At 44.1% G+C, this 144179-nt stretch overlaps 2 protein-coding genes across 6 annotated transcripts in view; both read left to right on the forward strand.

Moving 5' to 3' along the window:
• Positions 1-12799: 12799 nt before the first annotated feature.
• On the forward strand, positions 12800-73869 carry CCDC180 (coiled-coil domain containing 180). Its single transcript, XM_047098990.1, has 37 exons — positions 12800-12868; positions 14125-14315; positions 16976-17064; positions 18080-18183; positions 19267-19395; positions 19493-19603; positions 19727-19822; positions 22413-22576; positions 23919-24038; positions 28035-28114; positions 30618-30706; positions 32281-32403; positions 33548-33721; positions 34569-34684; positions 36104-36230; positions 37513-37552; positions 37680-38170; positions 39447-39676; positions 43217-43392; positions 44774-44954; positions 45888-46034; positions 46686-46830; positions 47246-47362; positions 50913-51011; positions 53031-53150; positions 54757-54929; positions 55099-55154; positions 55273-55351; positions 56958-57032; positions 62754-62820; positions 63592-63733; positions 66676-66836; positions 67374-67511; positions 68320-68431; positions 71567-71672; positions 72448-72583; positions 73738-73869. The coding sequence occupies exons 1-37, from the start codon at positions 12800-12802 to the stop codon at positions 73867-73869; spliced, it is 4905 nt and encodes a 1634-aa protein (XP_046954946.1).
• Positions 73870-88824: 14955 nt separating this feature from the next.
• The window catches only part of TDRD7 (tudor domain containing 7), a 77249-nt gene continuing 21894 nt past the window's right edge, over positions 88825-144179 (forward strand). For 3 of the 5 annotated variants that reach the window (XM_047066532.1, XM_047066548.1, XM_047066556.1), the window contains exons 1-9: positions 88825-88936; positions 104994-105206; positions 108213-108354; positions 109320-109533; positions 120464-120537; positions 123018-123235; positions 135391-135977; positions 139454-139640; positions 143955-144066. In XM_047066532.1, coding sequence (XP_046922488.1) covers positions 105000-105206; positions 108213-108354; positions 109320-109533; positions 120464-120537; positions 123018-123235; positions 135391-135977; positions 139454-139640; positions 143955-144066 — 1741 coding nt within the window. In that variant the 5' untranslated portion in view covers positions 88825-88936; positions 104994-104999. Of the gene's footprint in view, positions 88937-91954; positions 92026-104993; positions 105215-108212; positions 108355-109319; positions 109534-120463; positions 120538-123017; positions 123236-135390; positions 135978-139453; positions 139641-143954; positions 144067-144179 lie in introns of those variants that run through there. The other 2 variants (XM_047066541.1, XM_047066563.1) reach the window with 2 other exon arrangements.

Here is a 144179-nt window from a genome sequence, read left to right on the forward strand (position 1 = left end):
GGGGTGGGTTAGACCACCTAGGGAGGCTCAGACTCCAGGCTGGGAGGCCTGGACATTTCTCTGTGTGCAGAGGGCCCAGTCCTCACCCTGAGTCTTCATACCCTCGTGTAAGGTCTCTGATGGTTCAGGGCTTGTACAAAGTGACCAAAGTCATGCAGCTTGTGCAAGTGCCAGGAGGACATACCAACAGGGTAAGGGAAGTCCCCCATCCACCTCATGAGTCCCAGAGCCATTGAAGTTCAGTAATCACATTAAGCATCTACTGTAAACCTAGTCCTATTGCTAGACGTGTCTGCCAGACTCATCTCTTTTAATTTAACCTTTGAGACTAGACTTTGTCACTCTGCTTTCAGAAACTGAGAAAACTGTGACTGGCGTGTCGGGATCCCCACATGACCACTTCCAGCTGTGTAACACCAGCTAAACTCCTTTGCCTTTCTGTGCTGCTTTTTCCTTATGAATAAAAAGGGCAATACCTGGGCACCTGGGTGGGTCAGTTGGTTGTGCGTCCAACCTGAGCGTCGGCTCAGGTTATGGTCCCAGGGTCGTGGGATGGAGCCCTGCATCAGACTCTGCACTGAGCATGGAGCCTGCTTGGGATTCTCTCTCCCTCTCCCTTTGCCCCTCTCCCCTGCTCTCTCTCTCTCTCTCAAAAAACAAAAAAACAAAAAAACAAAACAAAAAACAATACCTGCAACACCCAAAATTATTTTGAGGATAAAATGAGTTAATACATGCAAACACTCCTAAGTTAGTGCCTGATACATCCTAAACTGAATAAATATCAGTTATTGTCATTTTCATTGTTTCACTTCGTGGTGATGTGATTAATGTCTGTTCACCTCACTATGCTCTCAGCTGCATGAAGAAAGGAGCCTGTGATGGTCTCCCCTGAGGTAGTTGCCTTGCAAATTAGTGCTGATTTTCCCCAGGATCTACACTCATCGGCCCTATTTGCTTCTAGACCTACTAGTAGACTTGGCCTCAGAAGGCATCTTGGCTAGCAAGGGAGAGTGTGGGGATTGTCCCGTGGCCACATATATGGACCCTACGCCTGGAAAGTCAGAAGTCATCCATGACCCATCAGGTCCCCACCAGGGAGGAGTGGCCACAATGTACCTGACAGGCTGGGGCCTCTAGGGAATGTATGTCTTTAAAAGAATTGTATAAAGAGGTACAGGAACGCTGGAAATCCTACTTTATAGGTAGCATAAATGTTGATGGAATGAGGCCCAGCTGTAGCCTTGAAAGGTGCCTCACAAATCTTGCCCCTGGACACGAAGCAAGCAGGAAGAGTGTGGAGGTCACGGACAAGGATCCCAGGAGGATTCTCATGTAGGTAAAGAGGAAACACGGAGCCCCTAGAGGGAGACGGAGGATAGAAAGTCCTGGGACCTCATCCACTGGCAAATTCTCTTTCTCTGGTCTTGTCCTTTCCACACACGTTTGATTTCTTTACATTATTCCTCTACATAGTACTGATGTACTAATTCCAGAGACGGAACTAGAAAACGACAGTTCCTAACGTGTGGCCAAAAGAAACGTCAACAGGAAAAGCAGAGAATGTTTCCTCTTCCTTCAAAGCTGTAGGAAGGCAGCCACTGTCCTGGGGCAGAAAGGGGCCTGGTAAGTGTTATTTCTAGACCCCCAGCTTCCGTGGTTGTTGCTGATGCCTATGGAGGTACCTTCAACCGCTGGACTCCCAAGAGTTCTGAGGGGCTGTCCCTGCTCCTGGCCCAGGTTAGGGATACTGAAATGACATGTCCTCTGCAGAAGTGGGATTTGGGGCCTCCTTCAGTAGTGAGGGAAGGGGCCTGGCCCATCTCCCTTCTCCTGCATACAATAAGCTGGTGACCCTGCAGGATTTCTTAGTTCATGGAGGAATGTGAAAGTCAGTATCTCATTTATATTAGCATGGGAAGTGAAAGACCCAAACCTTAATTCTCAGGCTGTAAAAAAAAAAGAGGATTTTAAGATAATATTCAAATCCAGCATTTACTATTTGCTACAAATAGATACACCCCTCCATAACAGGGAAATAGGCCTTGGGGAAGAACAAAGAGGGAGATGAAGCAGGGTCACCTCCTCTTATTCTGGTCCTCCGGGGAGCCCCAGAAAGGGCTCACAATGTTCTGCACCTCAGATGGGATAGCTGACCTAATGCACTCCGAGGGTCCCAGGTGTTGAGGAAGAGGTCTCACTTGAGCTGGCCTCTGGGGTGTGATCTGCTGCTGGTACTGGGCTCTGTTGGGGGCTTGGTGGCTGACTGGAAGAGAGGGACGTCCCCCATGGTCATGGCCCACCCTCCCCACCCTGCCCTTACTGCACTGTGCTCTGGGCACTGCGCTAAATGCTTAGTCAACAGTACCCTATTTGTCCCTGCCACGCGAGTGATCAATCAGCATCACCCATCTCACAGATGAGGAAACTAAGTCTCGGAAACCTAAGGTGAATTGTCCCAGGCACAGGGCTGGCCAATAGTGGAGCTGGAATTTCACTCCCCAAGACCATGCTTAGTCTGAAGTTTGACCTTAAGCCCCCAGGGTTCAGCTACTGCCAAGCCTGGGTGCTCACTCATCCTTGAGCTTATTGATGACCAGTTCTTTTTGGCCTTGAATTTTCTGCTGGCCAAATAGGACAGGAGCTCCCCCAGCAGGACAAGTTGTAGCTACAGGACAGGCCACGGTCAGATGTCCCTTCCAGTGCCCACCCGGCAGGTGTAGTCCAGGCGCCCCATTAGTCCCCAGGCAACAGGGCCTGTGGTCAGCAAGGGAGTCATGGCCAAAGGCTCTCTGGAGCCAGCCACAAGAGAGAGACCAGGGAGAGTCTGTACCTGCTCTTGCTCACTCCTGCCTGGTCTCACCTCAAACTGCCCCTCAGGCTCAAGGCTGTAATGATTTGCAGCCACAGGGAGCAGCTGCATTACTTTGCATTCCTGGGGCCAGAGGGAAGGACAGATGCAGACAGGGCCAGGGTAGAGCGGTGCTTCCTGGACAATGTGTGGTCGAGGAGAGAGGCAGGAGGCTGGTTCCCTGGTCTTTGTACACAGGGAAACCCTCCAATTCCATCCAGGTCCTATCTATTCTCTGAGATGGGCATAAGTAGCCCCTCCTCACAAAGTTGGACTTACCCTACCCACCAATTTGATGGGTCTCCCACTGGTCTGTTATCAAACTCTCCCTCCTGAGGGGGGAGGAGCTCTGATGCCCCTCCCTCCCCCCTTCCCACAGCTGCTCACCTCATTGTTTTTATGGAAGTTGATCAGATTCCTCTGAGAGGCAGACAGCCAGGAGCCATCAGAAGAGCCCTCAATGGGATGACCACTGGGCGTTGTATGGAAACCAATTTGACAATAAATTTAATTTAAATTTAATTTAAAAAATAAACAAAATAATAAATAATAAAGACAAATAAAAATAAATAAAAATAAATAATAAATAAAATAAATATAAATATAAATTAAAAAATAAATTTAATTTTAAAAAGGGGGACCCTCAAGTCCACAACTAGCCTCCCTTCCCCGCCCCATCTCACGCTGCACTACCGCCGAGGTCCTCCAGAGGGCAGGGCATGCACAGAAAACAGGCGTGGGACCTAGGCCAGGCTCTGGGCCGGGAGAACGAGGGGGGGGGGGCGAGAGAGCTGAAGCTCAGGGACCCTCTAGCCCAACCCACTCTGACGACAGACAGGGAGACTAAGGCCTCAGGCAGGAAGTGACTTGGAGGAACCCTACATCTATCTCCCTCCCCTCTGTGGGCACCTCCTGAAGGAGAGGTCCTACTCCCACGAAACCTCCCGCAGCTTTGCAGTGGGGAAGCTCTGCTGCTCCCCCAGCCTGGGTGACCGGGACAGGCAACTTCCTCGGCCTGGTCATCCCTAAGAGGAGCAGGATGCTCCAGTGCCAGAGAGGTTTGCCAGGTGCTGTGACCTCTGGACTCAGCAGGGGGCTCTCTCCTCCTAACACCCACCCACGCCCCATCCCCACCCGTATCCTGGCCTCCTGGCCGTGCTGCCCCGCCCCGGGGTTCTCTCACCTCCAGATAATCCTGCATTGCAGTGTCCAGCATCCCCAGGTCAGCGAGAAACGTGCCAAGGAAGGGGAACACACCCTGTGCCATCAGGGTGGGAGTGGGGATGAGCACTGGCTCTCAGGGTCCCCTGGAACCCAACTCTGAAAACTCCTCACCTTCAAGCTTCCACCCCAGGGTTCCTCAGTTCTCCTCTCCCCGCCCTCCAAGAACACCAGACTCCTACTAATCACCTCTCAGGACCTGCTTTTCGCAATCACAGGGTGTGTGGTCCTGGGTCCTGGTCACTTCTAATGGGGGATTTTTGGCACTGACCACAGAAGGCAAAGCTGGAGGGGGAAGGCCCCTCCTCTGGGTGTGGAGAGCTCTGTTTGGGAGGGAAGAGCCCCCTCTCCTCTGACCTTAGAGCCCCTTCTCCACAGGCATACTTGCCTTCTGCTGCTGTCTCTTCTTGACTCTCTGGGGGATCATCTCCAGGGTGGCAAACTTGGAGATGCCTCCTGCCAGGGTCAAGGACAAGGTCAGTGAGGCCATTGTCTCCTCACCCCATTTCTTCCAAGATCCCCTAACCTCACACCCTGGACAACTGACCTAAGTCAGTGGCTACCAGTGCTACTCTGTCCTCTAGTGTGTTCTGATTCTAGAACAATCCTAGCTCCAGTACTCGCCCGATACGTGGCCTTGGGCCTGTGGCCTGGCCTCCCTGAGTCTGTTTCCTCATCTGAAGAATGCGAGAACTCCACCTACCTCACAGGGTCTCCAGAGGACTCAATATCATGTTACTATCATCATTATTATTCTCCTCTCACACCTCCAACACATTCCTTTCCTCCCTTCAACCTTATCACCACCCTGTGAGGCCTGCACCACGGGATCATCACCCTCCATTTTCCAGATGAGGAGACAGAGGCCCGAAGAGGGGCAGTGATTTTCTCAGAGGTCTACAGAGAGGCAGCTCCCATTTCCAGCCAGAGGTCCTGCCCTAGAGCTGCCTTTACCCCAACCCAGCCCCACCGCTGACCATGTCCTGTCCTCTGGGCTCTCAATGTGTGTCCAGGCCCCCAGCCCAGCCAAGCCATGGATGAAGAGGGATAGGGGTCTTGGGGACTTGGCTGAGTAGCCCCTGCCTGCTCCAGCCCACTGGAGTCTCTACCACCCAGGCTGGGCCCAAGGCCAGGCCAAAGGCTTCACCTCCCCAAGGTACCCCTCAGGACATTCCTCTCCACAGCAGTGTTCTTCATCCACTCAGAAGGGGACTGCTGAGGTGCCATCTCTTACTGACAAAGTAGAGAGCAATCGGGGCACGGGGTGGTAGCACCTTGTTTCCTCTTTTTGAAGCTTCTGACTTCCATTCAGGAAGGATCCTCTAAGAATCCATTGGTTCCCCCAAACTCTTATAAGGTATCTGGGACATATGTCATGGCCAACTAGACACCCAGATGAGTCTCCTGACTGTGACTGATTAGCACTGATGCTTGAGGGGCAAAGTAGGAAGTCACAGAAGGCACACATATCTGTCCCTGGCCCAGCCGTTTGCACCTAAGGCTAGGCATCTATTTGTCCACCTGGCCCATGGGATTCCCCTGCAGCACCCACCCTGGTGCAGGCAGGGTGCCCTCCTCTTGGAGATGGAGTGAGTACTGGAGGAGCAGCAGGGCCCTGGCTTCCTGAGGACAGGCTGGGCTTATTTAGGGAAGAAGGAAACCCCCACTGATCCCCAACAGCCTGGAGGAAGCCAAGTGCCAGCAGGATGGACCCCATGGAAGCCAGACACCTGCTAATTCTGCCAGCTCAGCACCCCCTCGTGGAACAGCCCAGCTGCCACCACTGTATCCTATGACCAGGGCCGTCTGCCCTGCAAAGTGTTCCTCACCTGCTCATGGACCAAACAGATCCTTCTTTCTGTTAATGTAAACAAGACTGGAATTTTTCAAAGATTTTAAGTGAGAAATAAAACCACACGCTGTCCGGTAGCCCTCCCCCCACTCACCCCTTCCTTCTTTCCAGACTTCCAGCCTCCACTCTACCTTGATAAGTAGCCTCCCTGCTCAATGAGTTGTCTTGCTACAAAGTTTTTGAAATTTTCAGGAGCTCTTCCTGAGGGGAGGAGAAGGAAAAGAAGGAAGGAAAATTTGAGGGATTGATGGGAAGGGTGTGAGCATAAATACTTTTTATTTGAGAACCCAGAAAATCAAAACTGTCTGCATAAGCATTTCCACTGGGCTCCTCTGAGCTCAAAGGGCTCCATGGGCCTGGGGAGGGGAGCCTTCATGGTGGTCACCTGGGGTCTCCATTCTCAGTTCTTCTAAGCAGCATTATTTTGACCAGTTTGGGTTCCAACTGGACATACAATTTGTTGCTACAAAGTAAGCACTCAAAAATCTCCAATTTGGCTCAACCCAATCTCTGACATTGAAGAGACCCAAAGCAGAACTGGTGGCCTAAGTTTCTAGGGAGGCTTAGAGGCCCCACCCCCAGCTCAATCCCTGTCCCTGAGGTTTGCTGCCTCCCAAAAGGTCCCAGCTGAAAGAGGGGGCAATCCCAGTCCTCTGGGAGATTCCTCTCACCCACCCTGCTCCTATGGAGAGAAGACTACCCACCTGGAAACTTCTCCCCACGTCTTCTTCAGCGGGCAAATGGCATACAGTGAGCAGAAGCTCTTGGGGCGCCTGGGTGGCGCAGTCGGTTAAGCGTCCGACTTCAGCCAGGTCACGATCTCGCGGTCCGTGAGTTCGAGCCCCGCGTCGGGTTCTGGGCTGATGGCTCAGAGCCTGGAGCCTGTTTCCGATTCTGTGTCTCCCTCTCTCTCTGCCCCTCCCCCGTTCATCCTCTGTCTCTCTCTGTCCCAAAAATAAATAAATGTTAAAAAAAAAAAAAAAAAAAAGAAGCTCCTGAGGATCTGGCATTCCCGCCTCCCTGCACACCATGCTCACTGGACCCACGGCTCTGCTCAGGTGAGTTCTTTGTACACCTGCCTGCCACCTCTGAGCACCCGGAGTCCTCTGGAGCCCTGTGGGTGCTCCCAGTACAGTCAGGTCGGTCCACAGGGTGTTGGACCTGGTGGGCCTGAAGAGCCTAGAGAGGCAAGAATTCCTTTTCTATTTTTTCCCCTTCAGCTTTAGAATGTATTTGTCAACTTTTTCACAATTTTGTCACAGTATGACTGAGCCTGAGCTCATTTTCATATAGTGAAGGCTATTTATGTTTCTTTTTCTATAAACTGTGGCTTCATGTCTTTTGCCACATTTTCCACTCTGTGTCTGTTATTTCTCTTATCAATTTCTAGGAACTCTTTAGGTATTAGGGATGTGAGCCCCTTTGTAATACGAATTGCAGATAGTTATTCTCAGTTTATCATTTCTCTCTTCTTTTGTTAGGATTTTTTTTTTTTTGATTGGTTTGGTGGTGTTTTTTGCCTGGTGTGTTTGTTTGCTTGTTTTACTATGTATTGTTAAGATGTCGCTACTCCCCAAACTGATCTATAGATTCATACAATCACAATAAAGTATGTCAGCAGATATCTGGTGGACATTAACTACATGATTTCAAAATTTCCATAGAAATAAAAGTGGCCAAGAATAGTCAAGACAATCGTAAAGAAGAACAAACTTGGAGGGCTTACGCTACCAGATGGTAAGCCTTAGGATAAAGCAACAGTAATCAGGGCAGTGAGCTATAATAGTGCGAGGACAGACAGAAGGAGCAATAGACAGAGTCCAACTGAGACCCATACATATGAACACTTTGTATATAACAAAAGAGGCACGCAGAACAATGGGCGGAAGATAGTCTTCTCAGTAAATGGCCCAGGGTCACTGGTTACCCATATGGGAACACAATGAATCTTGATTCTTACCTTCCATCATAAACAAAATCAATTCCAGGTGGGTTTTAAATCTAAATGTGTAAGTTTATTTTTTTTTTAATTTAAATGTTTTATTTATTTTTGAGAGAGAGAGCGCAAGTGGGGGAGAGGCAGGGAGTGAGGGTGACACAGAATCCAAAACAGGCTCCAGGCTCTGAGCTGTCAGCAGAGAGCCAGATGTGGGGCCCGAACTCATGAACCACAAGATCATGACCTGAGCCAAAGTCTGACGCTTAACTGACTGAGCCAACCAGGCACCGCTAAATGTGTAAGTTTAAAACAGCAACATTTGTAGTAGATAATATAGGGGAATATTTTCATGACCTTGGGGCAAGCACAGGTTTCTTAGGACATAAATTACACTAAGTATAAAGGCAAAAATTAATAAATTGGACCTTATTAATATTAAGAACTTCTCTTTGTCAAAAGAGAGTAAGAAGGCAAGAACAGAATGGGAATAAACACTTGTCATATGTTTATCTGGAAAAAAGCATCAGATAAGATATGTAACTAACTCACATCAATTAATAAGAGAGACAATCCACAGAAAAAACAAATGGGCAAAAGATTTGACCAGATATTTCACAGAAAGATAACCGAATGGCCAAAAAGTATATAAAAGATTACACAACCTCATTACTCATCAGGAAAATGCAAATTAAAACCACAATGAAACACCACTACACATACACCAAAATGGCTACAATAAAAAATGTTAACAATGCCAATGTTTTCTTTAATGTGTATTTATTTCTGAGGGTGGGGGGGATGGGTAGAGAGAGAGGGAGACGCAGAATCTGAAGCAGGCTCCAGGCTCCGAGCTGTCAGCACAGAGCCCCATGTGGGGCTCAAACCCACAAACCATGAGAACATGACCTGAGCTGAAGTCGGACGCTTGACTGACTGAGCCCCCCAGGTAGGCTAACAACGCCAAATGTTGATGAGGACGTGAACAACTGGAACTCTCATACGTTGCCATGGTATAAACGCATACAACCACTTTCAAAAACTCTTTTGTAGTATCTGCTAAAGATGGACTTACACAAGGACGCCTGGGTGGCTCAGTTGGTTAAGTGCCTGCCTTCGGCTCAGGTCATGATCTCACAGTTCGTGGGCTCAAGCCCTGCATTGGGCTCTGTGCTGCATTGGGCTCTGCATTGGGCTGGTGCAGAATCTGCTTGGGATTCTCACTGTCTCGTCTCTCTCTGCCTCTCCCCCACTTGTGCTTTCTCTCTCTTTCTCTCTCAAAATAAATAAACTTAATAAAAAAAGACGGACTTATGCATACTCTGTATGACCCTAAATTTCCACTCTTAGGTAAATACCCAGTAGAAATGCCTGCATATGTTCACTATACAAAAGAATGGTCAGAGCAGCATTATTTGGTAATTTTCTAACTGGAAACAACCCAAATGTGAATCTATAATAGAAAGGATAAATAAAATGGGGCATTTTAAAATAATGGGATGGTATACAGAGATCAAAATGAACTCACAGCCACATTAAAAAATGTTTGGAACTTCACAAACATAATGAAAGAAGTCTGACATAAAGGAGTATATTCTGTATGATTCCATTTAGATAAAGTTCAAAAACAAGCAAAACGAATTCAAAGTTAAAATATGTGTTATCCTTGGGGAAAAGAGGGCAGTGACTTGGGGTGAGTACATGAGGGAGGCTCCTGGAGAGTTGGTAATGTTCTATTTCTTGGGGGTACTGGTTACCAAGTGTGTTCCCTTTGGGTAATTTATTAAGCTGTATACACTTATGATTTCCATACTCTTCAGTATGTATGCTATGCTTCAACACACAGATCCAATCAGTTTGATCCAGAATTTTTTTCCCATTTGGTAGCAAGGCCAGATGGCATAGTGTTTGGTTCAAGATTTTGGAATTACATGAACTCGATTCATATCCTGGATCTAACCCCTTCCTATCTTGGAGATCTTGGCCAAGTTACTAACTCTGAGCTTCAGTTCCTTCATGTGGAAAATAGGCTTATTATGCTACCCTGAGCATAGTTATGAGGGGATTAAATCCTCTCAATAAATATTAGCTCTTGTCGGTCCTTACTGGTCTCCGTTCTATGGACTGTGGAGAAGATAGACAGTGACCAGTGGAAGAGGAAGGAAGAGGATGAGACTCTAGTCAAGAGACATTTTCTAGATGAAGACTGAGGGGGAAGATATGATGGTGAGGTGCAGAAAAAGAGTCTAAAGGCTTGGCTCCACTAAGAACTCCACTAAAGACCATTCCCTGTCTCTCACCTCCAGCCCACCTCTAACGTGAGAGGGACTAACCAGATGATCTCTAGCTGGTTATCACATTGCAGAGTTGGGAGGGCAATGCAAATGCCATCCAAAAGCCAAACACAAATTCCCATGTTTGATCCAAATTCAAACACAAAGGCCCAGACTCAGGAGCTAAGGGAGGCAAATTCTCAGTGTTAAGACCATGGGTTATTTTTATGTTCTCCATGGATTTTTTTTTCCTACTTTATACAATAAGTGTGTTGCTTACTCAGAACAAAACATGACACATGATATATCCATACCTACATATTTGTATCCAAATATCTAGAAAAAAAAGAACCCCTGATTATAGATGTGCTAGACACTAGAACCCAGAAAACATCTGGATGGGGAAAGCACTGTTTCTGGTGTATAAGGTTCAAGCCAGCATAGCATAAACAGTGGTATGAATGACTGCAAATAATTCCTGCACATTTTTTTTTTTTACCCCTTCCCTTGGTTACCTACACTTTCTCTTTTTCCAGTTAAAATTAGTCCAATCTTTTTTACAATATTTCACTTTGGTAATAAAATCCATGACCAAAGAAGGGGAATAAAAGTGTTCTCTATTCACTGTTAATTAACTTCTGAAGCTAGTCTGGATGGAATGATCACTTGTTCTAGGAAGTTGTCATAGGGAGCATTTACTAGCAATTGGAACAGAGATCCCTGTCGAGGAGAGGGATTTTTCTGGGGGAGTTGAGTACCTCACAAAACATAGGAAACCCTCAAGCCAGGTTCACTGTCAACCACAAGTATTTTCAGGTCTGGCCACATAGGACTATGGCTGGGTGTGTGGGAAAGAGACAAACTCTAGGAGTGTCAGATGAGGACATTCTAGGTATTCATGCGTTTACCCAGGGAGCATTCATTGTGTCTGAATCATGTGCAAGACACTGTGCTAAGAGCAACTGCCGCTAAGTCAAAATTAATAAGGCGTACCTGCCCTTCAGGAAACGCCTACTCTAGAGGTCCTGAACTCCTGTATTTGACTGCAGTCAACATCCAGAGAGAGGAGAGGTTATAGGGGCTGAGGCAAATGAGTGGTTGGGATAATTGTTACTGATAGTGGAAGGCTGGCTGGGTCCGGGATTGCGGAAAGAGAAGGATCCCAGCAGAAGAGCAGGATGAGGAAGGGCAGGGGGCAGGGGCATATGCAGGAGGAGTGGAGAGTTTGCTAAAGCAGGGAGAGTCAGGGTGGGAACCAGATTGGGGAGGGGGGGCGGGCTCTGTGGTCATCTAAGACTGAGTTGGATTTTGCAGGGGCTGCAGAGTTGATGAGGGACTTTTGAGCAGGAGAGAGGGTAGGTCAGAGCCATATTTTAGCAGGGTTATGTGGCAGTGGTGGGAGGATGAATGGAACTCAAGAGTCCTAGAAATTAGTCTTTTCATTGTAATGCCATACAAGCCTGATGCCTGAATTCTGAGCCCTTCAATCTCGTAATCTGAGAAAGAGCTGGCCTTATTTAGAGAGGCTTTCTGCATTTTACAGCCAAGCACTGTGCTGCTTGCCAGCAGAGGTTGGTTTTAATCAAGTAAAGAAGACAGGGTGGATTTTCTTGACTGCCGTGGCTCGGAGTTACATCTCAGGTCTCCTACAGTTTTCAGAACATTCAGTGTACTGCTCTGGACGCTCCTGACAGCGCCGGGGCGCCCCCTTGCTGTGAGGAGAAACGGGCTTGGAGGGAATACTTCCTAACAGTTTCCCCACTCCCGGTGGGGCGCTCCGGCGGCTGCGGACCATCAACCCCTCCCTCCACGGAAAGGAAGTGAGGGCGGGGCCAGCGGGGCTCCCGCCCCTCTGCGTTGCCTTGGAGACCGAGTGCGTCCAGCTGCAGTTGAGGCTGGACTGGCCCTGGCTAGTGGTGCCTTCTGCAGGTGGGGCGCCAGCCCCGGGCGCACGGCCTCCCTCCATTGGCCGGGTTTAGAGGGGATGGCCGGGGACTGCACCGCGCTCCTCGGTAGGCTGGCGGGCTGGTGGCGTGAGAGGAGCCTGCTGGGTCTTCTCAGCATACAATAGGTGCCTAATTAGCACAGCCAGAGTCGGGCTGCTCCTTCCCTTCACTTCCGCCTCTCTTTGTCCACTTTTGGCGGGGAGTGGGGGAAGGAGGGAGTCAGGGATCCTTCAACTTTGTTCAGCTCCAGTTTGGAGGGTCAAGGCCAGGTTGAAATCCAAGATGACACCTTGAACACTTTTCCCAGGAGAGCTTGGGAGAGTGAAGCACAAAACAATAACGATTTATTATTCTGCCCCACCAAAGTCCTCTGGATTTGCACACTGCGTGGCTGGAAGAGCCAGCCTTCTCCGGGAGTTCGGTTCTTGCCGGAGGTTTGTCTCCTTTTTGCTTCTTTGCCACTCCTTACTTTTTGCTTAAAATGAAACCCCTGAGGCTTGAGGGAGGGGGGCGGGGCTTGCTTTTTCTTAGAGCAGTGGGGTGGGTCCTACCCAGCCTGGTTGCCTGCGGGAGGGGGTGGGGCCCGCGGGGGCGTGGGGGGAGCGCAGGTCCTAGGCGGAGGACTTGTCCTGGAGGTTGGGGCTTCGGTTTCCAAACCTCAGACATGATTCTCGGACAATGAATTCCTAATAGGGGCGCCCCGTTCAGCCAGCGGCCAAGATGTCCTCAGTGGGGAAGGTGACCCAGGTTCCCAGCGGGAAGGTCTACCAGCAGATCTTCGAGGCTGAGGTAGGTGTGTCCCTTGTGTCCCTCTGTGCCCTCTTCCCTCTGCACCCCAAACCTCCCTCCCTCTGAAGGCTTCTTTGTCCGGGAACCCAATGAAATAAGGGCTTTGAAATTGTTTTGATTTAAAAAATAATTCTTATTGGTTCTTAAAGTGTAGGAATACAATATTAGAATGTCTATTCTTGAAAATTAAAAAATGTACATTAAAGTTTTAGTTAAGTTAAAAGTTAAATTATTCAGAAATCGCCAAAATTAAAGGTGTCTTGGGACCTTTTCCTATGCACCAAAGCGTTTCTAATTTTTCTTTTTAAAACCTGGGTCTGATTCTATAACAGTGTTTTGAAACCTGCTTCTTCCCTGTTAACGGTATTGCACAGACCTTTTGCATGTCAAGGGGCATTAATGCAACTTCAAGATGTTTAGAGGCTGCCCAGTTGTTAATCCAGGACTTCCCATAGTGTATTAAAGTAACACTCTCTTGACAGCCAAATAGGTTGCTGGAATTGCCTTGCCTATAAAAAACTTGTCTATAAAAAACTGCACAGACAAGAACAGTATCTTAAATACACAAACTCAAACCTTCCCTTTGACGTTCTGTACTGCTTATTTAAAAGGAATTTTCATTCCTACTTTGAGCCCTAAATAACGCTCTATGTAGGAGGCTTGGAAATTATAAAAGTATAAGGAGGCCAAAGAAACAAATTACTCACATGATCCTGCTGCCTGGAGGCAGCACACCATTCTTCACATTTGGCACACTTTCTCCTGGTCATTTTTCTATGAGTTTAAAATTTTGAGATCATACTGTATAGTTTGGGTTATAATTTTTTTAAGTTGCGCTTTTAATTAATATGTTTTATGGTATATCATATCATAAACATTTCCCTATGTCATAAATAGTCCTTTGTAAGTCTCACTCTTAATAAATGCCTAGCATTACACTGGAGGGACATAAGAAGTTTACTCGACCAGTCAGTCCCCTGCTATTGGACAGCCCCATTTTTCTAATTCCTTGTGATTATAAAAGATGCTGGGATAAGCATCTTGGTCCTCACTAAATTTCTTAAGAGATACCCTTCTAGATACCTGAATGTCTTCTGGGGGGTACTTGCATGGAATGTACCCTAGGGTTGAAGGCCTCCCTGTAAAGTGCCTTCCTGCTGGCAAGTTCAAACGTGTCCTTCTAAGACTGCAGAGTGAGCCCTGGGTGCTGAGGAGTCTGTAGTCCCGACCCCCCACCGGATCTTTTGTGCATTCAGGTGCAGCTGGTCCGCTCTCTGGCAGCCACCAGGAAGCGCACTGTGGAGAGTTCCATGACCCCAAAGAATGGCAGGAAGCCCTTGATGAAGAAGATGGATATTCCTGAAGGGGAGATGATGTGTCCTCGGCAGCGGAAGTGGGCGCACAGCCTACCCAATGACTGGGTCACGGAAAATCCTGTTCTCTACAGGTGGGTCCTGTGGTCCACACTGTACCTCCCCACCCGGGGGGGGGGGGGTGTGCCAGAGTCTTCAGAAACTCAGAAAGCCCTCACACAAGATGAATGCCATTTAGGAATGAAGTCCCAGTATCTCCTCTGAGAGACAGAGGTAATAGCACCTACTTTGCTCCACTGTTTGCTTCTCCCTCTCTTCCTCTTCCTCCCCTCTCAGTAATTATTGATTGAGTGCCTAGGACCAGGTACTGGGTCTGGGGATCCCACTCTCCTGGAACTTGAGGCCTCGATAATAAATAAATAGGCAAGTCCCCCTAAAGGTGGGAAGGCTCTGACCCAGAGGACAGTGGTAGCACAGGGGTCAGGAAAGCCCCTGAGGAGGGGCCTCAGCGGAGACCAGAGGATGAGGGAATAGATGCATGGGGCAAGGCGTGGAGGCGGGGAGGGTTTGGTCTGCTCTGGAAGGTGAAGAAGTTAGTGGGCCTGGGGGGAGGGGCAGTAGATGAGGCTGGGATAGGCTTGCAGACCACAGTCGGGATTTTGGACTACTGAAGTGAGCAGCTGATTTGCCTTTTTAAGGCCTTTTGGCTGTTGTGTGCAGAATGTAGGGAGTGGCAAGAAGAGGCCGGGAGGCCAGGGGTTCCCTCTAAGCCTGGTGGGGCTACAAGAGGGAGAGTAGGATATTTCCGGTGTATTTTAGAGGCAGAACCCCTCAGACTAGGTGGTGGATTGGAGGGAGGAGAGGGCTCCCAAGAGCCCGAGGTCTGTAGCACGAGTGCTTGGGTGGACAGAGCAGGCGCCATTCCCTGAGATGGGTGCATATGGTCTAGGAGCAGGGAGATCAGGAGTGAAATTTGAGAATCCTGAGTATGCCATTTCAACTCCCTGAGCTCAGACTCCTCAAGCAGGGAGAAAGGAAAGAAAAGGAAAAGGAGGGCAATATCTTCCTCACCGGGGAGCTTGGGGCGCCTGGAGCTGATCTTCCCTTTGCTCTTCAAGCTCTGAGCAAGCCGCAGTCCCCTCTGGGACTCGGAAGGGGAAGTCGGTCTCTCTCTACCTGCCTTTGTTTTCTCTTTTACCTGCTTTGGGGCAGAGATGACCTGACCTTTGACTCTTCCCAGAGAAATCTCCCCTGAGGCTTCTGACCCTCAGCACCCTTAACTACCTACAGATGGGCAAACCCACTGGCCACCAAGCCCAGACTGGAGGTCGGTGTTCTCTAGCCCATGTGCCTGATGCCCAGTGTGGGGATTGAAGCACAGACGTCTGGGGCCTGTTGATGCTGCCCCTGGCTGTGACTTTGGCTCCTACAAGGGTTTAAGTCCCCTCTCAGCTGATTTGCGAGTTATCTTTCGCTCCTAAGGGTCCCCCCTTCCCCAGAGTTTAGCCTAAGGTCACCCATTATCCCAATAACCAGATATAGCATCCATCAGGAGCTCTTAGCATCCACAGGACAGCGTTTTAGGAAAGGCACTTTCCATAGAGGGTGCTGGCATTGTGCTGTGCTGGCTTCCCGGGACAAAGTCAGCTCTGCCCTGGACGTAGATCTAGACGACAACTTCCTGTGGCCTGTGACAGGGAGAAAGATGTGTTTGTAACCTGCCAGGCTCTGCCACCCTCAAAATGACTGGGGTCACTAACTCAGCATTGGCGTCTCTCTGAAGTCCCTTGTTCCCTTCTTGAAAGTTCAGCCAGCCAAAGCCAGTGAACCTGTGTGTTCATTCACCCAGGGCAGGGCCTCCGGGTGAGCAGAAGAGGAGCCCAAGGTAGGGATAGATCAGCACTAGTGTAGACCCAAGTCCTCGGGTCAAGTGCCTGAGGAGCCAGAGCCATTAGCTCGGTAGTCAGAGCACCCAGGTTCCCAAAGAGCCACCTTAGTCCATGGGCACCTGATTGACAAGACTGAAAGACCCACCTCTGGAGGGTCAGTCTAGGCCCTGCAGTCTTCCTTGCTGGTAGGTGTGCAGTGAGGATTGGATGAGAAATGACTAGAAAGCGCTGCACATGTGGAGGCCTGGAGGAATGGCAGGTGTCATTGAGACCTGTTGCATTTCTGTGGTGCTTGTCCTATGGACAGTGCGTTCAGAGATTTTTATTCCAAAGCTAAGGTCATTCTCACTCACCCTGGTCCTCCCTGCTGAGGTAGCTTGTTCTGGGGTCTCAGCTTTCTCCTCCCACACCTAAACCCCAAGGACCATGGACCATGGCATGACACACGTGGGTCAGGGAGTCTCAGCTCTGCTTTGTATAATCACTTCTCTAAGCGCCCTCCCCTCATCCCTGTCAAGGGGGTTATTGTGACTGCCTCATAGGATGATGAGTTGCTGAAGGAGCAAATCCTGAATACTCAGCACTGGCCTGGCTTTCCCAGGCTGATCATGCCCTACTGTTCTCAGTTTCCCCATGTGGAAATGGCTCTTGCCTACTACCCACGCTTGGTTTGCAGCCAGAACAGAAGCAGACCCTGATTTCTTGTCTAGGGACCATGGTGCCTACTGGCAGCAGATACCCAGGCAGCGTCTGTTGGGAGTCTGGCATAGCCTCGGGGCTCTCTGGAATGGGGTGGGCCTTATCACCAATATGTGAGGTCTCTCTGAAGACTCCCTTCTGTCCCAGAGCTGCCCTGGGGTAGGGGAGGGGGCTGGGAGTTATTGTTTCCTCTACTTGTGCCTCAGGGAAAAGGAAATAATCAAGAAGAAAAAAGCTGAAGAAAGTGAGAGCATCATTGAAGCCAGAGAGGTCCGGGGCCTCATGGACACCATAGGTGAGTCTCTGTTCAGCTGTGAGGGCAGGGCTGGCTTTCTCCCCTTGGCTCCTCCCTTGAGCTTGCTCCTCTGGACCTTCTCCTCAGTGCAGAGAGCTGGGGAGGGAGCAGGGGGCTCTGCGCAGTCAGAATTTACCAATGAAAGTCAGTTGGTAAAGGATATTCCTTGCTTTATTGCAATTTCACAAGAACATTTCAATCTGCATTGTCTTCCTTCATACTATAGAGGAAGGTTCTTTTCCTTTACGATTAAAAAAAAAAAATGATACATACTCACCGTAAGTAATCTCTGCACCCAACATGGGGTTTGAACTTACAACCCTGAGATTGGGAGTCACATGTGCTATCTACCACTGAGCCAGTCAGGCTCACTGTGGAAAACCAAAGGAAGGGGATAAACAGAAAGGAAAAACTCTCCCTTCGTGATAGCACTGCTTCTCTTCCCAAGAATGTTCCCCACCATGAAATCACATGGTGTCCAGATTCAGGGGACCGCAGAGCACAGGACGGGAATGCAGACTCTAGAGCAGATGGCTCATGTCCAAACCTCTGCTCAGCCACGGCTGTGTTTGTTCTTTAACCCCCATGCCTGAGTGTCCTCACTTGTAAAATGGGGCTGAAAAAATAGAACCTGCCTCTTGGCCTCTTCAGGAGTGGTAATTGAGTTAGAACGATGCCTGGTGCATAATAAGTGCTATATAAGTATTGGTTATTCTTATTTGTATATGTATTTGCTTCTATTAACTTTAAAAAAAACATAAATGGTCCCATTCTGTACCTACCATTTGGAAACTTTTTCTGGCATTTAACTGTGTATGTGAGACTTCATTCCTTATAGCACTTACAGATCACCTTTGTTTTTTCTCTTTTTCCTTAAGCCTCTGACACTGTGGCCTGGTTTGGGGGTCCATCTCCTGAACCAAGGCACTTTCTGCCTTGCTGCCTTTTCCTGGGAGCCCTCCCCTTGCTTTGGAGCTCTGAGGGCAGCCTCCTCACCTCTGTTGTTCTCCCCCAGTTCCAGAGAGGATCAGCACAACCACCCTGGACAGAGACTCCAAGAGGCAGGGCTACGAGAGTGCTCTGGGGAGTTTTAAGGAGGAGATTGCTCAGATTGGGATGGTAAGACTCCTCCCTCTCTCCCCTTCTGTTCTGGAGCCATTCTCAAGGCAGGCTTGTCACTGCACCCACCCTCCCTTCCCGCCCAGCTCAGAGGCCCTGAGTGGCTCACCAGTGGTGTGGATGAAATCAGAGTAGCCAGCTTGAGTGGCTCATGATGAGTGCTCGTTATGAGCACAGCTTTCTAAGTCGGGTACCACTGTTTCTCCCACTTTACAGTTTAGGCTCACAAAGTCTTGCCTGATTTGGCACATAAGGGGCCAGCTGGGAACTGGACTCCAGGGCTGATGCCAAAGCCCAGCCCATGATCTCCCTACGCAGTCCTACTAATGAGGGCCCAAAGGGCCTGGCCCTCTGGCTTCCCACCCCTCATGCTATCTGGCCTTTTGGTACCACCTTCACTTGGCTCTCTGTTCCTCTCCAGAGACATTCCATCTCTAACCACCCTGGTCCCCAGAATATTCCCTAAATGAGGCCCTTCTTTGCCCTTCTTCTCTGAGCCCTGGACTGCACTCACCACTCTCTCCCATGTCTTCTCTGACTTCTGTCATTCCCTTGGATTCATGCAGCTGGCTCTGTACCCAAAGCACCAAGAAGCTCCCCCAGCCAGTCGTTGCTTTACTCATCTGTCCCAACTGTATATGAGCCCTACTTTTGTCCATGACTCTGTGGCTTTGGTCATACAACATAACTGAGCCTCAGTTTCCTTATCTGAAGTAAACTTGGAATCCTTTCACTGGCCACTTCTTTAATGGATGTTTGTTGAGCCCCAACCATGGGCCACGCCTGATGTCAGTAACTACTTCACAGGCTGTGGTGAGGACCAAGTGAGTCTGAGGACAAGGGCTTAGCCTAGAGCAGAGTGTCCAGCACATGGCACATGCCCAGATAAATGGTGCCTGCCCTTGTGCTCTGGCTGTGAATAGTAAATCCTAGCTCCTTAGGTCTAGGTAATGATTATTAGTTTTGAGGCAGGACCACAGCTAGCACTTTCCCACCACAGGGCAAAGAATTGGGGGAAGGGACGGGCTCCCCCTGCCCTGGTGGTGTTGAGACCACAGGCATTGCCCTACTGGCCTGTTGTAGGAAATGGAACCTCTCATCTTAGAGCCAGGAGCACTTCTTTTAAAAAAGCTGGCGGCGTCTGATGAGGAAATCGACCAACTCTTCAAAAAGGTGGAAAGCGACATCAACCTCGAAGACTACACCATCGAAGTAGGGCTTCCCTGTGGCTGGGCTTGCCCCACCGGGGTCCCACTCCTTCCCTCCCTGCCATCTGTCCTCCCAGCCTGACCCCAGTTTCTTGGTATAGACCCTGATGGAGCTGTGGGATCAGGTGGCTGAGAAGTTCCAGTTCCAGAAGCAGGGGATTAAGGAGCTGGATGAGACACTGACCTCTACCGAGTTCTCTCGGGCAGATAAAGTGAGTTGGCCTGCGAATGGGCTCTTGGTGATTTTCACCTGTGGGGTTTGTGAGGCATCGTCTCTTTGCTTGCAGGTCTCCAGGAAAAGAAAGTCATTAACAATGACACCTTGTTGTTTCTAGCTCAGAAGCGTGTTGAAGAAATATGTGGAAATCATAGAGAAAACATCCTATCTCATGCAGCCTGACGTGTACACGCTGATAAATAAGGAAGCCATGGTGAGTGGTTTTCATGTGCAGGGGATCAGCCCACAGAAGGGACGGGACCTGAGGATGCCCCAGAACCTGGTGTCTCAGGACCGATGGGCTTCTCATGTGTCACATTTCCAACTAACTCGGGTTAGTCGCTTGGGTCCAGAACCAGAGTTTTTGTTAAGTATTTTCAGTAGAAGTCTTTCTTTTTTTAAAATTTTTTTTTTTCAACGTTTATTTATTTTGGGGACAGAGAGAGACAGAGCATGAACGGGGGAGGGGCAGAGAGAGAGGGAGACACAGAATGGGAAACAGGCTCCAGGCTCCGAGCCATCAGCCCAGAGCCCGACGCGGGGCTCGAACTCCCGGACCGCGAGATCGTGACCTGGCTGAAGTCGGACGCTTAGCCGACTGCGCCACCCAGGCGCCCCTCAGTAGAAGTCTTTCTAAAGTGCGTGTCCTACATCCCTCCTGTCTTAATCCCGATTACCTAACACAGCAGCACTGGTTTCATCACTGACGGTTTTACGAGCACCTACTGGGCCGTGTCTCAGCCACCATGTGCAATGCAATAGGTGCTGGATGGTGGAGCTGTCCTGGTCTCAGAGTGGTTTGTGCCCTCACAGGTGACCCCAGCCTGCTCCGTTTGTTTTCCTAGTGGTGCTTGTCTGCCTTCTTGTTGGCCATCAGTGTCTAGTGCCGAACCAGGCCTGTCTCCGGTCTCTGTCCCCACTGCTTCCCTGTCCACACCCCACCCTCGCCCAGCTGCTTTCTTTGGGTGTAGAAAACAAGAAATTCAAGGTTGCTCATAATATTTCCAAAGTCAGAGTTAAGCCCGACTCCTCTGCCATGTGAAAAGACACTATGTACGGATGTTTGTGTGTGTATGTATTTTCTTCAAATGTAATTAACATGCAGTGTTATATTAGTTTCAGGTGCACAGTACAGCGATTCAACAATTCTGTGCATTACTCGGTGCTCATCATGACAAGTGTACCCTTAATCCCTTTCACCTGTTTCACCCATCCCCCCACCCCCCCCCTCCCCTCTGGCAACCATCAGTTGTCTGCAGTTAAGAGTCTGGTTTTTTGTTTGTCTCTTTTTTTTCTTTGTTTGTCTCTTAAATTCAACAAATGAGTGAAATCATACGATACTTGTCTTTCTTTGTCTGACTTATTTCACTTCGCATTATACCCTCTAGGCCCATCCATGTTGTTGCTTCCTTTGGCTACTCAGAAGCACATTTTGCTTGCATGGGCTTCTAGGGCCTGTGCAGAAAGCCGGGCTTGCGGAGGCCTCCCGGCAGTACACGGGGTGAAAGGAACCCAGCACTCAGAATCACAGATGGGCTCCTGTTCGGTCCACATCTTGGAGTCCTGGATGAAGCACAGACAGGGAGTGAGCACAGACCTCCCTCTCCACTGCCCAGACACACAAGCTCCCAAACTAACTCCGCTCCTGCACTTGGAACTCCCTGCCCATAAAACAGGGGTAACGATACTTAAACCAGTACCTGTTGGGGGGAGGGGGTGACAAAAGAGGTCTCAGCAGTAGCCACTGTCATTTGAAAGAAACAAGAGTTCCTAACTTTTATCCATTTGATCCCTTAGGTGGGGTCAGAGCAGTATCCCGGGGATGTTTCAATGTCTGGCGTCCATATGCTTATTTTACTCATTACAACAACAGGCACTTGCTACTTACTCTATGTGCATTTATCTCATTTAATTTCGCAGAATCCCTGTGCTGCCAGTAGCATTATCTTCGCCTTATGGCTGAAGAATTGGAGGTTTAGGAAATACCTGCCAGTCCCCCTCTCCCCCCACCACCAGCTAGGAAGTAGAGCCAGCAATAAACCTCAGGTTCCAGTGAAAATTGTTACTGGAATGTCTACCCGCTGAGCTTGGCAGGTTCCCACCCTTGCTCCAGGGCGGTGCCCCGAGAGCTTTGGGGAATTCTGAAGACATTTGGCTGTTCTACTCCCTGGGGGCATGGGAGAGACTGCTCTCATTGAGGGGGGCAGGCTACTAAAAGCAGAATAGTACCACACCATGAAGAATTGTCCCCACTGCCATGCCAAGGATGCCCGGTGAGGATCACTGGGAGGACTGCAGAAGAATGTTCTAGCCCTGGTCTCATTTGGTAATTGGGTCTTCGTTCTCATCACAACCATAGGTGACTGACTGGTCCCTGATGGCAGGAGCACTCTGCTTTTGGAACAAATTCATTTAAAGAAAAGGAAAGAAAACAGCTAAACACTAAGAACCCACTGGAGTACGTATCTCCAGTGAGCTAAAATCAGCTTCTTTAACAATCTGATATGGTCTTGGGGCTGGGTTGAAGGCACATGCTTAAGTCAAGGTTCATAGGTGAGTCTTCAGGAAAGACCCCTGTCACAGTCCACGACTGTTCAGCCCCAGGCAACTTCCGTGAGTGCCCAGTGACCCCTCGGTGCCCCTCAGATGCTGCCACTGCCCTACTCAGCCCCGCTGGGCCCCAGGCCCTCTGCCGGCACCTCACCTGGCCCCTCTGCAGCCTCCCCCTGTCCGTCTCCAACTGAGCCTTGTTCTGACCTTGGAGAGCCCCCACCTCATGTAGAGCCTGCCCACCTGTACCACAGGTCATAAACCAGGCCCTCCTGGGCAACCGGAGGGCCATCGCCCAGCTGTTTGTCAACCTGATGGAGGCCACGCTGCAGCAGGAGCTCGAGGGCCATCGTCGCTGGCAGGGCCTGGTGGACACCTGGAAGGTTCTCAAGAAGCAGGCCCTGGTGCAGAGTTTCAGGTCCGTGTCTGCCCACGCATCCCACAGCCTCCCCCCAGCCCACCTGGAAGGCCGGCCCAGCAAGCCCGTGGTCCTCACCCTCCTTTCTGTCCTCGCTCCAAAACGCTCCCGTTCTTCTGGGGGTAAAAATATGTGCTCTTTTCTTTTTTAAAAGTTAAAGTAGATAAAGTATAAAAAAGAAATTAAAAATCATTACTAATTTCTCGCCACAGTGAGAAGCACAGCTGATATTTTGGTGTATTTCTTCCCAGGCTTCGTTAGACCCATACTGTATATGTCACTTTCTGTCTTATTTTCTTCATAAATGTTATCGCATAAGCATTTTCTGAATTATCACAGTACAAATTGTTTGAAAACGCCCGTCTGATTATCTGCCCAATTTCCATTCGACTGTTACTCAGAACCCTGTGTTACTGGGCCAAGACGAATGGCGGTCCCTCAGGCTTTGGTCCCCATGGGACCAGGGGTGAAGAGAGGGCTCATCTCCCTGCTTCCTCTGCCAGGTGGCACTTCTGTTAATACCGACACAAGGATCCTGCAGCTTTTGGCCAACAAACAAGGCTTTCTTTTGCTTGTCACGTCAAGACGTTTGAGGATGCCAAAGAATGTCTGTCTGTCTGTCTGTGCTGTGGGTCTGGGGATGGGAGGCCATCTGTACACCTGGATTTCCAGATGGAGAACACCAGAGTCTGACACCCTGGGTGAAAGAAAAGTGTACTGAGACCTGGCTCCACCTGTACTTTCCCTGTGACCTTGATCAAGCACTTGAACATTTCGGAGCCTTTCTCTCCTTATGCAGACGGGCATGATGATGCGCCAGTGATAGGGTTTCAGTGATGATCAGCAAGGTGCTCTATGGAAAGTGACTGGTCTGGGTCTGGGCCTGGAAGTTGTTACAAATATCAGTAATCATCCACAGTGATGGCAGGAGCTGGCATTTAATGGGCAGTTCCCGTGAGTCAGGCATGGTGCTAGGGGCTTTGCTGACTGGGTCCTACTGTGGAAGGTATTCTCATTAGCTCCGTTACAGAAGAGGAAACAGATTCAGAGGAAGGGACTGACTTGCCCAAGGTCACAGAGCTGGCTGGCCACAGTCGGGACCCACACCCGGATCTGTGCCCAGTGGTCCCATGCTCTTAACTCCAGAGTCTCGCTGGTGGCCCCCTGGCTCTTCGATCCCCCCTCTCATCATTGCCCCAGAGGCCTACAATGGGGAGGGAGGGGCTGAAGTGGTGTAAGGGTGCTTAGATTGTGAATGTTCTTACCATGGGCCTCATCCCCTCTTTCCCACCCCCCCACCCTGCTCCTCCTCTCCATGGTGCCAACGTGTCTGGACACCCAGTGAGTTCATGGCCAGTGAGAGGATCCGGGCTCCTCCAGATGTGAAGAAGGAGATAGAGAGCATGCTGAAGAACCAGAAAGCCCTGCAGCAAAAGCGGCTGGAGCATCTCTGCACCATCTGGTACAATGAGAGGGGTCCCCGGGGAGGGGTGCCTTTGGGGGTCCATGGGGGAGGCAGTCACAGTTCTCAGCCTTGACCCTTCTCTTGGGGCATCCTCCAGGCCCAGCCATCTCCTTGTTCTCTGGTCCTGCGCTGGCTGGCTGGGCCTTTGTTCTGGGGCATTCCAGCCCCAGTGGTGACAAAGAACATGACACATTTGCTGGGGAAAGAAGTTTAGTGTGACTGTGCCAAGAAACATGGAAGGAAGCAATGGCAAAGGGGGTGGGGTGTTAGCGGGGGAGGAGGGGCCAGGTTAAGGGGTTGGATTTTTTTCTAAGATCTGGTGGGAGCAGAGTGTCTCCAACAGCCCTGTGGTTTCGGGGGTGAGTTGGAGGGTCTGAGGCTGAAACCTGGAGGTCAGTGAGGGGGCTGTTGCCATCAGATAGGGAACCTGTTAGAGGCTGTGGATGTGTAGAGGCTCACTCAGTTCTGATCCTTAATAAGCTGTTTGGTGAGGGGCACAGTGAATGTTCTAGACCTTGGAAGCCCACTATGTGGGGGTCCTATAGCATCCACCCTCAGTAAAGGGATGGAGCATGTGTGGTTCTGCAAGTGGAGACACTTCACATGCTGGGAAATGCTCCTCCTTTTCCTGTGAAACTTGGGCCCTCCTACCCCTAGCCCTGGTAACCCTGGGTTACCCTCTTGTCTCCCCACCACAGAACCTAAGTTCTCCTAAGTATCAGTGACAATTAGAACCTCACACAGTCTCCTCCAGGGCAGACACATTTTCGTGCAGGTGTAAAATTAACAACGTGAATAAAAATCTCAACATAAAGTAAATCGCTTTTCTTGTTTCCTGTAACTCTGTATTAATTTAAATTTTTTTAAGTTTATTTGTTTATTAGAAAGAGAGAGACAGAGAGGATGAGCAGGGGAGGGGCAGAGGGAGAGAGAAAGAATCCCAAGCAGGCTCAGCACCATCATTGCAAAGACCGATGCAGGGCTCGAACTCACAAACCATGAGATCATGACCTGAGCCTAAACCGAGTCGGACGCTTAACCTACTGAGCCACCAGGTGCCCCACTCTATATTTATTTCTGACTCTGAGTCCCTGAACTGGGCAAAACTCAGTTTTTCTTGGGGTCCTGTCCATGGAGGGGAACTGCGAAACCCCGTCCAATGCAGGCCTGGTGATAGAGTCTGTTCCTCTATATTTGATCCACCCACATGCCTGAGGGCAACTGCTGCCCTTTCCAGACAGCTGGATGCGAGAATCTTGAGGAGGCTACCCTGAGCCCGAATGTCCTCATGCCCAGGCAGTGTTTCCCTCCGGGGATCTGGGTCTTGGCAGCTGCCCCCACAGTCTTCCACCAGGAAGCAGGACCCAGGCTGCCACTGCCAGGCACCTGCCACCCTCTCTGTCCACCCCTGCCTCCAGCCCCCTTCTGTTGGGTGAGGAGAGAACCCTGGTCTTCGGCTCTCAGCTGCCAGCGCATCTCCCCCTGCAGGGCTCTCGGCCCACTCCAGCTCAGGCTTCCATCATCAATGCTCTAGGCTCTCCCCAGAACTTAGTCTTTGAGAACAAAGTCCAGAAAGATTTCTAGGCTGCTGTCTTTTCTGCACCACCATATCTCTGACAGACTGTGAACATGGCGCTGGCTGGCTACCTGCCTGAATGGAAGGGAGAGACAGGGCCAAAGACACAGAGAAAAATGTATTCCCTGGTGCTTCTGGACACCACTGGGAAACACTATAAAATGGCAGCGTCTGCAGGCAGAGCATGGAGCTGGTGTGTGACTCAATCTGACCTGAGGAAGTTGGAGGCTACTCTATGAAATCAGAGGCAAGGGTGTGCAGATACGCGACCCAGCAGCTCCTTCACAGGGAGTATAGAAAGGGGTGAAGACACAATTTGTGTCTGGAGGTGTATACTACAAACACAGGCTGGAACGTACAACTTAAAGTTGCAAAGCCTTGATCATAGAATTCCAGCGAGTGTCTAGAGCGAAGGTTTGGGTTTGTGGTTTGTTTGCGCGAGGAGGTCTTGATAACACCCACAAAGCACGCTGTGTAGATACCCACCTATGCCTTCCTGACCTGTCAAGCAGCCAGGGAGACTTCTAATCCAACCCAGGGAACTGCCTCATATGGGATTCCATACCCCATCCTGACCCATAGCTCCAGGCCTTACTTCTGAAACCCCAGGGCCCCAGACCTTGTAGGAATCCTTGCTTCTCTGCTCATGCACGGAACCTCTGCAGGCTTGTGGGCAGTGGTGGCTCAGGGCTGGGCAGTCTTGATAAGATTCCCAGGGCCCCTGTGAGAGAGTTTTCCAAAGTCCTGGGAGAATTCCCGTTGATAACTTCGATGCATTCCCATTAACTAAACACCAGACTTTTTCAGAATACACCAGTTTTTCTACCATTGTCCTTTTTCTATTCCAGAACCCAACCCAGCATATAATACTGCATTTAGTATAATGTTTAGCTTTGAGACGATGCCGTGCACACTCTTGTAGCTATCTTTTGCTCTTTACTGTCCCACCATGAATAAGTAGGGTGCCTAAGACCATCCTGGGTTACATGTCTTGTGCTAGTATAATCATTAGTAGAATCCCTCTCCATTGTCAAAAATGTCCTGGTTTGGCAATAAATTATATAGTCCTCCTAGCCATGCGCATCTTTCCACACCGTTAAACACCACCCAAAATTTAGTGGCTTAAAACAACCACAATTTCTTCTTTCTCGCTATTCTGCGGGCTGTTTCCCACAAGGCGTTCCCTCTGGTCTGCGTTAGCTTGGCTGGGCCTGGATGGTCTAGAGTGGCCTCACTCCTGTATCTGGAGCCTAGGCTGGGGCAGCTGAGGTTCTTTCCACTTGCTCTCTCAGTCTCCAGGAGGCTAATCCCAGCTGGGAGGCCTGGTGGTGGTGGCAGAGTCTGCCGGTAACAGGAGAGGGCAAGGCAAATACCCAAGCCTTTCCAACTCTGCCTCCACTTGTTTGCTAATGTCTCATTGGCCAAAGCAAATCACGGGGCCAAGCCCAGCCCCAGGGGTGGAGAAATAGACCGATGGGAGGAGCTAATGATATTGTCCATCTTTCAATCTGCCACACTATTTTTTTTTTCTTTGAGAGAGCGAAGGCAAGCAAGCCAGAGGGGAGGGGCAGACAGGGGGTTTTGGGGGGTAGGGCAGAGAGGAAGAGAGAGAGAATCTCAAACAGGCTCTGCACCATCAGTGCAAAGCCCCAGTGCAGGGCTAGATCTCACCCTTCCTGAGATCATGACCTGAGCAGAAATCAAGAGTTGGAAGCTTAACTGAGTGAGCCTCCCAGGTGCCCCTACCACAGTACTTTTTAAAATATATTTATTTATTTTGTGGAGAGCACAAGTGGGGGAGGCGCAGAGAGAGGGGGACAGAGGATCCCAAGGAGCCTCTGCTCTGGCTGACAGGTTGACAGCACAGAGCCTGATGTGGGGCTCAGACTCATAAACCCTGAGATCATGACCTGAGCTGAAGTTGGCCACTCAAGTGACTGAGCCACCCAGGAGCCCCCCTGCAACACTATTTTTAATGACTTCAGAAGAGAATTCACTGTACTTTACTTAGATCCCTGTTGTTGGATATGAAATTTATTTATGATTTTTTTGAGTGCTTATAAACAGTACTGTTAAGCAACTCTCTTAATGCATAAACTTTGTATGCTTTTCATATCGTTATCTTGGATTCTATTCCTAGACGTAGACTTCCTTTCTTTGTCAAGTGATGTGAATTGTTTGGTTTTTTTCCCATTAGGAAAATTCAATTTGATTTTCTAAATAACAGACTTGTTGATATTAAAAAAGACCTTTTATGAGTGATATTTTTTGGCATCAGGAATCCCCAGCACATCATTTGTTTCTTCAGTATTTATATAGATACTACTCTGGGGCTACATTCCTTGAAGATGCTACCAATTCTGGTAAGTGAACATTTTACCCAAGCATGGCTTACTTGTCATATCTTCCTTCCCCAGTGACCTTCTGCCCCCCAATTACAGCAAAGCTCAGCTGACTGAATGGCATTCTTCTCTCAACTCCCTAAATAAGCACCTCGGTGAGTGAGGTTTGTGGGATTCCACTCGGGTCTCTTCAGAACTCTGTTCGAGTAGTAGCCAATCATTTCTGTGAGAGTCTATCATGAATTCAGGGGTGAGGGCAAGTCCCCCTGGAGGAAGGAGGGAATGTAGATGGAAGAGTGAATTTGTGGGAGTTCATGTAGGATCTCTGAAACCTTGCCTGGTGGAGCCCTCTTCCTCCCTCCCACAGCTTCCTGGTCACTGCCCAGCTGGCAGCCACACCAGCCACACACTCTGACCCCTGAACCTTGACCCCAGCAAGGAGTCAGAGCAATGGCTCCAATGACCTCCTGTGAGGACAGCTTGGGGGTCAGATCCTAAGCATGTGAGATGCCAAACATGTGTTCTTGCAGTCAGAGAGATGTGGGTTTTACCCCCAGCTCTGTGTTGTCCCAGCTCTGTGACCCTGGGGGAGTCATGGTGTCTCTTGGCTTTAAACTGCTCCTGTATAACATAGGGATCTCAAGAGGAATAATCAAGGTACCTACCTTGTGGAGTTGCTATGAGAATTACAGCCTGCAGTCCAGTTGTAGTCCAATGCCTGGCTTACATGGAGAGTGTTCAATAATAAATGGTAATATTTAAAAATGCTCTATATCAAAGGCCCTCAAACTCCTACCCATGGGTCCCTGCTTGTCTGCAAATAAGTTTCACTGGAGCACAGCTGATCTCCTTTGCTTATATATTGTGTCTGGCCACTTCTGCTCTACAATAGCAGAAACAAGTAGTTGCAACACAAACGTTATGGCTGGCAAAGCCGGCAATATCTACTATCTAGCTCTTTATAGAAAAAGTTTGTCAAGCCTTGCTTTAGAAGATATATGATATTTCCATCTCCTTTGGGGCTGACAGCAACTGGTAAGGTCAGTGGTATCATTGTCCCCCTGTGATAGAGAAGGACTCAGAGAGGTGAAGTATCCCGCCCACAGTCACACAGCTGATGAAGTGTCACACCTGCACTTGACCTGGGTACTTTGGTTAATAGTACCCACCATTGCTCCCAGGGCTCTCAGGTTTAGAATTGCAAAGGTAGGGGCACCTGGGTGGCTCAGTCGGTTGAGCGTCTGACTTCGGCTCAGGTCACGATCTCACAGTCTGTGGGTTTGAGCCCCACGTCAGGCTCTGTGCTGACAGCTCAGAGCCTGGAGCCTGCTTTGGATTCTGCATCTCCCTTTCTCTCTGCCCCTCCCCTGCTCATGCTCTGTCTCTCTCTGTCTCAAAAATAAAAACATTAAACAAAAAAAAGAATTGCAAAGATATACTTACAATGCTAGATGATAGCAATGGCTGCCATTTATCAGGCACCTCCTACGGATGGACATGGTGCTGGGCCCTGGTAACCAACAGGGTGGATCACCCCTTGGGTGTTTCCAGCCCAGAGCAGAAGTCAGACCACGCAGGCTGTTACAGCAGAGCAGACAGGTGACCAGCGTATTTCTGGGGTCACAGCTTGGTTAAGGGTCATATAAGATCTTGCCAAGGAAGTGATCATCCGGTCAAGAACTGCAAGGCAAGTTAGAGTCAGCCAAGCCCAGGGCTGGGGAGAGCTTTCCAGGAAGGAAGAATAGCACACATGAGGAGGCTCAGGGGCAAGACAGAGCTGGGGCTTTGGGGGAAAGGAGAACATGGCAGGTGAGGCGGGAACATGCCAAGGGGCCAGACTGTGCTGGCACGTGACCTTGTGGGGGAGGCTGGGCTGCGTCCTGAGGGAGTGGGAACCCAGGGCAGAGTTCTGAGCTGGAGACGTTGAGGTCAGAGCGGGAAGAGGTCAGCACGGTACAGGAGTGTGGAAGAACAGATCAGGGTGAGGATGTGCCGGCCTAGGAAGCTGCCCTGGGGATGGAGGAACCAGCTTCAGAGCCTCTCCTCACAGTTCCACCGCATGTCTGCCCTCCCTGGGGTCCTAAATCTACCCCCAGCTTCCCTCCGCCCCGTCCTCTTCCTCAGCCCTTGTCAAAGACCAACCACCGCAGCATCTTTGTGCTGTCTTTCAGTTTCTAGAACTGCCAGCAACGTTAAACATCAGCTGCTTATCTTCGATACCAAGAGTTGTGCTGAGTTGATTGTAAAGTGGGAAGCAGTAGAAGCGTAGGAGAGAAAATCAATCAGTCAGCATCTGAGTGTTCTGCTAGTCCGTTCACTTAAGGAATTAACCACAGACACGATCTGTAAACTCTGATTAGTTTGCACCCTTGTTTTATGATTTGGTACAGCCATCTGAAAAGGGTTTTATTAGCCTTGAAACGGAGTCAAGAATGAGGGTTAGAATGGATTCAGAACAGATAAAGACAACTCATTTGAGGTCCTTATCTTGGGCTGTCTGGGACTTGGTAAGGAAGGAGATTCCAGCCTCTGGGCCAATGATCTCACCTCAGTTATCTTCCCTAAAGGGAGACACTGCCTTGCTTGCAAAGGGGAAACTCTAATCTCCCCTCTTCCTTCTGGAAGAGCAGCTGACATGTTTTGTTTCTGCCCATGGAGATGCCTACCACATGGGCTGCGTGATGCAGATCCGCCTGCAGTACGAGAAGACCTGGCAGGAGTGCCTGGCCCGCGTGCAGGAGTGCAAGGTGGGTGCCCTTCCTGGCCCGCCCCTGCCCCTCTCCAGCCTGGATCCCCTGCTTTTCCTCCTCGTGTGCCCCAGGCCCTCAATGGCCTCTGGGCATCCCCCTGCCCGGACTCCCCACCCCCAGTTATTCCCACCCATCGCTCAAGGTATAGCCCGGCATGACCTCCTGCAGGAAGACTTCCCTGACCCCACGGATGAAGTTGTACACTCTCTGATCATGTCAGACTTCAACCTTGACCATCTGTACCACTTACAGCACTTGACATTATTTATTCAGTGGAGGTCGTATGGGGGGGAGGTTATTTCCAGGGCTTCACTTTTTATAAGTAGCGCCACCACTGCTGTCACACCCAGCCCTTTGGTCCACCCCGCCTGCCTCTGTTACCAAGTGAGACGGTGAGTTCACTCACAAACTGCTTCGATTACAATGCCTGGTTTTCTGGGGTGCAGGGAGATGTTTTGTCGATATGCCCTCTCCCTGCATCCTGGCTCCAACAAGTTCCTGCTACTTCACCCCTCCTGAGTCTGTAGAGCTTTTGTTCTGCCACCAAGACTCAGAGGTGAGCAGAATTCACAGGAGGCAGAGTGCTTTACAGTGCCGTGTGGGGCCGGTGCTGCATCCCTGTGGGCTGACACTCGCGTTGAATCCTACAAGTTCCTGCAGGGTGGGTGTCCCCGGCCCTATCTGGCGATGAGAAGACCAAGTCTGCAAAGGGCCCAACGGCTGCCCATTTGCTCTGTGGCCTTCGGGGCAGCCACATGCCTCTCAGTCAGCTTGATCAGGGTGCCAAATCTCAGAAGTAAAGCCTGGAGGGAGAGAAGGGAGGGAAACCATTGCCCTAGGAGAACCTTCCCAGGACCATGACCCTGACAGCCTCCTCCCATCCCCCTGCTGCCTGGGACCTCCCAGGAGCCCAGTGGCCCTTAGTCCTGGGTGCTGACCCTTGTGCCCATCCTCCCTTCCTTTGTCGGGCACAGCAGGGGATAAGCTGAAGTCAGCACACACCCCAGGAGCGTATTAGACTTGACAGAGGAAGGGCACTTGGTTACTCCTATTCAGCAGCATCGGAAGTATACAACTATGGACAAGTTTTCATTTTGGGGGAGATTGGTTTATAGTAGATTTTGTGCAAAAAACAAGGCTTTATTAATATGAAGAGCCTGCTTGCCAGTTGACACAATTCAGTTTTAGGAAATAGGAGCCGGGTCTGATGTGCAGCAGCACTGAGGCCTGATTATACCTGTAGAGTCTATGGTAGGTCGGTTCTGAGTTCAGATCCCGGCCCCACCCCTTGCCAGAGGTGTGGCCTCCAGCAAGTTCCTTCACTTCTCTGAGCCTCGGTTTCCTCATCTGTGAAACGGGGCTAATTGGAACACCTTCAGGGGACTCAGTGAGACAACAGGGACAGCACACAGCACCTGGCCTTGGTGGGCGGACCGTAAAGATGGACCATCTCCCCCACTGTGAGTGTCTCCCCTGAGGCTGGGTGAGAGGCAGCCCTCGGGGAGCAGGGCCAGGCACCGAGGTCAAGCCCCCACTGGTCCTAAGCCAGGCTCGGCCTTGCTCCCCTCCAGAAGCAGCTGCTGGACTGGAAAGCCTTCACTGAGGAGGAGGCAGAGAGCCTGGTGAGCCCATACTTCTTCCAGATGGTGGGAGTACTCCAGAGCAAGGTGGAAGAGGAGCTGGAGCTCTTGGACGTGCGTAGCTGGGGACCCACACGGCTGGGGAGCGGGGAGGGGGTGTCAGCCGGAGTGCCAGGCTGTGAGAAGACCAGGAGTCCGGGGGCCTTCAACTTTCCTGTCACTAGTGAGTCCATCCCCCTTTGCACAGCCAGCCCCTTTGGCGCTCCAGGCTCATCCTCGACACCCCAGCTGCCCTCTGACACGCGTGCTGCACAGGACTCAGGTAGCGAGTGCTCCTTGGAGCCCCTGCTGAGTCTGGGCGCTGAAGGGCCACGAGCAGTAATAAGCCCCCGCCCCAAGAGGCTCAGAGTCTGGAGCTGGGTGAGCAAACGTTTTCTGCAAGGGCCACATAGTAAATATTTCAGTTCTCTGTGAGCCAGTCAGGTCTCTGTAACAAATTCTCGCTCTGCTGCTGTCACCCAAAAGCAGCCAGGGGCCGTGCGGAAACGAATGGGTGTGACTGTGTTTCAGTAAAGTTTTATTCATTTGTGGACATTGAAATTTGAATTTCATATAATTTTCACATTAGTAAATATCTTCTTTTGATTTTTTTTTTTTTTTTTTTTTTTTTTTTTTTGCAGCTAAAAAATGTAAAATCTATGCATAGCTCTCAGGGCCAAACAAAAATAGACCGAAGGCCAAATTCAGTTCACAGGCTAAGTTTGCTGACCCCTGGCCCCAATGAATGCCTAAAATACATTTATAAAATGGGGAGAGGTGCGGATTTAACAGCAAAGTGTGGTGGTTGGCTCAGATGCTGAGAGTCAAGGAACTCCAAAGAAGGAAAGATTCCCAGGCTGAGATGGGTGTGGCCCACCCAAGGGCCCAAGCTGGTGTCTAGGATGGCTTCTTCCTTCTTCTAGGTCTGAAATTTCTCCTTGTTCCCATGAGGGACTTCAGTGGGCATGGGACAGGTCTAAAGATGGGACTTCGGGGTCAGCCAAACTGAAGGGTTGGCTTTGGGCAGACCAGAAGCTGTCCCAGAGGAGGGAGGGCCGTGAGCCAATGTGGGATCCAGGAAGATGACCCTGAAGGATGGTGCCCAGGCAGTGACAGCCAGCCCTTGGCGACGTGGGACCTCCACTGGCTGGTGAGGGAGCCCCACGAGGCAGGGCCTTCTCCCCACCCTGGGCCCCTTCTCTGGGTTCTGCCCCTGCAGAAATCCTTCGAGGACCTGGCCAAGCAGACGGAATGTCAGAGCTCGGATCTCCTCAGCTACTTCCAAGAGGCCGTGAGGCTGTGGGAGGCACATCAGAGCACGCTGTCCGAGCAGGAGCTAGAGCTGGAGAAGAGGATGGAACAGCAGCGGCAGAAGCACATCCTGGAGGAACAGGTGCGGCTCCTGGCACCCAGGGGAGCCCCTGCAGGGAATGAGGAAAGGGCCACACCCAGGTTGTCAACGCCCAGATGACTCTGTTTGGTGCCTGTAACCTTAGCCAGCATTCAGAGGCAAAACCAGAAAAAGAAAATGAAAAAAAAAAAATCCCACCATTTTTACTTCACATCGTAAATAAAAATTAACCCCAAACTTATCTTAGACTCAAATGTAAAAGCCTCAAGCTAAAAAACCTGCACAGATGGAGAAACCAAGGCTCACCTTGGTCATGGGCCTGGATGGTCATAGAAGAAATCTATACCTGAGTCAGGTCTGGGCTAGTGATGGGTCCTTGGATCCAAATGTGTTTGTAAGAGAGTGCATAAGAGACAGACAGACCAGGGGTGTGGGGCATTTACTTACAGCAGTCACCCTGTGCCCCAGGAGATGATCTGGGCCCCCACCCCACCTGCCTTCACAAGGTCTAGGGAGTGGAGGGGCACACCCAGCATCTGATTTCAAATACAGTTGGTGACAAGGAGAGCAAGGAGCAGGCACCGTGGGAAGGTGTAGTGGGGGCCTGCCGGGGCCCGGTGGGTGTAAGGGACAGGTAGTCCCTGAGGAGTCCCATCTGAGCTGGTTTCCAGAGATGTAGACAGAGAAGAATATAGGCAGAGAGAAGAGCCTGGAATATTGAAGGTAAATGTGGTGGCACATTTGGTGCCCCTTTTTATAGGAAAAAGTCCTGCATTTGCCCTGGGGTGCCTGCATCTGCAGTGGCAGGGTCTCTGTATGCCACTCACATGCCCTCTCTGAGCTTTGGTAACTCGCATCTACTTCTTCCTATTTTGGGGATGACTTCCAGGCCCAGGAAGCCCACCTTGATAAGCTCTTGGACCAACTGAGGCAGCAAAGCCTTGAGGAAACACTGAAGCTTCACCTGGAAAAGGCCAAAGATTTTTTGAAGAATATGAAACACAGGTAGGCAGGCCAGACCCCAAAAGACAGAAGGGGATGGCCTGAAATTCATAATCAAGGTCAGAGGCTGCCTGCTTTGGAGTCCAGGGTGTGCTTAGCAAGCTCAAGATGAAAATGTTGCCTCTAGCTTTGGAGAATCTCCTACTGGTCCTTAGCAGGTCTGCTTTCAGCCAACACAGAAGCTTCCAGGGAGAACTTTGATCCGAAATGTTTATGGAGGGCTATTTCAAGGCCATGTGGTTTAATTTTTTTTTCAAAAATTTTTAAGGTTTATTTATTTTTGAGAGAGAGACAAAGACAGAGTGTGAGCAGGGAAGGGACAGAGAGAGAGGGAGACATAGAATCTGAAGCAGGCTCCAGGCTCTGAGCTGTCAGCACAGAACCCGATGCTAGTCTGGAATTCACAAACTGTGAGATCATGACCTGAGCCAAAGTCAGACGCTTAACCGACTGAGCCACCCAGGCACCCCAGGGCCATGTAGTTTAAAAGTCAGGGGATAGGGGACGACTGGGTGGCTCAGTCGGTTAAGCGTCCGACTTCAACTCAGGTCATGATCTCGCAGTCTGTGAGTTTGAGCCCCGCGTCAGGCTCTGTGCTGACAGCTCAGAGCCTGGAGCCTGTTTCAGATTCTGTGTCTCCCTCTCTCTCTGACCCTCCCCTGTTCATGCTCTGTCTCTCTGTCTCAAAATAAATGTTAAAAAAAATTTTTTTAAAAAGTCAGGAGATGGGCCCTCCTACTACCTTTTGAAATTTTAAAACATATGTGTTCTTTGTAGAAGAAAAAAAAGTTAACCAATACAAACATGTAGAAAATTTCCCCTCATTTCTGCCCACATCTTCCTTTTGCGGACATGTACATTATTTTATGTGGATATATACACATACAGAGTGTTTTAAAATAAAGTCTAGGGGCGCCTGGGTGGCACAGTCGGTTAAGCGTCCGACTTCAGCCAGGTCACGATCTTGCGGTCCGTGAGTTCGAGCCCCGCGTCAGGCTCTGGGCTGATGGCTCAGAGCCTGGAGCCTGTTTCCGATTCTGTGTCTCCCTCTCTCTCTGCCCCTCGCCCGTTCATGCTCTGTCTCTCTCTGTCCCAAAAATAAATAAACGTTGAAAAAAAAATAAAATAAAAAATAAAGTCTAGATCATCCAATGCAAATAGATCTATAACTGCAGATATCTTTCTATTTTCTAATATCCATGTAGAATTCTTTAATATGGATGCTTCATAATGGTTTAACCATCTCCCAATTGATTAGCTTTTTAAGATTGGTTCCAATTTCTCAATATTAAAAACAGTTCTCTGTGAATTACCTTAAGTCTTCATGCCTTTGTACATCTAATTCTGTAAGGACCATTCACAGATATGAAATTGCACTGTCAAATGATTGCAGTACTTAGTTCTTGGCTCCCTCCCTCCCAGGTATGAGTGTTTCCACAAGACCCTGACAAAGGAAGTGATGGAGTACCCAGTGCTCACACTGAGAGAACTCAACTCCTACAGCTCCACCCTTAGCCAACATTTCTATGTTCGTGAGATCTTTGAACAGGTATGGACAGGGCTGCAAAAACCCAGCCCCTCACCAAAGAGCAAAGGGGAGAGGATATCTTCTAGCTCTGATCGGCCTTAACTTTGAACACCTTCCTTAACTCCTGCCCAGTGAGAATCTATCAGGAAATCAAGGAGGAAGAAGCTAGAGGCATTTCTAAAAGAGACCATCTCTTGCTTAGATTAAAAGAGGTTGAAGGGTTCTGAATTCAGGCATTCTCTGTCTGGATGTGTTTGTATATCTATTGCAGTCAAATACAGCAGTTACAGAGCATCCAGAGTGGGTATTTCCTGAAGGGCAGGTACACCTCACTAATTTTGATTCAGCTTCAGTTGCCTTTAGCACAGTGTCTTGCACATGATTCAGACACAATGAATGCTCCCTGGGTAAATGTATGAATACCTGGAATGTCCTGGTCCAACACTCCTAGAGTTTGTCTTTTTCCCACACACCCAGCCGGAGTCTTGTATGGCCAGACCTGAAAATACTTGTGGTAAACACTGAAACTAGATGAGGCTTTCTTGTATATACAGGGTCCCCAGATCCTCAGAGAATCCTTCCTCTCTGGATGGACCTCTGTTCCACTTGTTAGTAAATGCTTCATATGGTACCTAGGTTAAGGTGGAGCTCAAGTTATACAAGGGTGGGCTTACCATCTGCGCTTTGAGATCAGTCTGGTTGCCTGGGTTAAAGTTTAGGTGCCATTAGGATCTCCGTGTCACAAGGGAGGACACTGAGTCCCGTGGGGCTTAAGGAACTTGGCCAGGGTAACTCAGCTTGAAAGGAGCTGGGATTCAAATCCAGACTGCAAACTCTACAGCCCACACTGTGTCATGTTATCGACATTATCCACAACACAGTACATTCGTGACTTCATTCAGAATTTATAGGGTTAATGAAGGGGTTCCCAGGTCATGTAAATTATGTTCATTCTGTATGTTCACATCCAGCACTGGGAGCAGCAGATTCCTTTCCGCCTGTTTGCATCTCTCAATTTATACTTTCTTGCTCTTTGCCCCAGATCACTACCAAAATGTCAGAATGAGAGTTTATTTATTAACACCTATTGTGTGATAAAAAGATTTGCTAGCCTGCTTGGGATTAAAGAAAACTGATTCCCTGGTTTGGGAATACTCTGATTATCCCAGTGAAATAAGTAATCAAGGCCTGTATCAGATGAAGGGGAGGGATGGGTCCTTTTACTTAAAAGAGATGCCCTTAGAAGTGGCATTCTGGGAAAGGCAGTGCTGCTCACTCAGTGTCCTGTGTTTTTTCTTTGTAGACCTTGGATGGGGAAGTCATTTTCAAATTCAGGGAACCAGGTAACACTATTATAATTCAATCTGATCCTCTCTGACTTCACTCTGTACATTTGTTGGCCAGGTAGGCCCAATCCAGGTGACCTTGGTAACATTTTTTTCCTTGTGCTTTGGGGTTGGTCATCAACAGAAGCACAGGAAAAGCTCTTCCAGGAGAGTATGAGAAAACGGAGGAGTAAACAGAGAGCTAAAGTGGAAATGAGCAGAAGTGAGGACAGTGCAAGCGCAGGAACAAGTTCATCCAGGCTAGCGGAAGAGATGGAAGGAGAAGATCAAGACATCGAGTCTTCCTTAAATGAAGAGATGGCAGCGAGCCAGCAGGAACAATCTGTACTGAGCGACGAGATGGATGAGTCCAGTGAGGAGTCTATTCAGGGGTTAGAAGAAATGCAAGTTAAAAGAGACAGCTCCTTAAAACCATCCCAGAACCAGGAAAATGTGATGGTTCAAGAAGAGGAGACAGAGGAGGAAGAGGAGAAAAAGAAGGAGAAGGAGAAGAGGAGGAAGAAAAAGAAGAAGGAAGAGGAAGAGGAGGAAGAGGAAGAGGAGGAACATGAAGTGGAAGAAGAGCAGGAGGAGGAGGAGGAAAAGGAAGAACATGAGAGTTTATCTATGGATGAGGTAGGCCAACAATGGATTCATTCCTGTGTATGGAGAAAGTGTGCTAGGCTCTCTCTCCATATCCCTAGTACAAGCTGGAGTCCCCAGTGGTGCAGTCTCTGTGGGGATTTACGCATGTGTGCACACCTTTTACTTCCGCCAACAGGGATCCAATTCTTATCTGATAACAATGCTTTTAAAAATTTACCTTCTTCTCCTAACATCTTACCCTGCAGCTTACTCTGAACTCACCCGTGAACTGTATGACTTCCCTTGTCCATTTTTGGTCATCTCTTTCCCAGCTCCTCTTTACAGTATAGACCAACCTAGTCTCTCCATTCCTCCTCTTTTCCCATTCTCTTGTTGTGTAGCACAAAAGATCCGCATCCAAGTCGGCAGATAGAGCTCTCCTTGGAGTGCAGGGAAGTGACCCTCATATTAATAAATCTTGTCCTCAAAACACATTCCAACTCACAGAATAGTAACTTGAATGCCATAATTGCAAAATTGAAAAAGACCCTTTTCCTATATTGCTGTGGAGAATTAGCATACTTGTTTTGCAACAGGGATCCCAAATTCAAATGCCCACAGGCATGTAATAGGAAGAGGTCTGGAGACCCAAGTGTAAAGTAGTGACAAGTGATGAGAACTATTATTGTCTTAGTCCCTTGGAGCTTCTGTAACAGAATACCATAGACTGGGCAGCTTATAAACAACAAAAATTTATTTCTCACAATTCTAGAGGCTTGGAAGTCAAGATCAGGGTTCTGGCAGATTTGGTGTGCGGTGAGGGCCCACTTCCTGGTTCATAGAGAGCCAGCCATCTTCTCACTGTGTTTCTGTGGAAGGAGCAAGGGAGCATTCCAGGGTCTCTTTTATAAGGGCACTAATCCCATTCATGAGGCCTCTGCCCTCCTGACCTAATCACCTCCTAAAAGCTCACCTCCAAATACCAACACATTGGGGATATGAATTTTGGAGAGCATCCAATATTCAGTCTATGGAAACTAGGCAGTCATTACTCAGCTCCAGACAATAATGCCATGTGGGAATGGAGAGACTCAGAATTGCCAGATTTTCTGATTTTTAAGAGAAATCAGAAATCTAGACTATTTGTAGAATTTCCCATTTTGAAAGCACTATATGGGCAAAAAATAATTATAGGCGGGATTTCACCCACAGATCCATAACCCTGATATCAAGGATATAGTCTGGGTTGGATATCAAGGATATATCCTGGGTTGGATCCCCAGGTATGTGTGATGATGTCAAGTCTAAAGTCTTGTTTTCTGCATAGGCCGAAGCCCAGGAAGAGCATCTGGGGGAAATCTCCTGTGAAGACATGGAGTCCTTCACAACCTCCAGCGGACACACTTATTTTGTCTTCCTACCCCTGGAACAAGAAGAAGAGAGTTTCAAAAGGCCCAATTCCAACCTTTCTACCATTCTCATCAATGACACTTCCAGTGCCAACCTCCTAGACCAAGTGATAATTCCATCCAGACTAGTTTTAGGAATTAAGAAGCAGTGAGTAGAAACCCTTTATTCTCATTCTCTTGTCCTGAGTTTTATTAACAAGGTGTAGTATTATAATAAAAGATTGGACTAGTTTCAGCTGGAAAAAGAAAATGTGTAGGTAACTGAAGGTAGAGATGAGAAACAAACAAACAAAAATAACAAATTTCCAGTAATTATTTGTAGTTACAGATATCTTCTGTGAGAGTGACCCCCTTCGCCTGTCCAATGATGCCTTGCTGGCTTGGGCCTTGTACATAAGAAATAGTGCTTTCCCTGCAAGATATTTCTGGGATTCTAACCTGGCATATGTGTAACCTTAGGGTTTCCCTCCCTCCCTTTCTTTCTTTCTTTCTTTCTTTCTTTCTTTCTTTCTTTCTTTTTTGGGGGGGGTAATTATATAACTATAGATGCTAGGTATATCAGTATGGTATTTGGCTCTGATTATATGACACATTAATTGCAGACAATTAGAAAATTGAAAAAGTACAAGGAAAAATATAAAAATGACCCATAATTCTACCACTGAGAATTTACCTCCCCTAACTCCCAAGTTTCTGGGAGTGAATTTGGACCAAATGTGGAAATCTACAATTGGCTTTAGGATAGCATTTCCACTGCACTCCTGACTCTACGATATCATCGCAGGACTTACCAGACAGAAATCACCTGATTAGTCTATCTCCTATGTGTATACACGGGCATGGAGTAGAAGGAGTTAAGTCAGGCTTTTGGAGTCTTCTCTTCCACCTCAGCATCATCTCACCTTGAAAACATCTCTTGACTTGAAACTCATCCTTTCTCCTTCCTCTGCCACAGTCCATTTTCTGTTCTCCCCTTAAAGAAGAAAAGCAAGGATCACCACCAGAGCTAATATGCATTGAGAGGACTTAATACTCTCAATAACTATGACAGGGGTACCATAATTAGCCTATTTTACAGATGAAGAAACTGAAGCTTAGTTAGTAGCTTGGATAAGATCTCTGGGATAGGAAGTGGTTAGATCTAGGATATGAATCTAGACCATGTGATTCCAGAGTTTTGAAAGAAACACTATGCCATCTGGCCTTGCTACTAACCAGAAAAAAAAAAATTGGATCAAACTGATTGTATTTGCATGTTGAAGGATACAATACTGACAAGTATGGAAATCATGAATGTACAGCTCAATGAATTATCCAAAGGGAACACACCTGGTAACCAGTACCCCCAAGAAATAGAACATTACCAACTCTCCAGGAGCCCCCTTATGTACCCATCTCAAGTCATTGCCCTCTCTTCCCCAAGGATAGCAAATATTCTAACTTATGAATTAGTTTTGCTTATTTTAGAACTTTATTTAAATGGAATCATACAGAATGCATTCTTTTATGTCAGGATTCTTTCCTTATGTTTGTAAAATTCATATGTATTTTTTAAAATTTATTTATTTAAATTCAAGTTAGTTAACATACAGTGTAGTATTGGTTTCAGGAGTAGAACCCAGTGAATCATTATTTATATATAACAGCCGGTGCTCATCCCAAAAAGTGTCCTCCTTAATGTCCGTCACCCATTTAGCCCACCCCCCAACCACCTCCTCTCCAGTAACCCTCAGTTTGTTCTCTGTATTTAAGAGTCTCTTATGGTTTGCCTCCTTTTCTGTTTTTAATCTTATTTTTCCTTCCCTTCCCATATGTTCGTCTGTTCTGTTTCTTAAATTCCACATATGAGTGACATCATATGTAGTTTTGAATGTGGGGTTAGCTCATTTTTATTCCTGTATAGTATTCCATTGTAAAAATACATAACCCATTTTATTTATCCATTCTACTACTGATGCACATTTGGCTTGTTTTTCACTGGGGAATGGAACAATGCCACTCTGAACATTCTTGTATAAGTCTTTTGGTGAACATACGGCTACATTTCTGTTAGATATATAACTGAGAGTGGGATTGTTGAGAGATAGGGTAATATGTGTGTCCCTCTTGAGGAGATACAACCAAAAGATACCACCAAAGAGTTTTCAAAAGCGATTTTGTTTTAACAGTTTACAACAGTGTGTGAGGGTTCCAGTTGCTCCACATCCTCATCGACACTTGATATTGTCAGCAGTTTTTGTTTTAGCCATTCTGGTGTATGTGTAGTAGTGTTGAACATTTGGTTGTCTTTCTTGAAATGTCTAGTCAAATCTTCTGCCCATTTTTTTTTCCTGGTGGGTTGTCAATCTTTTCTCTTATCAATTTATGTGAGAAAGTTACCTATCCTAGATATGAGGCTTTTGTTAGGTAAATACCTGGCAAATGTTTATCCCTCTCTTTGCTTGCCTTTTTTTACTCTCTTAAGGTATCTTTTGATAGAAAGAAATTCTTATTTGTAATAAGGTCCTTTTCATCAACCTTTTTCATTAGGGTTAGTGTACTTTCTTTCTTATCTAAGAAATTTTTGCTTGCCCCAAGGTCATGAAAATATCCTCCTATGGTATTTACTACAAATGTTATTGTTTTACATTTCCACATTTATATGTAAAATCCACCTGGGATTAATTTGTGAGATAGGAGTCAGATTCATTTCCTACCATATGGATAATCACTTGACCCCAGAAGACTCCCCTCTCCCCACGGCTCTGCCACACCTCCTTTCTGTTTCTCTGTGTATCTATTCTTGCATTACTGCCTCACCCTGCCTGATTACTGCAGTTTTATATCAAGTCTTAATATCTGGTAGAGTATGTTCTCCAATTTTGGTCTTCTCCTCAACTATCTTTGGCCATTTGCATTTCTACATAAACTTGAGATCAGCTCACTGGTGTCTGTAAGAAGATGTCTGCTGAGATTTTTATTGTTATTGCATTGAATCTATAGATAAATCTGGGGACAACCAACACCTTAACAGCACATAGCCTTCTTAACAATACATAAATTTTGAAAAAGAAAAAGTGATAAATTGGGGAAAGTATTTGCAACTCACATTGCAGTCAAATGACCTCACATTCCTAATATATAAGGAGCTCCCATATAAAGAGATTGAAAAGAAAAAGAGCATCTTCACAACAGAGAAATGGGCAAAATGTATTAATGCATAGTATGCAGAAAAAGGAATTATATAGTCTTAAACACATGACAATATGCCCAGTTTTGGTCATAACATGACAAAATTGTCAAATTCAAAAGTTCGGCAATACACTGCAAGGCGGCGGAGAAATAGGAACAGACAGCCTTGCCAGGAAAGCAGTCAAGCCATATCTTCAAGAACCACATATGTATTTTAGCCTTTGGATCAACAATTCCAGTTCAGGGAATTTATCCTACAGGAATGCTTCTACGCTTGACTTATATACAAGGTTATTCACTGCAGCCTTTTTTGAAGAACGAATGGTTGGAAACCATAAAGTGTCCGCCAGAAGGGGATCTGGTTAAATGAATGATGGTCCATCCAGACAAAAGAATATCATGTAGTTAGGAAATAAAATAAGAAGTGAAAGAGGGAAATGCTTTATATAACAATATGGAAGCTCTCTCTGTGGCCACTGCTACTGGCAGAGCTGACCCTCACTGGTTTCTCCCTCAGACTTCGAGCTGGTTTTTTCGAGCACCTAGAGAAGTGGTTTGACCAACGTGTCCTCAAAACCCAGGTCACTGTGGCCACCAAGATTGATGAGCTGGACTCAGAACTAGAGCTGCATCTGCACCTACACAAGCCAAGAGCTGAGTGCATTGAAAAGGACATCCACAATGTCAGAGCAGGTACAGACCCAGCTTGGGAAAGGCCACCCTGCCCCAGACAGCTGGTGTCTGTGCCACCACAGTTCTGCATTCATTAGGTGCCCCTGTGTGAGGGTTCCATCTCCAAGGCTGGCAGAGAAGGTACCCACATTTGAGATTTTTAAAAATTTTTCTTTTAAAAACAGGACTTTTAGATGCTTAAATGAAGGGTATTGTCCTGCCTTAGCAGTGTGAATCTCAGATCTGCTCACACATCTGTCAGATATATACCTGCATAGCAGATGCTTCCTGTAGCTCAGGAATCAGAGCTATCAGGCTCAACCTCTCTAGCTATGTGACTCTGAACAGGTTACCTGACCTCTCTGATCCCTCCCTTGCTTGCAGAAGGGGATATTGTTGGTGGTAATCAACTCTCCCTGGAATGGAACAGTGAGGAATCTTGAGCAAGTGGTAGGCATTAATTTCAGCTTATAGTTTATAACTTAAAAAGAGGTGCCATTTCTCTCTTAGGCAGAGGTTCCCGTTAGGGGGTGGCACACTTTTAGTTGGATCCTCAATGACCCTGTTTGGTTTTCACTTATGTCACAATTCAGGCTTCTTCATAGACCTTTCCAGCTCCCAGAGAGACCACACATGGTCCCACCCAAACTCTTCCTGCCTGGAGCAGTGACAGAGTTGTGGGAACAGACAGCCTGGCCTGGAGTCCCAATGCTTGTGGCCTTGGGAGACCTGCTTGGCTTTGGAACCTCATTGTCTTCATTTGGAAAATATGTGCATTAAAACTAAATATAAATTGAGATGCTCTATTTCTTGCCCTTCCCTGGCTCCCTGACCCAATGTGTGATTGGGAGATCAAGGTCAGAGAAACAATGCCCCAGAGTCACTGCACTCATTCTTGGCATGGCTGGGAGGACAGAATTTTCACCACTGTGGGCAGTAGGGAGGTAGGGTGGACTGACCTGGAACTATCTGTCAGTTTTAAAGACCTACGATGGAGCCTTTGAAGCCAAATCCTGGTTCTGTTTACTCCACCGTAGAAGTCTGTTGGAATTCAAGCTCCTGGAAAGAGTAGTCACTGATTTAAAGCAATAAACTCTGACTGCCCAGTGTCATGCTGGTTGTTTTCTCCAGAGCCTCTCACCACAATCCCTGCCCTTCCCAAAATGTCCACCCATCCCACCTGTTTCCAGGTGCCTTCACCAGCAGAGACCTCCCTTCATACAGCCTGGACAGCCTCTTCTCTAGTTAGACACCCAGGGGCAGTGTCAGATTGGCCTCTCTGAGATCTGCACCCATTCCCAAGCCAACCCCTGGCAAGGACAGCTGTCACTGTCTAGGAGGGGAACGTCCTGAGGTGACTTGGGATCCCAGAGGACCTCAGCTCTCCTTCATTCTTTTCCAGCTGAGCTCTTGCTTCATCAAGAGCAGCTGGACAGCCACTGTGCTGGGGTGATCGAGACGCTGAGAAAGGAGAGGCTGATGTTCTACCGGTTCCAAGAAGAGCAAAACATAAAGAGCAAAAACTTCCTCCGCAAGATTTACGACATGGAGCATATCTTCTTGAATGCCACAAAGAGCCAGAGGTATGGCCCTGGGAGTCTCCGCTCTGGCCCCATAGCCCTAGAATCTCAGCCAGGTGGCTGCTTTCAAAGGGAGTGGTTCCTCCCTGGTGGATTAAAGAGTCCATTTGCCAGGCCCCACAGCAACCTTCTCTTTTCAGCTCTCCTCTTCACACAAGTGAGTCTAACTGTATGAACTATCTGTCTGGGGGCAGGGGGCTGGGGGCTGGGTGAGCAGCTAGGGAGAAAAGGGCACACATGTTCAGGATGCAGGGATGTTACTAACCTGCCCTGAAACATCTGTGCTGGGAGAGACCACTTCCATCAAGGGAAATCGGGACGAACTTCCTGCAGGAGGCCTCCTGGTCTGAGATGGAGGAAGGTGAAGAGGAGACAGAATTTTTCCCCTCAGCAAGGAGCACTGGCCCAGCTCGAGGTGGGGATATGCTCACGGCAGAGCAAAGGGCTCCAAGGAAGCCATTCAGGGATTTTAGATGGAGGCCCTTGCGTGGTTAGGGAGACCTCAGGTAACAGGCGAGGAGCCCTCACAAGTGTCTGGACAGTGGTCAGGTACACAAGAGATCGCTGGTTAGGGTGGACTTAAAGGTGAAGAGGGAACTTGCAGGGTGCTCCCTCAGGAGAACAGGCGCAGGAGAGAGAAAGTTTGTGCTGCAGGGAGGAGCCAGATCAGTTGGACCTAGGGATTCCTTTAGTAATTTGATGGCAAGGGCCAGAGAGAGGAGAGGGATGTCCTCTGACCCAGCACACTGAGAGCTCCGCACTGTGCCCTGCACACACTGGCATTCTGAGCTTCCTTCAAAGCCTCTTTTTCTACCCAGAAGAACATGGCAGTGGTTCTGGTAGCCCCACAGATGGGCACCGCAGTGGAGCTCAAGCAGCGCCCCCAGGCTGCCCTGCCATGCCCACGTCATCATCCTGCCCTCCTGTGTCTCCCAGGCTGGTTACTCTCAGCAGCACACTGCACCAGGAGCTGCTCAGCTACATCGACGTCGTGCAGGTGTCCCTGCGCAGCTTCCGCCAGTACTTGGAGGAGAACCTGGGCAAGCTTCACTACGCCAACATCGAGTTCATCAAGCACTGCAGGTGGGAGCCAGCGTCGGGGCCTCTGTGGACACTGGGCTTTCTCTATTGAGAAGTGGTCTTGTTTCCCCTCCATTTTTTATTGTGACAAAATATATAGGATGTACAACTGTCCATTTTAACCATTTTCAGGTGTACAGTTCAGTGGCATTAAGTACAATCACATTGTTGTGCAACCATCACCACGATCCATCTCCAAAATTTCTCGTCTTTATACACTGAAACTCTGAACGCATTCAACACTAACTCCTATTCTCCTCCCCCTGGCCCCCAACAGCCACAATTCCATTTTCTGTCTCCATGAATTTCACTTCTCTAGGTACCTCATATAAGTGAAATCACACAATATTTGTCCTTTTGTGTGTCTGGCCTATTTCAGTTAACATAATGTCTTCAACACTCACCCATGTGACGTGTCAGAATTTCATTCCTTCTGAATACTGTTCCATTTTGTGTACATACCACATATTGTTTCTCCGTTCATCCCTTGAAGGACTTTTGGGTTATTTCACTGCTTCTATCTTTGAACCACCTGCATTCATTTTTCTATGATCTTAAACTTTTAATCTAAAGCCTTGTCGATCACAGGATTTGGAATGGGTGGGAAGTTTCATGTCTGATCAGTGCCTTTTCTTTCTCCCAAACTATTTTCAGATTGTTTTCTGACGGAGGCAACTTTTCTGCTGAAGAAATTGACTCACTGTGTCATCGACTGGAGAAGGAAGCTTCTCGAATAGAGTTTGTTGAAAGTTTAATCATGATCAACATGGAGAAGATGGAGAATGAATACCTGGACCAGGTTGGGGAGCCCTGCCCCTGACCTCCAGCCAGGCATCCGGGGCGCCCTTGTACTTTGCCTGATGAGCCCTGCCAAGCCACCTTTCCAAAAAATTGAGCCTGTCCCCCTCTGCTTCCAAAGTTCATAAGTTCCAAGTAAACCTCCCTCCTTTACTTTTTTTAAAAAAAGGATTAGTCTCTAATTTTGTTTTAATGTTTATTTATTTTTGAGAGAGACAGAGACAGAGTGTGAGTGGGGGAGGGGCAGAGAGCGAGGGAGACACAGAGTCCAAAGCAGGCTCCAGGCTCGGAGCTGCCAGCACAGACGCAGACTCGAACTCACAAACTGTGAGATCATGACCTGAGCCGAAGTTTGATGCTTAACTGACTGAGCCACCCAGGCGGCCCCCTCCTTTACTTTTTATATTTCTCTACAGGCCAATGATGTCATCAATAAGTTTGAAAGCAAATTTCATAACCTGTCTGTGGACCTTATTTTCATAGAGAAAATCCAGCGGTTGCTGACAAATCTGCAAGTGAACATCAAGAGCGAGGTAGGACAGATTCACTTTTTACCTGGTAGATGTTTATCTCACACACACACACACACACACACACACACACACACACCTGCATGCCAGGCACTGTCCCAAGTGCTGGGGATACCACTGTGGGCTCTCCCCCATGAAACTTAAATTCCAGCCAGGAAGACAGAGATTAAATCATAGTAGCCTCTAGGATTCATTGAGTTATTACGCACCATGCATCCTGATAACTGACTTATTTTGATTAGCAATGTTAGTCCTCACAAGAACTGTAGGAGGCAAGTTCTGTTTTATTCCTACTTTAGAGATAAAGAAACTGAGGCTGAGAATAACTAAGTGACTTAGATAAGAACACAGAGCTCTTAAATGGTAGAGCCAAAATGTGAACCTAGCTCAGGGGTGCCTGGGTGGCTCAGTTGGTTAAGCATCCGCCTTTGGCCCAGGTCATGATCTTGGGGTTTGTTGGTTCAAGCCCCATGTGAGGCTCTGTGCTCAGACCCTGGAGCCTGCTTCAGATTCTGTGTCTCCCTCTCTCTCTGCCCTTCCCCTGCTTGTGCTCTGTGTCTCTCCCTCTCAAAAATAAACATTAAAAAAATTGTTTTTAAATTTCAAAATGTGAACCCAGGTCAATGATCTCAAATAAACAACCTAACTGTAAACCTCAAGGAAATAGGAAAAAATAAAAAAACAAAGTTAGCAGAATGAAAGAAATAACAAAGATCAGATCAGAAATCAATGGAATAGAGACCAGGAAAACAATAGGAAGGATCAATGAAGCTAGAGCTTGTTTTTCAAAGATAAACAAAATGGACAAACCTTTAGCTAGACTAAGAAAAAAAAGAGATAAGACTCAAATAAAGTCAGAAATGAAAGACATTGCAACTAATACCACAGAAATACCAGAATCATGAGACTATTACCAATTATATGCCAACACATTAGATTACCTGGAAGAAATGGATAAGTTTGTAGAAATATATCTACCAAGATTGAATCATGAACAAATAGGAAATCTGAATAGACCAATTAGTCAATTGCTTTTTCTGTGTCTATTGTACTGATCAAATGATTTTTATTTCTTATTCTATTAATGTGGTTGATTTGCATTTGTAGAACCATCCTCCTTGCATCCAGAGGTAAATGCCACTTGATCGTGGTATACAATGCTTTTAATGTGCTGTTGAATTTCATGTGCTAATATTTTGTTGAGGATTTTTGCATCTATATTCATAAGGGATATTGGTCTGTAGTTTCCTTGTAGTGTTATATTTTTTTTTTTTTTTTTTTTTTTTTTTTAGAGAGAGAGAGGGGGGGCACAAGTGAGCAATGGAGAGGGAGAGAGAGAGAGAGAAAATCCCTGGAGGGGCAGAGAGAGGGGGGAGGGGAAGGGAGAGAAAGAGAGAGACAGAGAGAGGGAGGGTGGGAGAGAGAGAAACAGGGCTCACCCAAAAATGGAACTCGTGTTCACCCAAAGCGGAGCTTATGCTCACTGGAAGTAGGGCTTGTGCTACCTGAAGCAGGGCACGAGCTCACCCGATGTGGGGCTTGAGCTCATGAGCTATGAGATCATGATCTGAGCCCAAGTTGGATGCTTAACCAACTGAGCCACCCAGGCGCCCTCTTTGTAGTGTTCTTACCTGACTTTGGCGGCAGGGTAGTGATGGCTTTGTAATATGAGTTTGGGAATATTCCCTCCTATTCTATTTTTTGGAAGAGCTTGAGAAGAATTGGTGTGAAGTTTTCTTTAAATGTTTGGTAGAATTCACCCATGAAACCATCAGGTCCTGAGCTTTTCTTTGTCAGGAGGGTTTTGATTACTAATCCAATCTCCTATTATTTTGCAATATATACACATGTCAAATGATACAAAGTATACCTTTATAATAAGGTATACATTGTATACCTTAAACTTATATAATGTTACATGTCAATTATATCTCAATGAAGCCAGGAAAGACTTTGAATTATTTTTAGACTTTTTTCTATGCATATAAAGATTATATATATATATATATATATATATATATATTATATATAAAAGATATATACACACACATACATACACACACACAAAAAAAAATCCAGCCTCTTTCTATTTTATACAATTTTGTAAGCTATATAATCTTTAAAGATTATTTGAAAACACTATTGTTCTGGCTTCCCTCTCCTGAATGTGTTGCCATTTTTACTTAGCCAATCCTTTTTGGAGAAATAGTTGTTGGATTTCACTTATTATGCCAGTGATATGATAAATACCCTTGCAGAGGGAACTCTAATTATGTCTGTAAGGTATCTCCCAGAGCTAGAATTACTGGGGTAGAGCATGAATGTTTTAAGGCTTCACGTGTTTCCAGGTGGCTTTTACAGACAACTCATCACCAGCTGGTCATGAGCGTGTTCTTCTTCATACCCTCAACCACTACTGTGGGTTGTCGATTTTATTTTTAAACCTTATCTGTTTGACAGTAAAAAAACACAACAAAACAAAAACTTAAAAAAATTTTTTTGATGTTTATTTAATTTTGAGAGAGACAGAGACAGAATGCCAGTGGGTTGGGGCAGAGAGAGAGGGAGGCACAGAATCTGAATCAGGCTCCAGGCTCTGAGCTGTCAGCACAGAGCCTGACGTGGGGCTCGAACTCACAAGCTGTGAGATCATGACCTGAGCTGAAGTTGGATGCTCAACCAACTGAGCCACCCAGGCACCCCTAAAACAAAAACTTTTACATTTGCATTGATCTAGTTTCTGATAACATTGTGCATCTCCCCCCACCAATTTCATTTTTCCAATATTTAATTCATCTCTTATATAATGTTTTGCTGAATACGTTGCTGATCAAAACAAGTATTCTAGAACAGGAACCCTCTTGCACTGTTGGTGGGAATGCAAACTGGTGCAGCTGCTCTGGAAAACAGTGTGGAGGTTCCTCAAAAAATTAAAAATAGATCTACCCTATGACCCAGCAATAGCACTGCTAGGAATTTACCCAAGGGATACAGGAGTGCTGATGCCTAGGGGCACTTGTACCCCAATGTTTATAGAAGCACTTCCTACAATAGCCAAATTATGGAAAGAGCCTAAATGTCTATCAACTGATGAATGGATCAAGAAATTGTGGTTTATATACACAATGGAATACTACTTGGCAATGAGAAAGAATGAAATACGGCCTTTTGTAGCAACGTGAATGGAACTGGAGAGTGTTATGCTAAGTGAAATAAACCATACAGAGAAAGACAGATACCATATGTTTTCCCTCTTATGTGGATCCTGAGAAACTTAACAGAAGACCATGGGGTAGGGGAAGAAAAAAAAAAAGAGGTTAGAGAGGGAGGGAGCCAAAACATAAGAGACTCTTAAAAACTGAGAACAAACTGAGAGTTGATGGGTGGTGGGAGGGAGGGGAAGGTGGGTGATGGGTATTGAGGAGGGCACCTGTTGGGATGAGCACTGGGTGTTGTATGGAAACCAATTTGACAATAAATTTCATATTAAAAAAATAATAAATAAATAAATAAGTATTCTAGAAACAAACCTTGGAAGTTCTGGTTTTTCTAGGTTGCAAAATCCAATCTGCAAACAGATGGATTGAATTCGTCTCTGGAACAGCTTCAAAGGAAAATAGAAATGTGTCGAAACTCAAAGGGAGATAAAAAAGTAAGTATTCAGTATTTGCTAAGCTATGAATAGTGAAGATGCCATTATACAAGAATCAAACTGAAAGTAAATTTACATCTGTCATCAAGATTTCTCCAGCTCCAGAGGGGCCTCTGAGCCTTCCTACTTAACCCCTGTTGGACCCAATGGAATTAAGGAAGAGAAGAGAAAACAGCCACCTTCTCTCGCCCCCAGCCCTTCCCTGGCAAGCATGTAGAGTCCAGTGAACGTGGGGCTTCAGTCTGACCTCACTCCCCTGCTGATGTCACCAGGCTTCCTTCCCTGTAATTGGAACTCAGCCCTAGAGGAAAAACAGAAGCAGGCAGGACTCTGCCTTCTGAGCAACCACTTTTTGTTTGATTTTTCATTTGCTCATTTTGATCATTGCACATGAACTGGTTACTACTGTTTTCTACGGTTACTACTGGTTAAAATGTCCAAATTAGAGCAGTGTGGATCAGCACATCAGGTCTCTGGATGTTTACGTTGTTTACATGCTTGTTTTTCTGCCACCAGCACACATCTCTGTCCCCTGTTCCACATCTGTCCCGGCCTCCCCGGGCAATCTGTTCCCAACAGCTCAACCAGGCACTCGACAACCAGATGTCTCAACTGGAGGTTTCTTGAATGGGATGTTCCTTCCTCACCAAGCTTTGTCTTTTCTCTTCCATTTCAGTGACTGAGTTGAGGTTTCATGTTTGTTAGCACTGAGAGGACATTTAGCCTCTATGCTTTTTCTTGCATAGTAACACATGCTTCTTGAGAAAAGTTCAAACATCCACAAAGCACTAAGTGAATACACATCCCTCATATTATTCTCATTTTTTTGCAGAGCCCCTGTGACCTCTGTGTTTTTATGCAGTTATTTCTGCATGACCCCTGGGGAACAGGGGGAAGCCAGCTTAATCTGCCTTGACTTCTTTATCAGTCCCTTTAGGGACAGCTCTGCCTCTCCAGAGCAGAAACATTTGCTCTCCTGCATTTCCTCACCTCTCCAACCCCCTCACTGCCCTCTTCTTGTGGTGTCAGAGTGTTGGACAAGGGAAGGCTTTCACAGCCTTCTGGCCAGGTCAGGGGAACTTGAACTTGGGTGGGCAGGCAATCCTGTGTTGATGGAGGAGACTGGTTGGACACCTCTGCAAAAACAGTGATCAGGAGATGGGAACGATGCATCAGTTGCATGGTGAAGGCAGTGGGGACCATGGACAGGTGTGGCCAGGGTCACATGCTCAGTGCCACATACATGGAGGGGCTTCAGGTTGCTGTGTGCAGAAAGGCAGGGAGGGAGGGAGGAGTGAGGCAGCGTGTCATAACTGAAGCACAGAGAATTGTGGCTTGGACAAGGTACCACCAGGGACACCTTCCAATTCCAGAGTTAAGCAGCGGGGGAATGGTTAAGACTCAGAATGCACTAGAAATGAAGGAAGCAGAAGAGGCCAAGGCACCTCCTGGCCTGGGTCATGTACATAGGTCAGTGAACAATGCAGGGGACCAAGTGTGAGGACTGACAAGTGATGTGTGGGTGCACGTAAAGGTGAACGTCCTTACATGTTCTTTCCTGCACACCTGGGGGCAGGGTCTGTGGGATTGCTGCTTGAGGGGGTGTGTATCTGAGCTTGTTGTGGAAATGGTTAGATCACTTTCCAGAAAGGCTGTGGTCATTTCACTCACACACAACGTGGCCATTTGGGGCCAAACATTTCCTTCTAAGAGTGTCAAAGCTAGAAGAGATTCCAAGGAACATTCTGTGTCCCACCACACAGATGGGGAGACCAAGTTGAGCTAACTCAAATCATTTGCCGAGAATGAACCCATAAAACCAGGACTAGAACTCCTGATGCCCCGTCAGTGAAGGATTTACTGCCCCACTGCAGTTGCCCAAGAGAGCCAGCCAGCACCGCCCACTCTCCTAGGGCCCTCCCTGCAAGTGACGGGCCTCCATCGAATCAAGAGGCCTGTGGTTCAGATGGAGGCAGGCGGCCCTCCTGCAGCTTGCTTCCTGCAGCTCTCTTCTCCTAGGTGGTGGCCACGGATGACCTCCTTGGCTTGGTCCGGACTTGGAAAGAAAAACTGGGCCAGAGGATTCAGTACCTGAATTGCAGGCTGGACATCGTATACACGACTCAAGTCGTCTTTACTGTAAGGAACAGACAGTAGAGGAAGGGAATGGGAAGTGGGGAAGGGTGGGTGAGCTGTCACGGCTGGGCTCTCAGGAGACCTGCAGAGCTCAGTAGAGCCTAAGGGAAGAGACGGCTCCCAGGGTCCTGCTGAACACCAGGCCTACCAGGTTGCCTTGGAAAGACCATAGGCTGTGCAGTCAGATCTGGGATTCAAATCCCAAATAGTCCACTTCCCTGCCATCTTAGGAGATTCCTCACCTCCTGGCACCATCTCCTCACCTTCACCAAGACCTACCAGCTGCCAGCTCTCAGGCTACCCTCGCCTTTCAGCCTTTTCCTTCCCACCCACGCGCATAAGCAACAACTGGCTTCTCCCCACCCCACCTCCACCAACCTCTTCCTGCCCACATGGCTGCCCTTTTCCTCTCACATTCCCTTATGATCCACTCCCTGAACTACAGCCAGACATAATGTTGGAGAAGGTCAGTCTGACTGTGCCACTCTCCTGATCACTCAGGGTGAAATCTACATCCTTCAACTGAGCCTTCACAGCAGCCTCTTTGGTCTGCCCTCCATGGTCTCTTCATTTCTCACCCCCACTCCCACCCAAAAGACATCACTTCCCACTGGGCCTTCTCTCACAGACCACAGTGATGTCTCCATTTTTAGGGGCTATCTCTCCAGACTGTGTACCCCAAGAGGACAGAGCTTCTGTCACCCCCACCCTGCACTCAGCCCCTCACATCAGGTTTTGAACACCAGAGACACTCAACCAACTTCCAGGAGTGTGTGACATAGAACAATATGGAAATAAGTGGACATCCCTCAAGTTCTGCTCTCACTACCATGTTTTGAACCAGTCCTTCCTTCTCTGGGGAGGCGCTTCCCACCATGCCACCAATACTAACCCTCCATCATACCACCAGCATCATACCACCTGCGCCCTTCAAGAAAGAACTCAGGAGTCCAGCTAGGGTCCTTCCCTCTTATAGTCCACTGCTGAGACAAGGCTCAAATAAAATAGGGAATAGCCTAACTAAGCCCTCATTGCAGGCCACTACTCCTACCCTTTCTCTAAGGTCCGATTTGTAGGGCGTGTTGGCCACTCACTTGTCCACACATTCATTCATTCATTCACCCATTTTAAGAACACTGCCTGGACACATCTATGGGCTGGCCTTGTAAATCCATGACCCTCAGCCTCATGGAAGACTTTGGAACTTTTCCTTCATAGCATTGGTCACAATTTTGACTAGACATTTATTTGTAGAAGTGCATGTTAAATGTTTGTCTCTCTGACTAGACTGTAAGCCCTATAAAAACAAAGATCACATGTTACCTCTCCACCCTGTGTCCCAGGACCCAGCCAGAGCCTTGCAGAAAGCAGGTACTTGGGAAATATTTTTGAAAGCCACATGCACATATAAATGAATGAATGAATGACTCTCTAAAGGAGATATGACCATTACCATTTTTTAGAAGGAAAATACAGACTCAAAGAATCAGGCAGCTAGCCTCCTGCTGCAGCCCCTGGGCAAGGTGCTTTTGGAACATGAACCCAGCTGCCCTCATCCCTAGCATGTAGACTGGGCCCACACACTCAGGCCCTTCTCTTGGGCCTGCAGGATGACATCATGATCGATACGGAGGTGGAGAGTGACATCCTGGTGTCTTCAGAAGTCCTTGAAGAGGAAGCCAAGGTAGACTTGGTCACCCCTGAGTCCTTTGCCCAGCCCAGCCGCATGGGGAAGTCCATGATTGAAGACCCGGCTGTGGAAGTGGTCAAGAAGATCCTGCAGTGAGTGGCCATGGGGTGTATATGGCCTCAGTTTCCTCCTCTAAAATGGGCCTCATAATAGGACACGTTCACATGGTATTATGTGCTAACTGGGATGGTACCCAATGCCTGCCCTGAGCTGTCCTCATGGTCACTGGGGAAAAGCTCATATCCTTTCCTTTGGTTTCAGACTTCCCAACTCAAAATGCTCAACCCAGCAGTGCGACAAAGATCGGTTCCAGACAGGTAGAGATAAACAAGCCTGTGGGTCTTGGGGCACTGGCGGTGGGAAAGCCAGTGTTGCCACCTGGTCCATCCTCACCTTGGGTCCTCTGTTCTTGTCCTGGGTGCTCATCACCCAAAGGCTTGAAGCGACACCGGAACCGGGGAGAACATGTCGTGAGAAAGGCCCTGTCCAGTGCCAGTGCCACTTCAACAACGAGGTAGGTCTGCTGGGCTGCTGAGGATCTCCCCTTCCCAGATGCCTTCCTTGTCCCCCTAGACATAGGCCAGAGACCACCCTGTCCATTTATCAGACTGTCCTCGGAAAGTACCACCTGTACTCACAGCTCTGAGACCCCAACGGACCCAGTGAGAGGTTGGCTCTGAAGCTGGCGTTAGTCAGGTCTGTGCTCATTCCTGCTGAGTGATGCAGCTCACACAGGCCTCCCACCTTGAGAGCCCATCTGGGCATTCAGTGGTTTTCCATGGTCACAACTGGTAGATCCCAGCTCCTCCCATACCCATTCTTCCCAGTCAAAAAGAGGGACATTGGAGATGGCTTTCTCTCCAGGAGAAATCCTGGGCCTCTGCATCCTGGTCAGGCACTCTGCCCATTATGCCCCTGTAGGGGTCATTAGACTCATTACTCGGTGAATGTGGGCCCCGCTGGCCCCTGACACTGATTCAACAGAAGGCAAGTAACAGAGCCAGTGGCTGAACTGACTTTTGGGTCCTCTGTGAGCCCTCATTTATATGGTTTGATTCCTGGTTTTGAGGAAGTAGCGGTGAGGCAATTCCTGCTTTGCATACCTCCAAAAGGTCCATGAACATGAATGCCATCTGCAACGTGGAAATAAACCTAAGACCAACCAAATGAGAAAAGCAAAGGCTATTTATTCAGAGCTTGGTACAGCAAGGGAGTCAGCCATCATTACTTATGTTTTAGCAGAGACCCAAAGGCAGACAAGAGTGAAAAAACTGTATAGTGGAGAAAAGGAAGGCTTTAAATGTGCCTTTATTGGAGGCTGTTGATGTGGGGAAGCTGGAGGCAGGCCAACTAGCAGCAGGGCATTCTATGTGATTATTTAGGGCTGTGTACTTGACTTTCCCTGATTGGTTCTAAGTTGGAAGCAGGGACAAAATTCAGGGAAGCTGTCAGTTAGTAATCAAGTCCCGGCCATTTGGAGATGATTGTTACAGGAGTTATTGTTTGGCATTCTGGATTGCCACTAGAGATGACAATATGGCTTCCTCCAGATCTGACTTCTATCAGGCTGGCTTCCCGAGTTGTTTATTATAGACAAGGAATTGGTTTCCTGGGCACGTTGCTGCAGGTTTGGGGTCAGAGTTCTGTATTTTTGTACAGTCCAGCTATTGCCTATCTGTATATTCAGTCTCTCAGTGGTTACAAAATGAAGTCCATGTTGCTGGGGCTGTCTGATGTTGCATGGGACATGCTTACACTAAAAATTATTCGCTTCTTATATGGAATTCAAGTTTAACTGGGCACATTGTATTTTTGTTTGAAAAGCACCTCAACCTGTTTTTCTTTGGGTCCTCCCCACAGGAAAGCAAGGATATGAATTTCTGGCCCCTTGCCCCTTCCCAGGGGCCTTGGGTCAGTTTTAGCAATAAGGACTTGACCCCCACGATAAGCATCTCCAAAGCTTTGAGGAATAGGGAAGTATCTTGAAGGATTCAGGCCCAGACATGGGGGTCACGGTGTCCCACAGGCAGACGCAGGGCCTCCAGCAAGTTAGGTGGGGCTCCCACAGACCTGCCTGTCTACCCCAGCCTCCAGAACACTGATCCACCTTTGTCCCACAGCATCACACGGTCCAAGCCCAACCGAATGGACAGAAAGTACCAGGTGCTCGGGGAGAAGCCACCGCCGCCAGCTGAGTAAGTGGCACCTTTTCCTTTAAGTCCATTTTAACTTGTTGTCTCTGTGAAGGAGGTGGCTAAATCTGACACAGCTGAGGGGAAAATAAGAAGTGGGGGGCAGAGCAGGAGAGATTTGCAAGGGGAAAGATGAGGGTCAAGGTCAGTTTGTCTCATCCCATTTCACCTAAATTTGTTGAGAGACATTTTCACCAAAATTTCACATTTTCTAAGTTAAGCTTTTTGGGGTAGCGGGAAGCACACCTCTTTCAAGTCTGGGATTTGTTTGTGGGTTTTTTTCTTCAATTTTTTAATGGCTCACCTCCCTCATTCCTCTTTCCCTTTATTTTAATTTCATTTATTAAAACAAACTCTGTTCCACTTAATGGCTACATTTCAAGCAAATAAGCAACTTCAGAAAATTGAAAGCAATCAAAGAGACTCAGAGATACCCTCTCCCCCTTAATCAGGGAACTCATCATCAGCCTTTTTGCCCCACTGGTCTTATCTCTGGGGTTTGTGAAGTTTGCAAAGAAGGGTGGTTTTCAGGGCACCTGGGCGGCTTAGTTGGTTAAGTGTCTGACTTTGACTCAGGTCATGATCTCATGGCTCGTGGGTTCAAGCCCCATGTCAAGTTTTGAACTGACAGTGGAGAGCCTGCTTCGGATCCTCTGTCTCCCTATCTCTCTGTCATTCTCCCAGCTCTCTCTCTAAGAAATAAATAAACATTAAAAAATAAAGAAAAGAAGAGTGACTTCAGGACCTAGAAGTTGGGTCCAAGTCAGCAGCTAGATGCTCCCTTGTCCCATTCACAAAAAGGCATTCCTCATCATCAAAATCTTGACTCTCAACTTTTTATAGTTCTGTCATTTTATCACATGTGTATATTCATGTAACTATCACCACAATCAAGAAACAGAACTGTTCCATCACCACCAACTGTATGTCACTCCTGTCACCCCTTTATAGCTGTACCCATGCCCTCTCCCTCTCCATCCCTAACCCTGAGCAACCACTGATCATTTTCCATCCCTATTATTTTGTCATTTCAAGAAGGTCATATAAACAGTCTCATACAGTGTATGACATTTGCAGAGTGGCTTTTTGTACTCAATATGATGCCCTTGAGATCCACCTAAGTGGTCACATGTATCACTAGTTCATCCCTTTGTATTGCTAAATAGTTAGCCACAGTATGGATGCACCACAGTATTTTAGTGGTGAAAAAAAGATCACAGGCTAAACAGAAAAAAAAAAATCAAGCACTTATGAAATCTCTGAAAGGGAGAGACTTTCCTAGCATAACACAGTGGTGAATTGCTCAGAAAATGGAATCAGACTGATGATGTTTTTACCCCCGCCTTGGGACTCTGGCTAAGTGACTTCTCCCCAAGCCTTCACCTTCCCTGTGCACGTGGGTAGAAGAGAGTCCTCTTCTTGGAATTGTGAAGACAAGCCAGCAAGTCGTCTACAGGTCGCCCTTGAGTAATGCAGGATCATCACTCCAAGAAGCACTAGATGAAATCACACGGAAAAAGATGGAAAATTTTGGCAAATAAATTTTTAAACTCCTTTGAGATAAAATGCAATTAAAAGTTAGATAACAACCAGTCAAGACACAATAGTGGTAAATAAAGACAACAAAGGAAAAATTGGCTCCTCTCCCCATCCCCTTCCCCCAGAAAATTGCTAAAGAAATTTCCAGCACACAATAGGGTAAGGGGAGAATTGGAAGAGACCACATGCGAGGAAGAAATAAAATTAGGAACAAACATGTGGACAAAACACTAATTCTCACTAGAATGCAAACAAATGAAAAGGGAACAAATCCATTCCATATTTTGCCCAACATTAACCAATATGTAAATAGATTTTAGAGGAAGTTCCCAGTTTATCAAGGGAGGGTGCAGATGGTCCCTCCCAGGCACTGCCAGTGGGAGGTGTTAAGGAAAAAATTATTCTGATACTTGTTAAAACAGTAAGGAATACTTTATGTGGGACCATTGCAATAGGCGCCAAGACTGTTGCAACAGGGAAGAGGGATGGGGCTCAACTCAGAATACAATAAGGACAAGAGAAGATTTATAGCCAAAATGCAGAGCGAGGAGGTCAGTAGATTGAAAATTCAACGGTAGTGGATTCTTGCCTACTTAGCAGGATTCTTGCTGCAGGCAGGCCATGGCTATTGGAAATCAGAGGTGCTCAGATATTGGGTGGGGGTGGGTGGGTAGTATCTGAACTGACTTAACAGTATTTTTAATTATTTAATTATTTATTTTTTAAAATCTTTATTTATTTATTTTGAGAGAGAGAGAGATTGAGAATCTCAGGCAGGCTCCATGCTGTCAGTGCATAGCCCAACATGGGGCTCGATCTCATGAACAGTGAGATCATGACCTGAGCCGAAATCAATAGTCCAATGTTTAACCAACTGAGCCACCCAGGTGCCCCTGACTTAGTAGTATTCTTACTAACATAGGACATAGCAAGCCAAAGGCAGTGTCCAAGGATGAGGCCTAGTCAAATAGTAGACAAGGGAAATAAAAGCAAAAATTAACTATTGGGACATCATCAAGATAAAGAGCTTCTGGGGGCACCTGGGTGTCTCAGTTGGTTAACCTACCGACTTTGGCTCAGGTCATGATCTCATGGTTCATGAGTTCGAGCTCCGTGTCGGGTTCTGTGCTGACTGCTCAGAGCCCGGAGCCTGCTTCAGATTCTGTGTCTCCCTCTCTCTCTGTCCCTCCCCTGCTCACACTCTGTCTGTCTCTCATTCTCAAAAGTAAACATTAAAAAATAAGATAAGGGGCGCCTGGGTGGCGCAGTCGGTTAAGCGTCCGACTTCAGCCAGGTCACGATCTCGCGGTCCGTGAGTTCGAGCCCCGCGTCAGGCTCTGGGCTGATGGCTCGGAGCCTGGAGCCTGTTTCCGATTCTGTGTCTCCCTCTCTCTCTGCCCCTCCCCCGTTCATGCTCTGTCTCTCTCTGTCCCAAAAATAAATAAACGTTAAAAAAAAAAATTAAAAAAATAAAAAAAAAAATAAAAAATAAGATAAAAAGCTTCTGCACAGCGAAAGAAACAATCAACAAAACTAAATGGCAACCGACAGAATAGGAGAAGATTTTTGCAAATGACATATCAGATAAAGGGTTAGTATCAAAAATCTATAAAGAACTTATCAAACTCAACACCCAATAAAACAAATAATCCAGTGAAGAAAAGGGCAGAAGACATGAATAGACCACCTCCAAAGAAGACATTCAGATGGCTAACAGTCACATGAAAAGATGCTCAACATCACTCATCATTGGAGAAATACAAATCAAAATCACAATGAGATACCACCTCACACCTGTCAGAATGGCTAAAATTAACAACTCATGAAACAACAGATACTGGAAGGGATGCAGAGAAAGGGGAACTCTTTTATACTGTTGGTGGGAATGCAAACTGGTGCAGCTACTCTGGAGAACAGTATGGAGGTTCCTCCAAAAAACAAAACAAAACAAAACAAAACAAAAAAACAAAAACAGAAGTATCTTACCAGCAATTGCACTGTTAGGTATTTATCCAAAGGATACAAAATGCTGATTTTGGGGTGTGCGTGGGTGGCTCAGCTGGTTGGGCATGTCTCTTGATCTTGGCTCAGGTCATGATCTCATGGTTTGTGAGTTTGAGCCCTGCGTCAGGCTCTACACTGACAGCCTGCTTGGAACTCTCTCTCATCTCCACCCCTACCCCACTTGTGCTCTCTCTCTCTCTCAAAATAAATAAACTTAAAAAAATGCTGATTTCAAGGGGCACATGCGCCCCAATATTTATAGCAGCACTATCAACAGTAGCCAGATTATGGAAAAAGCCCAAATGTGCATTGACTGATGAATGCATAAAGAGGTGGTACACACACACACACACACACACACACACACACCACAGGAATATTACTCGGCAATCAAAAAGAATGAAAATTTGCCATTTGCAATGACCTGGATGGAACTAGAATGTATTATGTTAAGTGAAATAAGTCAGTCAAAATATATGATTTCACTTATATGTGGAATTTAAAAAACAGATGGACATAGGGGAAGGGAAGGAAAAATAAGATAAAAACAGGGAAGCAAACCATGAGAGACTCTTCAATACAGATGGTAGGGGATGGGCTAAATGGGGGATGGGCATTAAGGAGGGCACTTGGGGTGAGCACTGGGTGTTACATGTAAGTGATGAATCACTGGTTCTACTCCTGAAACCAATACTACACTGTATGTTAACTAACTTGAATTTAAATAAATAAATTTTAAAAAAAGAAAGATTAAAAAAAATCAGAAAACCTAGCAGTCCAAAAATAGAGGATTGCAAACCATGGTGCTTACATACTAGATGGTGTTACACAGCCATTTAAAAAGATATCTTAATGTGGGGGAACACTTAACAAGTGAACAGAATGTAAAATACACATGAACCTAATTCCAAACTGACTTTAAAAGCAGCCAGAAGGAAATACAATAAAATGTTGGCATTCGTTTTCTCCTTTGCTTTTCAGTATATTTCTAATTTTCTTTAGTTATGATGAGTGAATTTTAAAATGAAACAGTGAGTGGCCTATATACATATGTTTTAGAAATTGGCTGCATCACTTAACAGAAATTGTGAAAAATTAAGTGTCCTACATCTTAAGGTTCTAAGTTAAATTAAGTTCTAATACATCTATCCCTTCCCTTATTTCACTTTTACTATTGAGATAATTGACTTAACTGGCCAGGAATATCCACTGGTACTGGGCAACTTTGTTTAATCAAGCCCCAGTGTGTGCAGAGTCAGCCTAAATGGCAGAGGTACCGGAAGGCGGATGTTTGGTCCTACAGGAAGTCCTGCTTATTTGATTAATATTTATAAGAAATTGTTCTTTCTGGGGCGCCTGGGTGGCGCAGTCGGTTAAGCGTCCGACTTCAGCCAGGTCGTGATCTCGCGGTCCGTGAGTTCGAGCCCCGCGTCAGGCTCTGGGCTGATGGCTCGGAGCCTGGAGCCTGTTTCCGATTCTGTGTCTCCCTCTCTCTCTGCCCCTCCCCCGTTCATGCTCTGTCTCTCTCTGTCCCAAAAATAAATAAAAAACGTCGAAAAAAAATTTAAAAAAAAGAAATTGTTCTTTCTTCTTTCAACCAATACTGAGGTACAAATAAGTTCAGACCCTGTAGCGGGACTGGGGGTCCCATGGTGAGCAAAACAGACACATGCGGTCTGTCTAGATGGACTTTACCATCTTCTAGAAGAGATAGAGTTTAATCAGCCGGTCACAAAAATCAATCCCAAATCCCTCTGTGGGGAGTGTTGTAGGGCTGAGGACCACTCTGAGAGCATTGGACCAGGATGGTCAGGAATTGCCACCAGGTTAGGATCTGAGGAAGAGCAGGAGCAAATGTGACCAAGAAGAAAGTTAACCATGTTCTCTGGGGAGGAATCAGTGGGTGCAAAGGTCCCAGGGCAGGAGCAAGTAGCTACAATGAGTGATGAGGCCAAAAGAGAATAGACTCTTGGAAGGGGCCAAACCCAGCTTATCACATACAAGAGCCATTAAACTAGACAAATAGAAATATTAGGTGAGAACACACCTGGGAATCACATGAACTGTCCAATCCTGGCTGGGCTGCTGAGCACTCAGAATGTTCTGTCCATTTGGTTTTGTCCACACCATTTGGTGTGATTAGACAAGACCCCTCAGGGATCTGTCTTTTGTGTCTTTCAGGGATTTTAAAGGGATCATCCTGACCCTCCTCTGGGAGAGCAATGAGCATCTGCTGAATGTTGTGGAGGTGAGGGCTGCTGCCCAGAGGCCTCTGCGTGCCCCTGGACTGGCTGCTGGCCATATGTCCCCAGCCACCTCTGCCTCTTAGATTTTGCTGATAATGGCTTTGTGGGTGAAATTGAGAGAAAGGGACCCACAACCACAGCTACCTAGCTTCTGTCACCTCATGTGATGTTTTCTTCATCCTAAAAATTAAACCTCATTCATTCATTTATCCATTTACTGAGCCACCAAACATTTCTCGGACACTTACTACATGTCAGATACTGGGTGGGCTAAGAGGAACAAGCCCAGTCTCTGTCCCTGGGAGGCCAGCACCCCGCGTAGGGCAACAGACATGGCGGCACCACAGGGAGATGGATGGGGCTGCTGGAGCTACCGAGTGCACAGTTCCAGCACACCCCACACAGGGGTGTCTGTGTGCGTTCCTGTCGGCCTCCAACTAGGCTGCAAATCCTTCAGAATAGGGTCTGTGAGTCATCCATATTTGTGGCCTTTGGCCTAGTACCTAGTTTGGCACTTCATAGAACACTCTCAACCTGGTCATTGGAATGAGATTCCATTTGGGTCTTGAAGGACAAAAAAAGAGTTTTGCCATTCAGTCACTTATGCCTTGAGTACTGGGATATTGGCAGTGGTAAAAAGGGCAGTTGGGTAGGAAGGGTGACATCAGGAGAATGGGCTAGGAGGTGTGGAGAGTGGGGTGGAGGATGCAGGAGCATGGGCCAGAGCCCCATGGTGAGCATCCTTGCCCAGACAGCATCGACCTCTTTTGCAGGAGTTTTACCGCAAAGAGAAGCACTCAGTCACCAGGCCTGACTGCATGTACGAAAACTTTGACCAGTGTGCAGAGAATATCTGCAAGAGGATCCTGGAATACCATGTCCAGACAGACGAGTACCATAACTCCTGCCTCATAGGTGGGTCTGGGCGGCAGGCGGGCAGGCAGGTGGAGGGTGTGACACATGCCACCAATTGAGCAGAGCCTGGGCCTCACAGCCTGGAGGGTGCCCTCCTGACCAGGAGGTCCCTGAGGGAGGCACAGGAGCCTCCCTGTGAAAAGCTGCCATCTTGGAATTAGGTAAAAACATTGATCAGATTTAACTGGGAGGCACAACAACGCTGAAAAAAAAAAATGACTTTTCTTGAGAAATCTGGTGATTTGTATCACTAAAAATGTTTTGTTCATTGCACAGGTAATTTTGACAGCTTTATTGAGATAGTCACATACCACACAATTTGCCCGTGTAAAACCTCCAATTCAGTGGATTTTAGTATATTCTCAGAGTTGGGCAACGATCACTACTTCCCTGTCCCTCCATCACTGTCCCAGCCCTAAGCAACCACTCAACTACTTTCTGCCTCTGTATGTTTCCTATTCTGAGCTTGCATATGCACGGAATCACTGTGTGCTCCTTTGTGACTGGTTTCTTTCATTCTGCATAACATTTTCAAGGTTCATCCGTGTTGTAGCATGTGTCAGTATTTCATTCCTTTTCATGACTCACTCTTATTCCATTGTGTGCATATGCCACGTTTTGTTTACCCTGCATCAGTAGACATTTGTCTGTTTCCACCTTTGGCTACTGTGAATACTGCTGTTATAAACATTCACATACACGTTTTGTGTGGACATACGTTTTCCTTTCTCTTGGATGTATAGCTAGGAGTGGAATTGCTGGGTCATGTGGTAACTCTGTATTTGAACGTTTGAAGAAAACTTTCCACGGGTATTTGTTAAGTATCAACTGTATGCCTGGCCCATGCTGGGCTCTGATGACCCCGATAGACACAGGCTCCTGGAGAATAGGGACATGAAAACAGGCAGGTAGAATACATCTTGCCATTTACATTTATTGTAATGACATTAAAGAGGCTGTAAAAACACGCCCAGCGCCCACCTTTGCCCATTTCTCCACGTTCCTCTGCATCTTTGTCTGTAGCCACGCATGTTTTATGCGGTTGTAAGTCCTAATTATTCCTGCTGTGTTGGGTAGAAGAGGGAGATGATTGGAGGAGAGCTAGACCTAGTTTCAAGGCCCAGCACTGCCTTCTCTCTGCCTTATGACCTTGACCAAGTCACCTCACCTCTGTGGGCCTCAGTTTCCTTGTCTGTAAACTGGAGATAAAGACAACACTCACTGTGCAAGTTTTTTGAGGATTAAGCCCACTACACAGACTTGCCATATACAGAGGAAATAACCAGTGGTGGCTCTCACTACTGTGGCTATAGAATGACTGGCATTGAAACTACTGGAGCATTTTGTTTCTCTAGCTCAGAATGTCCCCATGTGATGTCTGGGATCCTATCCTATGTGACCTTCCTCAAAAGAAAGGTTCTGTGGTCAAACGTATGGGTTTGGGAAATGCCGAAGATTATGTCCCTCTCTGGAAGAGTCACAGTTCCCATTAAATGGAGACTTCCATTTCCTGAAATTTGGGAGTCCAGTATCCTGACCACCTTTCCCACTGAAAACATTTACAAGTATTGGATATACCATTTTTGGGATGAGCTCTTTTAATTGATGAGCTACCCATAAAGTAAGAAATACACAAGGGTCCCACATTGGGTGAAAATAGGAACTCCAAGAAAGAAATTGAACAGTAACACATTGCCGTAAGGATATTGCTGACTCCCAGGTGAGCTTGAGCCTTTGTTTTCATGGCCTCCAGGGCTTTGGGAGCAGAAGACAAAGCCCCAGACCACCCATGGTGCAAAGTCTGGAAGGACACAAGCCACAGAAAACTGGGACCACCCCCTCAGGGCTCTAGCTGCAAAGTGGGGTGAATGAGAAAGAAACCAAGTCCCCCTCCCCTGTCCTTCAGCACCACCAGCAGTAGCAACTAGAAGGAAACTGTCTTATTAAAAAACCTTGGTACTGGGTAAAGCAGAAGGGAAACTCTAATAAGAATCTGTAACTATAAAATGGCCTTGGTGCCTGAAGTTAACTTTGTTTTTGTCGATCATCCAAAAGACCTCCAACCGACAATTTAGCTTAAAATGGTCTTGAATTAGTGGTGCCCAGATGCTTATCTGGTAGACACCATAAATCCTTTCTAGAAAAGAAACCCACCTTCAATTCATGCCTCTAAGAATTCTCACAAGTCAAATTCCCAGAAGAAGAGCTCACAGTAAACAAACAAACAACACACACATACACACACACACACACACACACACACACAGGGAAAAGGCCCCTAAAGCATGAGGCAGCAGAAGGAGATCAGTAAAGACTTCAGATACTGAACCTATTAGACACAGAATATAAAATAATGTATTTATTACAGTTAAATTAAAAAAGATACTGGAAACATGAGGAAGGAGTGAGAGACTATGAAAATGACCAAATAGATAGGAAAGAGAACCACATAGAACTTCTATATTGGAAAAATAAACAGTTGAAATTTTGAAATTGTGAATGGCTTCTACTATCAGAGAAAATTTCCAAAACACAATGCAGAGAAACAAAGAGATGATAATCTGGGAGAGGTAAAGGGATATGGATGAGAAGGTAGGTGTAACGTGGAGCTACTTAGGGGTCCCCAGGGACAGAAGGGGACCAGGGTCGAGGCAATCTTTGAGGAGATAATGGATAAAACAGACTCCTCAAGGCTCCATGCACTTTTCATAAGCTGGGAAGTCCTGTAGAGTATTGAAGAGAAGTCCTTTGAATTTGCTTAATCTAGTATTTTCTGTACTGCTCTGACCACAGGATCCCTCCTAATGAGATAGCTATGACCACATTGTAGACCAAGTCCTTCTCTTTGGGAAATTGCTTTGGGGCTTTGTGGGAGAAATCACTTCAGCAGCTTGGCTCTGCTCTGTTCCCTCGCCTGGTCCCCCACCTCCCAACTCCTGTAGAATTACGGGCCCAGATGAGGAGATTTGAGGAGCTGCTGCCCCAGGTCTGCTGGCTGGTGATGGAGAACTTCAAAGAACACCACTGGAAAAGATTCTGTGCATCTGCCAAAGAGATCCGGAGACAGTTCTGGGATTATCAGGAGAAGCTGGAGATAAGGAAGGTGGGAGCCCCAGGACTAGTCCTCCTCTGGGACCAAGGGCCCCTGGGAGCTCAGAAATGGGGCAAGGCATAGGCAGAACTGGCCAGGCTGACATTGTTGCATGGGGACTAAGGGACACAGGGCATTGGAGAAATGCCTTCTTCTTCATAGAAGGTGTTCAATAAACTCCTTTTTTGGATTTAACGAGTGGGTCTGCTGATTCTGTGGGAGTGTGGTCATTGACATGAGCAGCAAAGGTCTACCTGGTTCTTGGAGCACAGACATGGATGCCATTGATTTTATTGGACTTAAGGCTCTGGTTATACTGGGGCTGCTGCTCAGCTCTCCCACTCCCCAGCCCTCAGAGTCAGCTCCAGTCATGCCCCCATCTTGCCTTCTCTGCCTTCCTCTGTCCATCCATGGCCTTTCCCACACCCGGGTCAGAGCACACAAGTCTGACTATGGCCATTTAGCAGAGGGCATGGGCCCGTGACATTCTGGCCCTGACCTAGAGACCAGGTCAAAATCCCCACTGATTTCTGGATTGTTTGATTAAAGGATGAAAATGCCCAGAAGCTCCATCAAAATCTCGGACATCCCGCACATATCCAAGAAATGGAGTCTCTGTGTCAGGTGGAAGAGAAAAGGCAGAACGATTTAGACACTGTGATTATGGCAACCAGGGAGAAGCTTGAGGTCAGTAGTGCCATTGGCTGCCGGGCCTGGGTGCTGAGGGCTGTACTGCCCCCAGAGAGACTCCCCCAACTGACAGTCCAGCAACAGCACTGAGCATGGCCCCTAGATGGTACCCTGGCCAAAGGGGTCATGAAAGCCAGCAGGTTTCATAGAGCTGGCTGGTCATTACTGGCTGGCTTAACTTGCATCTTTTGATTTCTAAATGAATTAATTACAAAATTACTAATGAGAACTTTTTTCAAGACCCACATCTATGTATTTTGTGTTTAGTGAATAACCTCTGGGTGTTCCTTGGCCACCTCTTTTTTTTTTAATGTTTCTTTATTTTTGAGAGAGAGAGAGAGAGAGAGAGAGAGTGTAAGCAAGTGGGGGAGGGGCAGAGAAAGAGGGAGACACAGAGAGAGAGAGAGAGAGAGAGAGAGAGAGAGTAAGCAAGTGGGGGAGGGGCAGAGAAAGAGGGAGACACAGAATCCGAAGCAGGCTCTAGCCTCTGTGCTGTCAGCCCAGAGCCCGATGTGGGGCTTAAACTCACAAACTGTGAGATCATGACCAGAGCCGAAGTCAGATGTTTAGCTGACTGAGCCACGCAGGTGCCCAGCTTGACCAGTTCTAAACCATTTCCTATCTTTGAGCCCAATCAGCTCTTGGGAGAGGCCTCTTGGCTGAGGACCAGATGCCACTTAACTCGGACATAGTTGACTCATGGCTTTGGTCTCGTCTCACCTGCCAGCTCCCCAAGTCCTCCCTCAGCTGGCCTTGGGGGCAGACCCCTCTCCTTGTAGCCGCAGACTCCCCATGTTCCCTGCAGGAATTCACCAGGAAGTACGGCCGGTTTTTCATAGCCAGCCTGGCCACCTTCACCGAGAAGTTCCTGCTGCAGTTGGATGAAGTGGTCACCATCGACGATGTCCGGGTTGCAAGTAAGTGGTGCCGTGGACCTTGTGCCTGAGCCCCAGGGGTGGGGGTGAGGTGGAGGCAGACGGGCCCAGGGCATCTGCTTTTCCCCAGCTCCCTGGAATGAAACCAGATTCTCTACCGAGAGGACTGATGGTTTTTGGCTTTCGCTAACAGTAAGGTGTTGTTGTTTTTTTAATGAAAAAAGTAAATCCCAAATGGGTCAAAAATTATATGTAAAAAAATAACCCTAATAGTAAATATTTTCATAATCTTGGGGTAGGGACAGCTTCCCTAAGTAGGAGATGAGAGCCAGAAGCTGTGAAGGCGATGGCTGGCACTCCTCCATGGCCAAAATAAAAACGAAGAAAAATGTCAAAAACTTGAAAGAAAAACCACAACTGGACAAATGTTCCTAACAGGCTATAGGCCAGAAAAAGACCTAACCTCCCCCATGGTAGAGGTTACATTTCTAAAAAGAGGCAAAGGACAAACACATGCAATGCAAAAGAGAAGCAGTTCATATGTCCAGTGAGTATAAAAGATGCTTGACCTCACTGAGGATGAATAATGAGAATGTAAACACTATTAAGATATCACTTTTCACCAGCAGCCTGGCAAGGTTTGCAAATTGAGTGACACCCAGCCCTGGTGAGAATGTCAGAAATCCCAGGTACCACAGAGACCCCTGGAGAGGTGTACATCAATATCCCTGTCTTGGAGAGCCCTCTGTCAGCACCTGTCAAAATTCAGACGGTGTATACCTTTCACCCGGCAGTTCTAACACTAGGAATATATCTGACAGAAATACTTACACAATTTTTCCAAAGATATCTTTCCAAGCATATTCATCACAGCACCATTTGTTGTTGCAAAGAACTGGAAACAACACTAACATCCACGTGTAGGTGATTGGATCAGTAAATTATGGTCCCAATGTACAAGTGCATACTGGGCAGCCGTTAAAGGGGGTCAGTGTGTCTACGCGTGCCAGTGTGCAGAGTCAGGAAGGAATACTGTTATGGGAAAAAGCAAGTTCACAATTAGTACTTATCTATGATACCATTTTTTTTAAAAAGTGCATATGTGATATAAACATATATTCACATATATGTATGTGAATCTGTGTGAGGGACAGACACAGAATGAGAAAGACAGAGCCTGAGGGACAGGTCCCACACTGTTGACAATGATCACCCCTGGTGGGTGGAATGGTGACAGACTCCTAAATTTTTTTCTTTTCCCCCGTTAGGTGATGTTTAAACTTTTTCTAACGTGTGTTTTGCTTTTATAACTATATAAAGATTAATATTTTTTTATTTTGTTTATTTTTGAAAGAGAAAGAGAGACAGAGACAGAGCATGAGCAGGGGAGGGGTCAGAGAAGGAGAGCGACACAGAATCTGAAGCAGGCTGAGACTCTGAGCTGTCAGCACAGAGCCCGATGCCAGACTCGAACTTATGAACTGCGAGATCATGACCTGAGCTGAAGTCTGACGCTTAACCAATTGAGCCTTCCAGGCACCCCAAGGTTTAAATCATATAGTAAATGTTATCCATTTACTTACCTAGTGAGTAATTAAAATATATTACTTTTATTTTTAAGAGATTTTGGGATCCCTGGATGGCTCAGCTGATTGAGTGTCTGACTCTCGATTTTGGCTCAGGTCGTAATCTCATGGTTTGATCAATCAAGTCCCATATCAGGCTCCATTCTGAGCATGGAGCCAGCTTAACTGTCTCTCCCTTTCCCTCTACCCCTCCCCGACTTGCTCACACGTGCACTCTCAAAAGTTTTTATTACAAAGACAATTCATTGTAAAAATTAAAAACTTGGGGTGCCTAGGTGGCTCAGTTGGTTAAGCGTCTGACTTTGGCTCAAGTCATGGTCTCACAATTCGTGGGTTCAAGCCCTACATCACACTCTGTGCTGGCAGCTCTGAGCCTGGAGACTGCTTCGGATTCTGTGTCTCCCTCTCTCTCGGCCCCTCCCTTGCTTAATCACTCTCTCTCTCTCTCAAAATAAATAAAAACATTAAAAATATTTTTAATTAAAAACTCAATCTTAATTACAAAGAAAGGGAAGAAAACAGTCCTTATACTCAGAACTAAGTGCCCTTAATGTTTGCTGTCTCATCTTTCCAGTCCTTTCCTTTTGGGCACAGACCTGAGTGTGTGTGTGTGTGTGTGTGTGTGTGTTACAGGGTGTGTGCTCTTCCATGACCTAATTCGCCCTCGGGTGGACATTGGCCAAGCCAGTCAATCATCTTCTTGAGCATTTTCACTTGCTGTGCATTGTACTTTATTCATTAGTCCCCTGCTGTTGAACGTGGGGCCATTTCCAATTTTTCACTCCTATAATTGTGCTGAAGGGAACATCTTCATCCTTATATCTCTATTCTGGGGCAATAGGTTCCTGGAAGTGGACTTTTTGGGTCACAATGTATATGCATTTTGAGGTAGTGGTCATTTTCCAGTGTCCAGTGCAGGCCTTGTTTGGGAAAGCAGGGCCTGCAGAGGCACTAGAGATGAGGCCTGAAGGAGGCTGGGCAGAGCAGGCAGCAGGGAAGCCACTCTTGGTAACTTGGAAGGAACCGTGGAGCTGAAAGAGCCCCGTACCAGCCCCAGGGAGGCCTCTCCTGCTGTAACTCCGGCTTCTGGGCCAAGCAGCCTGGCCCTGTCCTCCCTGGCAGATCGGGGGAGCTCCTGCCTGCTGGCTGTCACTCGGCTGCTGCAGCCCCGTCAGGAAGGCACTTGAAAGGACAGGTCAGTGAGCCAGATATCAGAGGGACAACATTGAATGTGTTTGCCCCAGGGATAGTTCAGAACCCACTTGAGCTAGTATAAGACAAAGAGGGGTCTATAGAGCTTATTTGGAGGCTTGTGGAAGCTGTGTGAAGGTCAGAGCGTCGGGCTCTGGGCTTTGGAGCTGGGAAGACCGCCTAAATCACACCTTCCATCACCAGCCCCCCCACCCCCCCTGGGCCTTCAGATCTGGTGCTTTCAGCTTCTCTGTGGGACTGGGCTCTGCCTCCCACTGGACACTCCAAGTCGGGAGGAAGGGAACAAGCCCTCATCCCTCTAAACGTAAGGTCGGGGGAAATCCCCTTGATCTCAGCCCGTGTGTGAGGCTATGGTCATAACCTGTCTTTTGCCTGCCAGGGATGGAGCCTACCAAACAGAAAACATCAATCCTCATACGGAGGAAACTCGCTAGGCTTTCCCTGAAGGAAGAAAGTGAGAAGCCCCTGATTGAGCGGGGGAGCAGGTAAGAGCCAAGAGCATTGAAGAATACCACCAATGGCTGAGTTTGCTGGAGCACGAGGCAGCGGCATAGTCAGGGGCAACTGGAAGCCTTGGAAAGGCATTATGTTCTAAGCCTCAGTTTCCTTGCCTGTGAAATGGGCATGGAAGCCCACCTTCTGTGGTATTACAAAGAGAAAGTTTCATGAGATTGTACTTAGAGTGCCCCTGGCACACAGTTAAGAGCTCACCAGCTATTAGTTCCTTTGGTAAGGACCCACAAAGGGGCCCCCAAAGAAAGGGAGGCCCATCCCAGTATGGGGCACATTCTTGAGTCACTGGTCGTACTGTGGAGCGCTGCATGTGTGATAAGAGCTGTCAAAGTCCTTGTTCTCTGTGCCCCAAGAATGTGACTCTGGAAGAGGAAGTAAGGCAGTGATTTGCCCAACACAGTAGGAAAATGGGCCAGGAATCGGTGACTGCCACCTGGCTGGCCCACTGCTGAGGAAACTGAGGCCTGCAAAAGGGAGACAACTAGAAGTGCAGCATTCCTCTCTCCCGTGCAGAACCCAAGACCGGCTACACACACGGATTCAGTGTGAAAGTAGGAAAAAGAACTTGAAGAAACTTAATGTTAAATGCTCAGTGAGGTTTTTCTTTTAATGAAGACATTTACAACATGATCTTTTAAAAATTAAAAAAAGGCAAAGATATGCCAAACGTTTCCACCGGGATTGGAGGGTGCGCTGTGAAGGACGATGACAAGCATGTCAGACTTTTACATGCATGTTTATTTGTAGGAAGTGGCCAGGAATCAAACCCACTGACGTCACCATCCAAAACAAGATTCTCCTCCGGAAAACATCATCCATCATCACCACCAAAACGACCCTGGGCCACCTGGCAACCGTGGAAGCCCGAGATGCCGTCTACCTGGTGAGTCGAGAGACAGGGTGTAGATGGGCATGTCCTAGGGAGCACAGGGCAGCTCAGTTTGGCTGCCTTGGGAAGAAGGGAGCTTCCCATCCCAAGGTGCCCTCATGGTTGGCCCATGGGGAAGGTGATCCATGCCAGGGGGCCCCAGAGCACAGTGTCAACACTCAAGACAGTTAATGTTTGCAGACCCATGTTCGTGGGTCATGTCCAATCCTAGTGATAGTGTGGGTCTGATGGCATGAGCCCCAGTACCAGGGGGAGCCCAGCTGAGGGACACCCCACCCAGACTGAGGGGTGAAGGAAGACCTCTGGAAGAACAGTTGAGTCAGAGTGAGGGGACAGAGTAGTAAGAGGCACAGAGGCCATGGGAGCAGTGGGAGGCAGTGGGTAGAGCAGCTGGCAGTTACTGAGCACCTGCCATGCTTCTCTCAACATGAGGCATCTCACTGACTCCTCATAATGGCCCCATGATGGAAAGAATTGTCCACCTAGTACTGATGAGGACATTGAAGCTTAAAGAAATGTGTCCCCCTCGTGCTGCTATGAAGTAACAAAGGCAGGATTTGAGCCCAGTGCCTATTAGTCACCCCTGGGGCCTGTCTAAAGAGGAGGCTGCACCCAGATGCTGTCTGTGGCAGTGTTGGTCCTGGTGCCTGCCGAGAGAGAAATCTTGTCCTGCCCAGGGTACAAGATAGGCTGACCCCACTGGGGGAGAGCCCACGCCCTTCCCTGGCCACTATGCCAAGCTTGGGCAGAGGGGACACCTCTGTCGAGTTCAGTAAGGGCTCAAGGTGTGGAGGGATCAGCCTTACATGGAAACCAAGTCCCCTGAGCTCCAAGGAAGCCACAGTGCGGGATGGCAGTTAGGAATGGTGCAGAGTCCAGAATCATGGGGATGGGTCCTTGTCCCTGCTCAGCCTCTTTCTAGTTGGGTGACCCCAGGCAAGATTCTGAGCCTCAGTTTCCCCATCTATAAAACGACTGGACCTGCCGAATGGGTTGCTGGACAGATTACATGAGAAGTGATTTGTGGAACCCTTGTCAGTGTCTGGAGTAGGTTAAAAACCACCCACCAGTGGGGTATTGCATTCCTGTAGGTCCCAGAGTCCAAAAGTCCCTCCTCATCTGGCCTCCTCCTGCTGGTTTGCTCCCAGAAATATTTAGCATTATTTGAAGAGGAGTTGAAGAAGATCCAGGACGACAACACATTGCAGGTGAAGGAGGCTCAGCGCTGGAAGGACAGCTGGAAGCGCTCCGTGGATACCATCCAGGGCCTGTACTTGTGACACCCTCAACCCACCCCACATAAAGGTTCATTTTTTATGGACTCCTTCTCTATCCATCTGTCCGCCCATCCATCCATCCATCCGTTCATCCATCCCTGCTCTATACCCAGCACAGTAGCTTCATCAGTGACCAGGACATGGTGTGGTCCCTGCCCACGTGGATGGGTAAGGAGGACAGAGGTGAAAGGGGGTTCCATGTGGTTATCAGGGTTGGTGGGTCACAGCATTGGGCCACTTAAAATAGAGACCAGTAATTCAGAGGACATAATTCCAATAGGCATGCTTGGCACTTCATCTTGGAAAATGAAATAATAAAATTATCTGGGCATGGGTATATTTACATTTAACAAAGTGTAAGATAATTGCAACCATGCAACCCACAAAGAATTCATCCAGTCTTGATTGGGTATCTGCCTGGCAACTTGCCTGACCAAATTATAGCATTTTGAGGAAAATCTTCCAGGGTCACCACTGGACCCAGCAAGGGCTGTCAGTCTCACTTAGCCACTAGGATGAAGGGTGGGGAAGGGCAGTTCCCTAAAGAAACACTAATGTCCTGTTCCCAACAGAAGAGGGCATGAATGTCAGCCAGGCAGAAGCACCAAGTCTCAGAATCATGCAAGCTGCCTGCATACCTGTCTCTGCCACTATGCACAAAGGGCTGTGTCCCAGAGAAAGGGCCTATCTTGTACAAGGTCACATAGTGATTCAATGGCAAAGCTCCTATATTTGCCTATGTATAGTAGAAAATCCAGTAGAAAAATAATGTGGCACAAAGATTTCTATCTCTTTCACATAAAAGAGCTCTTTTTTCTGTTGTGGGACAACTCCAGTGACCCCCACCCCAGGCAACTGGACGATAGCACTGACTTATTTATGACTTACTGACAATAACCAGAGAAAATCACTTATGTTCCAGGAGAGGGGCCGTCCTCTTAACCTGCCCTTTTCTGTATTCACAAAACTTTCCTACAACCCCTATGGTGGAGGACATTTGCTAATAAAACAAACCAAAGACAAAAGCAAACCCCCCAAACCCAAAAAAGCTCTAGAGGCAGGCCGTCCTTATTGGTCCTGGACTGCTCATCATGGAAGACCACGGGTCATCTGTCCTTCCCCAGCATCCTAGCATGTGGTTTCTATCATCAAGGCTGTCCATGGTCCAGGTCTACACTTGAGACTGCAGGCAGGAGAAAAGAAGGAGGGAAAAGAGGCCCTCCCAGCTGTATCTGTCCCATCTGACCAGCCTCCCCAAAGTCCCCCATCATACTCTGTTCACATATCATTGACCTAAACTTTGGTCACTCTTAGCTGTCAGAGAGGTTAAGAACTTTAGTCTTTTCATTTGTTGAATTGCTGCCCAAATCAAAACTGGTTTTTTAAGCAAAGTGGGAATGAAAATGTGGAAACTACCAGTGCTCTTTCCTACACAGAACTTCAAGATGAAGAGGAGAGGGGGTTATTTCCAGGTGCGTGGGGCATCCACAGCCTCTCTTTCCTTGGTGTTCACTCATTCACAGAGAGAACAAAAAGTCTGTTCTAAACCAGTGTGTGAGTGGGATTGTGTTGATTTTTATCTGCTTGTCCCTTATAAGAAGACCTCAGAAAACCCTCTTCTATTTCATAAATGGGGTGGAGAGAGGTGGGGTTGTGAAGTCTTGTAGGCAAGCAACATGTTCCTAAAAAGCTGAGTCAAAATCATATGTCTGTAAATCAAAGAATAGAATCTGTTGACCCCACCATGTTTGACCCTCATGGTGAATACTAGGAAAAATAATACACAGAAAATAAAACTAATAGTAGTTAAAACTTCTCGTGAATGGGGCGCCTGGGTGGCGCAGTCGGTTAAGCGTCCGACTTCAGCCAGGTCACGATCTCGCGGTCCATGAGTTTGAGCCCCGCGTCGGGCTTTGGGCTGATGGCTCAGAGCCTGGAGCCTGTTTCCGATTCTGTGTCTCCCTCTCTCTCTGCCCCTCCCCCGTTCATGCTCTGTCTCTCTCTGTCCCAAAAATAAATAAACGTTGAAAAAAAAAAAAAAAACTCGTGGCAAAGTTTATCATGGACTAAAGATTAATGGAAGAAAAACAACATTTGGAAAACATTTTGATATGCATAATTTTAATTATTATTAAAAATAATAATCCCTAGGGATGACTGGGTGGCTCAGTCAGTTAAGCGTCTGACTTTGGCTCAGGTCATGATCTCAAGGTTCCTGTGTTCGAGCCCCACGTAGAGCTCTGTGCTGACAGTGTGGAACCTGGAGCCTGCTTTGGATTTTGTGTTTTCCTCTTTCTCTTCCCCTCCCCTGCTCACACTCTGTCTCTCTGTCTCTCTCTCTCAAAAATAAATAAACATTAAAAAAAATTTTAAAAATAATAATCCCTAAAATTTACAATAGCAGAATCTATAATCAGTAAATTATGATATGAACCCCAAATCAACTTACATAAAAAGTAATTGATCCTGACATAAATAATTGCAATGAATTAATAATAAAAGTAGATAAACTACAGTTGACTTTCTGTGCTATGTATATTTCTCAAATATTATCTCATTTAAACTTTTTAATACTTAACAGACTTCATATTTTAGAGCAGTTTTAGGTTTATAGAAAAGCTGAGCAAGGAACACCAGTTTCCCATATATTCCATCCCCTGCCCCCACAGTTTACTCTATTTTTAACATCCTATAGTAGTGTGATTCATTTATTAAAATTTACGGACCAACTAAAGTCCATAGTTTACATTAGGTTTCAGTCTTTGTGTTACACGGTTTATGAATTTTGACAGATGCTTTAGTGCCATGTATCCACCATTATAGTATCATGCAGAACAGTTGTACAACCAACCCTCAGGCCCCATGTTCCACCCATTCTTTCCTCTCTTCCTCTCCCAATCACTGACAACTGTTGATCTTTCTACCCTGTCTATAGTTTTGCCCTTTCCAGAATGTCAAATGGTTGGAATCATACAGTATGTAGCCTTTCAGACTGGCTTCTTTCATTTAGCAATATGTATTTAAAGTTCCTCCATGTACCCTATGACCCAGCAATAGCACTGCTAGGAATTTACCCAAGGGATACAGGAGGACTGATGCATAGGGGCACTTGTACCCCAATGTTTATAGCAGCACTCTCAACAATAGCCAAATTATGGAAAGAGCCTAAATGGCCATCAACTGATGAATGGATAAAGAAATTGTGGTTTATATACACAATGGAGTACTACGTGGCAATGAGAAAGAACGAAATATGGCCCTTTGTAGCAACGTGGATGGAACTGGAGAGTGTGATGCTAAGTGAAATAAGCCATACAGAGAAAGACAGATACCATATGGTTTCACTCTTATGTGGATCCTGAGAAACTTAACAGAAACCCATGGGGGAGGGGAAGGGAAAAAAAAAAAAAAGAGGTTAGAGTGGGAGAGAGCCAAAGCATAAGAGACTGTTAAAAACTGAGAACAAACTGAGGGTTGATGGGGGGTGGGAGGGAGGGGAGGGTGGGTGATGGGCATTGAGGAGGGCACCTGTTGGGATGAGCACTGGGTGTTGTATGGAAACCAATTTTACAATAAATTTCATATATTGAAAAAAAATAAAAAAATAATAATAAAGTTCCTCCATGTCTTTTTGTGGCTGGATAGCTCATTTCTTTATATTGATGAATCATACCCATCATCTGGATGTACCATAGCTTGTTTATCCATTCACCTATTAAAGGACCTCTTTGTTGCTTCCAGTTTGGGGTTATTATTCACAATTGCTGTTAAATATTTTTTGCCGGTTTTTGTGTAGACATGTTTCCAACACTTGTTCGGTAAATACCTAGGAGCACGATTGCTGGATCATATGGTAGGACTATGTTTAGCTTTTTAAGAAACTGCCAAATTGTCTTCCAAAGTGGTTGTACTATTTTGCATTCCAACCAGGAATGTTGTTCAACACTATTGTCAGCATTTGACATGATCAGGGCTTTTTTTTTTTTTTTTAATTTTCTTTTTTTTTTTTTAAATGTTTATTTTTTGAGAGAAAGAAAGGACACACGAGCGGGGGTGGGGCAGAGAGAGACACACCGAATTGGAAGCAGGCTCCAGACTAAGCTGTCAGCACAGAGCCTGATGTGGGGCTCACTAACCATGAGATCATGACCTGAGCCAACGTCGGACACTTAACCAACGGAGCCACCCAGGTGCCCCCAGGGATTTTTTGCATTCAGCCTTTCTAATAGGTGTTTGGTGGTATCTCATTGTGGCTTTAATTTACAGTTTCCTAATGACATATGATATTGAACATCTTCTCATATGTTTATTACCATCTTCTTGTCTTCTTTGATGACATATTTGTTCAGATCTTTTGCCCCTTTTTTTTATTGCCTATTTTTAAAACGGTTTGTTTGAGATACTCTTTCTGGAGGTAGTGAGTTTGTTTTGTTTTTGAAATTTTATTTGTTGAGATATTGTTGAGTGTTAGGATTCTTTGTGTATTTTGGGCATGCTTATTTGCCATCTTCATATTTTCTTTGCTGAGGTGTCTGTTCAGATCTTTTGCCCATTTTTAAATTCAATAATTAATTTTTAAGTTTATTTATTTATTTTTGAGAGAGAGAGCACAAGCAGAGAAGGGGCAGAGAGAGAGGGAGACACAGAATCAGAAGCAGGCTCCAGGCTTCGAGCTATCAGCACAGAGCCCAACATAGGGCTCAAATTCACAAAGTATGAGATTGTGACCTGAGCTGAATTTGGATGCTTAACTGACAGAGCCACCCAGGCATCCCTCAATAATTAATTTTTGTTTTCTTCCTGTTGAGTTTGAAAAGTTCTTTGTGTATTTCGGGTATTAGTCCTTTATCATATAATATGTTTTGCAAATACTTTCTCCCAGTCTGTGGCTTATCTTCTCATTCTCTTAACGATGTCTTTTGCAGAGTAGAAGCTTTTAATTTCAATGTTCAGCTTATCAATTTTTTCTTTCATGGATCAATCCTTTGGTGTTTTATCTAAAAAGTTACTGGCAGGTGCACCTGGATGGCTGTCAGTTAAGCATCTGACTCTTGATTTCAGCTCAGGTCATGATCTCATGGTTTGTGGGATTGCACCCCACATTGGGCTCCACACTGAGCATGGAGTCTGCTTAAGATTCTCTACCCCCCTCTCTCTGTCCCTCCCCCACTTATGTGCATGTGTGCAAATGTGCTCTCTCTCTCTCTCTCTCTCTCTGTGTCTCTCTCTCTCTCAAAAATAAGTAAAAGCTTAAAAAAATAAAATAAAAAGTTACTGATAAATTCAAGTTCACCTAGATTTTCTCCTGTGTTATCTTCTAGGAGTTTTATAGTTTTACATTCTACATCACAACATTTTTGGTTAATTTTTGTGAAAGTTCTGTATCAAGGTTAATTTTTTTTTTTTTTTGCATGTGGATGTCCAGTTGTTTCAAAACCATTAGTTGAAAAGACTTTTGTTTCTCCATTGAATTACCTTTGATCCTTTGTTAAAGACCAGTTGACTATATTTTTGTGGGTATATTTCTGGGTTCTTTATTCTGTTCCATTGATCTATTTGTCTGTTCTTTCATCCATAACACACTATATCAATTATTGTAGCTTTATTTATAAAAAGTCTTGAAGTCTGATAATGCCAGTCCTCCAATTTTTTCTTCTCTTTCAATACTGTATTAGTTATTCTGTTTTTTTTTAACTTTTCCATATAAACTGTAGAATCAGTTTGCCAATGTCCATAAAATGACATGCTGGGATTTTGATTGGGATCACACTTTATCTATAGATCAAGTTGGGAAGAACTGACATCTTGACAATATTGGGTCTTCCTATCCATGAACATAGAATATCTCTCCACTTAATGGTTTTTTGGTTTCTTTTGCAAGAGTTGTAGTTTTCCTCATAAAGATCTTATATATAACTGTTAGCATGGCACTGCTTTGTTATAAAGTAGTCATCAGAAGATGCAAAATGTGGCTGTATTTATTTAAATAATCATCTAAATGAAAATGTAAATATTTTACATTCTTATTGAGAACCTCAGACCTTTAAGAATAAGTCCAAGAACACCAGTTTATACAACATTGACCTAGATTTCCATTTCACTTCTATCTTGTTAGCACCACAGCCCTAAACAGGTTGTTGGTGATGTTGTAAACATTGCACACAAGTTATAAAATCAGCTTTCCAACAATAGGGTTTATGCAACATGTCATAACACCCACCCACAAATCTTGTAGTTTCAAATAGAGGCCACTTGATCTTCCCAGACACATTACAAGATCAGGATTGAGACTTGGAATCACCCAGAGCAATGCTTTTTTCAACTTTAGCAGTATAGGCTCCAAAACACCCAAGGAAAGATTGTGACCAGTTACCAATTCTGCTATTTAGAACAACTGGCCATTATCTGACTTACAAATACCTTCTAAATGGATCTTGTTTATTTGCAAAGAAATAACCAGCTGGAAATTAGAACTTTTTCTGAGTGCCACTTTCAAGAAATTCATATCTGAGTTACAAATACTTTCTAAATGGGTCTTGTTTATTTGCAAAGAAATAGCCAGCTGGAAATTAGAACTTTTTTCTGAGTGCCACTTTCAAGAAATTCAATTAATTAAAGCTTGCTTAGAGGAGGTAAGTGTGGCAATTGACCAAGAGAAGATTTTAAGAAGGTTGTGACAGCATTCTCCAAATATCAAACAACCCCCACTTTAGGGAGGTTTCCATTCTTTCTCTTTAGCCAACAGGTAACACTAAAGTTCACAGGTAGACACTCTAGAGAGAGAGTTTTTAGATCAAAATGGCATTTTGACATTCATAGCTGTCTTCCCAATAAGGGCAGGGCTCATACACAAGGGGGAGTTCCCCACTGATACAGAGGTGGTCCGTGCAGAGGAACAATATTTTGCAAATAGTCTGTAAGGGCTGTCTGTCTAGTTGTCTGGCCTGTTGTTGTCAGCAAGCATCTGGAGAAGTATCAGGTCACACTCCTCCAGCCTGTTCTCCACCTTACCACCCAGGGTCCACCAGGCTTGGAGGTGAACACAGTGCCTTCCCAGGATGGAAAGGGTGTAGAGAAGAAAATTGGAAGAATTGACTGGAAACATTTGGAGACGTGAAAAGAAAAATTCCATGGATATAGAATGGCAAAGTAAAGATCAAGTCTCTTTCTGAACAATTGTCAGCCAGTAAATTGGTACCTGGATTTGGTGCAAGCCATTTGTTAACCTCTATTATGCAGGTCTATAGCTTGCCTTAGAGATTTTCATGGGGGGGGGGATGTTTACTTTGTCTTTATACTTTCTATGCATTTCCCTTTGCTTGCTTCTTCAGTCCCTTATTTCATTCATCAGGTATACATAGAGACAGCACAGCATTGTAGAAAGAGGATGGACTTGAGCCCTTTTCTATTTATTCATCCATTGAATAAATATTTATTGTAAGCCCAAATGTGCCCAGCGCTAGAACACTGCAGTCGTTCTGATTAGGGACCACATATATATCATATATATATATGATATATATATACATATCAACATTCAAATCCATTTTTTTGGAATATGTACTGCACGAAGAGAGGGAAATGCTGTGTTAGTGCTTGCAGACTGTGTTACTTTCATATTAAGAACCACTTATCTGGAGGAAATCTCCTCTGGTGGCTTGCTCTGGCCAATACCTTGTTAGCTCCTTTCTTAGGCAACAGCTAGCCTCCAGGTGCTATAATTTTTTTCTTTTTTTTTTAATGTTTATTTTTGAGAGAGAGAGAGTGTGAGCAGGGGAGGGGCAGAGAGAGAGGGAGACACAGAATCGGAAGCAGGATCCAGGCTCTGAGCTGTCAACACAGAGCCCAATGCAGGACTCGAACTCACGAACCGCGAGATCATGACCTGAGCTGAAGTCGGACACCCAACAGAGTGAACCACCCAGGCGCCCCAAGGAGCTATAATTTTCTAATTGCAAATATAAAACACCCTGTTTGAAGGAAGTTGCTACTGAGAGCAGGGGCTCCAGTTTTAAATGGAAAAGGCTAAGTGCAAGAGATGAAGAGAGAATTGGAAAGAAGACCATATCTTCTACTTATGGGCTAAGTGAACTCCAGGAAGAACTCACAAAATAGTGTTTAATCTCCTCAGCATGTTGTAAGTGCTAGGGAAAATCAGGTAATTTGGGAGTGGGGTGATGCAGAATTCTAATAAAGACATGCATTCATCCCTGTCTGTTGGAGTAAACAAGAATGTCTTGTTCAGCTTCTCTTTGGGTAAGAATGGCTGTTGGGGGATTTCTAGAAGCAGCACTCAACCCCTATCTGACCCAGCACCCTCTTTTTTCTTTTAGGTTTATTTATTTGTTTTGAGAGAGACAGAGCACAAGCGGGGCAGGGGCAGAGAGAGGGAGAGAGGGAGACTCCCAAGCAGGCTCCATGCTTTCAGCACAGAGCCCAATGTGGGGCTCAAACTCATGAAACCATGAGATCATGACCTGAGCCAAAATCAAGAGTTTGATGCTTAACTGACTGAGCCACCCAGGTGCCCCCAGCACCCTCTTTTATAATGAATATTTTGTAACCCCTCCCTTTACTTTCCTGAACTGAAATTCACAGATCAAATAACCTGGAAAACGTGTTATATATAAAACTACGAAAAAGTTATTTGTGTTTATACATCAGAGGCTTTTCAGCTACATGAATGACTGGCAGGACAGTCACATGTTGGTTGGGACAAAGGGAACTCCTTGGATATGGGGGAGCTGGTCTTCTGGCAGCAGGACAAAAAGCGACCAGCGAAGCCCACTAAATCCGAGGAGGTGCCCCCCATCACTGTGAAAACCTAAATTAACCTCACGAATGTCCAACGTGCCCTGGGGGGGAGGGGGGATGATGTTGCTCTCATGGAGACCCACTAAAGAATGGGAATTGTCCAAAAAGCCTCTAGTGAAGTCTCTTTTGCTACTTACTGGGTTAATTTTGCCACTTAAAGGGAATCTAACAAAAGATTTTGATTTATTCAAGGTCAAACAACTAAGTGGCAATGATCCTCCCAGAGTATTACACTTTGAATCTGAACACACATTTTTTTAAAAAGATATTATTTTTCTATGTAATCTCTACCCCCAATATGGGGCTCAAACTCATGACCCTAAGATCAAGAGTCACATGCTCTAACAACTGTACCAGTCAGGGGGCTCTGAAACCACATTTTCTTGAATACTGTCTGCATCTTTGATTTCAGGATCAGCTAAGCTATACTAAGCCGTAGACTTACATGGTTCCTTCTCTTTGCCTCCTCCCTTCCTCACCCCTAGCATCAACTGCAGTATAATTTTTGTACCAGCCTGTTTATTGATTGTTACAGAATCAGTAATGCTATAGTTGCTTGCCTTGCTTAAAGTATTAGTCACCCCACCTCCATGTCCTACCCCACATCTGGGTCCTTAACCTGCTGCCAACTTAATACCTGCATCCTGGGAGTTGTCCTTCTCTCTGGGCCTTGCCCAGGGCTGGGCTGTGCAAATGAGCCACAGCTCTAAAGGGGCAGAGGCCATCTCTTAGAGAGCCAAGACCCTCCCCCGTTGGTCCTATGACCTTGCTCTACACAATGTGGCTTTAAGCTTTCGTTATCCCCTGTTTTCCAGTGTTCAGTGGCTGGGTGGCCTCTACAGCTTTAGGGATCAGTCCCTTCTGGGGATTAACCCCTTTCAGCTGACTCACCTTGGAGGCCTTTGTGGGCAGATTAGGGAGTTTTGCTTGATCAGCACATCCTCAGCTTTACCAGGGCCTGGATTTTAGCAGCGCCCCAGCAATCTCTCCCTTCAGTGTTTTGTTTTGTTTTGTTTTGTTTCTCCTTACTCAGTTAAAACAAATGCAATTGTCTAGAAATTCCTCTGCGTTTGTTGGTGAGGCAATAGCTGACAGGAGAGGGTGTGATCATGTTGTTAACGATTAAAAGTAGATCTGTCCAAAGATTCCATTTGTTATGCATCTATTTTTCCTGGCCTTATGTAAGCAAAAAGGTGAGGTGAGGCTGGACTTAGTCCACGTATGTAACTTTGAATGTGTTGTTCAGCTTTAAGAAGGACTTAGAATTATCATTGCTAAAATTATTTGCAATTAAATAACTCAGAGGAAAAAAGATGAATACAATATAAGTCTTTTCAAGTTGTTCACAAGGAAGATGAGACCCGGGACCATCTCCTACATCCTCCCCTACTGTAAACATTTTTGAGGGACAGACAAGGTGCCACAGGAGCTCCACTAAGGGAGCAGGTCACTTTCGGGTGGGGCTTCAAGGAAGATTTCCCAGGAGAGGAATTAATGAAGACCCCAAATAATGCCACAGCCAAGTCCCTGCAGCTCATCTGGTGGTAGGCAAAGAGATAGAAATGAGAGTTTGGGATTGGGTTTCCTCATAGGAGATGATCTAGAGAAGAGGCAGACGAGCTCAGATGGGAAGTGACATGGGGACAACTGGGGTGTCTAAAATTGCCACTCCAAAGTTTGAAGAGTGGAAGAACTGCCTACCACAGCGGAAATGTCAGAGAGACCCTGTGAGGGAGGGTTGGGAGTATCTCTTTCTTAGACCGCATTGCAAATGCCAGAAACCCCATCAGGTGAGATAAAAACAAAATGAGCTACAGGCGTGCTCTTGGAATGTGGTTGCTGTCTCCCCTTCTTCCTAAGTGGTGCTTGCTGGACTGAGAGAAGGGAAGGAGGGAAGGACAAAGATGCACCTCAACCAGTGGCTTTGGTCTTGTCTGCCTTGTACAGGTGTTTTGGTGTTTGTGTCCAGTGTGGCTCTCTCCAAACAGGCTCCCCAGGTGTAGACAAAAATGCATGAAGGGCTTTAGGTGGACATTTCACACTGGAAATATTCCCACCTTTCTCACCCCAGGATAATGGTGGCAATAAAGCCATCTTCCTTTCTTATGCCTGGGCCTTGATTAGCACTCCTTTCTCATGACAACCTCTCGGAAGTATTTGGATGGGCACAGATTACTTGCCAGGCTGTTGCCCACTGGCCAGCTGGTCTTGGTCCCCCTACTATCTGTCTTGCCTACACTCAAAAGCCATCCGAGCAGATCACAACCTCTCAACAGCCCTTGAGGATGGGAAGTGTTCCTGCCTCTCCTGAAAGAGAGACACAGATGCTCCTGGCCCTGACTCCTGTCATCCAAAGATGAGCTTGGGCTTTTGCTGAGAGAGAATACCTTCCACCTCAGTCTTGTTCATTCTGAAAACTCCGTTCTTTGGCCTCAGGATATATGCCCTCATCTAAGGCAGTTTTTAATACAGGTTCCTAGTGGGACTTAAGGTACCCCCAAAATCTTCTCTGACATCATATGCCAAATTTCGTATCCATGTGTTACTCTCCCATATTCTGACCTCCTATCCCACAAGAGGCAAGAGCCATTGTGTCAAAAGAATAACCAGTTTTTGTCATCCTTTGATATCATCTCCGATTTCCCTGAAATGCAATTATATATCCAGGGCATGGGAATTAATTCTTGAATTCCCTGGGTTTGGGGCCATTTCCAAAGAAAGTTAACAAACTTCCTAACCTGTCCTTGCTATGTCAGCTTTCCATGAACTTCTGAGAACCTCCTGGTATGTCTTAGCCAAAAATCTACCTGTAGAATGGACACTTTACCCAAGAACATATATGAAGGGCCAGTGAACACATGAAAATATGCTCAATATCATTAGTCATGGGGAAATGCAAATTAAAAAACCTCAATGTGATATCTGTATACATCTGCTAAAATGACTAAACTTAAAATGACTGACAATTGCAAGGACTGGAGAAGATTTAGAGCAACTGGACCTGTCATACACTGCTGGCAGGTGGGAGGAGGGAGAACAAAATGATGCAGCCATTTTAGAAAACAATTTGATAGTTTCTTACAGTTAGTCATACACATATTCTGCAACCAACAACTCTACTCCTAAGTCTTTATGCAAGACAACTATATGACCACACAAAGACCTGCATGTGATTGTTTACAGCCGTTTTATTCACAATAGCCCCAAACTGGAAATAACACAAACATGCATCAAATGTGAATAAACAAATTGTGACATATCCATACCGGTGATGGTATCTACTCTGCAATAAAAGGAAACAGACTACTGATAGATGTGGCAACATGGGTGACTCTCAAAAGCATTATGCTAAGTGAAGGAAGGCAGTCACAAAGACTCCATACTGTATGATTCCATTTATATGACATTCTAGAGAAGGCAAAGCTCTAGTAACAGAAAACAGATCAATGCCTGCCAGGGGCTGGTGGTAGGGAAGAAATTAACTCTAAAGAGGCACAGGGGAAATTTCTGAAATGATGAATTAGTTCTAGATCTTGATTGTGGTGGTGGACACACGATTGAATACATTTGTCAAAATTTACCAAACCATACATTTAAAATACGTATTATTATTATATGTAAACTATTCATCAAAAATCTGATTTAAAAATTTTTTTTAATTTTTTTTTTAGAGAGAGAAAGAGAGAGACAGAGACAGAGCATGAATGGGGGAAGGGCAGAGAGAGAGGGAGACACAGAATCTGAAGCAGGCTCCAGGCTCTGAGCTGTCAGCACAGAGCCTGACAGGGGACTGGAATCCATGAACCGTGAGATCATGACCTGAGCCTAAGTCAGATGCTTAACCGACTGAGCCACCCAGGTGCCCCCCAAAATCAGTTTTTTAAAAAACTAGCTGCAGAACGTCATTTGTCTTTCTATACAGTACAGTCCACAGAATCCCTTTGAAAGGATGAAGAATCTCAGACTTGAGATCAACATACATTGCTTTTATGATTTACTTTGCATGTTGGACTCTGGAGTTTTTCCTAATTTTCTTCTCCACTGGCACTCTTTCCACTGGGAGCTGCTTTTTACGTCTTTCCTATCATAAATGTGGAGTCAGAAGATGTCATGAGCACTGCAGAGTCCAAACTGGGTCTGGCTATATTTTAGGTCTATTAAACCCACTGCAGTGTTTGGAGCAGATTGCAAGGGAGAGAGATCCTAAATAGACTGAAATACAGTAGCAGGGATGAAGAGAAGTGTCGGGGAGAGACATTTGGGCAGATTTAGTTAGGGACTAGATGTGGGAGTATAAAAGAGAACAGCATTCAAAGGAGATTTTGAACAGTTCCCCATTGCCTTTGGGGAAAAGCCCAAACTTCTGTGCATGGGCTATAGGGCCTTCTGTGATTTACTTCCAGCCAACCTTTTCATTGCTTGCTATCTCTTTTCACTGAATCAAAAGACCCTCAAGGGTGCTTGCCTGGCTGGCTCAGTTGGTAGAGCACGTGACTCTTGATCTCAGGGTCATAAGTTTGAGCTCCATGTTGGATGTGCAGTTTATTAAATAAGTAAGGAAATAAATAAGAAATAATTTTTAAAATGCTCCTCAAGCATAGGCTTGTGCCTTAGCAGAGTAGGCGTTCCATGAAAGTTTGTTATGTAACAGCAGGTGTTCAATATGTACTAGTTGATTGCCCATTCAACTACCAGTGGGTATTGGTTTTTTTCTATTTTTGGCTATTGTAAACAAGGCTGCAATGAATATTCTTGTCTAGGTCTTTGTGTAGACATATGCTCTCATTTCTCTTGGGCAAACTTTGGGTAAATGGAATTGCTGGGTCATATGGTAGGTTTTGTACCCCCATACAATGGGATACTACTCAGCAATAGAAAGATACGAACTACTGGTACACAAAACAACATGGATGAATCTCAACGTGTTTACATTGAGTGAAAAAAACTGGACCTCCCTCCTGACCCTCACCAAAAAAGACAGCACATATTGTATGATTCCATTTATATAAAACTCTAGAAAAAGCAAACTAATCCATAGTGACAGAGAGCAGATCAGCAGTTGAAGGGGCAAGGGACAGAGAGGCACAAGAGATGAGGATTATAAAAGTGACCCAGGGAAAACTTTTTGGAGGTGATGGTGTGCTGTTATGTTTATGGCAGTGATGGTTTCACAGCTGTATACATATGTGAAAACATCAAATTGTACATTCTAAATGTGCCGTTTACAGTATGCCTCAATAGAGCTGTAAAAATATATGCTGCTCGAAAAAACAGCAGACCTCAGCAAATGCTTGTAGAATAAGCAATAAGTGCAGAGAAGTGTTCAATGTTGGTTTAAGGAATACAAACCGACACGCCCAATATATGTTGGTAGAATTAATGTGCACAAGAAATAAGTGAATGAATATTAGATGTTCAATAATTTTATAATGAATGAAGGAATGAATTCGACAAATATTTATTTAACCCTTATGTGCCAGGCACAATCCTAGGCTCCAGGAATAGGTTAGGGAGCATGACAAAGATCCTGTGCTCACAGAGCTTAATTCGAGGACATGATAAGTAAAATACATACAGTGCGCTCAAGAGAGAGAAAGCTGAGAAGTGAAAAACTCCGGGAAGCAGATTGCCATTTTTTAAAGTAGCACCTTCTTCGAAAAGGTGACGCTTCGGAAAAACCTAAAGGAAATGAGCGGACCAGGTGGACGTCTGGGAGGGTTAAAAGTAACTGTTCCTGTTAACCAAAAGAATGAGCAAGAGTTGACTGAAACGTCTGACTTGGGCGTGAAGCAAGCATGCAAGAGCGCGTTAACTGCTGGTGAGGTCCTGCTGGGTGTGAAGTGCCGGGTCCCGGCCGGGCCAGCCCGCGGGTACTTGCGTTGTCCACGGGGAGGCGCGCCTGAACCCGCCCCGCAGTCGTCTTCCGCCGTCGGCCCGTGCGTGGGCACGCGCAGAAACCGCTAGGCGGCGTCGGTTTCCCTCCCCACGCGCGGACGCCGGCGTGGGCCGACGCGGCCGGAGAGCCCGCGCGTGCGCAGAGCCGAGGCCGGGCTGCCTTCGGGGCGGGGCGGAGCGGGGCGGGGCAGAGCGGGGCGGGGCGGGGCGGGGGCTTGAGGTGAATCCCGAGCCGTGGCTGCGGCTCTGGCCGTGCGGGGAAACCGAAAGTGGGCGGCGGCCGCGGCTGTGGGCCTGGCGGAGACGGCGGCGGGAGCTGGGCCCAGAGGCGCGGGGACGGGCCGTAGGCCCCCGGGACGAGGTGAGCGCAGGGTTTGCCGCTGCGGGCGCGACAGGTGCCGGGCGGCGTCAGACGGGGTTTCGGGCGGGCGCGGCGCACCTGGGTCACTGGAGGGACAGTGGCCCGGACGGGACTGGAACGGGCCCGGGGCCTCTTCCCGGCAGCCGCAGGAGATGCCCCGCAGGGGGGGGGCGGGGAGTTGGAGTTCCAGAGCGTTGTTTTAAATCTCTGATCGGACCCCTCCCCCGGCCGCTTGGTGACGGGCTGGGCGTCCGCCCGGGAGCCTGACAGACCCTCCTGCCGCCGGGCAAGTCAGTGCAGCGGGGGAAATGCAGCAGTAGGGGTGTGGACGAAGGGCGGGAGACGCTGACCAGGAAGTGGTTCCACTGCCGCCCCTCCGGAGCAGGGCATATCAGAGCCGCCGGCTGTTTGAGCTCGGTATTTTACACGGTGAGCGTTAAGCCCCTCAAAGGCACGGGCCTCTCTCTACAGACCAGCCCCTGCAGGCCGCTCAGGTAATGCAGGACACACATACTATACATTGCTCTCAGACCGGGAGCCCCGGGGCCGGCACACAGCTCTAAGCTAAAAGGAAACACGAATCCTGCAGGGTCAGGTGCTCAGCCTCAAGTTAATGGGAGGGGGATTGGGGCCCGCACAACTTTTCTGCTCCGTTCCGTTTGCGGGGTGTAATGCATTTCCAGTTATTACTGAAGCGTACCAGTCCCGCATAGTTTCAAAGAACAAGAAAGGCGTATGCCTATATTAGAAAAAAGTCCTGGCCCCAAAGGATTCTGATGACCGCCTTACAAAACAAAACAAACTACTGATCTAGGTCACCGCCCCGCCCCCCTACGTCCCATGGTGCGGTGGGAAAATTGCAGAACAAGTGTTCTGTCTAGTGGTATAAAACAACTTAGAGACAAGAAGTGAAACTTAGACCCAAATTTCTAACTCATCCTGGGCTGCCTTGATGTGTAGGCGTTGCATACTGCAAACTGTGGGCTTTGCAGACCTGGGTTGGAAATCTGGGCTTTTCCTCTTACTAATTGTGGATGGTGAATAAACTGCTTTCTTTGAGCCTGGTTTTCTGTATTATCAAATGGAAATGTTTAACTTACTCCACAAAGCTTTTGTGAGGTAACTACTGTAAATCCTTTGATTTATTTTAATGGTCGAGACACGTTAGTTCTTTTCCTTACACCAAAGTTCCTATATTTTACCTAACTGGATTTCAGTTTCTTGGAGGCATCTTTAAGTTCTCTGGATAATATTCATTGGCACTTGGTGGGGGGTTTTGCATTTCCACTTAGTTGACATTTCGGAGCATCAGTTACAGGCAAAGCACTGTGCTCTGTGCAGGGAATTGCTCCTGGGGCCAGCTGGATTAGAATTCACATCTCCTGTGCCTCGGCCCAGGGCCCTTTGGTGGCACACAGATTTCCTCTCTGCTAGTTAAGCACAGTGAGACGGTGAGGCAGCAGTTGGCAGTGCCTTCAGATTTCAGTCCCTGTAGATTGGAGATGGAACATAATCCCTGCTAATGCCCTTTTAAGTGTATTGGTTGAACACGGCTGAATGAACTACTGTGTTTTGTACCAAGACATTTAAACTCCTTGAAGGACTTCTCTTTAAATTCTCTGTGCAAGAGAATCTTGTTGGAGACTTGGTATGAATGTAAAGGAAAATACTTTATAATCCAACTCTTAAGTGCCTATTCTGTGTTTGATCAAGTGCTCTTTTCAAGAACTGAGATTTGACAGAGTGCTTTACATCTGGGCATTTTCAGGATCAGCGGATGAATACAGGAAGGACAGAAATTCCTTGGTACTTGAGTGAAATCTAATTTCATATTTATGTGAATCACTTTTTCTTTCTCTGTGCAAAACTTATTTTCTCTGCCCTCTACTCCCATCTTTGTGCTTTTGAAAGCTTCATTCTTTTTATTATTTCCTCAGTGGGCCAAATGTGTGTGTGTGTGTGTTTACATTTTTTCTTCAAAAGTAATTGATTTTGTCATTTTTAGCTGAGATGTGTATACATGCCAATGAGAGCTTCTGGTCGGCATGAAATACCTAGTGACTTGCAAACATACTCAATATTTTAGCTGTGCAGCTGTGTCAGGAGGAAGCAAACCTGTGATTTCCTTTAGATCTTTGGATCTCATCTCAGAACTTGAAGGACTCCAGGGAAAGTTGAGAATCACAGATCTTGTCCATCTTCAAGATGGACATCCATATGAAAAAAAGAGACCTGAAGTGACTCACTCAAAGGATCATAGCTAATTAGTAGCAGACTGGGCTTAAGACCCCAAATCCTAACTAGGTCACTTTATTATCTCCAGAGTTTTTTTCACTAATATGTAGATTTATGGAAGGCCCTTACTTATTATTAGTAGTTAATAATGTAGTTATTTATGTACTACATAAACATGTAGTTAGTAATGCATGTACACTTTAGAGCTTGAAATAATAATAAGAAGAATAAGAATAATAATAGTAAAAACCCTGTTCCCTAAAGATACCCTGTGGGGGTAGATCACCACCTGAAGGCATTAATTACTATCTTTCCTTTTGAAAGAGTTGGTAAAGGAGTAAGTAATTCAGGTGGTAACAAGTAGACTATACTGTAATTGGAAAGAAGACAACATGTTAACATGTTGCAAGATGAGAAATCATCCGGGAAGGGTCTTAGACCAAAACCTTCCCTCTCTTAGCCTCAATTTATTATAAGATGAGGGGTTTGGGATAAACTATATGATGTCTAAAATTTTTTCAGCATGGACATTCTGAACTTTTAGGCCTTGGCATGTTAAAATAGTGTCTTCAGGGGGCACCTGGGTGGTTGAGTCGGTTGAGAATCTGACTCTTGATTTTGGCTCAGGTCATGATCTCACGGTTCATAACATTGAGCCCTGTGTTGGACTCTGCACTGACAGCATGGAGCCTGCTTGGGATTCTCCCTTTCTGTCTGTCTGTCTCTCTCTCTCTCTCTCAAAAACAAACAAATGAACTTTTTTTTTTTAATATTGTCTTCAAGTAAAAGGACAGCCAGTTACCAGAAGTATATGCCCTGAGGAGATACTAAAAATTGAGTGGCTGCCCAAGAAGGTAAGAGAGATTACTTGGTGATTTCAGTTTACCCTAATAATTCTTCAGATATATTTTGGGGTTTAGTGCCACTTTGCAGCTCAAATTTATGAAATGAAAAATGCATTGAGGAAGATGAGCCAAACAGTACAGTTGAAAATAGTTAAGAAAAGAGAAACTTAAAGACGAGAAAGCACAGGTGAGAGCCAGAGCAGCTGGGCTAAAGGTCTTAGGGTGTAGGGAGTGAGGAAAGTCAGGCAATGGGAAAGCGATAACATGCAAATGATTGAGTCACAGAGGGTTGGTGGTAAAGGCTGTATCTAGAGGACACAGAAGCCACCTTCTTCTGAGTAAGACTTTCTCAGGATGATTACCAGGTGTATTAAAGAGAAGAGCTGTGAGTTTCCAAAATACAGTTTTGAGTGTGAGAATTATTTCAGGCTATTTAAATTACTTAAATCTCTCTCTTTTTTTCTTTTTAAAGGAAGATAATTTTTTTAAACATCTATTTATTTTGAGAGAGAGCGAGAGAGAGTAGGGGAGGGGCAGAGAGAGGGAGAATCCCAAGCAGGCTCCATGCTGTCAGCACAGAGCCCTATGTGGGGCTCAATCCCATAAACTGGGAGATCATGACCAGGTGCCTCTAAATATCTCTTTGTTAAAGTTGGTCATTACTTTCCCCTGTTCCTTGCCCCACTTCTTGTACATTATTAACACTTTGGGGTACTGTGATTTATTGTGTAGGGAAAAGAAAAAGGACAGAATGAAAGGATAAAATGAGATGTCAATCGCCACCACTGAATATTTGCAGCAGTGAGAGATGCTTTCGGATTTGGGTGCACACCCTTAAATCAGAACGTGCCAGATGATCAGTTAAGGGCTGATCACGAAGTCAGTATTCCATAAGTCCAATTTACTTGCAGAAGCCAACTCTACATTTGGAGTAGCTGTCTAAAAGGAAGCCCTAGTTGTGGGAACCAGAAGCCCTGGGTTCTTGTTGTGGTTCTGGCCATAAAGGTATATGAAACTTGGAATAATTGTCCTGGGCCTCAGTTTCCTCATTTTTTTTTTAAATTTTTTTTTTTAATTTTTTTTTTCAACGTTTATTTATTTTTGGGACAGAGAGAGACAGAGCATGAATGGGGGAGGGGCAGAGAGAGAGAGGGAGACACAGAATCGGAAACAGGCTCCAGGCTCCGAGCCATCAGCCCAGAGCCTGACGCGGAGCTCGAACTCACGGACCGCGAGATCGTGACCTGGCTGAAGTCGGACGCTTAACCGACTGCGCCACCCAGGCGCCCCTTAAATTTTTTTTTAACGTTTATTTATTTTTGAGACAGAGAGAGACAGAGCATGAACGGGGGAGGGGCAGAGAGAGAGGGAGACACAGAATCGGAAGCAGGCTCCAGGCTCCGAGCCATCAGCCCAGAGCCCGACGCGGGGCTCAAACTCACCGACGTGAGATCGTGACCTGAGCCGAAGTCGGACGCGTAACCGACTGAGCCACCCAGGCGCCCCTCAGTTTCCTCATTTTTAAACGGAAGGGTTTAGAGGAGATGGTCTGAAGGTGCTCACCAGCATTCCATGCTTCTCTCGGCTCCCCACTGTGAAGGCCTCCATCCTATGCTGCTTTCCTAAGCCAGGCGGGATGCGGGGACATTGTGGGATTGTAGTCTAGCAGGGAGTCTCTGCTCTGTGAGCCTTTGCCAAAGTAGTAAGTAACTTTTTGCCTACTAGTTAAGTGAGGAAACTTGGAGGAGATCCAGTGGCTTTCTTTGCAAGCTTTCCAGTTCATAAGTATGTTAATGAGGCAAATAAGAAAATCTTTGGAAAATTCCGATGTTTCAGATTTAATGTGGTTCTAAAAATTTCTCCAATATGCCAATGCTCATTTTACTTTTGGCCGTTTAATGCATATATTCATAGGTAGTCTTCCATCCGCACCGTGCTTCCAGGAAATGCAGGTAACTTTTGAATGCCAAGTACCATGGTAAGTACAGGTGACCACTTTTGATGCTTGTCATTTGGAAGAGAAGGGAGGAAAGTGCAATTTGTTGTGACACATTGTGGCCATTTTCTTAAAAAAAAATTTTTTTTTAAATGTTTATTTTTGAGACAGAGAGAGACAGAGCATGAGTGGGGGAGGGGCAGAGAGAGAGGGAGACACAGAATGCGAAGCAGGCTCCGGGCTCTGAGCTCTCAGCACAGAGCCCGACACAGGGCTCAGGCCCACAAACCGCAAGATCATGGCCTGAGCCAAAGTTGGACGCTTAACCAACTGAGCCACCCAGACGCCCCACATTGTGGCCATTTTCTTCCCCGTGAGGTCTTTGCTAGCTGATCTTGGTCAGTTTTTGAAATTAAAAGTACTCTGATTAAATAATTCCCCAGACATAACTCCACTTTACTCTGGTGTTTATGATTCTTATTCAGCTCAGGCAGACCCTGTATTGTCTAAGGAAACCCTTAAGAATTTTAACTTGAGAAGCTGTGGTCTAAAACAGAGATAACCAACCTTATTTCTCCCAACCTAGCCTAACTTAGTCACCAGGGCTTGCATAACATTCTCAAAATAAAAGTAATTTGAGTTTTTTTAAACTAGAAATTATATTTCTCACAACGCTTTCAGAGAGTAGAAATAAAAGGGGAAAGAGAGATGGAAGATAAAAATGGCAGTTTTAAAAATTTAGGGAACCACTTTAGGAAACTTGCAAACTTAATCTTTTGGGGGGAGGATACCTAAAAAATCCTGTCATTGAGGCACAGTTGAAATTCCCATCAACTTCCTTTTGTGCTTCTAATGGATGACATCCAAGATAATAAACTTAATTTTTATAGAGGAAAGTATTCTTGTGTGCTTTTTACAAAAAGTTCTTAAGTGTAATTTGCCATCTATAGAGAATCTTGAAAAATTCCATGATAATCATGGAATTAAATTTTAGAGCATTTTAGGGGCGTGATCTCATGGTTTTGTGAGTTCGAGGCCCACACTGGGCTCTGTGCTAGCAGCATGGAGCCTGCTTGGGATCCTCTGTCTCTCTCTCTCTGCCTCTCCCCCACTCACACTGTCTTGCTCTCTCTCGAAACTAAATAAATTTTTAAAAATTCAGAGCATTTTAAAGCAATACAGATTAGAAAATAATGATTTCTTTAAAGATTTTCTTAGAGCATGCGAGCAGGGGAGAGGGGAAGAGGGAGAGACAAAGACTCTCAAGGAGGCTCCATGCTCAGCCTGGAGCGTGACAGGGGGCTCATCTCTGGGCTCCATCCCATGACCTTGGGATCATGACCTGAGCCAAAATCAAGAGTCAGAAGCTCAAGAGACTGAGCCACCCAGGCATCCCTCTAAAGCTTTAGTTGTAACTTTCTTTTTGTTCATTGCCTAAAGTAGTATTGCTAATGTAGGAGTTGCAAATCCAACTGGAAGAAATTGACAAGCATGGGAATATGACCTACATCTGAACAAGATGAATAGTCACATTTTCCCTCCCAGGCTTTACTGTGCTTAACTGCCTCTCGCCAGCTTTGAGATGTTCAGTCTCAGCCCAGGGACTACTTCTCCCTCCAAAAAGTTTTTTTTGCAAATAGAGAATCATAGTGTTCCATGAAAATAGCATATGTAAAGAAAAAAAAAGGCGGGGTGGGGAGTGGAAGGGAAGGATAAAGATACTTAATTTGGATTGCAGCCATGTGGTCAAGCCTTGCTTCCCAGTCCTGCCAAGTATAAGGTCTTTTTTTTTTTTTTTTAATGTTTTAAAAAACTTTGTGGAACTTTGCCTACTTAGTAGTTAGGCTTCTACCATTGGCTGATAAAGCATGTAACTACTAAGTGCTGCTGTGAATTCAGTATCGATTTGTGTTTGTGAATCCCAACAGTATATGCGCACTGTTTGGGAAACAGGAATACATGTAAGCGTGAGACACTTGCCAGTATTCAAGCAGTGCCTCCTGCTCATAGGGATGTGTGGACTTCTTACCGTAACACTGTGTCCCTGACCTGGGCTTGCTCACTGAGAATGCTGGCTCAGAGTGGAAAGGCCCCGGGGTAATCTACCTGATGGTTCTCAACCGCAGCCTGGTGATGCAGTTGGCTCTCTCAGCCAGTTCATAACAATCATGAAAATTTGCAAGTCATTTTTTAATAAAGTAAATTATAGATGAGTCCTTTAATAGCCTCACATGCATTATTCTATATTTTAGTGAGTAGGAGAGAAAAGGAGTATTAGGTGGATGGAGCACGTGGCATTTGTTCACTCAGTATTTATTTATTGAGTTCTTATGGGCGAGGCACTAGAGATTCAGTAGTGAACAAAACCTTACACATCCTGACTTTCATGGAGTTTATAGTCATGTTGGGGAAGCAGGTGGTAAGATTAAGGAAAGAATCTTGGGTGGTGATAAGTGCTAAGGAGTGAAATACGGTAGGGAACGGGTGTAGGGAATATTGGGCAGCTGGCATAACAGTTCTGATTTGGACTAGGGTGTCCAGGGAAGACCTTGCTGAGAAGGTGACCTTTGAGCAAATACCTGAAGGAGCTGAGGGAGTGAGCTGTGTAGCCCCCTGGGACAGGACTTCCCAGACAGAGGGAATGGCAAGTGCCAAAGTCCTGATGTGAGGCTGTCCCAGGCATGTTTGAGGGACAGCAAGGAGGACAGGCTGGGTGGAGTGGAGGGAGTGAAACATAAGGGAAGGAGGAACTGAGGTCAGAGAAGTGGGGTGAGTGCAGATTGTATAGGGCCCTGGTGATCCCTATGTGAAGAATCGATTCTAGGAGGTTAAGTGGAAGCAGAGACCAGCTAGGAGGCAATTGCCCCAATCCAGGCAAGAGATGTTGTTGGCATGGGCTAAGGAGGGTCACCATGCAGTTGGTGAGGAGTGGGGGAATTATGGATGTCAGCCTGTCTGACACCATGTGGTGATGGTGATAAGAGTTGAGAGCCACTAATACTGAACTCTTTTGTTTTACAGCTAAGGAAACTGGGGCCTGGGAGAAAGGATTTGTCCCAGGAAAATAAACGCTTTCTGTGTGGTGATAGTGAACATGGAGACGCCAGCAAGGGGAGGCATGGGCACAGCCTTCCACAATCCCTTGCCTCTCCCCACAAATCAAATCAAAATCAGTATATCAACCACTAATTATCAGCGCCCCCAAACTGTTAATGTCTGGGAGGTCTTTGCAGGCAGCTCTTTCATAGTAGATCTTAGGAAGGTAGAGGGGACATCTGAGGGGAAGTAGTCTGAAGTGGTTCTCCCAAGGGTGGAAGGAGTAGAAGGCTTTCATATAGGGCAGCCTGTAGAACCAGTCTCTGATTAGCTTCTAAGATGGGATTAGACTTGGCCTTTCAAACCATCCTATTGGGCTTCTCTTATGTTTTAGTCATTGGATGTCCATTAGTGAGTAGAACGTCTTTGTCGGAAATTTTTTTACCCCATAAATTAGTGTGATTGCTGCTCACTCCCTAATGTAGCTGGGGAAAAGTAGTCCACACTGGGGAGGTAGTAATGGAATAGATGCTCTTTCCAGAAAGAAGGGAAAGGAGGAGGCAGTAGAAACTCCTTCTCAAGGTGAAGGGCAAGTCCTTCCTACTGAAACCCTGGGCAGGGGAATTTATAGTGGTTCTGACTGGGGAGGAGCGTGGTGTACTAAACAGTCTAGTCTAAGCCGATCCAGGTACACTGCTAACACCCAAGCAGGTGTGTTCCTACTTGTGTGCCGACCACCTGGCATTTTGTCTACACGTTATATGTGTATAATTCATCGTCAAGGCCCGCCTGGAAATGCTGGTATACATAGATGCAAAGTCTAGCTTTACTCAGAAGAGCTCTAAATGAAGAGGTGGGAGGGACAGAGTTTTGAAGGAAAGAAGGTGGGCAAGGTGGAGGTAAAAATGTTGGGGAGGCTTGGCTCTGGGACATGAGTAGGTGATCCTTCAGGTTTTCCTCTTGCAAATGAAAACTTGGCCAGTTGGTTTTTCCGACATGAGGAAATAACCGTGTAGTTAAAGTTCATTGATCTTTGTTGAGTCAGGAGCCATTACAGATCAAAGTATTTCTCTTGTAACCAGGAGTTTACTATTTAAGAGCCTGAATTCATACTTTAGATTCAACTTCCGGCAGCCTTGAGATAGAGGTCCCAAAGCCATCCTCTCTTACCTGCTCCCCAGCATACTCAAAGTGTGTTTGGACGTCAGGGGCAATGGAGGTGCTCAGAACCTATAGCTGTCATATTTTGCTGCTTACTCTTTAGAGTGCCTGTCTGTCTCACTGACTTAGAATCTGTAGCATCCCTGTGAGTGGCTTCCATATATGTTACAGTATCTTGGTTATTTCCCCTAGGCTTTGGTTTTCTCATCTACAGGATGAGATTACTTTCTTCCCAGAATTAGTATGTATATTAAATTTTTAGAAAATCCAAATCTCAGAATTTGTATAAGAGAAAAAAAATATGTATGTCTACCCAAAGACTTCTGTTCAAAGCAGCCTTATTTATATCCCCAAATTGGAAGCAACCCAAGTGTCTGTCAACATTTGAATGGATAAATGGATTGTGGCACATCCGCACAGTGAAATTAGTACTTATCGTAGCATAAGTAGTATTTGCTGAGAAATGGGGTAACACGGGTGAAGCCCAAGAATGCGAGGCAAAAGTGATCTATAGTGACAGAAAGCAGATCAGTGGTTGCCAGGAGACAGGACAGTGTGTATGAGAGGGTGAGAGTTGACTGCAAAGTGGCACAACTTGAAAGAGCTTTTTTTTTTCTCAGAATTATTGAGATATACTTTACATGTAATAACTGTCACCCTTTTTTGTTTACAGTACTCTAAATTTTGACAAACTAATATAGTTTGTCAATCAAGACATAGAATATTCCCATCACCCCCAAAATTGCCTTGTGCCCTCTTATAGTCAATCCCCTTCCTATACTCCCAGCCCTTGGCAACCACTGATTTAATTTCTGTGCCTATAGTTTTGCCTTTTCCAGAATGTTACATAAATAGAATCATACAGTATATAGCCTTTTGTGTCTGGCTTCTTCTACTTGGCATGACGGAAAGAGTCATCCATACAGTTTTAGGTATCAATAGTTTGTTCCTTTTCATTGCTGAGTACTACTTCACTGCATGGATGTGCCACATTGTTTATCCATTCACCTGTTGATAGACATTTGGATTGTTTCCAATTTGGAGGTACTTATGAATAAAGCTGCCATAAACATTTAAAATGCAGGTTTTTGTGTGGACATAGTCATGATTTCTCTTGGGTAATTATCTATGTGTAAGTTTTTTGGGTTGAATATTAAGCATATGCTTTTGACCTCGTAAGAAACTGCCAAGATGTTTTTCAAAGTACTGTTTTGCAAGGCCACCAGGCATGTATGAAAATTCCAGTTGCTCTGTATTCTCATTAGCACTTCATATTAGTGGTTTTTTAAAAATTTAAGCTATTCTTACAGATGTGTCGTGATGCCTCATTGTGGATTTAATTTTGCATTTCCCTGACGAATAATGCCATTGAGCATCTTTTCATGTGTTTTTCGGCCATCTACATCTCTACTTTAGTGTGTATTCAAATCTTTTGCACATTTTTAATCGGGCTCTTTGTTTTCTTATTTTTTTTAAGTTAGTCATTTATTTTTGAGAGAGAGAGAGAGAGAGAGAGAGAGAGAACGAGAGAACACATGTGCATAAGTGGCAGAGGAGCAGAGGGAGAGAGAGAATCCCAAGCAGGCCCCATGCTCAGTGCTGACCCCAGTGTGGGGCTAGAGCCCATGGCCAGGAGATCACAACATAAGCTCATATTAAGAGTCAGATGTTTAACTGACTCAGTCACCCAGGTGCCCCTTTTTGTTTTCTTATTGAGTTTTGAGTGTTGCTTATATATACTGGTTATCAGTCCTTTACCAGCTGTGTTGTGAAAATATCTTCTTTCAGTCTGTGGCTTGTCTTTTCATTTTCTCAACAGCCTTTAAAGGAGAAGAAATTTAAAATTTTGATGAGATCCAATCTGTCAGTTTTTTCTGCTGTGGTTCTAAAAAAAATCTTTGCCCAACTCATGGTCACAAAGATTTACTCCTTTGTTTTTTTTCTAGACATTTTACAGTATTAGCTTTTTCAAGTAGGACCTAAATGATCTGTTTTGAGTTAATTTTTGAATATGGTATGAGGTTCATGTTTTGCATATGGATGAGTGGTGGTCCAGCACTATTTGTTGAACTTTGTTCATTGAATTCTTTTGTTAACTTTGTCGAAAATCGGTTGACTGGGGCGCCTGGGTGGCGCAGTTGGTTAAGCGTCCGACTTCGGCCAGGTCACGATCTCGCGGTCCGTGAGTTCGAGCCCCGCGTCAGGCTCTGGGCTGATGGCTCAGAGCCTGGAGCCTGTTTCCAATTCTTTGTCTCCCTCTCTCTCTGCCCCTCCCCCGTTCATGCTCTGTCTCTCTCTGTCCCAAAAATGAATAAACGTTGAAAAAAAAAAAATTTAAAAAAAAAAAAAAAAAAGAAAATCGGTTGACTATGTGTGTGTGGGTCTTTTTCCGGATTATGTATTGTGTTCTTTTAATGTGACTGCTTTTTTGACAATACCCACATTACTTTGATTAATATACTTTTATAGTCTTGAAATCAGTCTTTTTGCACTGGCTAGGATCTCCAGTGTGATAAATGAATAGGGATGAAGAGAGTGAACATTCTTGCCCCGTTCCAATCTTAGGGAGAAAGCATTCATTTTTTTCCATTACATATGATGTTAGCTGTGGGTTTTGCACAGATATTCTTTATCAGGTTAAGGAGGTCTCCTTCTATTCTTATTTTCTCAGAGTTTTTATCATAAATATTTTGAACTTTGTCAAACGTCTTTTCTTTACCTATTGACACCGTGGGGATTTTCTCCTGTAGTCTCTTGATTGTAGTCCATTACATTGGTTGATCTTTGAATGTTGAATCAGTCTTGCATTCCTAGAGTAAACTATAGTTGATCATGGTGTGTTATCCTTCTTACATATTGTTGGATTTGATTTGTTAATATTTTGCTGGAAATTTTTGCAGTTATGTTAATGAGGGATATTGGTCTGTGCTTTTCTTGTAATGTCTTTGTCTGGTTTTGATGTCAGCATAATGCTGGCCTCGAAAAATAGATTTAGAAGTATTCCCTTCCCTATGTTTTTTGGAAGAGTTTGTGTAGAAGTGTTATTATTTTTTCTTGAAGTTTTTGGTAGAATTGGCAATAACGCCATATGGGTTTGAGTTTTCCTTGTGTGAAGGTTTTTAACTACAAATTCAACTTCTCTAGTAGATACAGAGATATTAAGGTTATCTGTTTTTTCTTGAGTAAGCTTTGGAAATTTGTGTCTTTCAGTGAATTTACTCCATTTCTTCCAATTGACCAAATTTATTGGCATAAATTCATAATATTCTCTTTTTAATATCTATAGGATCTATATTGATGGCCCCTTCTTTAATCCCATTATTAATAATTCCTGTGTTCTCTCTTTTTTTTCCCTTGATTAATCTACCTGGAAGTTTGTCAATTTTATTGATGTTTTCAAAACTCTAGTTTTGGTTTCATGATTTTTTTCTTTACCTTTTCTATTTCATTACTAATCTTTCATCATTTCAATATTGATTTTGGTCTCATTTTTTATTCCTTCCTTTCTTCTACTTTTGGTATAATGTGCTCTCTTTTCTCAAGACAGTAGGTTAGATCACTGAATTGGGACCTTTCTTCTTTTCCAACATAAGCATATAATGCTGCAAATTTCCCTCTAGATATTGTTTTAACTGCACCCAGTAAACTTTTGTACACTGTATTTTCATTTATTTAAAAATATTTTCTGATGTTTTTGTTCTGAAGGAGGCTTCCTTTCTGACCTTTGTTTTAGAGGTATGTCATTAAATTTGCAAATACATGGGGATTGTCCACGTATCTTTCTGTTACTGATACCTAATTTAATTTTTTATAGTCACAGGATACTCTTTGTATAATTTCAATTATTCTAATATTCTAAATTGGTCAAGGATTGTATTAAGTCCAAGAATATATTCTGTCTTGGTGAATGTCCCACGTGCTCTTGAAAAGAATGTATATTCCACTACTGTTGGGGTAGAATATTTTATGGATATCACTTAGGTCAGTGTGGTTGATATTGTTATTAAGCTCCTCTATATCCTTACTGATTTTTTTTGCTTACTGGTTCTACAAATTAGTGAGAAAGGAGTTTTGAATTTTCCAAATAATCATGAATATATTTATTCTTTCAGCTCTAGTGGTTTCTGCTTCATGTGTTTTGAAGCACTGATGTTTGGTGCAGTCACATTTAGGATTGTTATAGCTCCCCGATGAATTAACTCCTTAATTATGTAATGTCCCTCTTAATCCCAGGTGATATTCCTTGTTCTAGTATTAATTAATCATGTATTTGGATGTCATATCTTTTTCTTTTTACTTTGAATCTATGTGTTTGTATTTAAAATAAATTTCTTGTACATAGTATATAGGTAAGTCTTTTATATCCACTCTACTGATCCTAAATTTTTGTTGAGATATTTTCATCATTTACATTTAATGTAACTATTGCTGTGGTTGACTTTAAATCTACCATTTTGCTAGATGTTATCTCTTTTCTGCCCCCCCACCCTTTTTTGCCCAATTTTTTTTTTACTCCTAATTGCTTTTTTTTTTAATTCCAGTGTAGTTAACATGCAGTGTTAGTTTCAGTTGTACACCTAATTGCTTTTTGATTGAACTTTTTATCCCGTTTTGTATTTACTAATGGCTTATTAATTATATCTCTTTAAAGCATTTGTGGTGGTTGCCATAAGGTTTATGATACATGTCTTTATCACATTCCCCTTTCAAATAATATTATACTACACATTGTGTATATATACATAGTATTAATTCAATCTTGGTGCTGGTGGTGACAGTTCTAAAAGAGTTGATGTTTAATGGAGGGCAGTACATAATGAGTACTTAGGATATTTGCCATTTAACCTCACTGTCATTTGAGTATCATATTTATTATTAAGAACACTCACAAATGAGCTGATATCTTCCCTCCTTTTTAAAATGGACAGATGAGGAAATTGCTAGAGTTGTATGCTATTCCTCCTTTTTGTTTTTTTTTTTTAATTTATCTATTTATTTTGAGAGAGAGAGAGAGCGAGAGCAAGTGAGCATGTGCATAGGGGAGGGGCAGAGAAAGAGGGAGAAAGAGAGTCCCAAGCAGGCTCCTCACTGTCGGCACAGAGACCAATGTGAGGCTCGATCTGACAGACCATGAGATCGTGACCTGAGCCATAATCAAGAGTCAGACACTTAACTGACTGAGCCACCCAGGTGCCCTTCTCCTTTTTGTTTTCTAAACCAGAGAAAGAATGAGACTGTCTAGAATTCTGTGCTGTCCAATTTAGTGTCCACTAGCCACATTTAATTCCAATTAAGTTTAAAATTCAGGTCCTCAGTCATGCTGGCCACATTTCAAGTGCTCAGTCACCACGTATATTGAACAGTGTAGGTGTAAAACACTTCCATCAGCACAAAATTCTGTTGGATAGCACTGTTGAAGGAGGAATTAACAAGTTGTCCATAGCTTACCTTTCTAAGTCTGCTTTTCCTGGTTTCTTGAATGCCATTCTCTGAATGTATCACCATTCTATTTACTCTCAGTCCAGAGGAAATATGAGTGGTTAATCCTAAAAAATGCCAATTACTGACTATTGAAGACCCTTAGCCAGGGCCCCCACAGGTTTCCAAGGTACCAAAATTCATTTTTCTCTCACTTGACTGCTGGGTATGACGCTTTTGAATATACTATTCTTCTTGGTTCTTTCCTCTTTTTGTTTATATGACACCAGTTCTGCCTTTTCTACTTCCATCTCTGGTCACTCTTTCACAGGTTCTTCTTTGTCTTGCCTATCCCTTAATGACAGCCTTCCACAGAGGTCCATCCTTAACTTTATTTTTGACTCCCTGGGCACCAAATACCATATATATGCTAAAGGTCAACAAATCCCCAGTTCAGACCTCTAACCTGAGTTCCTCATGAATATATCTGTGTGGCTGCCCTGTATGCATCCCAGCCTCCATATGTCCCAGATGAATTCACTCTTTTCTTCTCTTGCAAACTTGCCTCTACCCCATCTCAATGTGGGTCATTACTGTCTGCTGTGTTTCTGAGCCAGAAACTTGGAAACTCCCTCATAATCCAAACCAGTTAATCAATTTCTGTTGATTCTACCTCCTAACTACTTCTCAAATTGATTTTTTGTTTATTCCCAACTTCCTGTTTTTAAGTCCTCCATATTTCCAAGTGTTCTTACAAACTCATTAGTCTTTCTCCTTCCCATTTGTCTTCTCCACTACTGAATAGTTATCTTTCTAAAATGCAAAGCTGATCACTTTATTCCCCTATTTAAAATTCTTCTAAGGCCCCACATTATGTTTGGCAAAAATGCACACATGTAAACATAACATAAGGGTCTCTTCTGAGTCTGCCTCTTCCCACCTCTTCCCACCTCTTTTATCCTCGTCTTTCAGTCCTCAACTTACAATCTTAGAGTCTTCATTCAATCATGTCCAGCCACTTAACTGCCTGGAACTCCTCAGAATCAACCATCTATTTCTCTCTGACTTCTGTGCCCTTTGAACTTTCTATTCCTTTTACTTGAGGCTGATACCTCTCCCCATCCTCACCCCACCACACACCCTTTTCCTCCTTGCCTGGCTGATTCCTTCCTGTCCTTCAGGATTCCATTCAGACCTCCCCTCTGGGAATGTTTCCCTGATATCTTCCCTCCCCAGATTAGTCTTTGTGCATCTTGGACTTGCCCTGTGTTCTCATAGTATTCTGTGCTTTTCTCCATAGTAATCTCCCTATATTGTAACAGCATTGAAAGTATTCAGTAACAATTGATGGGATAACCTAACAACTTCAAATGAGTTCACAGACTAATAAATCATATTATAGAAACCTTCTACTGTGTTCTTACAGGTGAAGATGCTGGAAGCAGATCTGGTTTCAAAAATGCTACGAGCTGTTCTGCAGTCTCATAAGAACGGAATAGTATTACCCCGCCTCCAAGGAGAGTACAGATCCTTGACTGGAGACTGGATTCCCTTTAAGCAGTTAGGTTACCCAACACTAGAAGCCTATCTGAGAAGTGTGCCAGCAGTTGTGAGGATAGAGACTAGTAGATCTGGAGAGGTAAGAAGGTAATTGTGCATGTCAAGAGTCAAACCAATTCTTTTTTTTTTCTAATGTTTATTTATTTTTGAGACAGAGACAGACCATGAGTGGGGGTGGGGCAGAGGGAAAGGGAGACATAGAATCTGAAGTAGGCTCCAGGTTCTGAGCTGTCAGCACAGAGCCCGACGTGGGGCTCGAACTCGTCAACTGCGAGATCATGACCTGAGCCGAAGTAGGACGCTCAACCGACTGAGCCACTCAAGCGCCCCAAGAGTCAGACCAATTCTTAATTGCCTGCCTGGCACTTCTAATCTCCTAACTAGGACAGAAGTCAAAGTGAAAAGTACTAGCTAAGTGGTTTGAGATTGTTAGTGATAGAAAGCATCCAAGACACAGCCTAAATTCTGATGTCTTTTGTTTTATCCCTCAGATTATTTTTGATGTAAAACTTAGACTCTAGTCACTATAGATGAAAAAATTTAAAGTTTACCCAGTCATTAGCATTGAAGCAAAATAAGTGTACTGGAGACCTAAATGCCAGGTGTCAGCACCCATGCATTATACACCTGCTACAACTGTTTTTGCTCAGGTCACTAATGACCTCCTGATTATCAGAGCTAATAGATACTCTTAAATTCTCATTGTTTGACCTCATTCCTATCTGTTCCTACTATCTGGACCCTAGTTGAGTCTCTAGTGGATCATTCAGCACTTTGATTTTTTTTTAATATTTTTTAAGTTTATTATCTATTTATTTATTATGAGAGAGAGAGAGAGTATGAGCAGGGGAGGGGAAGAGAAAGAGGGAGAGAGGGAATCCCAAGCAGACTCCACACTGTCAGTGCAGAGCCTGATGTGGGGCTCAAACTCACGAACTGTGAGAGCATGACCTGAGCTGATATCAAGAGTCAGATGCTTAACTGACTGAGCCACTGAGCGCCCCAACACTTTGATTATTACAGGGCCTTCCCTACCATTCTCCTTGTCCTCCTTAATCCCTTCTTTCTCTAGACTGTTCTACCCTTCACACCAATATGATAAGATTATTTAAATCTTTTAGTTTCTCTGGAAGAATATTTTATATAGAGCATGGCAATTTGGTGGTAGCAATGAAATGTTTTATTGCACATACCCTGTGACCCAGCAGTTTCACCTCCTGGTATCTCCCCAATATATGGTATGAAAGATATGGACAAACCATTGTCCAAAAGACAAAAAGCACCCACCTTACCAAACAGCATATTCTTCTGGGTTCATTTCTACATAGGTAAATAGATATAACAGATCTGGGGTATTTCTTACCCAAACTTGTAATAGTTGTTCTGTTTGGGGGCATGGGGAAGGCAGTGGGTGGAGGAGGGAAAAGGGGAGCAGGATCAGGAGAGTGATCAAAGGGAAGGTTCACCTGTGTGTAATCATTTTTATAAGGATCATGTCAAAATTAAATACTATATTAATAATAAAACTTGCTTCAATATCCCTGATTCTTCTAGACAGATTTAAGCCCCCCTTTCTGTCTACTTGACACTTTGTAATACATCCAATATAGCATTTAACATAATGCTTTCTATTTAGTCTCTTTGTGTCTCTCTTTTTCTTCATAAGTTTCTTGAGGATAAATGATTGTTTTTTAACTCCAGATAGTTCTTAATAAATATGTGTTTGAATATATGAATGATCAAATGTCTCATGAATTAATAATGCCTCATATGGTTACTGTGCTGTAATTTACTCAACCCTGTTCTCCTATTATGGACATTTTGACTGTTTCCAGGTTTTGATAGTTAAAATAACCCCTCTTGCACATATTTTGGTATGTAAAGTTTTTTTTCAGTTATATTCGTGTAATATATTTTCAGGAATAGAAATACCGGGCCAAAGAATAGGAGCATGTCTTGGCTTTTGTAAAGCCTCATTGCTTTCCTGTTCTTGATTTCTACTTAGAACCAGAACCTTTAACGCTAGAGGTGACTTTAGAGACCATCTAGTCCCAGTATTCTACACACTGGAGAAAAATCTCCCATATATCACACCAATTTTTTAAAAGATGAAAAGCTGAGCTGCTGTGTTTTAAGCAGGTGCTTCAGGGTCTAGTGCCTCTGCTTGCCCTGCCTTGCCCTCACCGCACTGCCACTGTGAGGCTCCAGAGTTACCTTCATGGAATCTGGTGGCACCAATGAACAGTTTGAAAACCCTAGATATAAGCCCACTCCTGTTTCATAGCTGAGAGAGTGTACTACAATGTGGGAGCTAAGCTGCTTTGTCCCAAGTCATCCAGCTAATCTGTTTCAGTGGCAAGATTAGGATTGGGTTGTCTTTGAGAGGTAATAAAAATAGCGATTATGAGTACCTACTTTGGATTCAGAGAGATAACCTAGCTGTGTCACTCGGGAAGGTTGCTTAACTTCTCTGAGCCTCTGTTCTCCCATGTATAAAATCAAAATAAAATATATCTCACAGATTATATGAGATAATATGTGCAGATCACAGGTTTCTTTTGGTTCATTGGTTAATCCCATAGTACCTAGCACATTATAGATGTTTAGTGAATACTTGTTTAAGGAATAAATGAAATTTTCAATTTGAGGAGAGATCATTCAATGTGCTAGACTATTCTTTAAATTTTTTTTTTTAACGTTTATTTTTGAGACAGAGACAGAGCATGAGCAGGGGAGGGTCAGAGAGAGAGGGAGACACAGAATCTGAAACGGGCTCCAGGCTCTGAGCTGTCAGCGCAGAGCCTGACGTGGGGCTCGAACTCACGGACCGTGAGATCATGACCTGAGCTGAAGTCGGCCGCTTAACCGACTGAGCCACCCAGGCGCCCCAGCTAGACTATTCTTGATGTCTCTTATAGAATGTAATTTTGCTCTAACAGTATCAAAAAGAGAGAGGGATGTGAATATTTGCATACAGCTTGAGTTGGAACATGTAAACTCACTAAGATCCACTTTTAAAAATCGGCCTCTAGGCAGCAGTGAATCTGAGAAATGTTTCTCCTCTCACCTTGCCTCTCGTGAATAGATTACCTGCTATGCCATGGCCTGCACAGAAACTGCAAGAATTGCTCAGCTTGTGGCTCGTCAGAGGAGTTCTAAAAGGAAAACTGGGCGGCAAGTTAATTGTCAGATGAGAGTGAAGAAAACTATGCCATTTTTTCTAGAAGGTAAGGTCTTTTCACATGCTAAAATTTTTAAACCTATCTATGAATACATTGTCGTATGGAATTATGGAAATATTGCTTGTATTCATGATAAACACCTATATTTGTTAGCATTCATAGGTCAAGAGGGAAATCTTAAAGCTAGTACTGTATTTCCATTTGAAATGAAGTGAAGATGATGAGCATGACTCACTAAGTTATTACACAATGTGAGATAATTCAGTTTTAATTAAGCTTATTATGGCAAAGTGTTGTTTTATTCTTTTAGGTTTTTGAGGGGGGGGAAGCCTCATCCAGAATGTTGGATGAACCAAGAACCTATGATTTAATGTCTTATTTAGCAAGTCATGTCTTTTATATTAAGATCCTCTATTTTTGGAAAAACATGAATTATATTGTACACAAAGGTGTTATAGGCAACTTAGCCAGTGTTTACTGAACAATTATCTCAGAGAGCTTTTAATCAGTTCTAAAACTAAATTCTCAAGATATAGTTCAATGATAATATGAAGGAGTAGACCCCCAAATGCCACCGTGAGCATTTTAGACAAGGGAACAGTCATGGGAGAATGGCCATGTAGGGCTTCATGGCAAAGGGGGATTGAACCCAGATCTTGAATGAGGGGAAGAATTTCAATTGATGGAGAAGAAATGGGAGGCCTGAGATATGGCTGAGTGTGCTACATTTGTAGCAACATGGGGTGGCTGCCACTGAAGTGTTGGTTGGTGAGTAGAGGGAAGGTAACTGGCTAATTTAGCAGATGAAGCCACGTTTTGAAGAAATCTCATCGCTGAATACCAATGTCTACTTCCCCTACTGACAAACCCTGTAGTGGCAACTTCCTCGTGTTCTTACAAACTATTCTGAGAATAGAGACTCCCAGAAAACATCTGGACAGGGGAGTGGCATAGTGACACGAAGCTTTTGGGAAGCTAATTGATTCCATTATGTATGCCTAACTTCACAGGAAAACCAAAAGCAACCCTCAGACAACCAGGATTTTCTTCAGATTTTTCTATCAGCAAAAAACCTAATCCAACACTGCTAAGAGACAGAGGAAACTCTCTTGGAGTTAAGTCTGATGCTGAAATGCCGCCTTACACGTTACACACAACTGCTGGAAGTGAAGTATTCAAAGACGTTCCAATGCAGAGACATGTGACCATGTCTACCAGCAACAGGTATTTGGGCTTTGTCTGGCTAAAAGGAGAAGTTTGGTGAATCTATGATAATAAATGTTAAAAGCATTCCAGATAAGAAGGAAATACTTTCTGTTTTACCTAATGTAAGTTCACATGTAGCAGAGAAATGCATCATTACTAGTAAATCCACTCTTCCCGGCTACCTGAATGTCATTGTCTGAGTATCTTCATTTTATATTTTCTCTACATTGTTGGTAATTTCTCCTTGTAAAATTCATTTTGAAAGCTCTCACAGGAAAAGAAAAGGCTCTTGAAGGCTATTCTAAGATGCTATTTCAGGATAACTTACAACTTTTTCTGAAAACCTTTCTTATAATTAGTTTTATAACTTCTAGGTAACATTCTTGATTTGCACATTCCACTGTGCTCCAATAATCATATCTATAATTATATAGATTATATATATATATATTATATTATATGATTATATCTATAATCATACATCCATGCATCAGCATATCCGACTGGCAATATTAACACAACCTTCAAGTCCTAGTTTGAGTGCTGCCATTTATTAGCCAGGTGAACAAGTGAAATGATTTCATCTTTTAGGGCTGTGGTTTGTTGTTGTGGTTTGTTGAATGAAAATGTTAAACTAGGTGACCTCAAAGTTCCTTTTCGGCTTTAAATCTTATACTTTTTGTAAGGTAATTCAGGTCAGCAAACTATGACCCACGGGCTAAATCTGGCCCATTGCCTGTTTTGTGTAAATAAAGTTTTATTGAAACAAAGCCACATCCCTTTGTTTATATCATTGTCTGTGATTTCCTTTGCGCAACTGCAGTTAAGTAGTTGTGCAGAGACATTATGGCCTGCCAAACCTAAAATATGCACTAGTGGACACTTTTACAGGAAACATTTACCAACTCCTGATATAGATGAATGAGTATCCCATTCTTTCATTCTTTTTGTGCCTTTATAAAACAAATGTTGTTGTATTATTTTTTTTAAGTTTATTTATTTTGAGAGAGAGAGAGAGAGAGGGAGAGAGAGAAAACATGAGCAAGGGAAGGGGTGGGGGTGGGGGCAGAGAGAATCCCAAGCAGGCCCTGCACTGTCAGCACAGAACCCGATGTGGGGCTTGGATTCACAAAACCGTGAGATCATGACCTGAGCCGAAATCAAAAGTCAGACACTTAACTGACTGAGCCACCCAGGCGCCCCATGTTATATCCCTTTAAATCGGTGTTCAAATATTCCATTTTGTGTAAAACCTACACCTCCCCCACCCCAGCACTCCCCCTACTATACTAGAATATTTAGAATTATTTTTTTTAACTTAGTTAAAATTTTTTATAATGGTATATATTTAGTGCTATTTATGGTTAGTTGTTATAATTTTGATAAGGTCTAGAAAATACATAGTTAGAACTTGGATCTTGACCCAAAGCACTAGTTAGGGCCAGCATGTGACTGAGGTACCACTGTCTCCTCTGCTTCCATGCCTCCATTTCAAGTTCCCATTTTGAATTGAATCTATAAAATGACAACAAAACCAAGACATACTGGATTGTGGGCCCAGGAGAACATTCTCTACCCCATGGTCTGGTGTCTCCTACCCATCTCTTACTGGCAATGGGCAACCCAGGTAAGTGCGTTCCATTCCTCCAGGGTAGGACCAGCAGTGGTTGAGAGGGGGCTGTGCTAGCACCAAGATGCCCAAAGAGCAGGCCCAAGATCGTGCTTTCTGACCTACAGCCTAGTGTGTTCTCACCCTCTTTCACCTGGCAGCATTAGGTCCAGGGAAGTGCATTCTGTTCCTGTGGGCAGCACCTGATCAAGAAGGAGCCCCAACAGCAACAAGTAAATTTAAGTTAGCCCATAAGGGCTCTGAAAAATCAGTTATCATTGGAACTACAGCTACAAATGTGGGCCAGGAGCTGTGTGCTAAACCTAAGCAGGTGATTGCCTGCTAAAATAGGGCTTTTAAATTGGATTAATAGTTTCCTAACGTATGTCCAAATGTCCAGGATACAATAAAAAGTCACTTGTTATACTAAGAACCAGGATAATGACAACTTGAATGAGAAAAGACAGTTGACAAATGCCAAGAGCAAGATCAGTCAGATGTTGGAATTATCTGGCAAGAATTTTCCAGCAGCTCTCCTAAAATGTTTCAATGAGCAAATGAAAAGAATTTGGGGGGGCAAAATGGAAAAAAAAGAAAATTCACCAAAGAAGGAGAACATATAAAAAAGAATGAAATGGAAACTGTAGTATTAAAAAAATGGAACACCAAACTAAAAAACTCACTGGGTAAGCTCACAACAGAATGAATACGACAGAGGGAAGAATCCATGAACTCAAAGATAGAGCAATAGAAATTACACAATCTGACCAACAGAGTAAATAGACTTCCTTCAAAAACAAAACAAACAAAAGAACACCTACCAAAGCCTGAGGGGCCTTTGGAAATAAAACACCTAGCAGAGCCTTAGGAATATGTGGGGGAAAATAAGAAAAGATCTAACATTTGTATTATCAGTGTCTTGGGAGGAGAGAAAGAGTGGGGCTGAAAGAGTATTTGAACACAAAATGGCTGAAAACTTCTCAAATGTGGCTAAGGATATAAACCTACAGATTCAAGAGTTCAGAGAATCCTAAAAAAGATCCAAGAAACCCACATGAAGACACATCATATTAAACTTCCAAAAGCTAAAGACAAAAAATCTTAAAAACAGCAAGAAATGACACATCACTTATAGGGGATTACCAGTTTTAATGACAGTGGATTTCTCATCTATGACCATGGAGGAACCCTGAAGGAAGGAAACAGCACATTTTTCTTGTGCTGAAAGAAAAAACTGTCAGCCATAAATTCTATATCCAGGAAAAATATACAACAGGAATGAAAGGGAAATAAAGACATTCTCAGATGAAAGAAAACTAAGAGAACTTGTCACTAGTTGACCTACTCTTAAAGAGTGGCTAAAGGAAGTTCTCTCAAGAGAAAATAAATAATATAAGATGGGCTTGGAATTTCAGAAAGGAAAGAGCAGAACTGGTAAAAATAGGTGTAAATGTAAGATTATCCTTCTTATGAGTTTCTTAAATCATACTAGGTTGAAACAAAAATTATAACACTATCTGATAAGTGCTCAACATATATAGAGAAAGAACTTAATTAAATTTGCAAAATTGGGGGGAGGAGAGGAGACCTAAATGGAAGTAAGGTTTGTACACTTAAAGTAGTAAAACGTTGATACCAATGGAATGTGATGTTGTATATATATATTGGAATGCTTAAACCAACTAGTAGGAAAGCTATACAAAGTGATATACAGAGTGATCAAACAGGGGAGGGGCAGAGAGAGAGGGAGACACAGAATCTGAAGCAGGTTCCAGGCTCTGAGCTGTCAGCACAGAGCCTGATGCAGGGCTTGAACCCACGAACTGTGAGATTATGACCTGAGCCAAAGTCAGACGCTTAACCAACTGAGCCACCCAGGCGCCCCTATACCACTTTTTCTTTATTCCTCAGTTGATGGACATTTGGGCTCTTTCCATAGTTTGGCTATTGTTGATAATGCTGCTGTAAACATCAGGGTGCATGTACCACTTCGAATCTGTATTTTTGTGTCCTTTGGGTAAATACCTAGTAGTGCGATTGCTGGGTTGTAGGGTAGTTCTATTTTTAACTTTTTGAGGAACCTCCATACTGTTTTCCAGAGTAACTGTGCCAGTTTGCATTCCCACTAACAGCATTCTCATCGACATCTGTTGTTTCCTGTGTTGTTAATTTTCGCCATTCTGATGGGTATGAGGCAGTATCTCATTGTGATTTTGATGTGCATTTCCCTGATGATGAGTGATGTTGAGCATCTTTTCATGTGTCTGTTAGCCATCTGGATGTCTTCTTTGGAAAAATGTCTATTCATGTCTTCTGCCAATTCTTAACTGGATTATTTGGTTTTTTTGGGTGTTGGGTTTGATTAATTACTTTCAATGTAAGTTTAATTACTTTAAATGTAAAAATGCATGAAAAGATGTTCAACTTCATTAGCCATCATGGGAACACATATTAAAACGCATATTAAAATGAGATATCATCTTGACACACCTATCAGAATGACTAAAGTAAAAAATAGTGATAATACTGAATGCTGGCAAGGATGCAGAGAAACTGGATCAATTGTACATTGCTGTTGAAAATGTAAAATTAATAGCTACTCTAGAAAACGGTTTGGGAAATTTCATTAAAAAACAAAAGCAACTAAACATGCAGCTATCACATGACCCAGCAGTTGCACTCCTGGGCATTTATCCCAGAGAAATGAAAACTTATATTCATATAAAAACCTGTACACAAATGTTCATAGTAACTTTATTCATAATAGTCCCAAACTGAAAACAACACCAGTGTCCTTTAGTAGGTGAATGGTTCAACAGACTGTAGTACATTCAGACCACAGAATACTTAGCAATAAAAAGGAACAAACTATTAATAACACAGCAACTTTGGTGGATTTCAAGGGAATTCTGCTCTGTGAAAGAAGCCAGTATCAAAAATGTTACATGCTGTGTTGATTCTATTTACATAACATTCTTGAAATGACAAAATTGTAGAGATGGAGAACAGATAAGTGTTTGCCAAATGTTAGGGTTTTAGGAAGTCGGAAGGGTGGAGCTATAAAGGTATAGCAAAAAGGGGCCTTGTGATGGGACAGTTGTGATTATAATGATTATAGTCTGATGATTATAACCAATAAATTATTGATTACAGTGGTGGTTACAAGGATCTATATATGTGGTAAAATTTCACAGAACCACATGCACACAGACACACACACATGCACATGCACATACATGTAAAACTGGTGAAGTTTGAATAAGTTCTGGATTATACCAATGTCAGTTGCCTGGTTTTGCTGATGTACTGTGCAAAGATGTTACCATTGGGGGAAACTGGGTGAAGGGTGCATGTGACCTCTATGTATATTTTTTGCAACTCCCCATGAACTTAAAAGTATTTCAGAATACAGTTGATCCTGAACACCATCAACATGGAGTTAGGTGTGCTAACCCCACACACAGTCAGAAATACACATACAACTTTTGAGCCGCCCCCCCCCCCCAGTTTGACTGCTAATAGTCTACTGTTGACCAAAAGCTTTACTGATAATATAAATAGTAGGCTAACACATATTTTGTGTATTATATGTATTACACATTGTATTCTTACAATAAAATGAGCAAAAAGAAAATATTTTTAAGGAAATCATAAGAGAAAATACATTTACAGTACTGTACTGTGTTTGTCAAAAAAATATGCATCTGGTGGACCTGTGTAGTTCAAACTCATGTTGTTTAAGAATCAAGTGGAGGGGCACCTGGGTGGCTCAGTCGGGTAAGCATCCAGCTCTTGGTTTTGGCTCAGGTCATGATCTCACGGTTCATGAATTTGAGCCCCACATCGGGCTCTGCGTTGGCAGTGTGTAGCTTGCTTGGGATTCCCTCTCTGTCCCTCTCTTTCTGCCCCTCCCCTGCTCGCTCTCTCTCTCAAAAATAAATAAATAAAAACTTTAAAAATTTTTTAAAAAGTGTAAAAAGTTAAAAAAGGGATAGCAAAAGCCTTATTTATATGGTTTTAGTTTTGAGAATTAATATATCCTTTTATCTTTTGCCTTTCACTGTAAAAATTTCAAATTTCATATGGTAGAATATCTTGTACAATAATTTCTAAAACTATACACCTAGCTGTCTTCAGCTGTCTTGCTTTACATAGGTTATGTTACAGACTACTTTAACTATAAACTGTTAAAGATGTCATAAAACATCTTCATCAAACCTTTTTTTTAAGAGCATAATACAAATTGAAAGAATCCTTTTAAGAGGAATCTAAATACCACCTGGTGGCAGCTATTAGGTGCATCCCTTTTAATTATAAAATCAAAAAAATTACTCTTACCAAAAATAGAACAAGAGCAAAAGCTGTTTTATCTACTTATAAAATACATGAGCAGTAATAGTAAGTAGTAAAAACTATTATTAACTTACAATTTGGAGGGTCACCAAATCTTTTGGGAAGCTGATAAAAGGTATAAATGATTTTCCCAGAAAAATATATGTGTACACATATACATACATCTTTGTATATTCAAGGGATTCATGGACCTCAGAAGCCCCTTCTCAGGATCTTTGGTCAAGAATTCATGCCTGCCAGTTAACAAACTGAAAGGGTTCTAGAAAAATAACATAGCTGATATTTTCTGATATTGTAGGCATCAATCTAAGTTTATCATGTGTCCAGTAAAATACAAAGAGGGGTCAGGAGTAAGGATATATGATTGATTTGTGATTTCTCTGGTTTATATGAGGGAAGGAAATGTGTATATCTAAAATAATATAATATATAACCATGGTATTTTTATTAAAGTGATAAGATTACTAAATGAGGTATTTAATGTATTTATCCATAAAACACAGATAAATATGGTACTGAAGTTCAAGATTCCCATTAGGCCTAGAAAGAGAGAAGAAATTACTGTGTGTATATTGTAGTGAGTAAGATCATGGACTTTGGATAGGAACAAATGGCTGTTTGGCACTAACCAACAGGCACTATGATTGAAAAAGCATCTTTCAAGTATTAAGCCAAATAAATGTGAATTTGTTGTTGGTTTCTGCTTCTTTGTATATGTTTAAAACTGTTGTATGTTTAGTATGTGCTAAATATTTGTAGGAAGTATTTTCTAAAATACATTTATTGCTTGGCTCTGATTGTAAAAATACTATGTGTATGGCATAGAAAATTTGCAAAGTGTAAAGAAGTAAAAGGAATTTTTAAAATTGCCTCTAATCCGGAGCACCTGGGTGGCTCAGTTGGTTAAGCATTGGACTCTTGATCTCGGTTCGGGTCATGATCTCACAGTTTGTGGGATTGAGCTTGGAATTCTCTCTCTCCCTCTCTCTGTGCCCCTCCCTTGCTCATGTTCTCTCTCTCTCTCAAAATAAATAAATAAACTTAAAAAAATTGCCTCTAATCCAAACATAAATGTAAACATTTAAAAGTTGTGGATATATAAAATGTTTAAACATAAATGTAAACATTTAAAAGTTGTGGATATATAAATTTTTAAAAATACAAATGGGCTCTTGCTATATCTTACTATTTTATAACCTGTTTTAAAAGGTAATATATTGGGGTGCCTGGGTGGCTCCGTCGGTTAAGCGTCCGACTTTGTCTCAGGTCATGATCTCACAGTCTGTGAGTTCGAGCCCCGCATCGGGCTCTGTGCTGACAGCTCGGAGCCTGGAGCCTGCTTCTGATTCTGTGTCTCCCTCTGTCCCTCCCCGACTCACACTCTCTCTCCCTCTCTCAAAAATAAATAAACATTAAAAAAGTTTTTTTTTTAAAGTAATAATATATTGTTAACCCACATGATTAAGTATACTAGTACATTATCATTTTTAATGTCAGGGAGATCCATTGTCCAGCCTCCTATTGCTGAATATAAATTATTTCCACTATTGTAAGCAATTCTACAATGAAACATATTTGTAGAACAGTCCTTGCATATATTCACGACTAGTTCCTTAGAATAAATTGGTAGGAAAAGGGTAAGAGGGTATACATTCTAAAGCTATTATTAATTTGTGCTCTACACAGATTATACCAATTATATTCTAGAAGCATATGGAAGTGATTATTTACTTGTACCCCTGCCAGTACTGGGCACCACTTTTTCAGTTGATGCCAAAAGGTGAAAAAATATACCTATATTTTAATTTCTATTTCTTTGACTTTCATTCTTAAGGGGGTTATAATTTTGTCATATGTTTACTTGACCATTTATAGATCTTTTGAGAATTACGTGTCTTTACCCTTTGTACAAACTTTGTTGGTTTTTTCTTTTTTCTTTCTCATTTGTAAAAATAATTTATAAATTAAGGATGTTGACCCTTTGTAATATGTTGGCAATATTTCCTCAGTTTAGTTAATTTTTGTATTTCCACTATACAAAAACTTTAAAATTTTATATTTTTTTATCTAACTAAATCTACCAATCTGTTCCTTTGTGGCTTCTGTCTTTAGGTATTATGCTTAGAAAAGCATTTTTACCCCAATACTATATAATAGGTCTTCTGTTTTCTTTTAGAATTTTTATGGTTTCATTAAATCTTTAATCCAGAGGGGCGCCTGGGTGGCGCAGTCGGTTAAGCGTCCGACTTCAGCCAGGTCACGATCTCGCGGTCCGTGAGTTCGAGCCCCGCGTCGGGCTCTGGGCTGATGGCTCGGAGCCTGGAGCCTGTTTCTGATTCTGTGTCTCCCTCTCTCTCTGCCCCTCCCCCGTTCATGCTCTGTCTCTCTCTGTCCCAAAGATAAATAAACGTTGAAAAAAAAAAATTTAAAAAAAAAAAAAATCTTTAATCCAGAATTTATGTGGTTGTATATCATGAGAGTTAGCAGTCTTGTTAGCCAGATGTCCTAATACCAGTTATTACATAATTTTTTTCTTTCCATGCTGGTTTAAAATGCTGTCTTTACCCATTGTAAATTGTTATAAATATATGACTTGGTTTCTGGCCTTTTCATTGGGAATCATTAATTACCTGTCTAATTCTTTTGCTGTGCCAAACTATTCAGATTATTATAACTTTATAAGGTGTTAATAACCTTTACTCTCTACTTCCTCCTCTTTCTACTGCTGATTTGGTTTCTTGCTTCTAACATGTGCTTTTATTACACTTATTGCCACTATCATAGCACTTAGTAGGTTTTGTTCTTATAGATTTTGTCAGTGCATTATTACCTATTTTTGTGTAAGAGGTTATACAAATCTAGCAGCTCACAACACCTAATTATTATTTCCTAATTCCTGTGGGTCATGTATCTGGTACTGCTTAGCTAGGTCCTCTGCTTCAGTCTCTTATGAGGCTGCTGTGGGTATTGGCCATGGATGGGGTGAACTGAGCAAGAATCTGCCTCTGGGCTGACACACATGCTTGTTGGCCAAATCACTTTCATTTTTTTCCTCAGTGCTTGATTTCCTGGCTGTTGGCCAAAGACCACCTTCAATTTCTCACCACATAGGCCTTCCCAATGTGGCCATTGGCTTCATCAAAGCCAGCAAGGGAGAGATTATGCTGGGGGGGAGGGGGGATTTGTAATCTCATCATTTGTAATCCTCTCAACCTTGAAATATTCTGTTGGTTAGAAGCAAGTTACTCAAGGGAATGAGGTTATATAAGGCTGTGGCTTGGCCACCAGGAGGCAAGAATCACTGGGGGCCATGTCATAGCAGCTTACTACAGTCGGTTTTCTCAACTGTACGTATAGTCCATGAGATAGGGGTGTGTTTCTCTTGTTTAATTGTAGATAATTCCTGTCTGCCCATGCTCAGCTCATAGTAGGTCCTGAAATAAGTGTTTGTAGGGTAAGAATGTGTCTCTAATAAATGGCATATGTTTAGATTTGATAGGGTGTTTTTTGGACCAGTCTAAGTATTTGTCTTTTAAAATACTTAATAATTTGTCTTTTAAAATACAAAATAATAAAATTTTTATACTTACTTTTATAAGACTGGTTGGACCACTTTCATCTTATTTTTGTTTTTCACGTGTCCCTGCAGTTTCCCTTGAAATCTTTCTTTTGCTATGTCAACTGTTTTCTGTCCCATCCATCAGACCTACCTATGCCTGAGCCATATCAGTCCCTGCCATAATCTCTCTGTGCTCCCTCTTTGCTCATAAGCCTCTGCCTGCTAATAGAGCCCTCACAGCTGACTCCAAGCAGAGGAGGGTTCCAGTTTACAACTTTAGGGCTCTGGTGCAAGGGAAAAGAGGGCTGTCTCCCTGCCAGTTCTCTAAAAATAGAAGTTGGATATGTTTTTGGCATCTTCCATTATTACCTAGATATATTAATATGTAAACATGATGTTCTTATAGTTGCATAGCATCATATATTAAATAAGTTGTATTGGTAGCCTACCATTTAATAATTTCTTGTAGAATTAAAGTATTATGAGGAGATGTTCTTTATTCCAAAGAATTCATCTAATTTTTAGAGTATTCCATACTATCTAAAAGTTGGAAAATATGTATATTGTGTCATTGTCACCTGTTCTAGTTCCATACCCACTGCTGGGCAAGATGTACTCATAGGTTGATTCAATCATCCTATTCATTCCTACAACATTCACTGCCCTTTGCAAGTACCAAGCACTGCCCTAGGCTCTGGGAACAGGTTATTAAGACACTTGGAGCCTAGTGAGGGAGACTGACATGAACATACATGAGTGTGTGTGCGTGTGTGCGTGTGTGTGTGTGTCTGTCTGGTTTCATTGTCCTCATATTTGGAAAAATCTTCCTATGTATATCCAATGTAATTCATATAAAAATTATTTTGGTGAGTGTATGAAGTGTGGGGAGACAATGCTTTTTCTTTTCTAACTTGCTACTTGAGCAGTGCCTCTGTGGTTTGGAATGCCACCTTTCTCACGTGCTAAGATACAGCGTCAATTGAGTGTTTCTAATCTCTGTATCATTTTACTTATCTGTTTAAGTATTATAAATGTTGTAACTTTATAACTCACTTCAGTATCTGGTGGTATAAGTCCTTCATTTTTTGGTTATATTCCAAAATATTCTTTATGATCAACTACTTATTCTTTGCATGGTTTTATTTATTTTGTATTGCCGGTCCCTTAAAGGTGATTAATTGGAAATCTAACTTCCATGTTCTCTTAAAGTCCTAGTTTAAATTTAGCTTTTAACACATTTTCTCTAATATGAAACATGAAAGTTGATACCAGTATCATTTTCATTTTTGCTCATTTTGAAATATTCTAATGACTTCTTTTGCTGTTCAGTGCCACAGAAACTTTAAATGAAAAGCACAGTGCTTAAAACTTGGCATAGACTTTGATGTTTGGATTTTAACTTACTTTTTTTTTTTTTAACACCTTAGGTTTAGCCCAAAGGCGTCCCTCCCACCACCTTTTCAGATGCATCTCTCAAGAACCTGTGCTAAGGAAATAAATGGTATGTTTTCTAAACATTATCTTCATGATACATTTCGGCTTCTAGAGCCTTAGAACCCCAAGAAAAATATCTGGTGGTGGCTGTTCGCATTTGCTCTCACCCTATCCTATTTATTATCTTTCTTCCCCTCTTTCCTCATTTCTTTAAATTATGAATTGAAGTGATCTAAAGAGAAAATAGTGCCTCCAGGGATATCATTATTCTGACATAAGGCCTTCCGCATATTAGACAAGTTCTGTTTCGCTCCATGTGTCACCGAGAGATATTTATGTGCCTTGTCACCCTCTTACTCTTCAGAGGATAAGATGTAAAGCACATAAATATGAGGTTTCAACTCAGAAAATAGTTTCAGATACTCCACCATTTTTAAAAGCTGGGACCCTAAACTATACACAGTGACCACTAAGCACCTTAGTAGGATACAAATGATTCCTTGGGTTAGAAGATCCAAAAGAGCTGTTAAGAAAACAGTAAGAAACATAATAAAGTCAAAGAATCTGAAGATTAAAATTGCACACACTTGTCGAGGTGCCTGGGTGACTCAGTCAGTTGAACATCTGACTTGGGCTCAGGTCATGATCTCATGGTTTGGTTCGTGGGTTCAAGCCCTGCATCGGGCTCACTGCTGTCAGCGCAGAGCCCGTTTCAGATCCTCTGTTTCCTCTTACTGCCCCTCCTCCATTCACACTCTCTCAAAAATGAAAAAAAAAAAAAACATTAAAAAAATTAAAATGCACACACTCGGCATCTGGTCTCCTCCAACCAAAGTATAAATTCCCTGCTCATAGATGCATCTGAGGGAACAGTGTTTCAGGATCAGTATTTACATTGCATGAAATTTAAGTGTGACTTTAAATGATCTGCTGTTTCAAGTGTGATTCTGACTGAGTCAAGATCATTTTTTCCATATTAACACACCTCCAGTATTTCTTATGGAAATTACTTGAATCATATGATTTTTGTTTCTGTCAATAACTTTTTCACATGTATTTTCTTTTTTTAAATTTCTTTTAACGTTTTATTTATTTTTGAGACAGGGAGAGACAGAGCATGAACAGGGGAGGGTCAGAGAGAGGGAGACACAGAATCTGAAACAGGCTCTGGGCTCTGAGCTGTCAGCACAGAGCCCGACGCAGGGCTCGAACTCACGGACCGAGAGATCATGACCTGAGCCAAAGTCGGCCGCTTAACCTGAGTCACCCAGGTGCCCCTACACATGTATTTTCTGAAACATGGCTACTCCCTTAGAGGTTGTAAATCCTTTTAAATTAGAGTAAGCTTTTTTTTTCTGCAGAACGCTGAGGATTTGTTTCAGGAGGATTGCAGTTCACGGGACAGCTGATATGTACATGCTTACACACAGCCTCTCCTACCTGTTATAAAACAGACTCCTTCGTTGATTTAACAGAAACCACACAAGCTTAGGGGACTCCCAGTGACCCCACAAAACAGATGCATTTGCAGACTCCAACTGTGCATTAGTTACTGACACTCTCTCTTTAAGGGGGGGTCTGACCAGTTCTCAGAAGCTCATCTTTTCCTTATTCCTGATCCTTTTATATCATTATTTGGGAAGAACCTAAATAAATTAGTGATGTCCTTATATGGACATTGTGTGCCCTTTTGTTTGCTGAGCCAAACTCAGTCTAGTGCCCTGTGCTGGGTGAGAGCAGAGTTAGCATCCAGCCCTCCTCAAGGAGCTGCTCACCCTTTGGCCTCCTGGCATCCTCAGAGGCTAGAGGCCCCAGACCAGTCTGTGTATCTCTCTACCTGCCAGTTTAAAATAGAACTTCTGTGTATTGCTAAATTGTTTTTCTCATTAATAAAGCAGAAAAACATATTTTAAAACCTGGACATTTTTAAAATTTTCTATAAAATGTTCTTTGATCTTACTATTAAAGCACTATCCTAATGCTCTGTGGAATACGGGTTTAAATAAAGCATTGCATATAAACCAGTATTGTCTAAAGTTTAACCTTTCTTAGTTGCAGTTAGAGAATGATTGGTTAAATACTAAATTTTATTATTCTCTATGAAACAAGATCATCCTGGGGCGCCTGGGTGGCGCAGTCGGTTAAGCGTCCGACTTCAGCCAGGTCACAATCTCGCGGTCCGTGAGTTCCAGCCCCGCGTCGGGCTCTGGGCTGATGGCTCAGAGCCTGGAGCCTGTTTCCGATTCTGTGTCTCCCTCTCTCTCTGCCCCTCCCCCGTTCATGCTCTGTCTCTCTCTGTCCCAAAAATAAATAAAAAACGTTGAAAAAAAAATTAAAAAAAAAAAAAAAGAAACAAGATCATCCTGATGTTTAAATTAGGAAGCACCCTTGTCAGTGTCCTTCTTGGCCTTATCCTGTCCACTTCTAAGTCCCTTGACCCCCATAAGCCTGAAGTGTAACAAAGCCTAATAACACAGATACTAGGTAATGGGGATAATCTAAAATGTTAAGCCTTTTGGTTAATTCTATCATTTTTTTAATTTAAAGATAATTTAAATCAGACTGTTGAAAAACCAAATGTCACGCCTCCTGCCTCTTACACTTATAAAATGGATGAGGTTCAAAACCGCATAAAGGAAATACTAAACAAGCATAACAATGGCATTTGGATATCTAAGCTTCCACATTTTTACAAAGAGTTATATAAAGAAGAACTTAATCAAGGAATTTTACAACAATTTGAACACTGGCCTCATATTTGCACGGTACGTTTCTCCTTACTCCTCCCTTCTGATGCCTTCTCCCTGCCCTTCTTTCAGATTTTTGAGTTATTAATCACATCACCTTTTATACAGGGAGCATGACGCACTTGACATAATATTGCTTCATTAATATTTATCTCTAAGATTAACATATATTGGTTCTTACTTACGGAGATAGGTCAAGGTTGAGGGCTGTGTGTGTTGTGATTGCTGTTTTTACATATTTTGTTTTAAATTATTTTTAAGTGCATTTTATATGTGGTAATATGTATACCATTTTGTATTGAACTGTTACCAATGGATACTGATAACTTTGCCATTTTAATAACTTGAACTCACTGGTAATAAAACTGCATTTGCCTCAAAATTTTACATGCTGGTTCCTGAGCATTTTTTAGAGACATTCAGCTGAACTGATTTTAGTTATTTTGACTACTTATTTATACAGTATCTTATTTTAATTTAAAAATGAACGTAGGGTTATGATTTAAAATTTTTGCAAAATTCTTTGGAGGAAAAAATTGACAAGTTAACTGACATCAATTTCTATACCTGTTTCTACTTGAGTGTCTGTTATAATACAATGATGGATCAGAATGGTTTATTAGAAATCTTAGTTCAGCCAGCGATAGAGACAACTAAATTCCTAAACCAAAGTAACTAACTTTCAGGTTTCTTAATGTTTTCATTTACATACAATGTATTCAATCATGTAACTATTCTAAATGGTAGCATTAGCCGCTACCTGGTGCTTCTGGAATTAAATATACATACAATTTTGTTTTATAGAAGGCTTTCATTTATTTAATTCAATATGTATTTTGGCCCCTGACCTTGTTGGGTAATGCACAGGCCACTCTCTTTTTCTAAGCCCCTGGCCTGAAGACATGTATTTTTGTAACCACTTTTTCCTCCAGGTCGCTGACATGCATTCGAGTTCCAGTCACTTTCCAGGCAAAAGTCATTCTTTCATGCATCCAACCTATTTATTCATACACGATTTACTGTGCACCTGCTGGTACCAGTCACTGACTTAGATGCTAAGAACACCTTAGAGGCATGTCACGTGTCAGAATATTCAGTAGGAAGTGGGAAAACAAGAAGAAATAGCAAACTCTGGCAATAAGCTGTTTTCTTCCTTACGAAGTCAAGAATGTTTACAGACTGTAAGAATGTTACCCTGATTTATGTGGAATGTAGGGTTTATTCTTATAATGGGAATTCCTATTAGTTGCTGTTCAGTTCATTCCATTTTTACTCCTTTCTAAGGAGAGTTTTCTCACTGGTTGCAGGTTCAGCAGCGTTGATGTGCCCACTCAGATTTCCCTCATCTTGAGGGCATTTTTGATATTTCACCGCGCTACTCAGTTTAGAGGTTCAGGGCATGGAGACCCTTCTCAGGGGTGGATAGGGTTCTTTTATTTTTTAAATCCATAGACAGTCATGAACTTATAGCACATCTCAGTGAACTTAGAGCCTTTTTTTTGGTCAGGATACACATATAACTCACTATAAAGCTTTGATTTAAAAAAAAGTTGTCTTTGGAGTAAAGTTTTAAAAATTAACTCCACAGAATCTTCTTAATGTATTGTTATTTCTGGTTACTTTATTTTATACTCCATGATAATTACTTTTGTTTGTGTAGCTTAATTTACAGCTTTTAGGGGAAATTTTCATCTGTGTTATCTACGGGTCTGCAAAGCCCCAAAATCTCTCTTGCTAGGATTATAGGTGAGAGAGTATCTCTTTGATGTTAAAACCTTACTTAAAATGAAGGGTTTCCTACTAAATTTCAGGAGCTGAAACAACTGACTTTTTATTTTTTGGTTGCTCAAATTCATCTTTCTTGCGTGATTATTTTCTGTTCAGGAGGTAAGGGTAGAACCCGAAGCAGAAATAGGATATACCTTCCTTATCTATATGCTGTGTCTCTCAACTTTGAGTAGGACTTCTTAGGTGCAATCACTATAAATTATTAGGGATGAGAATTGCTTAGTGTAAAAGCATTACATCTAAGATACCAAAAACTGCCAGTCTTATTGATGTCTATTAATATTTTTCAAAACTCTTTTTATAACATCTAAATATTCTTTAATAGCCTACTGGTAAACAGTTTTAAACAGTTACACCATGGTTATTTATAGACCGTTTTAAATAGTTATACTACCATGCTTGTTTTTCTTTTCTTCTGACTTCTTGCTTTCCACTTTGGTGAAAAGCACAAACACTGAGAGCATGACCAGAGCTGATACTATTACAGGCAAGGACAGACATCCTCAAATGCAGCACAGAAAAGTTAGGGTAAGGAAGATTCGGTCTTGTATTCGGTATGTATCTCTCTATATGGCTTATCGTGTAACCGAAAAAGAAACCCAAGTGCAGTGTATTTCCATATTGTTTTTTAAAGGACTTTCTCAGGGCACCTGGGTGGCTCAGTCGGTTAAGTGTCTGACTTCGGCTCAGGTCATGATCTTGCAGTTTGTAAGTTCGAGCCCCACTTCAGGCTCTGTGCTGACAGTTCAAAGCCTGGATTCTGCTTCAGATTCTGTGTCTCCCTCTCTCTCTGCTCCTCCCCCCACTCGTGCTCTGTCTCTCTCCATCTCTCAAAAATAAATAAACATTAAAAAAGCTTTAAAAAAAGGACTTTCTCCCCCGATCTTATAAAACATTCTATATAAAAAAGATTAAAAATAAAGCTATGAGGGGCACTTGGGTGGCTCAGTCGGTTAAGCATCTGACTTCGACTCAGGTCATGATCTCATGGTTCATGGGTTCAAGCCCTCTCAGCACAGAACCTGCTTCAGATCATCTGTCTCCTTCTCTCTCTGTCCCTCCCTCAGTTGCACGCATATGCGCTCTCGCGCTCTCTCTCTCTCTCGCTCTCTCTCTCTCTCTCTCTCATAAATAAACATTTCTACAAAAAGTAAAACTATGAAAGTAAAATCACCCATTTATACATATGTACAGTGGATACCGTATATACTTGCAAGACTCAGAGATAACCACTTGCAGGTATTTCCATTTGAATATCAGAATGGGCAACATGAGCTTCTGGGGCCAAATAGCAGCTCTGAAATTTTACTTTCATGGAGGTTTTGATCAGCTGTAAGCAGTATTCCATTTCGCAGGGATATTGGATTACATTTTGATGCAGGCAGAAGGATGCTTTGACTCTTTTGTTCTTCATCTTGGGAATCATCCCGACAACAAAGTGTGGATTAAGTTTTGAAAGCTAAAGAGAATATAAAGTTATACTCACCATGATGAACCAGTTGCATAGTGTTCTAGGCAACTTGTGAGGGAAATGGAAACTGCAGGAGCTGTCCTGGAAAGGCAAAGAGCCCAAGATGGCAGGCCTTAGACCAAGGGTACTGGAGTCCAAGCATTTCCATTCAGTCCTTGGAGGAGGACAACACCTCTTGGGTGTTGTTGGTCTTATTAATAATGTTCTTCTTAACTGCTGTGTTTGGCTAGTATTTATGAAATGCTGCTGTGAACCAGACACTGACCTGGGTGTTGGAATAATAGTAAACAAGACAAACATGATCCTTGCCCTTATGGAACTTCCTGTCTAACAGAGAAAATAAACATGGAACAAATAATGATAAACCTGCGATTGTGTTGAAGGAGAAGGGCAGGGTGCTGAGGAAATGTGTAAACAGGAGGGCCCAACTTAGCATGATGAGTCAAGAACTTCCCAGAGGAGGTGGCTGCTACACTAAAACCTGACAGGTGAACTGAAGTAAGTTAGGCAAAGGAAGCAGCTCATACCGAAGCCCTGCGATGGAAAGAAAAACAGGGCTTTTTCAACTGAAAGAAAGTAAGGAGAGAGTGGCTCAAGAAGAAACTCAAGAGGCAAGCAGAGGCTAGGTCACGTCGTGAAAGAGTCATCATTTGGTGGGAACTTCGCGGATTCCCCCCACCATGAGGTCACCCAGGATCCAGAGCCTCTGACAGACTTGGATTTCTGGTAAAATTCCAGATCTTATAACAATGACTGTTGAGCCTCAGAGATTTTGTCGACATTCTCTACTTTCTGCAGTATGGGTAGAGAGAGAAACCTCTCCATTCCCACATGAGCCAGAACATCTGTCTGTATTTAATGTCTTACCTAAAGCTGCAGAGAGAGCTGGGGGGCTCATTCTTTGAGCCAGACAGGACCACAGGCACTCAGCTGAGAATTTGTACCCCGCCTCAGTGACCTCGAGGATGAGCATTGGGCAACACTCTGAGTTGTCCTGGAGGCACAGCGGCCTTCGTTACCAATGTGGCATTTCGTGAATGAGAGCATGACATCCTAGAACACAAAATGTGAGTGACTAAAAAAAATGCCCAATTGTACTAATTATTCATGCTTTGATAAAAAGTTTTTACTGTTAATCTGCATTTTTGTTAAGTGTCATCTTCCTACCCACTGGAAAGCACTACGCTTCAAGTTGTTTAGTACTGTAATACCTCAGACTTTAAAAAATGCGTCACGGTGGTGACGGCTGTCTCGCCACTTACAAGGATACGTTTTTATAGTTTTGGATGTTCAGGAATGTTTCTGTGGTAATTAATTACATAAGATAATAAGGCACCTGTCAGCCCATGCAAAGTGAACTGCCCTTTTTTTAAAGCCTGGATATTTCTGGGCTAAGAATGAACAACTTGGATTTCTAAGGAAGTGAGTGTAAATCGAACAGCAGTGATGCGTGCTCAGACTTAATGGTATCGATACAATCTATATAGCAATGCCAGCAAAAGCCACAGTGAGAAGGTAAACTGAGGCCTTGAAAGTATAGCCATAATATCTCATTGGAATCCAATTTCTTTTCTCACTTTTCACCAATAAAAAAATATGTAGTGAACACACTGGAACAGTTTTTAAATTTAATTTCAGTGAGCATCTGAATAGGAGAAAGAATAGCTCTGTGGCAAAATCAGAACAGAGACATTGGTGTGTATGATGTTGCTGTGCTGGACTTGAATAGAGCATGATAGAAGGACCCTAGAGTATGATAGAAGGAGTGTGGGCTGGGGCACCTGGATGGCTCAGTCCATTAAGCATCTGACACTTGGTTTTGGCTTGGGTCACGATCTCAGAGTTTGTGAGATCAAGCCCCACGTTGGGCTCTGCACTGACAGCATAGAGCCTGCGTGGGAATCTTTCTCTCTCCCTCTCTCTCCCCCTTCATCACTCTCTCTCTCAAAATAAATAAACATTAAAAAAAAAGAGTTTGGGCTTTGGAATTCCATGTTTGCCTTGCCATTTCTTGGCTGCATTACTTTCAGCACACAAACCATCCTCTCAGGTCCCGACTCTTCTCTAAAATGTGACTGTTTCATAGCACCTGTGTGGCTCAGTTGGATGTCTGACTTTGGCTCAGGTCATGACTTCATGGTTCATGGGTTTAAGCCCCACATCTGCTCTGTGTTGACAGCTCAGAGCCCAGAGCCTGCTTTGGATTCTGTGTCTCCCTCTCTCTCTGCCCCTCCCCCACTCACGCCCTGTTTCTGAAAAATGAATAAACCTTAAAAAAATTAAAAAAAAAATAAAGTGTGACTATTTGTACCCATCGCATAGGGTTGTTGGAGTAAAGTGAGAGAAACTATAAAAAGCAGCTGCCAGTATGATATCAGACACATAGCAGGTATTTAGGAAAAGGCTGTTTTTGTTTTGTTTTGTTTGAGAGAGAGAGAGAGAGAGAGAGAGAGAGAGAGAGAGCAGGAAAACCGGCAGGGAAAGAGGGAGAGAGAGAATCTTAAGCAGGCTCTGTGCTCAGCACGGAGTCTAATGCGGGACTCCATCCCACTACCCTGGGATCATGACCTAAGCTAAAATCAAGAGTCAGATGCTCAAACAACTGAGCCACCCAGGGGATTCAAGGCTATTATCTTTTGAGGGGCAGCCCAGCTTAAACTAAAGCAGGTTATATATAACCCACTGGTAAACCAGAGACATGCCCATCAAGCTCTACAAAGGAACTTATCTCAGTGAAGATAGAGGAAAAATTAAAGAAGGAAGAACAAAAGTTTAAATTGAGAGAAGATAAAGAGCAATAGATGACTGAAGTGAAAGGGATCGAAACTCCGAGATGAGGTGAGTTTCTGTTATCTTGGGGGCACAACCTCCACCCCCAAAGGTAATGAGAACATACCTAGAATACCTACTTAGCCTAGAAGGCACAGTGAAAGCCGCCACTGCCGGCCAAGATCATCCCAAAAAGCTGTGCACACATTTAGCCAGGAGAAGATGCCCTTGTCTTCCTGAGAGAAACTGAGCAAGAGCCTGACCTTGAGCCATGCTGAATGAAAAAGACTTGAAGTCTGTTCTAATATAGTTGCAGTCAGCATCAGTTAGAAGTCTGTAGTAGGAAAAGGGGTGAGAGGTGAGAGAGAGTATGAGCCTTGAAATGTATGCAGTCTGTAAAACTACTCATCCAAGGTAGTGGAAAGAGTTTAGTTTCTCTGAGCAGATGGTTTGTAAACAGTCAGGGGTTACCCTCTACAAGAAACTTTTTATTTTTACCTTTGATTAAATATCTGTGGAATATTCTACAAACACTTGTACTTTCTTGAACAGAAGCAACTAAAAACTTGTAACTGTTTCTGAATATCTCGGGTTTGGCATCACTAGCATTGGTAAAGCACTACAGAGAGGGTGGCAGATGTAGGTGGTGTGGAACCTTGAGATGTGGGGGTTAGCTCATCTCTGTACTTCTCTGTGTGTAATTTATGCCCCACCCACTGCCCTTACAGGCTTCACCTCCCAACCTAGGTTGTCTTCATTGTGGCCCAATGATGCCATTGGGGACCATTTTCTCATCTCTTTCTCATTGTCTGACTTTTCCAGTACTTCTCAGCTTTAGCAAAAAAAAGACTGAGCTCTTAAGGAGGTCATTAACCACTCAATCTTGCTTTCTGTGAACTGGCTATTCATAGGGTACTAGCTTCTTGGTCAGTAACTCTTCAATGTTTTCACTGTTGCAAGGTGCTCAGGGGTCTTTATTCACTGCTGAAGTTGAGTTTTTAAACTGGTTTCTTTTTGAAGTTCAAAACCTTGCCAATGCTTGGAGAACTGGGAATCAGATCTCCAGGTAAATATGATTTTTTTGTACTGGTGGAAATACAACTGTGGCTGGATAAGGCCTATACAACTGTTTTGGAAAACTTTTATTTAATTAGACAATACCAATTCTGTCATAGAATCATAAAATTCTAATTCTATGAAACACAGTAAGGTTACCTCAGCAGCTTATGCTGTTTAGTTAGCAGATGAGACTTCCATAGACTCGAAGGATTTTGGCTTCAGGAATTTAAGTTTACAGCACAGGTAAAATCAGATAGGAAGAAGTAAAGACCTCTTAGAATTAAGAGGAAGAAAGTTTCTAGACTCATGGGGTAAAGACTTTTATGTGTGTGAACAAATGGGGCTCCTGAAGAAATTGATGTTTGAAAGTCTTGGGCCTTACCTATACCAAACCTACTATGTCTATCCTCAATTTACAAAATCCCAGAGGTGTGTGAGAGAAGTATCTCACTGCAATTCCAAATGAGGCAGAAATCAAACTAAATATAATGAACTTGTGGGGATAAAGTCTAAGGCATATCAGGTACCAGAATCTTCTGATGAGTACCAAAGGAGATGGCTTGAACTCTGTGGTGTAGGGAGTTAATCTTTTATGTTACCTACCTGTCTTTCCTGTGGGGTCTGGAGGTGCAGTGGGGGTGAGTAAAGATATGAAGTTCTAGGTCATGCCACCTCCCAGTCATTGAAATGGTAGCTTTTTAAGTGGATATCCAAAGTCCCCTCCCCCCCACCAAAAAATGTAGAGCCACAAAACAAAACATGGAAGAAAAGAGTAGGATTATGATATTGAATCTTCTTCTACAGAAGGTTTATGACTCCCTCCTCAGATACGTATCTGGATCAGGTAAACTAAAGGTGTAGAGCACCCTTGTAAGAGATAACTGAAATGATGAGCTGCTGATATATCAAACTAAGAATATAATAAAAGCCATATTTCAAGTAGCTGTTGACTTACCTTGGTCATTTGTGAAGGCTAAAGAAAGCTTTCTACTTGGGGGCTGTGACAGGAGATCACATGTCAGTCTGGTCAGATGCACCAGAGCACAGTGAATAATGGACACCACACTGTAACCCACGTTATAGCAATTCCTTGTCTTTGGGGAGATTGCCATAAGTTTGGGATACAGTAGTAGGTATCTTTCCTAAGCCTAGTTACCAGAAAATTAAAAAGAGACAAAGACACATTTTGTGGAGGATAGGTAGCAATCACTGTAGAATGCCTGGGAAAAGCAAATTTTCATTCATATGAAAATTTTAAAACAAAGTTGAAGTTGAAAAAAATTACATATAAGTTCAAAAATTACATCTGTGAGAGTTAGGTTTTTTAACTTGAAATGACATGAATTTCATGATTTTTCCCTTTGAATTCAGTAATCCTTCAGCCAGTCTCCAAAGATTGCTTGGAAAGCATGTGGACCAGACATATTATCTATATCACCAAGCTTATCCATGAATATTTGTCTAATGTATTGAAGGACATCTCATTCAGCCTTGGTTAGTGTCAGGTTTAGTTCCGGAAATCAGGCCTATGTTTAATCTTTGTAAAGGCTGAATTGAATTTAAAGAGGCCAAATTACTGGAGAACAAAGTAGAGTTTAGGCTCATAACCAATCCTCTTGAGACTGAGGAAGAAGCACATTGGAAAATGCCTACAATTCAAGGAACTAGTCATTTGGACATAGGGGGTGGTTATCTAGTTTAAACAATAACAGTAAGATGAAACTGCTTAGGAAAGAAATATGTCTTCTAGTTCAGGTGGTTATTTGGCTGTTGTTAGAAATTCAGATAAACTTAGGCTTGTTGGTTAAAAATCTACTTTATAGGCTGACTGGAGAAGCTTGACTTAAATGTTGTAGACAGAGCCCTGGAAGCTTACTAATTCCAGATGATCTTTTAGCATTATTATGATACAAAGGTCAGAAAAGAAAGGGAATTTTGTGCCCCTTAAATGGCTGTAATGTTCATAAACTTCTGTTAAGGTAGTAATTCTTGGTGAGAAGAACTCAGTGTGCTGGCCATGTTCAGAGATCATGTCTAGAGATTTGATAAAGGGCATTGTTAGGTAATTGGTCCTGATCACATCTAAAGCACAGGTGGGAATGGAAGCTTCGGGACTGGAAGTGGAGGAGGCTGTTTTGTTTTGTTTTGTTTAAGGTTTATTTATTTATTTTGAGAGACAGAGGGAGAGGGGCAGAAAGAGAGGGAGAGAGAGAGAGAATCCCAAGTAGGCTCTGCACTGTCAGCACGGAGGCTGATTATGGATTCGAGCTCAGGAACCGTGAGATCATGGCCTGAGTCAAAATCGGATGCTCAACCAACTGAGCCACCCTGACACCCCTAGGGGACTGTTGAACAAACACTGAAGTATCTCATGTTCCAGTTCACTCACTGGAAAGAAAAGGGTCATAAAGCTGAAGAACCCTTCCTATCCTCTCTTGAGTTAGAAGAAGCCATGTGGACAGTTGGGGCATGGGGCTTGTGAGAGTTATTATAGATAAATAAGATATTCCACTGAAATTAGTTTCTACCATCCACCTTGGAGAAGGTATTGCAAAAAGTTGAAAAGAGGTCTGTAGGCAAAGAACGAAGATGGGCCCCGAAGCCTCAGCTGGCTTTCAATATGGAGGACTGTCATGTCTAAATCTAAGATTACATTAATTGGGATTCTATATGACAAGTGGATAATTCACATAGAACTCTATTTTATATCTCCATTTGCTCCAAAAGTATGTTTCTCAAACCCTTCTCTGAATACTGTATTCTTGTATCTTATTAAGTGTCTTAAAGCACGGTGAGGATTGCCATTTTAAGATTTCAGATTTACAAACATGAATCTCAGGGCACCTGGGTGGCTCAGTTGGTTGAGTGCTGACTTAAAATTTTTTTTTTAAACATTTATTTATTTTTGAGACAGAGAGAGACAGAGCATGAGCAGGGGAGGGTCAGAGAGAGAAGGAGACACAGAATCTGAAACAGACTCCAGGCTCTGAGCGGTCAGCACAGAGCCCGACGCGGGGCTCGAACTCAGGGACCGTGAGATCATGACCTGAGCCGAAGTCGGACGCTTAACCGACCGAGCCACCCAGGCACCCCGTTGAGTGCTGACTTTAGCTCAGGTCATGATCTCACAGTTCATGGGTTCGAGCCCCACATCGGGCTCTGTGCTGACAACTCAGAGCCTGGAGCTTGCTTTGGATTCTGTGTCTCCTTCTCTCTCTGACCCTCCCCCGCTCATGCTGTTTCTCTCTGTCTCTCAAAAATAAATAAATGTTACCAAAATTTTTTTTAACTAAATAAAAAATTAAAAAAATAAAAACATGAATCTCAAGACCATTGAGAGCAAAATGAGAAATGGTCCAAATATTTATATCCCTAAGTCTTAAAATTAGGGACATAAACTGTAACTGTCCTATAATGCACCAACCAGAGTGTCAAAAGGTGTCAGCAGCAGGAGTCCACCAACGATGATAGGGAATGCCAGCAGGTGCTAAATGCAGATTAAGTTGCCTCTGCTTTTATTGATGCTTGGGGTTTTGGGCATGGACTTTCCCCCCAGTCCTCAAAACTTCAAGACACGTTGGCAGAAGAATGTGAGGAGGAGAACCTAATGTTTTATACTTGTGTTAATATTCATCCTTCTCATGTATCACCTAGAATATATAGTCAGGACTAAAAGGTATCTATGTTAATATTCAATTGACTACACCTCTCGACTTTTTAATGCTCTTCTTGGGTAACAAGACAATACCTTCTTTGTGTGTACATATTTATGTTCTTCCTAAGCATTATGTAGAAAATGAGTTAGAGAGGTCAATGTTCTTTACTAACAAACTACTCAGTGTACTTTAATATTCTATTCTTCTTGGGAGAGGGAGGACTTCTTATAAGTTTGTATTATTACCTTAGTGGTCTGGAATGTTTTTCCAAGGACTCAAATTGCAGCTAAGGAATAACTGAATAGGATCTGACAAAATAGGAACATCTTAGAGGGCTGTCAGTGCTAACTTCAGTCTAATCAAAGGTTGAGAAACCTTTTTTTATAAAGGGCGAGGTAGTAAATATTTTAGGTTTTGTGGGCCAACAGCTGTGTCATTGTTACCCATAGTCTGGCACAACCACTCAACTCTGCTACTGAACTGCAGAAGCAGGCCTCCACGATGCATAAGCAAATGGGCATGGCTGTGTTCCAATAAAACCTTATGTACACTGAATTTCATCTAATTTTCACATCACAAAATAATTCTTTTGATTTTTTTCAACCATTTAAAAATACACAAATCATATTAGCTCATAGGCAAGGCAAAAACAGGTGGTAAGATCAGCTTGTACCCTGGTCTAGTAATAGAAAGGCTTACAACTTGGAAAAAGTGGCACCATGCATCAGTTTCTCTTCTCTTTCTTCTCTTATACAAAGAGATGCCATCGAGCCATAACTCTCAGAAATGTTACACAGATAAAATTAGAGATTGGATGATGTACAAATGCCAGGCATTTTTATCTCTTGTTCTTTGGAGGGGCAACTTTTAGCTAACTTTCTACTTTAGTGGTTGTAAAAACTGTACCTTGTCTCTGAAGAGTCTTTTTGTAAATAACGTAAAGCTAAGGGTTTTCTCAGGATACTACAAGAAGAAGAAAAAGCTAGCTCTTTAGGTTTGTCTGAAGATGTCCTAACTTTCTTCCCAGTGGTTTATTCCTGACAGTTCTGATACCTTTTCACGGCTTCATCCCACCTTGTATTTAGTCAGTTTGTAAGCTGTTGCTTTGGATTTGACAGAACTAAATGAGATACCTGGCTTATGGGGCAGAAACTCTCATGATTTCATAGGGTTGTTGGAGGCCAGATGCCTCATAAGGGAAATTCGTGCTATTTTATTTCCCTGTTTATTTCTAAAACGTGGCTCATGATGTCATTTGTGGATGAAGGCAAGGGATTAAGTCTTAGTGGTTGAGAAGAGTAAAATGTACACTTTTGTTTCTCTCGATTGACTTGAAAACAGTGTCATTCTCATTTAAAATGCATTGATGTGTTTTCAGGTTGTTTGCAGCCATTGAAATATCTGTCATTTGCTTTATTTAAAAATTTCAGGTGGAAAAACCTTGCAGTGGTGGTCAAGATTTACTTCTTTATCCAGCTAAGAGAAAGCAGCTTTTGAGAAGTGAACTGGATGGTGAAAAAGTGCCTCCATCCCCACTACCTGCTCCAAAACAAATACCACCATTAAAAGGGTGTCCAGCAGTTATGCCAGGAGACTTTAAAGAGAAAGTTGCGGAGCTTCTGGCGAAATATTCAAGTGGTCTTTGGGCCAGCGCACTCCCCAAAGCATTTGAGGACATGTACAAAATGAAATTCCCTGAGGATGCCTTAAAAAATCTTGCCTCGCTTTCTGATGTATGCACCATAGACTACATTTCTGGAAATCCCCAGAAGGCCATTCTCTATGCTAAACTTCCATTGCCCACTGACAAAATCCCAAAGGATGCAGGGCAATCACATGGCGATTATGATATCAAGTCTATGGTCGAACAAGAATATTTGCAGATAGAAGAAAACATTGCCAAAAGTGCTGATACCTTTGTGGAGAATACAACAGTTCCTCCGTTAATCATTCCAACTGAGGCATCCCCATCTGTATTGGTGGTTGAACTGAGCAACACAAATGAAGTGGTTATCAGGCGAGTTTTATTTTCTAATTCTTTAGGATACTGCTGTACTGTTGTCACTTGGCTATTCTTCCCGTGGATGCTGGAAGTTGAGGAAGAATAGTATATTTTTAGTTCTGTAGAGTTATAATGAAGTATAACCGTAATTCTTGTTTTTACATCTTGTACATTTCTCTCAACTGCCAGAACTGTGTTTGTATCTTTTAGGAGATTAATTCTTATTTCTTCTACATTAATGGTTATATATGTACATTCGTCTCTCCCAGTAGACAGTGAGCATCTTGAAATCAAAGCACTTTAAAAAATTAATCTCTGTATATATTCTGAATATTTGGTAGATTTGTTAAATATGCAACTGTTCTCATGAGAAAAGATAACAGTATTAAAATTGGAATGATAATATGGTCTGAATGCAAGAAGAATCTATGTCAAAAGCATAATGACAACTGTGTATATCAAAAGCAGTGAATGTCTAATCCATAGAATAAGTAAGTCACCCACTAGGTAGGTAATACTATTTAATCTGGGACTGTGTAGCATTTTACAGAAGTCAAAATAGCCAAGCACTGCCTACCTAGTACAATACATAAGATTAGCCCTTGGAGCCAAAGGTACTCTCTGGTTACTTGGTCCTTTTGATATCATCGTTGCCTGGGCGGAAGAACCATTGCCAAAGTGGCTGATGATAGCTGGAATTGCAAAAGATGGTTCAGCCCCAGGCACCTGACATGGACTTTTGGAGAAAATATAGAATACATAGAAGATATTAAAAGACTATAATTTGTAGTTTCTAACTTGGGATAAAGAATGGAACCAGTGTAGCTGGATCTCTGGAGGCACCAGCCTAAAGTATGGCTGTGGACAGAAAAGGAAAAGGCTGAATCAGAGCAGTGTCCAGGCTTCTTCAACCAAAATGTTGAAATTTGGGCTGTTACTTCTCCAGAGAATCATAGGTAAGAGTCTGAGTGGATAATGAAGTGGAATCAAGTGTCTTGGTATGCTCAAACTAGATTGTACAGAACCTTTAGAGAGGTCTTATTCTGTACAGAGGTAGTAAATGAATAAAGCTTTTATTCTAAGATGCTGTATTGCCTGAAGATGTAAATGGATTGTTGAGGGTTGGGGATTCCACTGTGGTTCACTAATAAATTGAAGTAAAGGAAGGATGTTGAGGAGCACATTGCTAACTCCTACCGTTTCGAAGAAATCTAAGTCTGCCTTCCTGGCAGGATCCTTTGGTGTCTGTTACTATTAGCTGTCGGATCTGTTGTCAGAGACCAAGCACCCAGCACTGGGCTCGACATCGACAGATCATATGATTTCTGATGTTCTAACCAAGGGTTGGCAGGAATCTGGATCAGGTCCGGGACTTCAGTAGAAGGGTTCTAATCTATGTCAGGATGATTAGGTCCAGGTCTTCAGATTGTTTAGATCCCCTTTTCCAATATAAATTTGAATCCTGGAGTTAGCATTCTACCTGTTCAGCACAGTTGCTGGCAGCCAGCAAGCATGATGGGTAATGTGTGCTGTTAGGTCGATCCAAGGTCATTGGCATCCCCCACCCACCAACCCAGAGACTCAGTAGATTCCAACCAGGCTGAGCCCTATTCTATATTCATGTCTTCACCCAGGTAGACAGTAGGCTCTGGAAACTAGGCCTGTGACTCATGAAGGGTCTGAGGAGGGGTTGTGGCACAGACCTCATATCAAGTGTGGGAATCCCTTGTCTTCAGTGTCAAAAATTAACTTTGTGAAACTGTACTTACGGAATACCTGAATTAGCCTACATATCATTCTTTGCCCACTTGTTCAGGTAATTGGGAGACAGTGCAGGACTTCATTCTTCCCACTACCCACCATCACACCAACCATAATATCACCTCCACCCAAGCCAAGTAGCCATTCTTCTCTGCCAGTTGTCATTGAGAGCGGATTTCATGCTGCTTCTCTCCACCTTCCTCCTCCCTAGCGGGTGCCTGTGCTGAACACACAACCAAGTCACAGGCTGCTGCCCAGGCCTCCGGGCCGGTTAGGCTCCCAGGGCCGTGGCAGCACTAAAAGGAGGACCTGTGAGACTCCAGGTCTGGGAAATGGGCACTCGGCAGAGCTACAGACCTCCTGGGGGACGTCAGAGCTGAGAGGCAGCTGCACCCCAGGCAGCACCTTACCATTTGTAAAGCTCAGTAAACTTAACTAGCAGAGTGTGACAAAGCTTCTTCAGCTGTTTCTGGAGTAAATAAGATGCGTGCAATATTTGGTTTTAAAATAGCCATTGCTCAAAAGAGGCATTCTTTTCATTTTGTGTAGGACCTTTTAAAGCTTTTTTAACTCTAGTAACAAATAGATTGAATAGGGTGTCTTCTGTCCTGCCGATAGTTGCCAAGAATGCATGAAAACATTTTCAGAGGAGTAGTCTCTTAAAGCTGTATAGGAGCACTTGGGCCCTGGGTAAAAGCGGAACAGTGCAAAGGGCAATGTGCTTGTTGGCATACCCCCCATCTCCCTAGTCAGTGATTCTGGTGCCGTTACGGCATAGCTTCCAGCTAAAAAGGCTTCATCCTGTGGTTGAGACAGCTCCTGTTATAGGAGCTGAACTTGATTTGCTGGGTTTCACATCCTAGAAAGAGGCCTTTGATGGAATTGTCCCTAAGTACTAAAAGGCAAGAACACAAGAGTCTATTTGTGGCACAAAGGGAAATAGTGTGTTTTAATAATCAACTGGGATGAGGTGACTGCAGTTTTAACAGCAGAAAATTGTAGAAGGAGATAGGCCATATCCTGAAAAAGCCTTCTCAGAAAGCATACAATTTAAGAGAGATTTAGCTAGAAGATATCATCTCTTTAAGGGTATCAGAGCTCAATGTTTTGTTGTAATTTGTTTAAACTTGTCCAGTAAGCTGGGGAGATGGGTTGTCACATGGTTGTGTTTAGTGCATTCAAGGCTTTGTTTTTCTCTCTTAAAATTTCGTTGGTTGTCAGGGCTTGAGTCTTGTTCAAACCCAGCCTTAAGGCAAAACCACCAACTGGATTCTCTTCTCAGTAATCCACAAAGATTTCCAGCAGCCTTAGTAAAAAAAATCTTAAATAGACTCTTGCTAATCTGGCCTGCACTGGTGTCTCCATTTTCTACCATATTTTCCTCTCTTCCCTTCCCTTGAATCTTTTCTCAGCCTCACCCTCGCCGAAGTTTCCCTGACTGCTTACTGTTACATCCTCCAGCTGTCTGGATTGTTGTCAAGCATTTGATCTGGTGTGTTCGGCCCTGGTGCTGTTTTACATGAGCCCCATAATATTATACTTTCCTTTATCAAGACAGAAATGTTTGCTAAATACGTGTTCTCCTACCCATTGACATAATCCATGTCTGAGACTGGAAAGATGGCAGTAGAAAAGAAATGAGAGTGTCATTAGTGAATTCCTGGTGAATTCCTGTCATTTTCCTCCTTCTGGGTTGCTTCATTTGTGGTCTCTTCCTTTAACTAATTCAGGTATGTGGGCAAAGACTATTCTGCTGCTCAGGAATTAATGGAAGATGAGATGAAGGAGTATTACAGTAAGAACCCCAAGATCACACCAGTCCAGACTGTGCATGTTGGGCAGTTACTGGCTGTAAATGCTGAGGAGGATGCTTGGTTACGGGCACAGATCATCTCGATGGATGAAAACAAAATAAAGGCAAGCACTGTTTACTTTGTCATAGCATTATGAAGAGGCACACATTATTTTTCAAACATAGGTGTTGCTTCTAATATTGTGTCCTTCCTAACTCCATTTAGTTTTTTCCAGAAGTTGACAAGATAATATCTGTAAAAGATTATCCCTATCAGCTTTTAAGTCCGTGGTAGTCATATGATCTCAAGAGTTTGAGTTTAAAAAAAAGAAAAAAAAATGGCTTCTCCGTGGCAGTATTCATAACCCATGATATAATCAGGAAAGGGTCTTTATTTCCATTCTCAGGAGAGACATAATAATTACTGATCAAAGCTCTGTGGGATTCCTATCAAGATCAGCACTTTGGAGTAAGGGAAGGAATACAGACCAGAGGACGTGACATCCCCCCTCTCCCCTCTTATGCAGCCAGCCGAGGACCCCAAACAGGACTCAGGTTGTGCCCCGAGAGCTGTCTGAGTGTTGCACTCTCTGTCCTCTTGGAGAAGTCAGAGGACTCTTTGGCCTGTCTCTTGCATCAGCAGGCTCCAAGACTTCCAGACTTGGCCATGTTCTTGGCTGTCAACCTCTGCCCCATGGCCTCTTCTTTCCTTCAGTGCAGAGATGGAGAATGAGAACTCTCTTACTCTCAAGGCACGGTTTTGTCTGGGTTTTGCAAGCAGGGAAATATACTTCTATTTCTGCAGCCTCTGTTCCATAATTTGAAACCTATTTAATTATGGTGTTGTCAGTCCCTGGCAAATAACCTTTGTGTGTCACTGAGTGCAGATACTGCTCACTGAACTTGGGCTTAGGTCCATCAGATACTCTGCCCTGAAACCCCTGGCCCCAAGCACAGGGTCAGGAGGGTCAGAAAGGGTACTTGCTGTTTCTTACCCAGATGGTTCAATACAAGAGGCCCTGGCCCTCTATGGAAGCAAGCTCACCCTAACCACCGAGCCACCCTTAGCCACTCACAGAGAAATTTAGGAAATTCTTTAACTAAATCTACAAAGATACAGTTTTTAAGCAATTTGGTCTGACTATAAAAATCTGAAAATTGGAACGGTTTGGCAGTTTCTTAGAAAGTTATTACACTTACCATCTGACCCCTAAGTCTTTACACAAGAGAAGTGAAAATATAGGTCCACCAAAAGGCTTGGACACAAGTTTGGAGCAGCTTTATTATTACTAGTCCCAAATGGGAAACAACCCAAATGCTTACCAATAGGTGAATGTAAAAGCAAATTGTAGTATATTCATAGAATGGAATACTAGTCAACAAAAAAAAAAAGGCATGAACTACGGAAAACAGTCACATGGTTAAAACTCATGAACTGTGAGAGCAGTCAGATACAAAAGAGCTATCCTGTCTGATTCCAGATAAGTGATGGCTAAGAACAGCTAAAAATTCATCTATAGTGATAGAAATCAGATCAATGGTTGCCTGTGACAGGAGGTGGAGGGGGCTTAATTGGAAGGGGGTAAGGGGGAATTTTTGAAGTGGTGGATGTGGTCTGTATCTTGATTATCGTGGTCATTGTATGGATATATACATTTATCACAGCTCCTCAAACTGTATACTTTAAATGGGCATTTTTCATTCAATGTAAATTATATGTGGATAAAGTTTGGGGGAAAAAATCTGGAACACGTTAAGGACCAAGCAGAGAACTGAGCCAGTGGGAAGCACAGTGCGATTAGCAGCTTGGGCCTTAGTCCTGCCTCTGCCTGGGAATAGTCATGTGCCCCTGGCCATGTCCCTCCATCCCCTTATCTGTATCTCAGATGCCCTTCCCTGCATGAAAACACTCTGATCTTGTGACGCTGTCTTCAACTGGAACCTCCTCTGGGAAAGAAAACCTTTCACACAATCTTAAGATTGGCTAAAGAAGAAGTAAAAACCAAAAGGGCAGTGTCATGAAAGCCAGAAGAAGAAAGTATCCCATCAGGGAGAGATCACCAGCTGTGGCATCGGATTGCTAAGAGCCGTGGCTGGTGTTGGGGGTGAAGGGGGCATCTCAGTATGTTATACGGTCTCATAAGCTCTTAGACTGCAGTCCATGGAACAATTCTGTTCTGAGCTTGTTCCCCTCAACCCCGTGAAGCAGACAGACGTGTAGTTCTCCTTTTCTCTGGAGAAACCCCCGCTACTTAGCAAGTCTGTTTCTCTTGAGCTGTGCTGTGCCTGGCAACGAATACAATTCCCTCCTTGCTTTCCACTTGTCAATCTTTGGTGAGTGTGGGAAACAGGAGTATGAAGTCATGCCCTGAAGTGGGTGCTGGATTGGGCCCAACCCAGACTGGCATCCCAAGGATGTCTGATTATCACTCAGGTGGCGCGGTGAGGTCTACGGCCACTTGATGGTGCCAGAGAACCAGGAACAGACTGGGGCTCCGCTCCAGGCCTGGGCTGCTTGTGCTGATCCCAAGGCATTAGGGAGAGAAACTCCACTCAGCAGTGCAGGGCAGAGTACGGTGTGAGTCAAGCTCGCAACCCATGAGCAAGTGTTTTGTACACCGCAGCTGCCATACAAATGCACAGTGTTTGATTCAGAAAGAAAGAAAGGAAAGAGAACAAGCTCCAAACGTTATGGAAATCCTTTGAAGATTTTGGAGCAGTTATTCTTTAGTCTTTTGATGCTAGGAATACAGACTGAATTTCCCTGGAATGATGATTATGTCCTACTGATATTATGTCCTATTGGTAGACCGTGTTCTCTGCATTCTAGGTCTGGGAAGAGCAGAGTCCAAGTTGTAGGTAGTGATAGCTATTAAAGGAAACAAGTGTTGCCTGACTCCTGAGGCTTATGGGAAAGAAGAACAGGTGCTGCTTTGGGACTGGAGTAAAGGGCCCGGACGCCTAAATGGCTGCGCCACAGATCTCGGCCTACAGGAGCCCTGAATCAAGATAGGGACTCGGGGAGATGATTATCTCCATCATGACATACAGGCCCCACAGACCCACTTATCAGGTGGTCTGGAAGAGTATTTAGAGTCTCTGCATCTCTTCTTTTTTTCATTTGATTCTCTGCTGGGGAGAATTTCTGTTTTGTCTGTTTAGTACCAGAATCTAGGTACTAAGAAGCTGGCCTTTGGGCTTAATTTTTCTACAGAAAGTGAAAGCACCTGGCTCTCTGCTACATGGTATTTCTTAGTGGTGCCTTCACTCTGGTTTTTGTTTTGTTTGAATAGCTGTCATCTGTTTTAATTAGAGAAGCATACTAGGTTTTTAATGCTTTCCCTCAGATTATTAGTTATCGTTCTATAGTTATCATTCTAAACCACAGCTCATTATTTCTAGTTTTATTTTATGGTTTTAAATTTTTAAAATGCTTTTATTTTTGAGAGAGAGGGAAAGAGCACTCACATGAGTTGGGAAGGGGCAGATAAAGAGGGAGACACAGAATCCAAAGCAGGCTCTAGGCTCCAAGCTGTCAGCACAGAGCCTGACATGGGGCTCGAACCCACAAATGCTGAGATCATGACCTGAGGTCGGACACTTAACTGACTGAGCCACCCAGGCACTCCTAGATTTTATTTTTCTAAAAAAAAAAAAAAAAAAAAAGAAGAAGCTTTTTTTAATACATTTCTTTCCAATAGAAGATGTTATTAATATTCCAGAGATAACATCCAAGCTCTCAGTGATCTGTGCTAATGGTGAGGAAGAGTCGTGCAGGTTTCTGCAAACCCAGAGCTCTGTCCAGCAGATTTGGGGCCTTTTGTTGAGCTGGCCGAAGGCCTAACCCAGCTTTGCTCCACTGGGAAGTACCTATTTTTACAGTGCAGAATTCCCTGTTATCTAGCCATAACGCCATTGTTGTCATCGACAGAAAGCATCTGGATCTCTCAAAGCACATAGCTGGGAGCAAGTAGTCACAAGTGCTGTTTTGGGGATTTCAAATCTGATAAATACTCCTCTGTAGGTGACACCCTCTCTAGAAACCAATCCTGCTCCCTAAGGATGCGCATCATTAGCAGAAGTACGGAAATCAAGACAGGAAGGGGCAGGGGCAGTCAGGGCTGTGGATCTGGACAGTTGTGCTGCTGAGAAGCTGGCAGCTACAAGGCATCTGACTGAGTTCAGTCTTACCTCGTTCTTCCTGTTGGCGAAGAGGAGTGAGGCTTGGAGTCTGGGGCCCTGGCTTCCCTGGTCCCAGCCCTAGCCTCTCCTTTCTGGACTAAGTCAGGGGTACCACCCCTGCCATTTTCCAGGAAGTCTAGAGCCACTGAACATGTTTTTAGGGAATAAATGGAACCAATCAAATGTGTCGGATGTTTTTCAAGAAGTGAGGATGAAGAATTTTATTTGAGCCTAAATGATGTTTTTCTTATCATTAGGTATGCTATGTTGACTATGGTTTTAGTGAAAATATTGAAAAGAGCAAAGCATACAAATTGAACCCAAAGTTCTGTTCACTCTCATTCCAAGCTACAAAGTGTAAGCTAGCAGGTAAGAGGAACTTTTTTTAAAGCGCTCTCCATTTTGATACATTATTACCATTGTACCTTTGGGCGGTTAAATCCCAAAATGACCTAAGTATCTCAAGGTCTTATAATAAGTTA

Source organism: Lynx rufus, unplaced genomic scaffold (assembly GCF_022079265.1).
Source record: "Lynx rufus isolate CCGP_SWC_20201006 ecotype Redwood Valley unplaced genomic scaffold, mLynRuf1.p SCAF_10, whole genome shotgun sequence".
Lineage (NCBI taxonomy): Eukaryota > Metazoa > Chordata > Mammalia > Carnivora > Felidae > Lynx > Lynx rufus.

Bases quoted from the DNA above. Each gene is read 5' to 3' on its own strand.
- CCDC180 (XM_047098990.1), top strand. From the start codon at position 12,800: ATGTCCTCAGTGGGGAAGGTGACCCAGGTTCCCAGCGGGAAGGTCTAC. The intron at 18,184-19,266 runs GTAAGACTCCTC...GGCCTGTTGTAG, and splicing joins AGATTGCTCAGATTGGGATG to GAAATGGAACCTCTCATCTT. The intron at 38,171-39,446 runs GTAGGCCAACAA...TTTTCTGCATAG, and splicing joins AGAGTTTATCTATGGATGAG to GCCGAAGCCCAGGAAGAGCA.